This window comes from Eleutherodactylus coqui, chromosome 2 (genome assembly GCF_035609145.1).
Source record: "Eleutherodactylus coqui strain aEleCoq1 chromosome 2, aEleCoq1.hap1, whole genome shotgun sequence".
NCBI lineage: Eukaryota > Metazoa > Chordata > Amphibia > Anura > Eleutherodactylidae > Eleutherodactylus > Eleutherodactylus coqui.
In genome coordinates, this window is record NC_089838.1 from 152812311 (window position 1) to 152956489 (window position 144179).

Sequence of the window (144179 nt, forward strand, 5' to 3'; positions counted from 1 at the left end):
TTCCAGATGGAGTTTCTCAAATTCAACACTTTATTCAACTGGTAGCAAACAACGCCACATAGACAGCAGCCATGTGCTTACCTGTTTAATGGGACTGCAGCGGGGATATACAAAATACATGTGTTTCTTATGTGAGTGGGATAGCCCAGTAAGGGAATTGCACTACTTGCGGAAGAAATGGACTCGCAGACATGTAGCAGTTAGAGAGAAGAATATCCAGCACCCAGCTTTAGTCGAGGCTCACAAAATCCTGCTACGACCCCTTCACATCAAACTAGGTTTGACGAAGAACTTCGTAAAATTCATGGACCGGACCGATACCTTCATGAAAAATTCCCTCGACTCAGCGAGGCAAAGATTAAATAGGGAGTTGTTATGGGTCCTCAAATTCAAGAGCTCTTCAAAGATGACCGGTGTCTACAAACTTTCTCTGGAATGTTAGAGCAGAAAACTACCAGGAACTAGTACAAGACATGCTGATGCAGTATCAGAAACTTGGCTGTAATATGTCTCTAAAGATCCACTTCCCTAATTGCCATCTGGATTTCTTTCCAGACAACTGTAGTATGGTTAGTGATGAACATGGTAAACCTTTTCATCAAGATATTGCAAAAATGGAACAAAGATAAAAGGGGAAATGGTCCACTACCATGCTGGCTAACCACTACTGGACACTCCAGAGAGATGCTGCTGAACAGATGGACAACAGACAGGCAAAGAGATCTAAGACATAGTCTATGACTAGATTTTTGTCAGGTATTAACCATAGGCCTATTACTATTGGCATGCATTTTGTGGTGTAAACAATTATTGCAGATTACAAAAAAAATAGCCAATTTTGCATTTTGACTGTTATATTCATGTTAAGCACATACAAATTGATAGGAAATGACTAGAGATGAGCGAGCGTACTCGGAAAAGCACTACTCGCTCGAGTAATTTGCTTTATCCGAGTATCGCTGTGCTCGTCCCTGAAGATTCGGGTGCCGGCACGGAGCGGGGAGCTGCAGGGGAGAGCGGGGAGGAACGAAGGGGAGATCTTTCTCTCCCTCTCTCCCGCCCGCTCTCCCCTGCTCCCCGCTGCGACTCACCTGTCAGCCGCAGCGGCACCCGAATCTTCAGGGACGAGCACAGCGATACTCGGATAAAGCAAATTACTCGAGCGAGTAGTGCTTTTCCGAGTACGCTCGCTCATCTCTAGAAATGACTCATTTTATTTCAGTAACATGACTTTTGTAAAATTTGTTGACCAGTGAATTCGTTCAAATGGCCGAAATTAACGATAATCGTTACATGTAAGCGTGGGCATTGTGCACTTTTTGTTTGAATGATGATTTTAAGGTTAACTTAAAAATTCATCATTCAGCCTTTGAGAGATAAAGCAAACACATTTATCTTTCAATAGACTGCATGCTGTTCTCCCCACAGCATGTTTACACTAGCAATGTAATCTGTGGGCAGCCACAAGCAGAATCTGTGGGCAGCCACAAGCAGAACAATGCAGATGTTTGCACAGCTGGACATGTGTTTAAACACACACTGGGCTCTGCAAACAGCTCCTGCAGGCTCTTTTACGTGCAAATAAATATGATAAAGTGTTAATAGCCATTAACACTTTCTGCAAATAGATCGCTACATCTTTCGAACTTTCAGTCGTTTGAAAGATTATCTTTGCATGAAAGAAGGCCTTTACTCTTAATGATCTCATAAGAGGAACGCTCCCCGACTTTGACTCCCGAGCCTTTTCTTAAAGAAACATATCATGGTTCCAAGAGAAAGTGCAAAACAAAGAAGGCACTTAAAGGAGATGTCTCGAGGAAGCAGTGATTTTTTTTTTTGCCCAGTCCCCCTAATTAAACATACATTACTAAGCCCCCCTGTAAATTACTTTCCTAGCTGGTTTCTACTTACCGTTCCAGCGTTTCAGCAACTTATAAAAGTTTCCCCAAGATGGCCGCCGGCTCTTTCCACGTCGCTAGCTGCAGCCCGACGTGCGCGCTCCCGAGACGCTGCCAGCTGTGTCTCCATGGCAACCGGACGCCAAGCAGCCGCCGACCGGACGCCCCGCAGCCGCCGACCAGTCACCCACCGCCAGGCAGAAGGTAACCGGCGCAGCCCCCCCCATCACAGCGGCAGCCCCCCCGGCGCAGCGACAGCCCCCCCGGCCTAGCGCTAGTTCCCCCATCACAGCGGCAGCCCCCCCAGCGCAGCGACAGCCCCCCCCCCCCCGGCCTAGCGCTAGTTCCCCCGGCGCAGCGGCAGCCCCCCCGGCGCAGCGACAGCCCCCCCCGGCCTAGCGCTAGTTCCCCCATCACAGCGGCAGCCCCCCCGGCGCAGCGACAGCCCCCCCCCGGCCTAGCGCTAGTTCCCCCGGCGCAGCGGCAGCCCCCCCGGCGCAGCGACAGCCCCCCCCCCCGACGCAGCCCGGCGCAGCGGCAGCCCCCCCCCGGCCCATCACTTACCAGGACAGCTGGACGGCGGGACAGCTGGGCGACTTCTCCGGACAGCTCGGCAGCTCTGCACCTTCCTCTAACAGAGGAAGGTACAGAATGGCCGCTCCAGCGCGCTCCCGAGCAGTGACAGCTCGTCTGCGCATGCGCAGAAGAGCTGTAGCGGGGAGCACACTGAAGCGGCTCGTGCTGAGAGGAGAAGACCGGACTGCGCAAGCGCGTCTAAAAAAGCAAGCTGCCGGCGAATTTAGACGGAACCATGGAGACGAGGACGCTAGCAACGGAGCAGGTAAGTGAATAACTTCTGTATGGCTCATATTTAATGCACGATGTATATTACAAAGTGCATTAATATGGCCATACGGAAGTGTATAACCCCACTTTGTTTCGCGAGACCACCCCTTTAATGCCACAATAGTAACGGAAAGCAGGGCAGCCTATTATATGCAGCCTATTTGCTTACCTTATTGCCTGAATGATATTCCTGCATTTGACAGATAATTCAAGTTTAGTATGTGCTGCTCTGAAACCTTTACACTAAGATTTGCTATGTCTGGAAATAATGTTCAGTTTGTTTACCTATAGGACTAATTATGGAGAACAAGTAGCAGTTTATTTGCAGTGTTATTGAAACAAAGGGAAATGTAATGTGTCAGTAACTGTCTTATAGCTAACAGAAAGGCTCCGTGTAAATATATGCACAACAGATGTTAGCAGTTGCACTTATTTTCGTGGATTGTTCTAATGATGCAAAAGTCTCATTAAAAAAAATATATAGCAAAACTGTAAATAAGCAACTTGTGTTCCAGTTTAAAATTCTCGTTCCAAGGCCCAATGTCTACATGCGGATTTTAATTATAAAATCCGCGTGTATCTCCTGCCCATAGGGAGATCCACGCCCATAGGGATGAATTAGCATACGCAGGGCAATTTAAAGCATACGGATGTGATTTTTTCCCCCCTGGCGTGTTGATTCCACGCGCAGGAAGAAATCGCAGCATGCTCTTTTGTCTGCGGATCCTGTGGGACAGCTTCCATTAAAGTCAATAGAAGCCGTCATATCTGCAGCACAGCCACAGCTGTCATTGTAGCTGTGCCGAGTATTTGTGAGAAAGCAGGACATTTAAAAAAAAAAAGCACTGCGCATGAGTCTGGCACGTCGCCGACACGCCCGGACGCATCCGCTTTGTTGAAGAAAAAAGATCCGGCCGGCGCAGAGAAGATCCGCACTGGAGCCGGAGACGTAAGAAAACCTTTTTTCCTCCCAATATCAACGGGCACAGCTGGATTCCGCTGTGGGATTCAGCAGTGGTATCCATGCGTGCAAGTGGACATTGGGCCTTGGGCTGCATCCGGATGGGCTACAAAATCTCACTACAAAGGGAAGCCCATGGTTTCTAATGGGTTCTTTCACATGAGCAATGTTTTGTAGCGAGATTTTGTAGCCTGTGCGGATGCAGCTTAAGGCCCAATATCCACAGGCGAATTTGATTTGCGTAACCCAAATGGAACATCCGGGCTGGAGATCCACAAATCAAGCTGGGGAAGCATGGACGTCCGCAAAATAATTTAAGCATACAAATTTGTTTTGCAGACCCTTTGGTCCGGAAAACAAATCACAGCATGCTCCATTTTTCTGCAGATCCTGCAGGGACGGCTTACATTGAAGTCAATGGAAGCTGTCCGATCCGCGGCACACCCACAGCTGACATTGCGGATGGCCTGCGAAACCCAGAGGAAAGCAGGAGGTTTAAAAAAACAAAACTGTACAGCGAAACCGGAGGAAGATCGAGACGAGAGGAAAATCGCAATTGATTTCCACTTTTTCATAGCATGCTATGGGCGGTATCTGCTACGGAATCCGAAGTCGGTGCGGCCGTGTGTAGGTGGCCTTTAATTGGTTTCACAAGGGCAAAAACATACGAGATACGAGAATCAGTAAAAAGGCAGATTATGAAACCAATGATTTTCAATGCTTTCCTTCCTATCTGCGATGTTTTCACTGATGCAATGCGAGTTTAGCAATATAAAGTCCTATTGATTTTCTCGTGGGCGTCAGCAATGCCTATTAAGCCTATGGGAGTTGCCGACAAAGGAACGGGGAGGGATGGAGAAGGGAGTTTAGCAGCGCTAGTTGTCCTAAACTCCCTCCCTTTGCCAGCAGCTTCCATAGGCTTCCATTTTTTCCGGGTAACTCTTGGGCTGAACTTCAAATTGCAATTGATTCAAGTTGCAAACCCAGTTGCAGCCTGGCAGTTAGCTGTTACATGCAAGCATCACCCGTGGCAGGTAACGTGTGTAATAGCACCCTAGAGGCGCTGCTAACACTTGTGTAATAGCCCTAAGTGCTAGGCTACACCTGCACTTGCAAGCGCCATCCCAATTATTGGGAAGACACATGTGCTAGCCGAGATATGTTATGATGTCCTGCCAATACTGCTCTGCCCTGTATTTCTTCACCTCTTCACAGGTATCACCAACACACAATCCTAGATAATCCCTGAAAATTAAGCTGAAACATTTTAATGAAATTAATTTAGAAAGGTTATAGACAATTCAGGGCAAAAAATAAAATGACATGTTAATGAAATTTACAACAAATCAACAATTTCAATCATTTCTACAGTCCTAAATTATTAGTTAAGGAGATTATAAAAATACAATCACTTATGACAGGACACTATTAACAAATGTACATGACATTTCATACTGGGGAATCATGTATGCATGCTGGGAAGTTGACAGGCGCTGTCATGGGATGTCAATCACTTAATGTATATTTTTAGCAAAGTATACAGAATTGTCACCAACATATGGTTACAAGTGACCTTTTCATATTTAAAGGGCTCCAGAGAAGTAAATACAGTTTGATCTAGCTGCAAAGAAGCTGCTTATATGTGAGCACGTCAGGAACTAAGGATGGAAATGTGCAAGCACTGAGAAAGGTCATTCAGTAATACTTACTGTATGTAATTTACACTGCTAATGTAATAGCTGGAATAAATAGGACAGCGGTAATATTATTTGTACTAGAGATGTGTACAGATCTGACATGGTATCATTTTGATTCCTTCATTTTGTGATGTTTTGTTTTAGTCTTTTCTTATTTGCCTTCTTGCAGAATTTATATAATTAGTAAACAAAATATTTCAAGTATTTTGCTCTTCATCCATATATTCACAACATTCTTAGCCTATGTTCACATGACAGAATCTGATACAAGTTTTGCCGCATGGATTCCACCTCCAAAATGTGGCAAAAATCTGCAGTTAAGTCGTAAATTTTTCCAGCGTATTTTGCCGTGGGTCTGCATAGGGATTTAGCCCCTGTGAATTGGGAAAATATGTGTGCGGAACTTCCAACGCAGATCTGTGTTAAGATGTGATAGTAACATAGTATGTAGGGCTGAAAAAAGACATATGTCCATACAGTTCAGCCTATTACCCCCCAATGTTGATTCAGAGGAAAGCAAAAATAAAAACAATTAGGTAGAAGCCAATTTTCCCCATTTAAGGAAAAACATTATTTCTCGACTCTAATCTGGGAAACAGAATAATCACTGGATCACCAACCCTTCTGAAGTTATTAGTGATCATAACTAGATATGAGTGAGCGTACTCGCTAAGGCAAATTACTCGAGCGAGTATTGCCATTTTCGAGAACATGCCCACTCTTGCCAAAAGATTCAGGGGCCGGCGGGGGTAAGCGGGGAGTTGCAGGAGTGAGCATGGGGGAGCGAGGGGGGAGAGAGAGATCTCCTCCCCGTTACTTCCCGCTCTCCCCTGCCGCCCCCACCGGTCGCCGAATCTTTTACGATGAGTGGGCATGTACTCGAAAATGGCAATACTTGCTCGAGTAATTTGCCTTAGCGAGCACGCTCGCTCATCTCTAATCATAACAGAGAGCTCCATAATCTCACTGCTCTTACAGTAAATAAAACCCTTCTATGTTGGTGTAGAAACTTTCTTTCATCTGAACCACATGTGTCAAACACAAAGCCCGCGGGCCGAATCCGGCCCACTGCCTCATGTTATGTGGCCCGCGGTGTGCCGACGCCGCTCACCACTGAAGCGATTACCAACTGGGGTGCTGCAGCTCCCCGCTGGTAATCACGCTATTACTGCTGTTCCTGGCGCACACTGACATCAGTGTGCAGCCGGGATCCTCTTCCCCTGTGTCCCCTGCTCTTCAGTTCCGCAGGGCAGGACTCAGGGAGGAAGTGTGCCCAGCGCACACACTGACGTCAGAGTGTGCACCGGATCATCGTGAGCAGAGGGGGAGCGGCACTGACTGCAAGGAGGAGATAAGTATAAGGGTTAGGGGGGGGGGTGAATATTTCTGCTGGGGGGGTTATTATTGCTGCTGGAGGGGATTAATATTGGTGCTGCTGGAGGGGGTTAATATTGGTGCTGCTGGAGGCGGTTATTATTGCTGCTGGAGAGGGTTAATATTACTGCTGCTGGGGCGGGGGGTTAATATTACTGCTGCTGGGGGGGGGGTTTAATATTACTGCTGCTGTGGGGGGGTTAATATTACTGCTGCTGGAGGGGGGTTACTATTATTGCTGCTGGGGTGGTGGGGTGGTTAATATTACTGCTGCTGGGGGTGGGGTTAATAATACTGCTGCTGGGGGTGGGGTTAATATTACTGCTGCTGGGGAGGAGGGTTAAAGGGGTTGTCCCGCGGCAGCAAGTGGGTCTATACACTTCTGTATGGCCATATTAATGCACTTTGTAATGTACATTGTGCATTAATTATGAGCCATACAGAAGTTATCAAAAGTTTTATACTTACCTGCTCCGTTGCTGGCGTCCTCGTCTCCATGGTGCCGACTAATTTTCGGCCTCCGATGGCCAAATTAGCCGCGCTTGCGCAGTCCGGGTCTTCTGCTTTCTTCAATGGGGCTCCGTGTAGCTCCGTGTAGCTCCGCCCCGTCACGTGCCGATTCCAGCCAATCAGGAGGCTGGAATTGGCAATGGACCGCACAGAAGAGCTGCGGTCCACGGAGGAAGAGGATCCCGGCGGCCATCTTCACCGGTAAGTATAGAAGTCACCGGAGCGCGGGGATTAAGGTAAGCGCTGAGCGGTTTTTTTTTTACGTCCCTGCATCGGGGTTGTCTCGCGCCGAACGGGGGGGGGGGGGTTGAAAAAAAAACAAAAACGTTTCGGCGCGGGACAACCCCTTTAATATTATTGCTGCTGGGGAGGGGGGTTAATATTATTGCTGCTGGGGAGGGGGGTTAATATTATTGCTGCAGGAGGGGGGGGGGTTAATATTATTGCTGGGGATGATGTTGCTGTGGGGTTATTACTAGTGAGGGGGTATATATTACTGTGGGGGTCGCTATTACTACTCGGGTCACTGTGGGGTACTCTGTTACTACTGGGGCCACTGTGGGGTACTCTGTTACTACTGGGGCCACTGTGAGGTACCCTGTTACTACTGGGGCCACTGTGAGGTACCCTGTTACTACTGAGGCCACTGTGGGGCTTTCTATTACTACTGGGGCCACTATGGGGTTCGCTATTACTACTGGGGCCACTGTGAGGCTCGCTATTACTACTGGGGCCACTGTGGGGCTCAGTATTACTACTGGTGCCACTATAGGGGCCATTATTAGGGCTCGTTCACACGGGTGTAATCGTATTTTGGCCGCACAAATACACTGCGTATTTGCGCAATCGAAAATCGCTTATGCCTGCATATTTGGGCATGCAAAAAAGAACGCAGATGGGCCCACTGAGATGGTGCGCAAATATGCAGTGAATACAGAGGTCTCCTGCACATTCACCACGTATTTGCGCGGCCCATTCACTGCAATGGCCTAGTGCGGTGCATAGTACGCAACAAAATAGGTCATGCTGTATGAAAATATACATCATGTGACTGAGCTCATTGAAATCAATGGCTTCTATTCACTGCATATTATGTACGCAAATACGCTTGTGTGAACGAGCCCTTACTATACTGTCTTACAGTTGGCCCTTTGAAGGTCACCATAAGCCCGATGTGGCCCTCGGTGAAAATGAGTTTGACACCCCTGATCTAGACGTACAAGGTGCCCCCTTGTTACAGTCAGTCCTGACTGTAATTTGATCATGGGAAAGATCTCTGTATTATCCCCAATATATTTATACATAGTTATTGGGTCACCACTGAGCCATCTTTTTTCTGAACTAAGTAACCCCAATTATGATAACCTCTCTGGGTATTGTAGTCCACCCATTCCGTTTATTACTTTAGTTGCCCTTCTGTTTACCTGCTCATTCTCTGATATGTCCTTCTTAAGTAATGGTGCCCAAAACTGTACACCATATTCCATGATCCTATTTGTCTGAAACTTTTTGTTCCAGTTAAGCTTACAGATAACTAAAATCTCCAAGTCCTTCTCCATGTCAGTGTTCCCCAGTAGTTTACCATTTAGTGTGTAATGGTGACATGTATTTCCTCTGCCCATGTGCATAACCTTACATTTATTAGTGTTAAAATTAATTTGCCACTTTTCTGCGCAAGTCACCAACTTATCCAGATCCTCTTGCAAATGCCTTGCGTTCTCTCTTGTGTTGTGCTTTTTTTACATAGTTTTATATAATCTGGAAATATAGATATTTTACTGTTGCAATCCTTCTACCAGGTCATTAATAAAAAATATTAAAAAGCGCCACTAGTAACAGTGACCCAATCAGAATATGTACCATTTATAACCAGTCTCTGCTTTCATTTACTAAGCCAGTTACTTACCCACTTACGCACATTCTCGCCCAGACCAAGCATTCTCAATTTATATGCCAACTTTTATGCAGCACAGTGTCAAACGCTTTGGAAAAGTCTGAACTCTTGAGCTTAGGGTCAGTAGGAGTGGCTACCCTAGGTACAAATCAGCCCTCTCCAGGATTGTATTTACCTGTGACATTGTCCGTCTCTGGTAAGCAGTTCCCTGTGTCAGCTTGTCTGCATTCTGGTTCAGCAGGAAATTTTGTGCATCAGGCCTTGGTGGACCACTACCAGATTCCTACCCGACGTCAGAAGATGCTACGTCCACCAAAGACGTGCTGGATCTATAACCTGCAGATATGCACCCAAGTGCCCAATGTGCAACAACCAACATAAAATGAACTGGTAATCTTTCCCGTACTACGTGACAACAGGGAAGAGAGCCCTGCCTAGCATGGCAGACTGATCGCGTCGATAGATGCGGGCCTACACTCGTTCCTGGGCCCTTAGTAACCATACGTGGACCAGAATGAAACCAACAGAAGAATAAACAAACAGATGCAAATAGGAAAAGTAAACAAGAACACAGGACTTAGCTTTAAACGCTGAAGCAGCACACTGGATATTTCAAGCAGGAACTGAGCTGTCCAGGTAGTTTTCACTGCTATGTCAGACAGGGAGCAACTGAGAACACGCAGCAATTCAACTCAGTCTCTAGCCAGGATAAATAGACAGCTAATTACCAACAGATGTGACCACAGCAAATTACACCCACTGAGCCGGAAGGTGGAAACCACCTATAAAACCAGGAACATACTGGTCAATCTGTCCGCGATCCCAGCTTCGCTGCAACATAAGAGACCTCTGGTGGTGACAACTTTGGGTGGAGGTACCCTTTCCAAGACCATCCAGTTTGTCACAGAGCCACTGGATCTAAAAGTAAATACTCTCTACTGAGAGAAAATTTCCTTGCCAGTTCTTCCGAGATCCACTAGTACCCCATTACTAGGTCTGCCCTGGCTTCGTCTGCATAACCCCACCTTGGATTGGAGCTCTAAGTGCCTGCTTCCAATCCAACCCATTAGTCGCCCCTGCAAAGGTCATACAGAGATCCCCGGTCAGTAACGACAATGCTTCGCCTCCTCTTTGTTTACCTAAACGAAAGCAATGACTTGACAATGTCACGCCTCCCAAATAGTCGAATAGCTCCACCTGTTGCCCTGTTCGCAACTGGTTTCAAGAGCGAAGCCGTGGACGGTTTAGCTCCAGACGAGGTTCTCTGTATTCAGATGTTTTTTGCAAAGCTAACTACTTGAGTTCTCAAACACAAGCCATGGACTCTCTCCAGAATGGGTCTACTGTAGAAAATAGTTGTATTGTGCTCCTTCAAGATCATACTTCTTACTCTGAGTACACCATTTCTGATATTAGTAAATCCATAGTCCCAGGAGATGAATCCAGAGCTCATAGATCCAGGAGGAGGAGGGGTGTAAAGTAGGAGGTACTGTTAGGTCTACTACCTATGTCTGCCGCTCTCTTGCTATTCTGGGCAGACGTTGGCATCGCTCTGCTCCTTCTATATGAATATTGTTTCTATTGTCTACCACCAATGCACTAATTTCAAATAAAAAGTAGTAGAGCAGCAGCAAAGGTGCAAAAAATGAGGATTACTCACAAAGAGTTCTTCATATAGAGTCCTTTATTCTTATCCATACAGCCACTGCATAGCAACATTTCAACTGCCTCCAGCAGTCTTTGTCAAGCATATACAGAAGCATGCAGACACCTACATAGGAATAAAAACCCACCACTAATCATCATGTCTGAATTAATAAAAAACACACCTCCATTCCTCCAACGACCTATCCTCATGGGCCATGGGCTGGACAGCAGCTGAACAGCTTTAGTCTGTGTGCATTTGTCCATTTCCTTCCAGTCTGTGCATCGTTCTCGTCTCTGTGGTAAGTTAGTCCTGTTCTTTGTTCTGTGTGTCCTGTGTTCAGTACATCGTCCCTGTGTCCTGTCAGGGATAGTTAGCCCTGAGGTTCTAGTGTGAGGCCATTCTTATCAGGACGCATGCCCTGCTTTTAGGCAGGGGTCTTCCCAGCTTCCTGATTAACTAAGCGCAAGATTCCCATCTCAGATTACCTTGCAATTGGGGACAGCTGCCAAAAAGTCAGGTCCAAAGCCAGGCTGGTTGGTTAGCACAGTGCGTCCATTTTTGCTATATGTAATACCTTTAAAACCCAGGGGTATATGCCACTGGGACATGGTGATTTGTCTATTTTAATCTTTTTAAGATGGCTCTGCACTTCTACTTTGGTTACACTGGTGACTTTTAGTGGACAGTGTGATATAGAGACTGGTAGTCCATCAGCCATTTTGTGTGTGTCAGGCCTTAGGCCTATCTCAGCTTCTATTTTATATTAGCCCATTCAGGCCTGGCTATAGTGTCATCCATTTTACGTGTAGTTAGATTACTTTTAGAAAGGCCATTGTCTCACCTTTCCCTGGACAAGAGCTGCGATGTGTTTAAATAACCCATTCATTTTCTCCACTGGTATCTGTTGGTGTAGAATTTGCATGAGTAAACCACATTGTGTTAATGTCTTAGGGTGCATTTACACTGCAAAGATGATGGCTCAAAAGATGGCTTTTGAGCGATCATTTTGCATGAACTACTACTTGCTTATTAATACCAAGTAGCAGCGTGTGAGCCGCCAGGAGGTGTAATCAGGAAACAGACCTTCCGCTGTTTCCTGATGTCTTTCACTTTGATCTGCCAGCGGGGCTGATAGCTGAGAACAGCTGATACACAGTGTGCGGATCTGCTTATCAGCTGTTCTGCTGAATGATGGTTTTCAAGCAGAGCTGACACAATGATTATCGCTCAAAAGATGGCTTTTGAGTGAATTTTGAGCGATAATCGTTGTGTCTAAATGGGCCTTTAGGAAAATCATTCACCTAGGATCTGGCTTCTCACAGATGTGCTGGCTCTGACATTCAAATTAGGGAAAAATCTTTTAAAAAAGATTATTGGTTATGTGAAGGTCCTAGCCTGATATGAATTATATTTTGAGAATCAGGCGGGCCAGCTGTACAAAATGCATCTACACTCATTGGGGTGTGTGGCCCAGAACACCCCGCAAATGGAATATTCACATACCTACATATAATTTGCATGTCATGTTTGATATTGCTGAATAGATAAAATCATGACCGGAAATATGACAGGCATATATTCCCGATCAGAGGATATTCTGCGAGTATATGGCTAAAATGGGAAATTATGTTTTTTTCCATAGGTCCATATGCATTTACCCCACCCTTCTGTGAATTACCTCAGAGGGGGCGGGGGGAGGTATGTTCTGGGCAATCTTTAAAACTAAGGGTCTCAGAGGGACCCAGTGTGAGACTTCAGAAATATATCTTAGCATAAGGCTGTTCCCGTTTGCTTCAGTGACTCTGCATGAATTAGAACCCTGGGCCAAATATCCCAAATCTGGTATGTTTCTTTTATTTTCTTCCGGTTTATTTTAAAATACCGTTTGTTGTCTATGCCTGTATACCCTTATACTCCCGTGTAACAACCTTTTTTGTATATCCTTTGTGTAATATATATATATATATATTTGCACTGTTATTCTTTTTTTAGAATAAATCTGCAACTTATTAGTCAGGCCTTGTCCGTTTTAAAATGAACAGTAACCCCCAAGAGCTTGTGTTCATAATTCATAAGTCTGGGTTCCATCTTACCTTAAAAAGTTGGTGGTGGCAGCGTGTGTATGAGCGGTATTGTAGTGTGCTGGAGTGCGTTAGACTGGATCAGGAGGTGATTTGTGCTTTCAGTCAGGATTTGGCAGGACCCATGAAAGCTGGTTACAAATCCACCTGTAGTCTGGCGACTCCACACTCACAATCTCGCTAGAGCAATTGGACTCTGCCATGACAAATTGGATGCAATAGTTAGAGCGATTTCTCTCCCTCCTCAGTATCCATTTACGTTATCACTCTGCATCTCATCTGCAATTTCATTTCCCTCTGTGAATACACTGCAGAAAAAGCTTGTTAATAGATTTGCTTTCTCCTCATCAGCCTCACTTTCAGTATTAATCTTTTTACTATTTATATAGTTGAAGAACAGTTTGAGTTAGCTTTACTCTGCTTGGCAATAAGTCTCTCCGTCTCCATCTTTGCTGCTTTTATCTGATTTTTACATAATTTATTTTTTACCCTATAGGTTTTTAGTGCTACTCTGCTGCCTTCTTGTTTTAGCAGTTTAACCCTTTCCAATCCACTGTCTGACATCTAAAGACATTATGATTTAAGGCTGTACAGCTCCGATGTTTGAAGATGTCCGTCGGGGTTCTCTTACTGTATATTGCCAGCCTCTCTGCTGTTAGAGCTTATCCAACGTGTCACCTCATGCAGTACTGGCTTTAGCCAGCAGATAGCACCATTCTATAGCAGCAAAAAAAGAATAAGCCCCCTAGGAAAACCAGGATACAAATTGGATTGGAAAGGGTTAAATGCTTCTCTTTGTTGTTTATTGCCCCCTTTTCATCTTTATTGAGCCACATTGTTTTTTTCCTATTCCTAAACCTTTTATTCCTATAAGGTATGAACCGCTCACAGTAAAGAATTAGGATGTTTTTAAACATTTCCAATTTATTGTCATATTTTTAAGGAAATTGTCCCAGTCAATAAGGTTAAGGGCATCTCTGAGCTGGACAAACTTCCTTCCTAAAGTTTAGTATTTTCATAGCTCCCTATAAAACACTCTCTTGAAAGACAAGTTGAAATGTATTATATTATGGTCACTATTTCCCAGGTGCCCCCCAACCTGCACTCCTGTTATTCTGTCAGGATGTTTGTTACTATCAAGTTCAAAATGACCGTCTCTCTAGTTGGGTCTTGTACATGTTGGATAAAGTAATTGACAGAAAGTTGTTACTTTCCAAACTCCCAGTTTATATCTGAATAGTTAAAGGCCCCCATAATAATTACCTCATTGTGATTTGCCACTTCATCTATTTGCTTCAATAATAGATTTTCAATAGCTTATTTTATATTTGGTGGTCTATAGAAAACCCCTATGAGGATTTTATTGTTGTTTTTGCCTCCATATTTTTCTACCCATAGAGCCTCCACATGTTCGTTTCCCTCCCATATATCTTCCCGTAGTGTGGGCTTTAAACAGGATTTTACATAAAGACAAATGCCTCCTCCTTTTAGCTTTTGTTTTGCAATCACCTTTGAACAGACTGTAACTCTGTAAATACACCGTACAGTCACAGCTTTTTAATCAAACCAGGTCTCCATTACTCCTGCTATGTAATAGTTTTCCTCCAGTAGTAGGGACAGAAGGTAAATGGGCGGCAGGTGTCCATGACCAAGTGAAGGCAGCCAAAACTTCACAATATTTGTACAAAAAAGAAAAAATATAATTTGATCAAATTATATACCAAGAACCTTGCATTATTTAATATGGTTAGAGTATTGATTATAGGTATGTATACTTGATAGTCATTTTCTTTTGTGTGCTGTTGCCATTTTTGGTTTCTGCTTCTACTGTATGTTGCAGCCATGGTTTAACGTGCACCTATACATTTCTATTGGGATATATTTCCAATGGTTAGTGTTGACCTTTTTTTATTCTTTTTCCGTACAAATATTGTGAAGTTTTGGCTGACTTCACTTGGTCGTGCACACCTGCCGCCCATTTGCCTTCTGTCCCGCCTACTGGAACATCTAAATGGTATCCTACCTTCCCTGGTTTTATTTGTAGGCTTAGTCCCAAGAGAGGAGCATTCTGAGAGGTAGGAATTTAGCTTTCCCAGGTTGAGATTATACCGCCTGGTATTAGCATTAGGACCCATCTGATAGCTTGGTCACCTGGATGTTGGTAGATGGGCCAATATGATTTGATCAAATTATATACCAAGAACCTTGGATTATTTAATGGGGTTAGAGTATTGATTATAGGTATGTGTACCTCTGATAGTATATTTATTTTGCATGCTGTTGCCATTTTTGGTTTCTGCTTCTACTGTATGTTGCAGCCATTGTTTAACGTCCACCTATACATTTCTATTGGGATATATTTCCATTGGGTAGTGCTGACCTTTTTTTTCCTTTTTTTGTACAAGTTTTGTCGGTACAGATGGCCACAGATTTCAGTGGTCTTGTTTCTTATGGGATAAGATGCAGTGATTTTTTAAAAACTTACAGCTCGATCCTGCGGCTCCCAGCAAGAGATTATTCACACTTTTTTATGAGGTGCTACTAAAACCATCCATCCACCCTGATTGACAGTTTTCTCAGTATGCAGTGTAATAGCTAGAAGACTGTCAATCACGGCAGGTGGGCAGGCTAGAAGAACCTCAGGAATAAACTGGGCTCATTTCTTGTAGGGAACTAAAATATCAAGCTGTAAGTTATTAAAAACTACTGCACTTTATCCCATAAGTGGCAGACCGATGAAACCAGCACGTCTGTCAACAAATGCCTTATGCTGCCCACAGTACCCTTTTAAACAGTTTATTTGATCTGTATAAACAGATCACTTTATATCCATACAAGTGAGGAAATGTGTTTCAATATTTTTTAGCATTAGCAGCAGATTGGCTGTAATATTTCAAGTGATTAAGTCTCTGGAAGCTTTGGGAAATGAAGCTCGATTCAGTGTACTGTGGATTTTGCTGATGGTTTACATTTCATAGCTTTTGATATCTTTTGTAGGTTATTACATTTTAATGCACCAGTTGTTGTCGGAAACGCTACAGTTTATTTCAGCTGTTTGTAATAAAAGAACAAATAATATTTACAAAGATATGCAAGTATCTGCAGCCTTCATGTATCATCTGTTGCTCTAAATATAGACCTCATTTTAGGTGGTCTATTATATCTAGCATGTATAGAAAGAGCAATATACATGCGCTTTACATAATTTCACTACGGGTTTACAGCTGTAAAATGCTTTGAGTCCTTCTATTGAATACTAAAGACAGGGGTAGTGTGACAATGATCTTGCCCTAGGAAACAATAGTCAGAATTCTCTCAACAGTGTCATTGTAGTATTTTTCATTTGAGCAAGCAACACACAACATATGGGTGGTTCAGTACCAATTTCATCATTATCTACAACTGCTTATAGGAGTGTAGCTATCGGGAATACAAAGGTACAATACATGGATTTTGGCATGAATTTTGAGCCAAAATTCACGCCAAATCCTTGTCCTATTCATTTGATTGGGAATCCAGATTTTTGGCCACAGATTTGAAATTTGGGCTGCAAAAAAATAAGGGTCATGATTAGAGATGAGTGAGTATACTCTCTAAGGCACATTACTCGAGCGAGTAGTGCCTTAGCCGAGTATCTCCCCGCTCGTCTCTAAAGATTCGGGGGCCGGCGGGGGAGAGCGGGGAGGAATGGAGGGGAGATCTCTCTCTCCCTCTCTCCCCCCCACTCACCCCTGCTCCACGCCGCAACTCACCTGTCACCGGCGCCGGCCCCCGAATCTTTAGAGACGAGGGGGGAGATACTCGGCTAAGGCACTACTCGCTCGAGTAATGTGCCTTAGCGAGTATACTCGCTCATCTCTAGTCATGATGCTTCTAAATACAGATCCATGTAAAATCCATGTTGAAAATTCAACACAGATTTTGCCCATTCACAGGGGCTAAATCTGTAGATAACAGAATCTGTGACAGAAATGTGTGGCTTAGATTTCTCCCACAGTTTTAGGCCGGTTTCACACAGGCGTATTTGTGAGCGCAATATGCAGTGAATAAAACCCATTGATTTCAATGAGTTTGTTTACAGGCGAGTATTTTTTCTGTGCATTTCGGTTGCGCAAAAAAAGTCAGCATGATCTATTTTCCTGCGCATAAGCACACTAAAAGTCTCCATAGAATTCAATGGGGATGCGCAAATGCATGCACAATATGCTTGGAGATGTGTGAAACACTGAATAATTGTGCAGGGAAAATAACTCATTAGACTATGGTTGGGAGCATCGATGCATATTTTTTTGTGTGCACACATATGAACAACTTGCGCATACAAAAAGTACAGTACATTACGCTGATGTGCATGCAAAGAAGCAGCGTTTGTTCTGCAAAAACGCTGCGCTCATGCACACACTGATATGCATGCGCTCGTGTGAGTCCGGCATTAGGGGCAGAATACCTGTAAAAAGTCTGTGCTGGATTCTGCCGTGTGAGCATACCATGCGTCTGCTTTTGTGAGGAGAAGCACAATGAATACTTCATTGGGGAACAAGCTGCTGTGCTTCACTGTAAAGCCATATTCGCACGGCTGAGAGTGAGTTGCACCCGAGATTGTTGGACAAAGTTTGCATTGCACAGCACACAGACACTCCATCAATCCGAGTGAAAAGGCGCTCATGTCAATGAACCCATTCAAATAAATGGGTTCTTTTTCTGTGTGAGTTCTGCCATCTTCGACACGGACTCATATTGTAACATGACTGTAATATGGATCTGTATTGTGGACGTATTACAGATGATATTATAACCGTACGTCATCAGTATTCGTTGAGTATTTGCCTCCGTACATTTTATTTTCTACTGGGTAAATACTGATTTGTATTTACCAAATAGAAAAGAATAGCAATACGAAGGCAAATATGGGAAAAATAGGTCATACTGCATTTGTAAAAAAAACAAACGTGAAAAATACAGCCATGTGAATAAATACATAGATTTACATTAGCTTCGCAATATGGTTTGCAAAAAGAACGAAGACAATTTTGCCGCAATTTTTTGCGGCTATATCGCAATCGCCCGTGTGAAACTAGCCTTAAGGCCCATTGAAATCAATGGGCGTGTGTAAATAAATGCTGAGGGCTTTTTTTCAAATTTGCGCTATAGTGTAGAGTTTGAACTAATCACTGCGGCAGAGGGATCCAGAATACTAAATTATAATCACTGAGAAGATCCCCTTAAAATATAACCTTTATTAAATATGTATAAAAAATACCAAAACCCCACTAACAAATAAACAAAACATAACAAACCACTAATGGTCAACTCCACTAATACCGTGCGTAACTATTGTGCTCAAAGAACTTAATGAAGGCCAGTATGGACGCCAGTGCAGAAATGTAAGGATGCGTCAAACAGGTCTTTATGATGTACGTGTTTATTAGATGACCAAAGACCTGGGAAAAATAACCAGAAGACTGGTGCCCAATTGAGCTACATTAGATGTATCTCAAGGAACCTAGACAGACCAACAAGTGACTGTTTAGAAGATGATTGATAATCCGTTTGAATATACTGGCCACAAAGGGTTGGTAAGTATCTCCAACAAAATCTCAAAATTTTGAGACACAAATAATCTGAACAGAGTGGATACGCTGACTCAGTATGCTCATTCAGCGTGGATCATAAGTGAAAAATTTTTTTTTAAATGTTGCACGAGAATGAGAGCAACTAGGTTCACAATAGAATAAGGTCGAGGTAAGAAATACTAAACTTGATCCAAAAAGCAAATGGGGAGTAATATATACCCCATTTGATAACTTGATTCGAATAGAAACGAGAAGTTTAGTATACTCGTTTAAACACGTTCAACGCGTTTCCGTCGTGTGAACGACTCATCAGGAACGTTATTAGTTAAATATACAAAATAATGTGAATCAAGTGTCTAACGCTCTTGTTGATTCATAATAGAACAATTACAACCAAGAGCGGTAGATGTGTAATAAATAAGTAGTCGGTATGTTTTATTCACCGCACTAATTGCTACTTTTGGGACCAGAACACTACCAGAACAGTCTACCATCCGGACTGGAGAGGCTGCCACGATCTCTATCCCTTTAACCATTATAGGCACTTCTACTTTCTACACAGTGTCATTATTGCACTTAGGCTTGATCCTACCTAGGTTGCATGTTGTGGTTTACCATCTTTGTTGGTGGTTAGGGATAGTAAGGAAGATTAGGACCATTGATTTAGTAGTCCAGGCTATCATACCTTAGGGCTATTTATATCCAGGTCTTCAGGGTGTCTAATCCCTCTAGGTGACATAGTTTTCAGTGTGACCACTATTTCCATCTTTGCGGTTCACCGCTATTACATCTATTGGCACCACTTAGCGTGGCTTAAGCTACACGGACTCACGGTACCTTAGTGTTCTGGTCCCAAAAGTAGCAATTAGTGCGGTGAATGAAACATACCGACTACTTATTACACATCTACCGCTCTTGGTTGTAATTGTTCTATTATGAATCAACAAGAGCGTTAGACACTTGATTCACAATATTTTGTATATTTAACTAATAACGTTCCTGATGAGTCGTTCACACGATGGAAACGCGTCGAACGTGTTTAAACGAGTATACTAAACTTCTCGTTTCTATTCGAATCAAGTTATCAAATGGGGTATATATTACTCCCCATTTGCTTTTTGGATCAAGTTTAGTATTTCTTACCTCCAACGTATTCTATTGTGAACCTAGTTGCTCTCATTCTCGTGCAACATTAAAAAATTTTTTTTCACTTACGATCCACGCTGAATGAGCATACTGAGTCAGCGTATCCACTCTGTTCAGATTATTTGTGTCTCAAAAGTTTGAGATTTTGTTGGAGATACTTACCAACCCGTTGTGGCCAGTATATTCAAACGGATTATCAATCATCTTCTAAACAGTCACTTGTTGGTCTGTCTAGGTTCCTTGAGATACATCTAATGTAGCTCAATTGGGCACCAGTCTTCTGGTTATTTTTCCCAGGTCTTTGGTCATCTAATAAACACGTACATCATAAAGACCTGTTTGACGCATCCTTACATTTCTGCACTGGCGTCCATACTGGCCTTCATTAAGTTATTTGAGCACAATAGTTACGCATGGTGTTAGTGGAGTTGACCATTAGTGGTTTGTTATGTTTTGTTTATTTGTTAGTGGGGTTTTGGTATTTTTTTATACATATTTAATAAAGGTTATATTTTAAGGGGATCTTCTCAGTGATTGTAATTTAGTATTCTGGATCCCTCTGCCGCAGTGATTAGTTCAAACTCTACACCATAGGGCAAATTTGAAAAAAAGAGTTTGAACAGCACGAAAAAATAAAAAGAACGTTCATGTGCAACTACGTTTCGTAGCAGTGAGTGTAGTTGCACATAAGGCCCTCTGTTTTTGCTCTAAATACCCAAGAAACCTATACTGCATATTTACATACAAAATAAATGGGATTTCAAGTGTTTTTCAATGCGTGTAATATACTGCATATTTGTGCACGTATTATGCGTGCATACATCGCGAGTGTAATACATGATGGAATTACACTCGTATGAGCCTGCCCTTAGTCTTTGTTCACACTTGTGTTTGTCTTTTTCCATCAGGTTTCTTTTGTTTTTTGACAATTGGAATACCTTGACATGGCATACAGACTCTAATGGATTCATTACATATGGAGCCTGTAAAAGGAAGACATGTCGTTGCGAACAGTACGCTATCTATTGTTCAGCATTTTTGTCTGTAATGTTAAATATGTATTTTGATCTTTTCAAGGCACTTGGTGAAAGATGATTCAGCAGCGGGGCTCTGCTGAACTGCTACGTGCATTCTTAAAAATAGCTTGCCTCTTGTGAAGTGCAGGAGGCCAAACTTTGACGAGCAGCTCCATGTGTCCAGCTGTCTGTATCATCCAAATGTAAAGGTCATGGCAGCAGTTGCCAGTATCAGATTCCTGGCAGTCCCTGCCTTGTGATGTCTGATATTGTTGTGCAGCAATATGCTGCTGAGCTCATGCTTCCAGCTAGTAAAACTGACATGACAAATAATGCATGCTAATAACTAATATATATACTAGCTGATTTGGTCCTGTTCGCACAGAAAATTTAACGGAGTCATGGATACTTCAGAGGAACCGAGGAATTAAGTATGTATACACATAGAGGAGTGTTAGATTCTCCTCAGACTGCATGTCCTTCTGCAGAATGTGCCACCCCTCCCACTTGCCTCACTTTTTACCCTTGAAGGTAACACCCCTTTTTATTCAAATGTAACCCCAGACTGGAAGTTGCAGCCCCTTCTTAGCCTTAAAGGCATGGTTCAACCCTGCAGTCCATGGCTGCTTCCTTATGTACTTTACAGCCTTTCAGTATATGCACATAAGGGTGATGTAGATTCTCCTCAGTATATTCACATAGAGGTAAGGTAGATTGTCCTCAGTATATACACATAGAGGTGAGATAGATTCTCCTCAGTATATACACACAGAGGTTAGTTATTTTCTCCTCAGTATATACACATAAAGGTGAGATAGATTCTCCTCAGTATATACACACAGAGGTCAGCTATATTCTCCTCAGTATATAGACATAGAGGTGAGGTAGATTCTTTTCAGTATATACACACAGAGGTCAGTTATATTCTCAGTATATACACATAGAGGTGTGGTAAATTCTCCTCAGTATATAGACACAGAGGTCAATTATATTCTCCTCAATATATACACATAGAGGTCAGTTATATTCTCCTCAGTATATACACATAGAGGTGAGGTAGATTCTGCTCCATCAGCTTAAGGCCTCCTTCCCACGAGCGTGACGGGCTCCGCAGCGTAATATTCCGCTGTGAAGCCCGTCACGGCGCCCCCCAGAGCCCCTATACTTACCTGCGGGAGATAGCGTGAAATCGCTTCCCCGCCCACCGCCGCGCGTCACCGCCCGTCACCGCCCACCGCCCTCGCGTCACCAGCCGTGTCACGTGACGCGGCCGGACCGCGTCATTTGGCGTCATATGACGCTCGGCGGTGGGCGGGAAAGCGTTTTTTCACGCTATCTCCCGCTGGTTACAGCGGGAGATAGCGTGAATGGACGGCTTCCATTGACTGCAATGGAAGCCGTCAGTGCGTACAGCCCGTCCTCACCCGCAGAAAATAGAGCATGCTGCGGGTGAGGACGGGAGAAATCGCGGTGCGTAATTCCGCGGTGGAATTACGCATCGTGAGCATTGTGCTATTAGGTTCAATAGAACCTAATAGCTGCGGGCAACGCAGCGGATTTTCGCCGCGAATTACGCGGCGGAAATCCGTTCGTGGGAAGGAGGCCTAAAGGACACTGCTCTCTCCTGGTTCTCTTCCTACCTATCTGAATGCTCCTTAAGCATCTCCTTTACTGGCTCCACCTCCCCTCCTCTTCCCCTTGCTGTTGGGGTCCCCCAGGGCTCGGTCCTCAGCCCCCTCCTCTTCTCCATCTACACAGCCCCTATTGGACAAACCATCAGGAGATTTGGCTATCAGTACCCTCTCTATGCTGATGACACCCAGTTATACACCTCTTCCTGTGACATCACAGCACCAGTCCTTCAGAATGCCACTGACTGTCTGTCCACTGTCTGTGGAATCCTGTATGTCTTCTTATACATGATCCATAGACATGGCTTTATTCTGTGCATGAGCCCTTCGACACTGGAAAATAATGTGGAGTGTTTTTCACTGTACCTGATATGTCTATACATTATGTATAGATACATTTATAGAGTACATTAAGGCCTCATGACCACGGGCATGCGCAGATTCCAAGTGCAGAAATCCACAGCAGAATCCGCCTGTTCCCGCAGCCATGGACATTTTACTTACCTGACTGGATGCAGTGCTGGTCTTCTTCATCCTGGACGGATCTTCTTTCTTCTGCACTTTCTTCTGCTTTCCCACGGATCCGCTGCATGTCTGCAGTGTCAGCTGCGGGTGTGCCACAGAGCGGACGGCTTCCATTGACTACAATGAAAGCCGTCCATGCAGGAATCCACAGAAAATGGAGCGCGCTGCATTTATTTTCCCACGCGTGTGATCCGTACAACTGGAAATATGACATCCGCAGGTATTTAATTACGGATGCCCAATGATTGTCTATGAGGCATATTGAACTACAGATTGTTCGCGTGGGTGATCCGCAATTCAGTTATGCCCATGGACATGAGGCCTAACACTGACTTCGATTTGACACTTCCTTGCTGTTATGGTTCATTTGTATTAGAAATATTCCCTCATTGGTCAGTTTACTGGTAAGCATGAAACTCACACTGCAGAATTTTTACCTGATTTTTTATTGAAATGTGTTATAGACAGAAATATCTTTCCAAACAGCTTTTGTTAAAACAAAGTGAATAATTGAAGCAATAAGAAAGAAATATATACGGTACACAAGTCTGTTGACTAATAACATCTATCTAAACATTAAAAATCAGTGAAATTGTGTTGTTTCCTTTTGACATTTCATGTAGATAGATTTTAGGGAATTTCAAAAATGATAGCTATCCTTGTCATAGAAAGCTAAATATATCCAGCTGTTTTCCTTTACAATGAACTTTCTAAGATACTGCACATTTGTTTAGTAAGCACTTTTCCCAAGGAACAATACTTCAGTTAAGGTACACATGCACTTGTTCAACCAACAGCTATTCCTCCTGAATCCCCCATAACTTTGCATGCCCAGCTCGCCTAATGTCCATGTGTTTTCAATAGGTAAATTGGCATATGCCGCTGCCAGACTCCTGCCTGGCAGAGGATTATCCCCCTTGTGATCAAAGGGTTGCACATCTTGAAATCCAATCTGATACTTTTTACCCACAACGTCCTTCATCTGAGGTTGGGACATCGGCATACACATTAGATAGTTGGCCAGTCATGCTAAAATCGTTGGATTTGCCAACTTACATCTAAAACTTTTGGGAAACTTATCACTATGAATATTACATGGTAATGTGAGTAATGTTAAATATTAAGTGTTCTCTAGTCTGATGATAAACATGAGCTGATGTGTAGACTAAGAGAAAAAAAAGTAAATTTACCAAGATAAAGTGCTTTATAGAATCTCACTACTTTTGGTTACTTTGCTAATGCCACCAATTTGCAGTCATTGTTTATGTTCTGGCTGTTAAGTAAATGCCCATGGTCAACTATGCTTATAAATGGATGGCCAGACATTGATACGGTAAGTGCTCTGCTATAGTTCTAATAAACCAACAAAAGGTTAAAATGGGAGAGGTAGTATGGCTAATGGATACATGATTACAAGGGTTGTCCAGGGAAATGTATCCAATCTAAGTCCAGCACTATTAGTACCTTCACTTCTGGCCTGGTCCTGACATTGGGTCACATGATAGAAAGCTTTTTTTCCGATGCCTGGTGTAGGTAACATGTTTATAGGGGAATGGCTGACTGCTGATCTGAACATCTAAACCAGCCCCCTTCTTTGTCTGCACCAGACATGACAGAAAGGGGAAATGGTTTAGTTTTTGAAATGAGACAGTCAGTCAGCCCCCTGCAAACATATCACCAACACCAGGAGGTGGTGAAGAAGCTTCATATTGCAGTGCCAGGTTGGAAGTGGAGGTGCTGGTTCCACTGAAACATGGCTGAATTTGGATAAGTTTATTTCCCCAGACAACCCCTTTAATTTAAATTTCCCGTTGAAAGTATCCGTTGAGTTTCTTCTGTAAACATGATAGGCCCGCAGATGGTTAATGTAATTGTTTGGGCAACATTGCTTTATATCAGTGTTCCCAAACCTGTGGCTCAAGAACCCAATGTCTCAATCAGGACTCTTGCATGTGGCTTCCTAACTATTGGCAGCTGCATATACTGTTGTGCCTTAGCGGCAGCAGGGAGGGCACATCTTTGCTAGAACTGGATACAAGGATGGAAATCATGTCACTGGTAAAGGCCATATCACTCAGTCATAAGGTTCATAGACATTTTCCTTTTAATGCTCAGTGAGGCTCAACACCATCTGTTTGATTTGAAAGTGACTCAGAACCTACTTTAGTGTGGAGACCTTTGCTTTATAGTAACTAACTAATGTTACAATTTCAGTTGTTCATAAATCAGACAACCCCATTAACTGAATACAAAACATTTAGCCACATGGTCTATATTAAAAGTAGAAATAGCAAGTTTGACATAAATCATTCTCTCACAGAAGAAAATATACCAGAATAGCAAGACATTCAATAAAAAAGTTTTTCTTATCTGCCAAAGACTGTTTTCTCGACAATGTTCTCCTTTTACTCTCAACTTATTTTCATGTACAAGTTGATTTTGTCTGACACTAATACTATAGAGTAGATCTCCCTTAAGAAAACTAGTTCAAAAGAAAAGCGAATGTTGGGCTCACAGAACTCCATCAAATGGAATACCATTTTAAGCTTCAAATTTGCTTGAATTAACTATGTGGTTATCAGGTCCGGGACCATGGTTTTGATGATGCTCTACTTTCATTTTTTGTAAATAACTCAATCATATTCCCTGCTCTTATTTTAATATGTAAACTGTTTAAAGGTATCTGATTGGTTGCTATGATCAACATCTCTTTCCTTCTATGAACTATATGTCAAAAAGTAGCATACTTTGGTAGTGTGGCTTGCACACCAGGATGAGATTTACTTTACATCTAATGAAAATTAAAAATATTCAACAATAAATGTCTCCAATTTTTTTTCCAGATGTTAAGTACTTAACAACTCCAGATATCACTTTCACGTGGTCCTATCTCAAATAACAATCAGTTAAGAAAGTTGATAAGCATGTACTTCCAATGAGGTCCACTTATCACTTGACTTGATGTTCCTTTTTTAATTACATTTTTGAGCAACATTGTTACTCCTTTCTAACAGGATTTTTATTTCTGCCGCCCTCCCAGTATAGCCAGTATAATGAGAAAAGGTAGAGCGCAAAACATACAAGAAAATCAAAATGATACATAAGACCAGCAAACACCACAAACATGATAAAACAGAAGACCTTGGAGCTTACGTTACTCACATTTGTGGGTTGAATCTGCTGGTCAGGACATGCGTGATCATGCTGATAATAATATTGTGTATCCTCTAGCTTACTTTGTTGTTCAGCTTCTAAGCACTGAGCATCCCCTTCATCATCAGGTTCACTGATAATAATAGATGGCCCCACATATCCTTCCTCCATTTTGGCCTCTACATTATTTTTGTTTTCTATATCCTCTGTTATAACCAGTTGTGAAACACTTGTGAAATCTGCAGTCGTCTTCTCAGCTGCCACGTCACCCTCTAGTCTTACACTTAGATCATGCCCCTGTGCTGCAGAACCAATACTGGACTGGGCAACTGGAAAATCATTTTCTACAACACTTTCTTTAATTAAGCCATCTGACCTGCTATCATAATGCTCTAATTCATTCTGTTCTCTGGAAATATATGCAGCGCCCCCATAATGTACATCATCTGTATTTAAATGTACAACATTACCGGTTTGTAACATACTCTCCTCCAATACATTTTCAACCCACCCTTTATCACCAGATGTTATTTGCTCTATGCTTTTCCCTGATACAAAATTTACTTTTTGTTCTAACTTCTCATCAATCCCTTGTCCTCTGGTATTCTTACTATTGCCAATGTCCATATAGGATCCTTTGCTACCCAGTCTATCCTGAGCACTTGTTTGACTTTGACCTTTTTCCTCTGTTATCTTTGCAATGATGACTTTGTATCCTTGTGTCTGCTCACTTGGAACACTTCCCAACATTGCATTCCATTCATGAAATGTGCTTTGGGTCACATTTTGAGCTGCATCACAAGCTATTGATGGTGAGGAGGCAGGCACCGATGACTCTTTTTCTAATTCTACAGCTTTATCTATGTGATTACCTGTTTCTGATACCACATCTTTATCCTCAGTAACCTGTATGTTTTCATATCCCTGATCACAGTGCCTATCTTGGGCTGTAACATAATATTGTTTAGACGCAGAAGTAGGTATACTGTTAGAATCTGAGAGTTCTTTTTCTTTCCTGGTAGTAATGTATTGTTTGTCCTCTGATAGTTTGACATTATCATCTACACTTTTTATATGTTTGCATAAGGAAGAAGTAAGATCTGTATTTTGAGTTGCTTCATCCTCTTCTCTGTCCCTCACTTGGCCCTCTCTAAACAGGTAAGCATCACCTGAAGATGTGAAGCTACAAATCTTTTCATTTGGTTCTGTATTTTCCTTTTCAAGGACATTGCTACCAGAAGATTTACATTTATATGAAAGATTTTGGAAGTCTTCCTGCTGTGAAAATAACATGGGATATTCTTGCTCTGTATGTTCTGCCGCTGCTGGCAGGAGTGTGTCATTCTCAATTGTCTCATTTTTACTTTTCTCACTTTGCTCATCTTTTATTCCCTTTGTGTCTTGTGTTGAAAAGTATGGCAAAGTAACTATGCTGCGGCCATAATTTGGATTGGCATTATCATCCAAAACTTCTGCTATCTCTGTTAACTGCTTGGTATCAGCTTGTATAATACATGGCGTTTCAGAGATTTTGAGACAGCTGTCACTTTGCTCTTCAGTTGATGACCATTGACATGGTTCTACATGCGGTAGCTCATCTATAATCACAGGTAAGATTTTTCCTTGTTCATTTAACTCTGAGCCATGTAAATATAAATCCGTTTCTTCACTTTTTTCCAAACATTCCTGTGTTCTTGGGAACTCTTTATAATGTCCAGAATAATGGTCACTGCTTAACAAAGAGACGAAGGCCTTAGTTTCCTTAGATGGAGTTACTTCAGTGATAGGAAGATATTCCGCATTGTCATCACATTCTTCTGGCTGTTGAGAATTATAGTCTGATATGCCAGAATAAGTATTCTTCAGAGATTTCATTCCTTCCTGCAGTTGTCGATCATTTGGTGAAATAGCTTTTTCAGAAAAGCCGCTGCTGTATTTTTCTTCAGAAGAAGTGATTCTGGCATTCATGAGCCGCTGACTTAGCTGGAATTGAAAAAAAATGAAACAAGAATAAAATGTCCAGAAAATATTATTTTTCTTTCTAAATATTCACTTTAAACAAACAAGATTATATTGGAGATATATGGTATAATGTGAATTTTGAACAGGTGCAACCATGCTCCTGGAACTTTCAAAAATAGGGTAACGAACAGGCAGTTAGACACAGTATATCTCTCAGGATGCAATGGTTATATGAGGGTAGTACATATCTCTTCACATTCGCTGTTCTTCAGTGACCTATGCATAACAAGCAAGTTAATGTTTATGAGTAAATCCTCATAAAGAGTTAATTACCCAGAATCATACCTGTCATATCCCAGGCACTCTGAATGTTGCCCATGGTGCGTGTAGGAGAAGTTTTGCAGCTCATAGGGGTAAGAACTGCATTTGCCTGGGCTTGATAGCTGAGGGAATTGAATGCACTTTGCTTAATTCAATATTGACTGAAGCAGTATTAAAATATGAGTTAAACTAAACCTGCATGCATATATTGAGAAAGGACAGTAGTTATTTTAAGAAAACAATATCCAACAACGCATACATGAACGTATGGAAATGTTTTGTTGGTGCGCTAATGCTACAATTTTGGGTACACTAGAGAGAATTAAACACAATTCAAAAACATGCTTCTAGCTAAACAAGAATCTTGTCAGTGCTTTATCTTTATATACTGTACTAGTAATTATTAGGAAATTATAGTACCAGTGTTTCTGGTGGTGCAATGCGCCACACAGCTGTGCTACATGCACATCATCGTGCTACGTCACCGTCATGTTCTGCCCCTGATCAGATGACAGTGACGCTCATCCTGATTAAATTACTTACATGCCTCGCCCCTTATCACATGACGATAATGTCATCACAGGTCCTGCATTGTTGTGCAGATTTTGGACAGACTACAAACCCCCTGCTGCCTCAGTTGCTATGGAATACTAAAGAACACCTAGCCGGACAGCAGCTATGTGCGTACAGGACTTGTGATGATGTCATAGTCATGTGATCAGGGCCAGAGCATGTCAGTCACTCACAGTCCCACTCACTCACACACGGACGGACAGGTCCTCGTTAGTAGTTTAACAATAACTTTTTCTTGTAGACAGTTCCTGTCATCAGTTTCTGACACAATAAGCAGCTACTTCCTAACAACTATTTCAGTCATTATAAGACCAAAATCTTAGTCTTCCAGTTACATAAAGTCAGTGTTTCAGTGTATGGCCTCCCTCTTTCCTCCCTTTGTGTCCCTGGCAACCAATAATATTCCCTTTTTTTGCCATTCAGTGCACAAGTATGTGACTGACAATACAGTACTGTGCAAAGGTTTTAGGCAGGTATGGAAAAAATTCTGCAAGTAAGAATTTTTTCAAAAAAGAAGGTGTCTGATTGGCCCTAAATTCATTCTGCAACAGGACAACGACCCCAAACATACAGCCAATGTCATTAAGAACTATCTTCAACATAGAGAAGATATCCTGGAAGTGATGATGTGGCCCCCACAAAGCTCTGAGCTCAAGATCATTGCATCTGGCTTGGATAACATGAAGAGACAGAAGGATAGGAACAAGCCTACATCCAGAGAAGATCTGTAGTTAGTTCTCCAAAATGTCTGGAACAACCTCCCTGCTGAGTTCCTTCAAAAACTGTGTGCAAGTGTACCTAGAAGAATTGATGCTGTTGTGAAGGAAAAGAATACTCACAACAAATATTGATTTGATTTTCCTTTTTTTTGTTCATTCACTTTGCATTTTGTTATTTGGCAAAAAAACCCAAACTATTAGCACTTCTATTTTTGAAAGCATTTTTACTTTACAGCGGTTTTCTACACCTGCCTAAAACATTTGCACAGTACTGTAGACTATAAAGACTAGCGCAACATATTTTAGGTCATTACAAGATAATGTATATAGGAATGCTTATTAACCCTTTCCAATCCACTATTTAACATCTTCCTACATTCTGATTGAAGTTTGCACAGCTCCAACGTCAGAAGCCATCCGACGGGGAATTATTACCATCTATTGCCAGCGACTCTGCTGTCGGAGCTTCTCTGGCGCACACATAATGGCTTTAGCCAGCAGATGGCACCGTTGTATAACAGCAAAAAGAGAAAGCCTCTTTGGAAAACCCTGAATCCAAAATTGGATTGGAAAGGGTTAATAATATTTGGCTCTTTAGCTGATGTGAAAGTCCATGAAGGTCATATACATATTAATGACATACTGGGGCATAGCTGGTGAAACATACAGTAGGTTACAAATCATTGTTAAAATAATATAAAACATATAGATGTTAAATACATAGAAAATATATGTGAGATTTTAAAAAACGCATTACATAATATATAAACAAGTATTGATTATCCTAGTGACGCCACCTTCATGGGTAAATTACTTCTGTGATGCAAACGTTGTGGGAGAAAATTACTACTGCCTGGGCTTTTATACTCCTTTTTTCAGTTCCACAGCTGCTGTATATCTTAGTGCTTACAACCTTAAAGGATGGATATATAATATTTATTTTAAATAAAAAACTAGCAATTTTATATAGGCGGACAATTTTGAGTCTACAATCTGTATATTTAGGCTGGCAGTTTGATGGCTGATTAATTACTTTTAAACGGACACTGCAATTTTCTGAGCCAGGCTGTCACAGTAACAACTTGATCTTACTAATGAAACGAAGAACTCAAATAATGATATGTTCATTACTAGAATAGCAAAAGTGATGCCAAATATAAGCACCAGGTCCCTAAAATTAATAGGAAACACTTTTCTTATTCCTATATAACAAAAAAGTAGGACATGGAATTAATCAAAGCTCAGCAAGTATGCATTTATCATGCATCCTGGATATAATATATGCCCTTCTAAAATGCCAGTGTCCTCAGAACTTAGTGAGGCCCAAATTATGCAGTATAGAGCTTTCCCAAACCCCCCAAAATAATCCTTTCCCTTTATTTTTGTACTTGTACCCAAGCACCTAACCGCTCTTAAAATTAACAAAAAAAAATGTATTAACAGCTTTACTTCCACGTACGGATGTCATATTGATGACAAATTGGGTAGACAGGCTTAAATTAGAATAGGGATCATGTAGTAATGACTACGTAAGACAATAAGCAAATGAATGCATTTGGCATCATTAAACTCAGAAGAAGAATATTTTTAAATAGTGGATTTTTTTGGTTATTTCAATTGCATTATAGTGTAAATTAAAAGAATGAAGAAAAACTGAATTTTTCCTCCCCCTTATATAATCACAAATCCTATATAATCTGAAATCAAAGATAATTTTTGATGCTATTAGAAAGGATAGTATGACCTGCAACAAAAGGAAAATTAGAAATATTGATAGATCGCGGATTAAAAAAAATATTCAGCTTTAGAATACATCAATCCAAAACCTGTGGTCTTCAAAGGGTTACTTGATTTTATTTTATTTTTACACTGGTATTTTTAGGACTTAGAGCCCATTCACACCTGTGTTAGGGCTCTTCTAGGGCTTTCCGTTTGTCTGTTCTGTTTCTGGTACAGGGAAACAGAAATAAAATGATTTCAATGGGTTTTTAAAAAACTGGAAGCAAACAGAAACGTTTGCATTTGCTTTTATTCTGTTAGTTTTCCATTAAAAAAAATGGAAATAGCATTGCAGACTGTGCTAATCTTCCATTACAAAAAAAAGGAAACCAGACAAAATGGAGGCAAACAGGAACATTTCCATTTACTTTGTATTTTTTGAAAACCCATTGAAATCAATGGGGAAAAAAACAAATGCTCATTTCCATTTTATTTCAATCTTTCTGTTCCAAAAACTGAACAGAGAGACAGAAAGCCCTAACACAAGGGTGAATGGGCCTTTATGTGACATGAAGCCACAGAGTGAACAGGCCTATGTATCAATGCTAAGAAATCCTGCTCTGTGTAATTGCCATAAAGAGTGCCATTCAAGCCAATCTCTATTTCTTCCCCAATGGGAATGTATAAAAACCTTAAATATATGATACAATCACAGTAATTTTTGCAACAAATCTGAAATGTGTGAACCTACCCTTAGTGGGAAGAATCTCTTACTATATTGAGGATGGGAATAATTTTATTCTTTGGGCAATTTAGTTCCTTTATGTCTATTTTCAAAATAATAGTGTGTATTCATTCTCTTTGCTGATCCTGTATATATTTATAAATATTAATTAAAAAAATCTATCAGACATTTTCTCCAAGATGGAGTAAGCTAATTCTCCCAGCCTTTTGTTGTAACAGTGATTTATACAGGAGCAATACTATATTTGAGTCTCAAATTTTGATCTCTCTTTTTATGCACACCAAAATTATGCTGTTACTCTACATCATACAGTCCTACTGTATCTGCAACCACTTAAATACAACAAAGACATGGTGATCATGAAAAAAGTAAAGTGGTTGCTAAAGTACCTGCTCACCTTTGGGAATAGACAGAGGTGGATCCTCAGGAAATTAACCTAGTTTCTGCAATGTTATGTGATGCTAAATAATCTATATGCATATGGCTAATGAAGTAGGAGTTAGGTCCCATTTACACGCAACAATGATCGCTCACAATTCGTTAAAACGATGACTTTTGAGCGATAGTTGTTGTGTGTAAATGCTACCATTGTGCACTTTTTATTTTTAAAATGATGATTTTTAGTTCAGCATAAAAACAATTGTTCAGACAGCACGCTGGGAGCAGGAGATTATATTATATTTTCTGTGCAGCCCATGGCTGAACAATAGAGCTAATTACAGAGCTCAGACCACCTGCTGAGTTCTGCAACAGCTCATGGAGGCTCATTTGCACGCAAACGTAAGCTGATAAAGTACTAATGGCATTAGTGCCTATTACAGTAGTACTTTATGCAAAATGATTGCACAAAACGGTCATCCTTATCTTTTGAAGAAATTTTAAGCGATCATCTTTACGTGTAAAAGTGGCTTAAGGATAATTGTCTCAGGTTCAGGCACTATAATATTGTTTGGACAATAACACAAAAGAAAGTCATATTTTCATAACAAAAGTAAAACGTACATTTCACATTGGACAGCACTAAAAAGTATGCATAAAATTGGTTCACATCAGCTTGGGTTATAATCAGTGTAAATGATAACTTTTCTCATCTGTAGCTGTGACATAAATATACTGTATTTATATAATATTGTCATTTCAGGATATTGGCCATTATTATATAAATACCTGGATGAACATTATTTGGTTTGAAAAATCCTACATTTATCTTAGCTTTACTGTATTTTATTTCATAATTTACACAAGGGCCATCAACCACTTGATCTAAAATTCTGTACTGAAATTCTGAAATGTCTTGTTTGAAGTAAAAATCTACTGGTTGCAAATGACAAAAAAAAGTCAAAACCATATGTATATACAATATTAACACAAATAGTAAAGAAACCAATTTTGACTTCATACTTCATACTGGAACATAATATATGACTGATTCAGGAGTTACGAGTATGATTTAAATGTGTTCTCAGTAGGGCTATTTATTTGCACACCTTATAATTGGATTGCTGTGCAGGATGGTCTTTCACAGAAACTAGATACAAATGTTAAACCAAATCTTTCAATGCATTAAACTATAGATGTATACGTTAATTTTCTAATTCTTAGATTTATAAATTAAATTAATTGGTTTTCAGTAAAAGCAACTTAATCAGTTTTGAACTTGCCCCCAATATAAAAGACATGTAGACATCAGACCATGTAATATAACTGGGATAATGATACTGAAATAAGAGATAAATAACTGGTTCATCCTGCACCATATATCCATTTACTACAATGTAATAGAAAATAAGCCTGTCTTAAGGACACATAAAATAGGGATAACCAATGCCCTTATTATGATGAGGCACTTAGAAGCCTCAATAAATTAATGAAATAAGTGACACATGATGAATGTATAACTTTAATTTAACAAGTAGTGCTGTCAATGTTGTAATTCGTACATTTTATTGTATTAGCCGTTTTTCCTGTACATCTTTTTGACTGATCACTGATATCAGTATTTGGACAATCATATAATATTTGCATAATGATGCACATTTTCTCTGCTCTGTTTGCATTGATGTTTTAATAGATTGAATACTTTGCAGATAATCATGGATCTCACAGCCGATTCCACATTCTTGCTTGTGCCAATGTGTTGCCTTAATTTTAGGAAGTTCTGCAAACTACAATATTTTTTTCTTTCTCTTTTTTTTCTTTAGCTATTGTTGGTATTCTGTATGGAGGTAGTTAATTTTGTCATTCCAATGGAAAACTTCCAATCATTTCGGTCTTTTTTCCCCTCAAATGTCAGAACCATCATTTCGATCTCAACTTTATGCATACATACTGTATATTGATAGCTTCTTTCAAATCAATTAAAAAAGGCTCAATGTCCCCATACTTCTCCATGCAATTTTTATGTGGAAGCCCACTACAACTTATCGTGCTAGTATGTTTTCTGGAAACTCTCAGCCAACTATAAATAGCAAACTATCACTCAAAGAAAAGTGAGAGTGTTAATGTATCTGCAAATTCTGTTTTAATGACCTTCTGCCAACTAGTACTCAAATGCATTTGAGCTTTTCAGTGATGCCAACTGTCAGGATTTAACAGTGAAATGCCTGTGTTTTTTTATATTCATAACTGACATTTGCATGATCTCAGTAATTATATGCAAATCTTACAATTTCTTCTTTTTCTAACATAAGGTTCATGCTACTTGTCAACTGCTCAGCTGTCTAGTGAGCTAATGCCTGTGGGTTTCAACCATGCTAGATGGCTGTATTTCAAGGTCTTATACTGCTTCATTGTTTAAGTCATTAAAGTGTTGGAAGTACAAATCTAAATTACAAATATCTAAAGAATATACCTCTAGAAAATCAAATGAGATGGTCAAAATTTGCTTTTTTACCTTATCTGAACCATTTACGTTGCAGAACATGTACTGATAACATCCTTTGGCAAAGTAATGTGACACAATGTAAATGATTGTCATTTTTGTTAAATCTAATTTTTTGAAATAGGCAGAACACAGGCAAAAAAACGATTATCACACATGCGATTATAACACATTTTAATACAACTTAAGGTAAACCTCACCTGTATCGCTTATGTTGTTCATTAGATATTCATTAGAAAAAAACTGGAGAAAGTTTTTAGCATTTAATTTGATTAGAAAAATAAAAGTGGTAAAAAAATAACAAGAATTGGTACAAAAACACGAAGGGTGTAGTCATATGGTGCGATATGATACAGTAGAGGGCAGCACTATTACTGCACCGGGGCAAAACAAAATGGGTCATTTATTTTAAAACTCTGAAATAGAATCAGAAATATATTCTTGTGAAGAAAGTCAATGACAGGTATAAGTGTTCTGTTGCAGGGCCAAATTACAAGGAGGGCATTAGGGACACATAACACCAACCAGAGTAGCAAAAAGGTCTCATCGTGTCATGCACCCAGCAGGACTGATGATTGAAATGAGCTCAGTGAAGTGATGGCAGTGTTCACAGCAGGTCACTACAGGGCAGCACTGAGCACTTACATTAGTGTCAGTCAGGCTCCAGCTGTGCCATCACCACACCATTCTAATCTTCCATACCCTTCTGCAGTGTGAGCCGTGAGATGTTCTCTGCTGCCAGTGCTGGGACAACATAGTGATTTCTTATTAGCATTGGCAACACAGAGTGGCAGCATAAAGTGGCACAATGGGGGCTTGTTGTGGCACATATCACCAAAGGCGTACATGGAAAGAACTGTGTAGCCAAGGCAATCACTTATTGCAGGGGCCACAGCAGGAGTTGGACTATGTAAGGGCAGAGTGTCAGATAGAACACATTCAAGTACACCAGCCCCTATCCTGACACCGGTAGGCATACTACTGAGAAAAAGTATCTTGTATCTTTACTCCATTTTTTGAGTCACTACGCGTTTCAGTGTTTCTGCACTGACTAGTACAGACTGCTTCAATCAAGATTAATACATATGCATTTTAGTTCCAGCCTGACTGCAGATCTGATGACCTGAACTATCACCAATGATGATGTGCAGTCAGGTCATTAGAGTGATGCCTGGATTTGTGGTTGTAGTATAGGTGCGGAAATGAACCTTTATTACTCTAGTGTGAAACTGACCTAGCTCCAATAGAAGCTGTTATAGTATATACAGTTTTCTATAGAGGCTAGTTAAGGAAGAATTATATTTGTTTCCCACTATTTTACACTACATAGGGTTCAGCGCAAATATCAGTTTTTCATGGGGTCTGCATTTTCACACAGACTAGTCTCTATAGAAGCTGTTGCATATTCTGAACCCTGTGTAATGCAAAATGATGGACATGTAGGGTGTCCAAATATATGTCTTGTCCACCATATTAAATTGCATAAAGGGGAAAAATAATCATAATGAACTCTTATCCATCATTTATATATCATGGCAAAGCAATAAAAAAAATTATCTTTGTATACTGTATTCATGGTATATATTCACTACTATGAAAAACTTTTAGGCAGGTATGGAAAAAATGCTGCAAAGTAAGAATGCTTTCAAAAATAGAAGTGTCAATAGTTTCTGTCAATTGACAAAATGCAAAGTACATGAAGAAAAGAGAAAGCTAAATAAAATCAATATTTGGTGTGACCACTAGAGATGAGCGAACGTACTCGAACGAGCTTGATACTCGTTTGAGTATTAGCGTGTTCGAGATGCTCGTTACTCGAGACGAGTACCACGCGATGTTCGAGTTACTTTCACTCTGAGATTTTAGCGCGCTTTTCTGGCCAATAGAAAGACAGGGAAGGCATTACAACTTCCCCCTGCGACGTTCAAGCCCTATACCACCCCCCTGCAGTGAGTGGCTGGCGAGATCAGGTGTCACCCGAGTATATAAATCGGCCCCTCCCGCGGCTTGCCACAGATGCATTCTGACATAGTTCAGGGAAAGTGCTGCTGGTGCCGGAGCTGCTATAGGGAGAGTGTTAGGAGTTATTTTAGGCTTCAAGAACCCCAACGGTCCTTCTTAGGGCCACATCTAACCGTGTGCAGTAGTGTGGAGGCTGCTTTTTGCAGTGTTGCACTTTTTTTTTTTTTTTTTGCTATATCGGCCGTGCAGAGCATTGCGTCCCGCAGTAATTTTACATTGTCCAGGGCCAGTAGTGGTGAGGCAGGGACAGAAGACATATTCAGTGTATATAGGCAGTGGGCCTTTCCAAAAACATTTGGGAAAAAAAATCTATTTGGGCTGCCTGTGACCGTCCTCTGTGTACTGGGTCTCTGCTGGGGGTAGTTGTCCTAATTCATACGCAGCCAGCTAAGTGTTACAGCAGGCTTGCGCAAAATTCTTTCCTGCCTCTGTGTTGCCTCTTACATCACCGCTGTATTCCTGTCCACAGTGAAACAGTCTGCAGTAATTTTACATTGTCCAGGGCCAGTAGTGGTGAGGCAGGGACAGTAGACATATTTAGTGTATATAGGAAGTGGGCCTTTCCAAAAACATTTGGGAAAAAAAATCTATTTGGGCTGCCTGTGATCGTCCTCTGTGTACTGGGTCTCTGCTGGGGGTAGTTGTCCTAATTCATACGCAGCCAGCTAAGTGCTACAGCAGGCTTGTGCAAAATTCTTTCCTGCCTCTGCTGTGCGTTCCGTAAGCGAAGTCAGCCTCCAACCACAGGCCAATAAGTGGCATATTTAATTACAGCGTTCTGTTTCTGCACTACTGGTAATACACCATGCTGAGGGGTAGGGGTAGGCCTAGAGGACGTGGACGCGGCCGAGGACGCGGAGGCCCAAGTCAGGGTGTGGCCACAGGCCGAGCTCCTGATCCAGGTGTATCGCAGCCGACTACTGCGGGATTAGGAGAGAGGCACGTTTCTGGCGTCCCCACATTCATCTCACAATTAATGGGTCCACGCGGTAGACCTTTATTAGAAAATGAGCAGTGTGAGCAGGTCCTGTCGTGGATAGCAGAAAGTGCATCCAGCAATCTATCGACCACCCAGAGTTCTGCGCCGTCCACTGCTGCAACTCTGAATCCTCTGGCTGCTGCTCCTCCTTCCTCCCAGCCTCCTCACTCCATTACAATGACACATTCTGAGGAGCAGGCAGACTCCCAGGAACTGTTCCCGGGCCCCTGCCCAGAATGGCCAGCAATGGTTCCTCTCCCACCGGAGGAGTTTGTCGTGACCGATGCCCAACCTTTGGAAAGTTCCCGGGGTCCGGGGGATGAGGCTGGGGACTTCCGGCAACTGTCTCAAGAGCTTTCAGTGGGTGAGGAGGACGATGACGATGAGACACAGTTGTCTATCACTCAGGTAGTAGTAATTGGAGTAAGTCCGAGGGAGGAGCGCACAGAGGATTCGGAGGAAGAGCAGCAGGACGATGAGGTGACTGACCTCACCTGGTTTGCTACGCCTACTGAGGACAGGTCTTCACAGGGGGAGGAAAGTGCAGCAGCAGGGCAGGTTGGAAGAGGCAGTGCGGTGGCCAGGGGTAGAGGCAGGCCCAGACCGAATAATCCACCAACTGTTTCCCAAAGCACCCCCTCGCGCCATGCCACTCTGCAGAGGCTGAGGTGCTCAAAAGTCTGGCAGTTTTTCACTGAGAGTGCAGACGACCGACGAACAGTGGTGTGCAACCTTTGTCAGGCCAAGATCAGCCGGGGAGCCACCACCACCACCCTCACCACCACCAGCATGCGCAGACATATGATGACCAAGCACCCCACAAGGTGGGACGAAGGCCGTTCACCGCCTCCGGTTTGCACCGCTGCCTCTCCCCCTGTGCCCCAACCTGCCACTGAGATCCAACCCCCCTCTCAGGACACAGGCACTACCGTCTCCTGGCCTGCACCCACACCCTCACCTCCGCTGTGCTCGGCCCCATCCACCAATGTCTCTCAGCGCACCGTCCAGCCGTCGCTAGCGCAAGTGTTGGAGCGCAAGCACAAGTACGCCGCCACGCACCCGCACGCTCAAGCGTTAAACGTCCACATAGCCAAATTTATCAGCCTAGAGATGCTGCCATATAGGGTTGTGGAAAGGTAGGCTTTCAAAGGTATGATGGCGGCGGCGGCCCCGCGCTACTCAGTTCCCAGTCGCCACTACTTTTCCCGATGTGCCGTCCCAGCCCTGCACGACCACGTCTCCCGCAACATTGTACGCGCCCTCACCAACGCGGTTACTGCCAAGGTCCACTTAACAACGGACACGTGGACAAGCACAGGCGGGCAGGGCCACTATATCTCCCTGACGGCACATTGGGTGAATTTAGTGGAGGCTGGGACAGAGTCAGAGCCTGGGACCGCTCATGTCCTACCCACCCCCAGAATTGCGGGCCCCAGCTCGGTGGTGGTATCTGCGGCGGTGTATGCTTCCTCCACTAAACCACCCTCCTCCTCCTACGCAACCTCTGTCTCGCAATCAAGATGTGTCAGCAGCAGCACGTCGCCAGCAGTCGGTGTCATGCGGCATGGCAGCACAGCGGTGGGCAAGCGTCAGCAGGCCGTGCTGAAACTACTCAGCTTAGGAGAGAAGAGGCACATGGCCCACGAACTGCTGCAGGGTCTGACAGAGCAGATCGACCGCTGGCTTGCGCCGCTGAGCCTCCAACCGGGCATGGTCGTGTGTGACAACGGCCGTAACCTGGTGGCGGCTCTGCAGCTCGGCAGCCTCACGCACGTGCCATGCCTGGCCCAAGTCTTTAATTTGGTGGTTCAGCGCTTTCTGAAAAGCTACCCACGCTTGTCAGACCTACTCGGAAAGGTGCGCCGGCTCTGCGCACATTTCCGCAAGTCCCACACGGACGCTGCCACCCTGCGCATCCTGCAACATCGGTTTCATCTGCCAGTGCACCAACTGCTGTGCGACGTGCCCACACGGTGGAACTCTACGCTGCACATGTTGGCCAGGCTCTATGAGCAGCGTAGAGCTATAGTGGAATACCAACTCCAACATGGGCGGCGCAGTGGGAGTCAGCCTCCTCAATTCTTTACAGAAGAGTGGGCCTGGTTGGCAGACATCTGCCAGGTCCTTGGAAACTTTGAGGAGTCTACCCAGATGGTGAGCGGCGATGCTGCAATCATTAGCGTCACCATTCCACTGCTATGCCTCTTGAGAAGTTCCCTGCAAAGCATAAAGGCAGACGCTTTGCGCTCGGAAACAGAGGCGGGGGAAGACAGTATGTCGCTGGATAGTCAGAGCACCCTCCTGTCTATATCTCAGTGCGTTGAGGAGGAGGAGGAGCATGAGGAAGATGAGGAGGAGGGGGAAGAGACAGCTTGGCCCAATGCTGAGGGTACACATGCTGCTTGCCTGTCATCCTTTCAGCGTGTATGGCCTGAGGAGGAGGAGGAGGATCCTGAAAGTGATCTTCCTAGTGCGGACAGCCATGTGTTGCGTACAGGTACCCTGGCACACATGGCTGACTTCATGTTAGGATGCCTTTCTCGTGACCCTCATGTTACACGCATTCTGGCCACTACGGATTACTGGGTGTACACACTGCTCGACCCACGGTATAAGTTGAACCTTTCCACTCTCATTCCCGAAGAGGAAAGGGGTTCGAGAGTGATGCTATACCACAAGACCCTGGCGGACAAGCTGATGGTAAAATTACTATCCGACAGCGCTAGTGGCCGAAGGCGCATTTCCGAGGGCCAGGTAGCAGGGGAGGCGCAGAGATCAGGCAGCATGTACAGCACAGGCAGGGGAACACTCTCTAAGGCCTTTGACAGCTTTCTGGCTCCCCAGCAAAACTGTGTCACCGCTCCCCAGTCAAGGCTCAGTCGGCGGGAGCACTGTAAAAGGATGGTGAGGGAGTACGTAGCCGATCGCACGACCGTCCTCCGTGACGCCTCTGCCACCTTCAACTACTGGGTGTCGAAGCTGGACACGTGGCCTGAACTCGCGCTGTATGCCCTGGAGGTGCTTGCTTGTCCTGCGGCTAGCGTCTTGTCAGAGAGGGTGTTTAGTGCGGTTGGGGGAATCATCACGGATAAGTGTACCCGCCTGTCAACCGACAGTGCCGACAGGCTTACACTCATCAAGATGAACAAAGCCTGGATTTCCCCAGACTTCTCTTCTCCACCAGCGGACAGCAGCGATACCTAAACAATACGTAGGCTGCACCCGCGGATGGAAGCATTGTTCTCTATCACCATCAAAAACGTGGACCTTTAAGCTTCATCAATCTGTGTATAATATTATTCCTCCTCCTCCTGCACCTCCTCCTGAAACCTGACGTAATCACGCCGAACGGGCAATTTTTCTTAGGCCCACAAGGCTCAGTCATATAATTTTTGTAAACAATTTTTATACGTTTCAATGCTCATTAAAGCGTTGAAACTTTCACCTGAACCAATTTTTATTTTAACTGGGCTGCCTCCAGGCCTAGTTACAAATTAAGCCACATTAACCAAAGCGATTAATGGGTTTCACCTGCCCTCTTGGTTGGGCATGGGCAATTTTTCTGAGGTACATTAGTACTGTTGGTTCACCAATTTTTTGGGGCCCTCGCCTACAGTGTATTCCAATTAAGTTTTTGCCCACCTGCATTAAAGCTGACGTTACATCAGCTGTGCTGGGCACTGCAATGGGATATATTTATGTACCGCCGGTGGGTTCCAGGGAGCCACCCATGCTGTGGGTCCACAGGGAGTTGTAACTGCATGTGTCTACTTCTAAAGAACCCCAGTCTGACTGGGGCATGCAGTGTAGGCCGAAGCCCACCTGCATTAAACATGACATTAACTCAGCTGTGATGGGCAATGCAATAGGATATATTTATGTACCGCCGGTGGCTTCCTGGCACCCACCCATGCTGTCAGTCCACAGGGAGTTGTAACTGTATGTGTCCACTTCTAAAGAACCCCAGTCTGACTGGGGCATGCAGTGTGGGCCGAAGCCCACCTGCATTTAATCGGACGTTACCTCAGCTGTGATGGGCACTGCAACGGTATACATTTATGTACAGCCGGTGGGTTCCAGGGAGCCACCCATGCTGTGGGTGCACACGGAATTCCCATTGCGGAGATGTACCTGCCTGTGACTATTTATAAAAAAACGCGGTCTGACTGGGGCATGCAGACACCTTGACAGAATGAATAGTGTGTGGCACATAGGTTCCCCATTGCTATGCCCACGTGTGCAGCTCCTGATGGCGGTGGCACAGGATTATATTTCTCATTGCTTCTGTACAGCATTGTGGGCTATCGCCCCGCCCCTTTTAAAGAGGGTCGCTGCTTAGCCGTTCCAACCCTCTGCAGTGTGTGCCTGCAGTTCCTCCTCATGGCAGATGCACTTATAAATAGACATGAGGGTGGTGTGGCATGAGTGCAGCTGAAAGCTGCGCAGAGACACTTTGGTGTGCACTGTGGACACTGGGTCGTGCGGGGGGGTTGGGCAGCATGTAACCCAGGAGAAGTGGCAGCGGAGTGTCATGCAGGCAGTGATTGTGCTTTGATGAAGGTAGTGTGGTGCTTAGCTAAGGTATGCATTGCTAATGAGGGCTTTTCAGAAGTAAAAGTTGTTGGGAGGGGTGGGGGGGGCCCACTCTTGCCGCTATTGTAGCTTAATAGTGGGTCCTGGGAACTTGAGATGCAGCCCAACATGTAGCCCCTCGCCTGCCCTATCCGTTGCTGTGTCGTTCCCATCACTTTCTTGAATTGCCCAGATTTTCACAAATGAAAACCTTAGCGAGCATCAGCGATATACAAAAATGCTCGGGTCGCCCATTGACTTCAATGGGGTTCGTTACTCGAAACGAACCCTCGAGCATCGCGATAATTTCGTCCCGAGTAACGAGCACCCGAGCATTTTGGTGCTCGCGCATCTCTAGTGACCACTCTTTGTGTTCGAAACAGCATCAATTCTTCTAGGTACACTTGCACACAGTTTTTGAAGGAACTGGGTAAGGAGGTTGCTCCAAACATCTTGGAGAACCAACCACAGATTTTCTGTAGATGTAGGCTTGTTCCTATCCTTCTGCCTCTTTACGTAATCCCAAGTAGACTCCATAATGTTAAGATCAGGATTCTGTTCGAACTATATCCTCACTTCCAGTACCCTTATTTTTCTTCATGCTGAAGATAATTCTTAATGACACTGGCTGTATGTTTGGGGTTGTTGTCCTGCTGCAGAATAAATTTGCAGCCAATTAAACACCGTCAATTTTGAAAAAAATTCTACCTGTACAGCATTTTTATCAAACCTCTGGCGAAGACTGTTGCACAGTACTAATATATATATATGTGTGTATATATATATATATATATATATAATTCAAAGTAACGATCCGCGCCACCATATAGTAATGAATGAAAATAACTCACCTGGTGCCCAGCGGGGTTCCCGTAGACCGTTCGATCCTAGGGGAACCACCAAGATCTTCACTTGCATGCAATTTTTTATTCAGAAATAAATTTATGATCAATTTATATAAACACTGTCTGCCATGACAGTTCATTTCTTCCGGAGAGGAGCTCCAGTAGGAGCGCGGAAAGAGCTTTTTTATCTTGAAACGTATATATATATATATATATATATATATATATATATATATATATATATATATAAATGTATTTTTTTTTAATTTAAGGAGTTCATTCCAGGAAAAACATTAAAGCATAAAATACTGTATAACCCTCACACATTTGGTGTTCCTTACACATAACATACCACTGATGGAGATATATAGGCATGCGTAGGCTTAGTTGGGTCGGTGACTAATAGAGTAAGGAACGTAAATGGTGAATCTCTAAAAAAACTAAATTATAGGGGCTCTGCCAGCAGATTTTTTACCTAGAGCCACTCACCACCCTTAAATGTGGCCCTGATCTGTTGTGTATTAAAAGAAAACATGTAAATTAATAAAAAAAGGAAGTTGTTTGTGGAAGTAACAAAATAATTAAGGAAAGAAAAACAAGGTAAACAAAAATTCTGCACACATGCCAGTAAATGTATAATAAGAGTCACCAGATTTACACTGATTGATTCATTTGGCACAGAATCCTTTGCAATATACAGTATTTCTTCCAACCAATAGCCAAATTGTCCTGTATAGGACATAATTATAGCATAGCAGAAAACATTGATGTGGTGCAGGAAATATCTGTCCTCCAACATTTGTGACATAAAGACAAGGACATTAAATCATAATACATAGAACAATTTGTTTATTCAGTCATATTTGTATCTATTGAGCTTCATACGAGGCAATTACTTTATTAGTTATTCTGGCAATATTTATATTCCATTATAAAAATAGGTATTGGTATGGGCTAAACTCAAGAAAATAAAGCAAGAGTATGAAGAAAAAGGCTTCAAGACAAACTACAACACTGTAAGAATATAAGTACTTGTAAAGTTATCTTGTGTGCAGTATATGGAGATGCCATTTGTTCTTTAATCTTTTCCAGCAGTTGAAGTTATATCTTTTGAATAATATAGGTTATTTAATAAATATAATATAATAGAATTTAGAAAAAAACAACTAGTCATGTATTTTTGTCTATGAAGCAATGAAATAGAGCTACCAGTCCCATTATGTTATATGAAAATGATTTGAAGTGTTAAAAAATAGGAATTTGATTATGTTCCTATAAAAATAAAGACATTTAATTTAAAATTAAATAAGTCATTCATTATCTTTCTTGTCAAATTCTATTCACTTGAGGTCTGCTAATCAAAGTTTAATGAAGTTATAGATTCCATGCTCGCTTACTACCAGTTTGGTACCCTGTTTCCCCAAAAATAAGACAGTGTCTTATATTAATTTTTGCTCAAAAAGATTTCACTTTTTTACATGTATAGATGCCTGGGCACTATTTATAATGTCTTTTTTTATTAATTGTAAGCAGGGCTTAATTTTGGAGTGGGGCTTATATTTCAGGCATCCTCAAAAATCCTGAAAATTAATTTTGCATCCTCAAAAATCCTTGAAAATCATGCTAGGTCTTATTTTCAGGGTAGGTCTTATATTCAGGGAAACGGGGTAAGTACTGAAAGTGAATGTGTGAAAATGTTTAGTTTCAGCTTTCTGCTGACTGCCAAACTGTATTTTTTTTATCCAGAAATATAATGGTGGTCTGTATCTTGCTCTGTATTTCAGCCTCCATTGTATCATATGTGGCAAATGTGGCTCCATAATAGGAAAACCACCTGACGGTAAATGACTGATGAAGCACATGTTTACCTATTCACCCATCTTGACTGGTAAGCAGTGGAATCATCATGCCATATCATTACTCTCTTAAAAATGTGGATAAAACACAAGGGAAATAAAAGTATTTTAAAATGCAAACCACCAATTATGAAATTGGCATCAATTGATTCAATTAAGAGGAGAGAGGAAGAACATTTGAACTACAGTTTTGAATCATTCTGAACGGATTGATCAATTTTTCCATTTTTCTCAATAACACAGAAGAAAAATCTGTGCAAATGTATTCCGCTTACATTTTGTAAATATCTATCTAATAATACGCAGCCATATTTTCCTCATATGCAACAATGGAGGCTGAGATAAGGATGTGTATTGAAGAATGCTGAACTCAATTTTCGTATACGGAGAAAAGACAGCTCTGCAATAAAAAATAAAAAAAACTTGCATGTCTCCAAGACAGTAAGGAAAACAATTTTTATGCATTTTCTACTTCTTTTGATTAATACTGAGGAACTGTATAGCTTCATTGTGTTTTACACATAGTCCTACTCTACAGTATGTTATATCTTGTTGCCAGTTGAAAATATGTCCAGTTTCTACAAGGCTTTGTTTAACATAACTCCTTTTATCATTATACTGCACTTTCTAGTATTAACTATCCATGGCATCTATCTATCTATTTATCTGTCATCTGCATGACTTTCAATAATTTTATGACATTTTACTACTTTTACAACAGTTTTACTGAGTTGGAAATCATTATTTTAGTGGTACTTCTTAAGCAGCATTTTAACTTTCTGAAAATACAATACATTCTAAATGTAGAACAGAGCCAGCATTCATGCCTAGAGCACAGACTGCTGTGGATTCTTTGCTGTATGAAGGTGAGAGTAGGAGGACATGTATTCCTACTATAATCAACCTATACAAACGCTCTTTCTGAAACCCATAATAAAGGTCTTTTGTAACATACACTATACAATAATAGCAAATAAGCTAATTTTATGTTAGTTTCCCTTTAACATTTCAGTCAGTGGTGCTGAAAAACAGCAAAATAGAACAAAAATAAACGGAAATTAACAAAGAATTGAACAAAATATGAGCTGAAACACAATTATCCCCAGTGTGAATAAAAATATAATGTGAACAATAGATCCATTTCCTATTAAACATGATAAATAGGAAGAATATATTTAAACGTGCATATTCTAGCCCACACAATAAAGCCAATGCTTTGTAAGGATGTAAAAAGAATCCAAGTGTACAAAATGAAATGACAATGGAATACCTTTCCAACAAAGAATGGAATGTGATAAAAAGCATACTATCTTTATCTTTTCAAAACTACATGTATATGAAAGAAGAGTAAATTACCCCAATTTGTTCGAATTAAAACAAGAACACTGACAGATTCAATATCCCCCAAAAAAGACTTACAAACAATTGCACATCACTTTCGTCCTCATTGTTCTTTTCTTTACTTCTATCTTCCGTTTCTTCGTCATTGTTGTCTTCTGAAAAATCAGCATGTGAACAAATTATTCTAGGATTATATTTCTCTGGAATAGAAAGATATTTTTAAAAATAATGATATAAGTTAAGAGGACATAGAACATATTTCAGCTACTTATGTGATCAATATTGATGTGATATATTTTATAGAATACCTGTTGCTGCAGAACTTCCTGCCTGAAATACATCAGAATCTTCATCCTCTTTGCTATAGAATGAAACAAACAGTTATTAACCCATAAATGTACGACACAAGATATATGAAGGCAGGACAGATGAACTGCTTTATATGTAAATGTAATTGATGTATTCATCTGGAAAGTACTTCCAATGACATAAAAGTGTTCACTAAACATTATATGTACACTAATTCCATGAAAGGGCACAAACAAATCTTAGCAAGAATCAAGATGAAACGTTGAGAATAGAGATGAGCGAGTATACTCGCTAAGGCACTACTCGTCCGAGTAATGTGCCTTAGCCGAGTATCTCCCTGCTCGTCCATAAAGATTCGGGGGCCGCCGCAGCTGACAGGTGAGTTGCGGCGGGGAGCGGGGCAGAGCGGGCGGGAGAGAGAGATCTCCCCTCCGTTCCTCCCTGCTCTCCCCCGCAGCGGCACCCGAATCTTTCGGGACGAGCGGGGAGATACTCGGCTAAGGCACATTACTCGAGCGAGTAGTGCCTTAGCGAGTATACTCGCTCATCCCTAGTTGAGAACTGACAGGAAGAATGAACTTAAAAACTAAAACAATTTTTCTTCAAAGTAGGCCAATGTGCTTGATAAATGGCAAAAGTTGCAGTGCACATTCGTAAACGGAAACATCTTCATTTAATATCATGCCAGCCAAAATCATTAGCTAAATGACCATGTTAGAAAATAAAAGCTAAACTTTGTCTTTATGCATTTCTCCAATTTAACTCATAATAAAGGGTTAAGATTGTCATCTAACAGTCATTCATGTGCAGCTCCTGTTTTGGTGCATTGTGCCTTTATCTCTACATGCTTCCAGTTTTATATGAACACATATGGAGCTTTTTTCTGTCCCTTTGCTTCTTGTTTTTTGTACAGTTTCTGCATGCAGAAAACTGGACAACAGATTGGCTCCTGTTAACAGGCAGTTGTGCGTCTATGAACCACTTTCGGTTTGCTATCAATGGAGGCAGGCAGGCTGGAACAATCCCCAGTCTGCTCCACCTCCATTCACTAGCAACGGTTATTCCTGTGTAAAAGCTCAGGAATGATCATCGCTGGAGCAACCTGTCAGGCATCTGGATCCGACAAGTTGTCCCGTGTAAAAGGGCCCTCAGTTTACTACCTCCAGGAATCCACTTACCATCTGTGCGAAAGCAACTTCAAGATAAGGGTCTATCACAAACATTAATGAAAAGGTCCAGCATTACAACAGTTCCAGCAAAATATCTTGTCTTCCCTTATATTTTTTTCCCTCTTAGAAAATATATTATATCCTATTTCCCCGAAAATAAGCCCTAACCCCAAAATAAGCCCTATCACGATTTTTCTGGATTTTTGAGGATGTTCGAAATAAAAACCCTACTCCAAAAATAGAAACAGCTTGCACCTGACACTTGGGGGTCCCGTATGGCCTCCCACGATAAGATAGCAGGTTGCCGTGCGGTTGCCATGGCAGCCGGGGGCCTTCTGAAAGCCCCAGGGTATCCTATGCAGAGTGCCTATCAAGCCTGGAATGCATGTCCAATCGCTGTACAGTATGATGTATAACTATAGCATCACATCATACTTACAGACAGGCTTGTTCATATCTAGCGAAGTTCATAACTTGTATTCCAGATGTGTTCTCACTAGAGATGAGCGAGCACCAAAATGCTCGGGTGCTCGTTACTCGGGACGAAATTATCGCGATGCTCGAGGGTTCGTTTCGAGTAACGAACCCCATTGAAGTCAATGGGCGACCCGAGCATTTTTGTATATCGCCGATGCTCTCTAAGGTTTTCATTTGTGAAAATCTGGGCAATTCAAGAAAGTGATGAGAACGACACAGCAACGGATAGGGCAGGCGAGGGGCTACATGTTGGGCTGCATCTCAAGTTACCAGGTCCCACTATTAAGCCACAATACCGGCAAGAGTGGGCCCCCCCACCCCTCCCAACAACTTTTACTTCTGAAAAGCCCTCATTAGCAATGCATACCTTAGCTAAGCACCACACTACCTCCAGCAAAGCACAATCACTGCCTGCATGACACTCCGCTGCCACTTCTCCTGGGTTACATGCTGCCCAACCCCCCCCCCCCCCCCCGCACGACCCAGTGTCCACAGCGCACACCAAAGTGTCCCTGCGCAGCCTTCAGCTGCCCTCATGCCACACCACCCTCATGTCTATTTATAAGTGCGTCTGCCATGAGGAGGAACCACAGGCACACACTGCAGAGGGTTGGCACGGCTAGGCAACAACCCTCTTTAAAAGGGGCGGGGTGATAGCCCACAATGCTGTACAGAAGCAATGAGAAATCCAATCCTGTGCCACCTCCATCAGGAGCTGCACACGTGGGCATAGCAATGGGGAGCCTATGTGCCACACACTATTCATTCTGTCAAGGTGTCTGCATGCCCCAGTCAGGCCGCGTTTTTTTATAAATAGTCACAGGCAGGTACAACTCCGCAATGGGAATTCCGTGTGCACCCACAGCATGGGTGGCTCCCTGGAACCCACCGGCTGTACATAAATGTATCCCATTGCAGTGCCCATCACAGCTGAGGTAACGTCCGATTAAATGCAGATGGGCTTCGGCCCACACTGCATGCCCCAGTCAGACTGGGGTTCTTTAGAAGTAGACACATGCAGTTACAACTCCCTGTGGACCCACAGCATGGGTGGCTCCCTGGAACCCACCGGCGGTACATAAATATATCCCATTGCAGTGCCCAACACAGCTGATGTAACATCAGCTTTAATGCAGGTGGGCAAAAAATTAATTGGATTACACTGTAGGCGAGGGCCCCAAAAAATTGGTGTACCAACAGTACTAATGTACGTCAGAAAAATTGCCCATGCCCAACCAAGAGGGCAGGTGAAACCCGTTAATCGCTTTGGTTAATGTGGCTTAATTTGTAACTAGGCCTGGAGGCAGCCCAGTTAAAATAAAAATTGGTTCAGGTGAAAGATTCAACGCTTTAATGAGCATTAAAACGTATAAAAATTGTTTACAAAAATTATATGACTGAGCCTTGTGGGCCTAAGAAAAATTGCCCGTTCGGCGTGATTACGTCAGGTTTCAGGAGGAGGAGGATGAATATTATACACAGATTGATGAAGCTAAAAGGTCCACGAGGGTGCAGCCTACGTATTGTTTAGGTATCGCTGCTGTCCGCTGGTGGAGAAGAGAAGTCTGGGGAAATCCAGGCTTTGTTCATCTTGATGAGTGTAAGCCTGTCGGCACTGTCGGTTGACAGGCGGGTATGCTTATCTATGATGATTCCCCCAGCCGCACTAAACACCCTCTCTGACAAGACGCTAGCCGCAGGACAAGCAAGCACCTCCAGGGCATACAGCGCGAGTTCAGGCCACGTGTCCAGTTTCGACACCCAGTAGTTGTAGGGGGCAGAGGCATCACGGAGGACGGTCGTGCGATCGGCTACGTACTCCCTCACCATCCTTTTACAGTGCTCCCGCCGACTCAGCCTTGACTGGGGAGCGGTGACACAGTCTTGCTGGGGAGCCAGAAAACTGTCAAATGCCTTAGAGAGTGTTCCCCTGCCTGTGCTGTACATGCTGCCTGATCTCTGCGCCTCCCCTGCTACCTGGCCCTCGGAACTGCGCCTTCGGCCACTAGCGCTGTCGGATGGAAATTTTACCATCAGTTTGTCCGCCAGGGTCCTGTGGTATAGCATCACTCTCGAACCCCTTTCCTCTTCGGGTATGAGAGTGGAAAGGTTCTCCTTATACCGTGGGTCGAGCAGGCCATACACGCTGAAAGGATGACAGGCAAGCAGCATGGGTACCCTCAGCAGTGGGCCAAGCTGTCTCTTCCCCCTCCTCCTCATCCTCCTCATGCTCCTCCTCCTCCTCCTCAACGCGCTGAGATATAGACAGGAGGGGGCTCTGACTATCCAGCGACATACTGTCTTCCCCCACCTCTGTTTCCGAGCGCAAAGCGTCTGCCTTTATGCTTTGCAGGTAACTTCTCAAGAGGCATAGCAGAGGAATGGTGACGCTAATGATTGCAGCATCGCCGCTCACCATCTGGGTAGACTCCTCAAAGTTTCCAAGGACCTGGCAGATGTCTGCCAACCAGGCCCACTCTTCTGTAAAGAATTGAGGAGGCTGACTCCCACTGCGCCGCCCATGTTGGAGTTGGTATTCCACTATAGCTCTACGCTGCTCATAGAGCCTGGCCAACATGTGGAGCGTAGAGTTCCACCGTGTGGGCACGTCACACAGCAGTCGGTGCACTGGCAGATGAAACCGATGTTGCAGGGTCCGCAGGGTGGCAGCATCCGTGTGGGACTTGCGGAAATGTGCGCAGAGCCGGCGCACCTATCCGAGCAGGTCTGACAAGCGTGGGTAGCTTCTCAGAAAGCACTGAACCACCAAATTAAAGACGTGGGCCAGGCATGGCACGTGCGTGAGGCTGCCGAGCTGCAGAGCCGCCACCAGGTTACGGCCGTTGTCACACACGACCATGCCCGGTTGGAGGCTCCACGGCGCAAACCAGCGGTCGGTCTGCTCTGTCAGACCCTGCAGCAGTTCGTGGGCCGTGTGCCTCTTATCTCCTAAGCTGAGTAGTTTCAGCACGGCCTGCTGACGCTTTCCCACCGCTGTGCTGCCATGCCGCGCGACACCGACTGCTGGCGACGTGCTGCTACTGACACATCTTGATTGCGAGACAGAGGTTGCGTAGGAGGAGGACGAGGAGGAGGAGGGTGGTCTAGTGGAGGAAGCATACACCGCCGCAGATACCACCACCGAGCTGGGGCCCGCAATTCTGGGGGTGGGTAGGACGTGAGCGGTCCCAGGCTCTGACTCTGTCCCAGCCTCCACTAAATTCACCCAATGTGCCGTCAGGGAGATATAGTGGCCCTGCCCGCCTGTGCTTGTCCACGTGTCCGTTGTTAAGTGGACCTTGCCAGTAACCGCGTTGGTGAGGGCGCGTACAATGTTGCGGGAGACGTGGTCGTGCAGGGCTGGGACAGCACATCGGGAAAAGTTGTGGCGACTGGGAACTGAGTAGCGCGGGGCCGCCGCCGCCATCATACTTTTGAAAGACTCCGTTTCCACAACCCTATACGGCAGCATCTCCAGGCTGATAAATTTGGCTATGTGCACGTTTAACGCTTGAGCGTGCGGGTGCGTGGCGGCGTACTTGCTCTTGCGCTCCAACACTTGCGCTAGCGACGGCTGGACGGTGCGCTGACAGACATTGGTGGATGGGGCCGAAGACAGCGGAGGTGAGGGTGTGGGTGCAGGCTAGGAGACGGTAGTGCCTGTGTCCTGAGAGGGGGGTTGGATCTCAGTGGCAGGGGGAGAGGCAGCGGTGCAAACTGGAGGCGGTGAACGGCCTTCGTCCCACCTTGTGGGGTGCTTGACCATCATATGTCTGCGCATGCTGGTGGTGGTGAGGCTGGTGGTGGTGGCTCCCCGGCTGATCTTGTCGCGACAAAGGTTGCACACCACTGTTCGTCGGTCGTCTGCACTCTCAGTGAAAAACTGCCAGACCTTTGAGCACCTCGGCCTCTGCAGGGTGGCATGGCGCAAGGGGGCGCTTTGGGAAACAGTTGGTGGATTATTCGGTCTGGCCCTGCCTCTACCACTGGCCACCGCACCGCCGCTTGCAACCTGCCCTGCTGCTGCCCTTGCCTCCCCCTCTGAAGACCTGTCCTCAGTAGGCGTAGCAAACCAGGTGGGGTCAGTCACCTCATCGTCCTGCTGCTCTTCCTCCGAATCCTCTGTGCGCTCCTCCCTCTGATTTACTCCAATTACTACTACCTGAGTGATAGACAACTGTGTCTCATCGTCATCGTCCTCCTCACCCACTGAAAGGTCTTGAGACAGTTGCCGGAAGTCCCCAGCCTCATCCCCCAGACCCCGGGAACTTTCAAAAGGTTGGGCATCGGTCACGACAAACTCCTCCGGTGGGAGAGGAACCATTGCTGGCCATTCTGGGCAGGAGCCTGGGAACAGTTCCTGGGAGTCTGCCTGCTCCTCAGAATGTGTCATTGTAATAGAGTGAGGAGGCTGGGAGGAAGGAGGAGCAGCAGCCAGAGGATTCAGAGTTGCAGCAGTGGACGGCGCAGAACTCTGGGTGGACGATAGATTGCTGGATGCACTTTCTGCCATCCACGACAGGACCTGCTCACACTGCTCATTTTCTAATAAAGGTCTACCGCGTGGACCCATTAATTGTGAGATGAATGTGGGGACGCCAGAAACGTGCCTCTCTCCTAATCCCGCAGCAGTTGGCTGCGATACACCTGGATCAGGAGCTCGGCCTGTGCCCACACCCTGACTTGGGCCTCCGCGTCCTCGCCCACGTCCACGTCCTCTAGGCCTACCCCTACCCCTGAGCATGGTGTATTACCAGTAGTGCAGAAACAGAACGCTGTAATTAAATGTGCCGCTTATTGGCCTGTGGTTGGAGGCTGACTTCGCTTACGGAACGCCAGGAAATAATTTTGCGCAAGCCTGCTGTAACACTTAGCTGGCTGCGTATGAATTAGGAGGACAACTACACCCATCACAGACCCAGAACACTGAGGACAGTCACAGGCAGCCCAAATAGATTTTTTTCTACAAATGTTTTTGGAATGGCCCACTGCCTATATACACTGTATATTTCTTCTGCCCCTGCGTCACCACTACTGGCCCTGGAGTATGTAAAATAACTGCAGACTGTTGCACTGTGGACTGGAATGTGATGTAACAGCCAATACAGAGCCAGGAAATAATTTTGCGCAAGCCTGCTGTAACACTTAGCTGGCTGCGTATGAATTAGGAGGACAACTACACCCAGCACAGACCCAGAACACTGAGGACAGTCACAGGCAGCCCAAATAGATTTTTTTCCCCAAATGTTTTTGGAAAGGCCCACGGCCTATATACACTGTATATGTCTTCTGTCCCTGCGTCACCACTACTGGCCCTGGAGTATGTAAAATAACTGCAGACTGTTGCACTGTGGACTGGAATGTGATGTAACAGCCAATACAGAGCCAGGAAATAATTTTGCGCAAGCCTGCTGTAACACTTAGCTGGCTGCGTATGAATTAGGAGGACAACTACACCCAGCACAGACCCAGAACACTGAGGACAGTCACAGGCAGCCCAAATAGATTTTTTTCCCCAAATGTTTTTGGAATGGCCCACTGCCTATATACACTGTATATGTCTTCTGTCCCTGCGTCACCACTACTGGCCCTGGAGTATGTAAAATAACTGCAGACTGTTGCACTGTAGACTGGAATGTGATGTAACAGCCAACACAGAGCCAGGAAATAATTTTGTGCAAGCCTGCTGTAACACTTAGCTGGCTGCGTATGAAGTAGGAGGACAACTACACCCAGCACAGACCCAGAACACTGAGGACAGTCACAGGCAGCCCAAATAGATTTTTTTCCCCAAATGTTTTTGGAAAGGCCCACTGCCTATATTCAATAAATATATGTCTTCTGTCCCTGCCTCACAATATATGTCTTCTGTCCCTGCCTCACCACCACTACTGGCCCTGGAGTATGTATAATTACTGCAGGGCGCAATGCTCTGCACGGCCGATATACAAAAAAAAAAAAATGTGCAACACTGCAAAAAGCAGCCTCCATACTACTGCACACGGTTAGATGTGGCCCTAAGAAGGACCGTTGGGGTTCTTGAAGCCTAAAATACTCCTAACACTCTCCCTATAGCAGCTCCGGCACCAACAGCACTTTCCCTCCTCTATGTCAGAACAAATCTGTGGCGAGCCGCGGGAGGGGCCGATTTTTATACTCGGGTGACACCTGATCTCGCCAGCCACTCACTGCAGGGGGGTGGTATAGGGCTTGAACGTCGCAGGGGGAAGTTGTAATGCCTTCCCTGTCTTTCTATTGGCCAGAAAAGCGCGCTAACGTCTCAGAGATGAAAGTGAAAATAACTCGAACATCGCGTGGTACTCGTCACGAGTAATGAGCATCTCGAACACGCTAATACTCGAACGAGTATCAAGCTCGGACGAGTACGTTCGCTCATCTCTAGTTCTCATCAAAGCTCTATACAAAGGGATCACAATCTTCTTACTACTGCTAATACCTTTAGCTATGCAGCCAAGTGTGCTACTTTTCTTTGTTTGCTGCCTGATCGCACTGTGGAATCACTTTGAATCTGTCAGAAATCAGAACCCCTAAATCCTTCTCTTCTGGAGTCCTGGATAAAAGCCCATTTACACGCAACAATTATCGCTCAAAATTCGTTAAAACGTGGCATATGAGCTATAATCGTTGTGTGTTAATGCTACCATTGTGCACTCTTCCTCTAAATGATGATTTTTAGGTGAGTTTAAAAACCATGGTTCAGACTGCATGCTGTGTTCTCCACAGGAGTATGAGATGACATTGTATTCTCTCTGCAGCCTGTGTGAGAAAACAGACCACATGCTGTGTTCTGCACAGGAGCAGCTAATTACATTGTATTCATGCCATCAGCCCATGACAGATCATGTGAGAACAAAGGAGGTGATTGAAGAGCTCAGACCACCTGCTGACTTCTGCAAGAGCTCTAGAAGACTCATTTGCACGCAAATGAAAGGAATAAAGTACTAATGGGAATTAGTGCGCATTAGTACTTTATGCACAATGATCGCTAAAACTGTCAATCTTTCAATCATTTGAAAGATTATCTTTGCATGCAAATGGGTCTTTACACAGACCAGCTGATACAGTACTTAATCTAAGGATTCCTTCTCCTCAAGTGCATTATTTTACATTTGGAAACAATTGAACTGCAGTTACCAATGTTTTGACCATTTATCTAGTAAAACTGAATTGTGTTCAATGTTCAAGACACCACCAAGAGGAATAATGCTATTGCACACTTTTGTATCTACAGCTAAAAAGACAAACCTTACCTTTTAAATTTTCTCCTATATCATTTATGAAAATATTAAAAAGCATAGGACACACCACAGGTAACTCATCCCTGTTCAGAATATAGTTCGTTAACAACAAAACTGAGGGCTCAGTCAGACGGGCGTTTTAACCTGCAAATGTTTTGTGCGCAAAATGCAAATGCACAAAAATTTGCATGACCGAAGCTGGCGGCATCCATAAAAAAAACCACACTGGGCCACGTTTTTTGTGCACAAAGTACGCTTCCCGCTGTCCCCTGCTGTGGCTGTGACAGCTGCAGCAGGGGATTCCATGGATGTGAAACCCATTGATGCTGTCATATCCAAGGGTTTCACCTTTGGTCAATGAGGCCGCCGGCAGCAGCGGCGGTCCCGTTGACATACAGAGAACATCGCGATCCTCTGCTACAGCTGTGACAGCTGTGGCAGAGGATTTCTTTATCTTCGCGGGGAGTCCCCTTGTCACTGAACACTGTGAATGTATTGGGACTCGCTGCGGAAATGAAGAAATCCTCTGCCACAGCTGTAGCAGAGGATCATGATGTTCTCCCTTTGAATTCAATGGAGCTGATGCTACAGCCGGCTCCATTGAAAGCAATGTGCTGCTGGCAAGCCCTGCAGTGATTTTCGGGGAAGGGCTTTAAATATAAGCCCTTCCCTGAAAATCATCCCTAAAGTGTGTAAAAAATAAAAAAATATATACACTCACTTCTCCGCAGCTGCCGAGGCTCAAGCGCATCCAGCTGGGTATTCTCCTGTGCTGCTCTAAAAGTGCTTTTAGCAGGTGGGGATTTAAAATCTCCGCCTGCTGAAAGGGCTGGCTCTGTCATTCAATAGCTGAGTGCTGCCTCTGATTGGTCACAGTGCTTAGTCAATCAGAGGCAGCCCTTTCAGCAGGTGGGGATTTGAAATCCCCTCCTGCTGAAAGCACTTCAGAGCAGTGCAGGAGAAGACCCGTCTGGACAAGTCTGAGCCTCAGCAGGTACAAAGAGGTGAGTATCTTTTTTTTTTTTTTTACACATTTTAGAGATGATTTTCAGGGAAGGGCTTATATTTAAAGCCCTTCCCCGAAAATCACTGCATGGCTTGCCGGCAGCCCATTGCTTTCAATGGAACTGGCTGTAGCGCCGCCTCCATTGAATTCAATGGGAGAACATCGCGCTCCTCTGCCACAGCTGTCACAGCTGTGCCAGAGGATCGCGATCTTCACTGTATGTTCTCAACGGGGTCGGTGCTGCTGCCGCCGGCCTCATTGAGCATGAGGTGAAACCCCTAGATGCGACAGCATCCAGTGGTTTCACATCAAAAAAAGACAGATGCTGCACTTACCTTTTAAAATCCACTACTCTATATTTACCGCTGCACACTTTTGTGTGCAGGTAAATATCGGGCATATGACAGCTGCCATTGAAAAGCATTAGTTCTATATAGATGCGGAACGCAAACGCAGGTAACATACGCACATAAAAACGGCCGTCTGCATGAGCCTTGATATCTGTTAAAAAATGTGAATATTAGGTCCTTTTTCAATAGCTTTTTTCTTTGATGCTTATGCTTTAGTTTGGTCTTCTTCATAACATTAATCAAAGTAAAGATTTGGGCAAAACTAAACTTTCAGGGGTAAATTTATTAAGATCAATGTTTCATAAGCCAGTCTTAGGCCTCCTTCCCACGAACGGATTTACGCCGCGTAAATTCGCGGCAAAAATCCGCTGCGTTGCACCCTGCTATTAGGTTCTATTGAACCTAATAGCACAATGCTCACGATGCGTAATTCCACCGCGGAATTACGCACCGCGACTTCTCCCGTCCTCACCCGCAGCATGCTCTATTTTCTGCGGGTGAGGACGGGCTGTACGCGCTGACGGCTTCCATTGCAGTCAATGGAAGCCGTCCGTTCACGCTATCTCCCGCTGTAACCAGCGGGAGATAGCGTGAAAAAACGCTTTCCCGCCCACCGCCGCGCGTCATATGACGCCATATGACGCGGCCGGCCGCGTCACGTGACACGGCCGGCCGCGCACGTGACACGGCCGGTGACGCGGCGGCGGTGGGCGGTGACGCGGCGGCGATGGGCGGGGAAGCGTTTTCACGCTATCTCCCGCAGGTAAGTATAGGGGCTCTGGGGGGCGCCGTGACGGGCTTCACTGCGTAATATTACGCGGCGGAGCCCGTCACACTCGTGGGAAGGAGGCCTTAGTTTGAAGCCCAGTGGAGGAAATCTTCACCAACTGGCATAGATTTCAGCTGGTGATGCAAGGAGCCACAAGCCTTTAAACACATTGGCCACCTTGTATTGTCTTTGTGGCACATATTAACCCCTTAAGGACATGGCCTATTTTTGGCATGAGGATACAATGATTTTGGGGGGATTTTCATCTCCACTTTTTAAAAGCTGTAACTTTTTTATTTTTCCGTGGCCATGGCCATATGAGGGCTTGTGTTTTGCGTGATGAACTGTAGTTTTTATTGGTGCCATTTTTAGGTACATAAACTTTATTGCAAAACCTTTATAAATTGTTTTATGATAGCAGGGAGAGAATACACATTAATTCTACCATTGTTTTTTTTAATAGCATTAATCATGCAGCATAAATGACACAATACATTTTTTCCTGAGGGTTGGTACGATTACAGCGATACCAAAATTCTTATTTTTTTTAGGTTTTTCCACTTTTCTGCAATAAAAAACTTTTTTGGAAAAACTTTTTTCTAAGTCGCTGCATTCAAAGTCCTATACCTTTTTTATTTTTCAATAGACGGATCTCTGTGAGGGCTTTTTTTTGCATGACAAACTGTAGTTTTTATGGGTACCATTTTTGGGTACATACAGGTTTTTGATCACTTTTATTGCGTTTTTTGGGGAGGTAAAACAAACAAAATAAGCATTTTGCCTCAGTTTTTATGGGTTTTTTTTACGCTCTTGGCCATGCAGAATAAAAAGTGTGTTTAATTTGTTGTACGACAATATATGACATATACAAAATATATGGGATTTTAATTTGTTTACATTTTTTATACTAATAGGGAAAAAAAGCACAATAGAGGGTTTACATTTTTCATTTTTCTACACTATTTTTAACTTTTCTTTACACTTTTTATATCCCTGTAGGGGCATGTAAGGGGTTAACAGCAGGGGTCGCTGTCCTAATGCAGCCCCACTGTTGCAGTGATAGGCCGGTTATCAGTAACAGTCGGCTCCTGCTGCCGGATGGCGCAGGATCTCTTCTGATCTTGCACTATCCACATGACATAAGGTTACATCATGTTGAGTTAAGTATCCCACTGCCATGACATAATCTTACATCATATAGCGTTACGGGTGCGTTCAGACGAGCGTATGCGCTAATCCGCGCGTACATGCGCACTTTTGAACGTGCGCGCAAAAACGCGTGAATGAAGGTCCGTGCTTTACATATGCGTGTTAGCAAATGTGATGTTGGCTGCATGGAGCGCATGTAGATGCGCTTCATACCTTGAGCTGTATCAGCATCCCAGCAAATATACACAGCGCCAGTATTTTAAGTATTGATAGTTGTGAGCCACACGATTTCTTTGGCACCCCAGCGAACTTTTGATTACTATGTTTCTTCTTTTATATAACAGGCTGCACAAAGTTCGTGGATACACATTGTTTATTCGTGTTTACAACAAAACACATCCAGAACACAACATGGAGTGCTTTATGCAAAGGGAAAGACACAAAAGCATTTAGCTTTAGCATAAAAAACAAACAAACAAACAAAAGAAAAACATTGCTGTCTATTGGGTCGTTCACACAACCGGACTCGCGTGCAGCATGTCCCATAGGAGCCAATGCTAAGAGCAGCGCAGTACGGACCAAACTGGCACGCATGTCCTTTCTTCGTTGCTGCGCGTGTTCGCACGCAGTAAAAACACGCCCATGTGAACACTTCATAGGAACTCCATAGTTTTAAATAGGCGCGCAGTTTTCTTGGTGCGTATGTACGCGCGAAAATACGCTCGTCTGAACGTAGCCTAAGGGCTTAAAATCTTGGACTATTCATGTGAAATATATGCCAACTGGTATAGAATTTCACTATAATTTATGCCGGTTTCTAACATAAATTATAGTAAATCTCTTGGGCTTCAGGCAGCCGTATAGCAATACCGGCAACCTGCCAACTTTTAGAGAAGTGGCTTTAGTGGTGGAAAAGGGCTAAAAAATAATATTTTTTGCTCAAGTATGGATATCTTAGCATAATGAGACCCAAGTAAAGTTTTGGTGTAAAGCTGATGCATTTTTGGGAAAAACTGTTTACTTGCCACACATAGATCTCAAATTCTGAGCACTGCTACCAGGGTATTTTATAGAAATTTTGCCTGTGCAAGCATGGGTAGATGACGTTTGAAATGGGAATCATAAGGAGAGAAGTTAAACTTTTATTGTAAAACTTGCCATATACATTAGATAAAACAGTTCTGATTCAGTGACAAAAAGTGGATAAAAAAAGAGACAAAATAAATAGTAGCAGAGGTAATTTGAAGCAGAAAATGCAGAAGAAACATTGAGAAGATCTCATGAGTCCTAGAAGGGAAGCACTTTAGTAGCAAAGGACATATTTGATATGTCCTAGTTACTAAAGACTAGCTCAGACTGGATCACAGCTAGCTTGGCCTTGTTTTCAAGCCAAGAAACTAGCCTAAGCTAGAGCAGGTTAAAGGCTAGTTCATGCAAGTGCCATTTTGACGCAAAGTAGGTGTGTAAAAAAATTACGTCGATTGGAACCAACGGTTTCCTATGGGTTCCTTTGGATGAACAATTTTTTGGCGCGCTTAAAAAAATTGCACCGTAAAAAAATATGTTGCGTTATTTTAAAACCGATATTTCTATCATGTTAAAAGATTGGTCTTGTCCTATCTTTTGACGGAAAAATGCTGGAGGCTCCATAGACTCCTATGGGAGTCTATGTGAGCCGTCCAAAATAGGGAGTAGAAGGAAGTTTAACAGCGGCTAGCGCTGTTAAACAATGACAAGTGCCTCTAGTGAGGCATTTAAAGTACTTACAGTTGTTCTGCCGGCCAAGGGATTTTGAGGCTGTGGTGTCAGTTCACTGCAAGACACCACAGCCAGCTGTGAAAAATTGCAAATAATAGCTGCGTCTTGGTCGCAGCTATTCTTCATTCATCAGATTTCAAGCTGTCAGCTGTGATTTTGGAGCGCAGCTATCAGAGCATGAAAAGAGGCCTAAAGTGGGAGCTGCATATACTTGTAGCTCTAACTTCAGCCTGTGTGAGGGAGTAAAGAGGGACCAGTGGGGATGTGCTGGCAGCGTACAAGGAGAATCTGTGAACTTTTTTGACACTTCAACCAGGACATTTAATACCGTCTGGATCACAACATCAAATAAATCACACCAAACATTTGTACCACACACATATACCCAGACAAACCTCATTAAAATGTTTACAGTTTACATTGCCCTTACTTGTCCATGCCCAATATTATACCACGTCCAAGAGACCCTGCAGAAAAACGTCTTTCAGAGCGCTATCGTTCCATGCAGTATCACCCGCATAGCGTCTGAAATTGGAGCAATACTCCTCCACACAAAGCGACCCCTGATGCAACGCCAACAGCCGAGAAACCGCCAACCCCACATGGTCCGGTTCATCGAAGATACCCCCGAGTTCCTGGAAAAAGGAGTCCACCGACTGCAGGCCGCAGGAACCCTCGGGAATGGAAAAAGACCAGGTCTGGGCAGAGCCCCGAAGCAGGGACTTTATAAGCCCGACCCGGAAGAACAGGGATGCATCCGAAAAAACAACCGACACGCCTGTTGAAAAACAAAAAACTTGTTCCTCTCCCCAGAGAACACCTCGGGAAGAGGGCACTTGGGTTCGGGACTGGTTGAGGCGTCCCGCCCCTGCGGCAATGCCCACTGCTCCTGGGCCACCATGCGAGCTGATAAATCCTGGATCACAGGCACCAGGGCTTGCAGCTGTGTTGTGAGGGAGCTGATCGCCTCCATGGGAAAAAAAAAACAGTTTAAAGGGCCAGTTATTATGTTACGGCACTCTGACCCCCCGAGCGCCAGGTGGGGTGCCCTGAACTTCCCGCACCCCACTGTCCCTGCCTACTTGCCTCAGCCCTGGCTAACCCCAGGCGGACAACTGGACGGCGGTCCCTGCACTGGCTAGGGACCTGGCAACTGACAAGATGTGACTAACTGATCGGGGGAACAGAGTGCCGACAGAGAAGGCAGATGGAAATGACCAACAGAACATACAGAGAAAGCAAGCTGGAAATGGAAGCTGACAGGCAAACTAGAGGCTGAACTGAGGCTTAGCTGCAGACAGGACCGACTAGATGCTAGCAGAACCAATAACTGGCAGTGAGCTCAGGTCACTGCCAGCCTTATAAACGTAAGACTCCGCCCCGGGGTGGAGAGTGGGAGGAGCCAGCTCCCCCACTACTGCACAAGAGAGGTAGAGGAGTGCGGGCGGCGCCCTATGGGTGGACACGCCCACGCCGCCGCACACCAGCCGCTCCACGTCGCCGGGAGAGCCCCGACATCAGGGCTCCAGGACGCCGGAGCCGACACCGGGGTGGTGCGCACTGACCGCGGGACCCTGCGCCACCCTGCATGGTAACAAAATGTGTGAAAACAAAAAATATATATATACTCACCTGGTCCTGGCAGACGGAGTTCAGCCGCGGCCGGCCGGCAGTTCTCCTGAACTGCTCTGAGTAGTATTCAGCAGCCGGGGATTTAAAATCCCCGCCTGCTGAATGAGCTGCCTCTGATTGGTCACAGCCTCACCAATCAGAGGCAGCTTTCACTTACCCATTCATGAATTCATGAATGGGTGAGTGAGTGCTGCCTCTGATTGGCTCAGCGCAGGGACCAATCAGGGGCAGCTCTCATTTCTGGATGAATTTCAGGGAAGGGCTTATGTATTTAAGCCCTTCCCGACAATTCATCCTGCGATCGCCGGCAGCCCATTGCTTTCAATGGAGCCGGCTGTATTGCTGGCTCCATTAAATTCAATGGGCTAACATCGTTCTTCTCTGCCACAGCTGTTACAGCTGTGGCAGAGAAAAATGTTTTGTCTACTATATGTTCTCAATGGGGTCGGCGCTGCTGCCGCTGGCCCCATTGAGCGCATATAGAGAAGAGAACAGGAATCACAGATCGCAGATAGGTGCGATCTGCGATTTCTGTTCTATAATTTATCGGACGAGCGCATAAAAAGCGCTCATGTGTCCGATACCATTGCAAAGCAATGGTTCTCTAAGATCGTAGATCGCATGCGCAGGCGCAGGTCACACGGAAAATCGACCGTGTGACCAAGGCCTTACTATAGTCATTAAAGATAGCTTCCAAGTAGTTCCACAAGATAGATCATTATTAATGCATTTGATTAGGTGTAGGGATTTGTGATAATGGATTAGAGTTGGGGTTTGTATAGTGTGATAGAAAATTCTATAAATATATAATCCTCAGTTTAATTTCTTTGTAAAAATTGATTGCTATACTCCTGAATTTCTTTAACACATGCAACAGTAAGGCCTCCTGTCCACAGGCGATTCATCATTGTGTTATCTGCGGCGATAATACGCACGCGGGTAACGCATAAAACGTTTTCCAAATGATAATTATGGGAAGCGCAGCCCGATGTACATCAGCAAAAATCTGTTGCAATTTTCTGTTTGTGTATAAAAATCGTGACATGCTGCGATTTTCCACGATGAACCTATCATAATGATCGGTTCATTGCAGAAATTAAAGGTGACTTTAGTGTTCTTCCGCGGCAGAAATCCACTTGCCCGCAAATGGAAAAATGCAGTGGAAAAACGCAACACCCGTGGACAGGCGTCCTAAATCTAGATGTGTATAGTGTGTACTGCATGGACGCCTCACATTATAACGTTTTTTAAAGAGTCCATTTTGACTAAGCTATTTAATTGCATTATCATGCAATATTTGCTTATAATCACTGTTGGATGCAAGTTGTGTCAAGTTGGTTACGTGTATAAATAAGATATTTTTATACATGTTAGACTGCCTGTCCACTGGCGTTGCGGTATTCCGCGGCGGATCTTTGACCACGGAGAATCGCGGCAATTCGTAGCATGCTGCGAATTGCCGGCCACGAGTGAGAATCGCTATGATTCAACGCTCGTGAACAGGAAGGGGGGGGGGGGGGGCTGCGCTTTCCATAGCAACGCTATGGAAGGCGTACATTGTATTCCCCGCAGCCGGATTTTCGCTGCGGGGAATGCAATGCTAAAACGCCCGTGGACGGACAGCTTTATGCTGTGCGTGCTTAGAAAATGTAGCTTTGTAGCCATTTGCAGATGAATGACATATGTTCCATGGCTTTATTCAGCATCTTTGAGAAGATAAGCTCTAGTTGAAACAGATGATTGTGGTACATATGAACTTTGAACACCTTGGTCTATTATTTCACATTAATTTTGTGTATAAAACTTACTTGTATGAGTTTTTTTTGCAAATATAAGATTTAATACATTATTTTAAAATAATTCCTGTTTGTCTCAAATTTACATGAAGTTGGGCATCGCCATCAACAGCACCTATAGACAAGTGAAATAATCAGGTTGGCTGCTTTCAGAAAATATGCAGTGCTTGTACAAGAAATCATTTTTCAAGGTGTGTAATTACTGCGTTTTATAAGTTGGTGCTTTTTAAGAGTCACTCTGGTGAAAGTTTTATTCATTCATTGTGTAACTAGTCATTACCTTCTTTAGTTACTCCTTTCTATCTAAGAAATCCTGATGTCCTTCTCTTTAGGTGGGTTATGTGATATTATTGTGACTGTCTGAGATTGCCTTTATGTTTTCTCAAGAAATCACTTTTTCAGATACCAGAATCCCTGTTTGGTATTACATGGACTACACTACACGGGCTCTTGACAGAAGGAGAAAGAAGCTCCAATCACAGTTACTGTTAATGATTAGATGTTCCTGTCACAAAATTATAATAAAGAAAATGACAGGTCATCTGAGGCCTCAGTCACACGGGCGTTTTTTCGCGCGATTTGCGGATCGTATAATGGATGCGCATCCGCAAATCGCATGACCGGGACCTACGAATCGCTGAAAAATCTGCACCTAGCAGCGTTTTCAGCTAAACAGCCCCGCTATCCTCTGCCACAGCTGTGCCACAGCTGTGGCAGAGGAGTACGATGTTCACCCATTGAATTCAATGGAGCCGGTAATACAGCCGGCTCCATTGAAAGCAATGGGCTGCCGGCAAGCGCTGGATGAATTTTCGGGGAAGGGCTTAAAATATAAGCCCTTCCCTGAAAACTATCCTGAAAATGTGTAAAAATATTTTAAAAAGTATACTCACCTTTTTCCTGCAGCTGGAGTTCAGCCGTGTCTGTCATTCTATAGCTGAGAGCTGCCTCTAATTGGTCCCTGCGCTCAGCCAATCAGAGGCAGCACTCACCCACCCATTCATGAATTCATGAATGGGTGAGTGAGAGCTGCCTCTGATTGGTAAGGGCTGTGACCAATCAGAGGCAGCCCATTTAGCAGGTGGGGATTTTAAATCCCCGCCTGCTGAATACTACAGACAGCAGTTCAGGAGAACTGCCGGCTGGACGCGGCTGAACTCTGGCTGCAGGGAAAAGGTGAGTATACTTTTTTTTTATTTTTACACATTTTCAGGATGGCTTTCAGGGAAGGGCTTATATTTCAAGCCCTTCCCCGAAAATTCATTCAGCGCTTGCCGGCAGCTTATTGCTTTCAATGGACGAACATCGTTCTTCTCTGCCACAGTTGTTACAGCTGTGGCAGAGGAGAACGATCTTTAAGTATATGTTCTCAATGGGGTCGGCGCTGCTGTCGTTGTGTCCTATAATTTATCGCACATCAGCATAAAAAGCGGACATGTGACCGATCCCATTGGGATGCATTGGGTCTATAGATCTGCAGATCGCAAGCGCGTCTGCAGATCGGACCAAAAAACGCTCGTGTGACCGAGCCCTGACTCTATACTGGTATATATATATGGTTCTTAGCTTATTTTAGAGGGTATAGAATGTAATGATGTTTACAGTATCCTCCCAGCAGGTAGAGATGGTACTGGCTCAAGATAGTTATGTAATAATAATAATTTTCATTTGTATAGAGCCAACTTATTCTGCAGCGCTTACAAGCAAGGGAGAACACAGACAATACAACAAATTACATGTGGTATACAATCAGTTTGAAACAAAGGGGTGGGGTGATACAGGAGGTACAGGGGAGGAGGGAAATGAGGCACCGGGGAACACAAGCAATACAGGAATTACATGGGGAAATCAGTTATTAAGAAGTAAATAGGGTGGGGGCAGTAAGGAGGTATCATATGTGATAGGCAGGGTGGAAGGTGTGGGGTGTCGTGGGAAGAGATACGGGGAATAGGTCAGGAGATTTGGTATGCCTCCCTGAAGAGGTATGTTTTTAGGGTGCGTCTGAAATTTTGTGCATTGTCCGGATGCCTTGGCAAGCATGTAAGGTTGGTATTAGAGGGGTATTTAGTCTGAGTGTGTTAGCGTATCGGAGTGTAGGGGCTGGGTGGTGCATGGACAGGAGGGAAGTGATGTACAGTGGCGCAGCGCCGTGGAGAGTTATGTGGGTGAGGGTGAGGAGTTTAAATTTCGTTCTGCAGTGGATGGGTAGCCAATGCAGTGACTTGCATAGTGCAGAGGCATTTGAGAAACAGCTGGATAGAAAAATGGGTCTAGCTGTAGCATTTAGTATGGATTGGAGATGGGAGAGTCTGGCGTGGCGAAGGCCAATGAACAGCGAGTTGCAGTAGTCGAGTCGAGAGTGGATGAGGGTGACAACTAGTGTCTTTGGTGTGTCCGGTGGTTAGGAATGGCTGGATTTCAGCGATATTTCTGAGGTACAGGTGGTGGCATGTTCGGGTCAGAGATTGGATGTGGGGGGCAAAGGAGAGGTCAGAGTCCAGTGTGACTCCAAGGCAGTGGCCACGCTTTCTGGGGGTTATGGTGGTGCCAGATACTGATATAGAGATATTAAGGGGAGGTCAGCTGGTTGAGGGTGGAAAGACAAGCAGGTCAGTTTTTGAGAGGTTAAGTTTGAGAAAGAGGGAGGGCATAGTGTTAGAGACAGCAGACAGACAGTCGATAATGTTTAGAGGAAGGGTGCATAGACATCATGGGAAGAGGTGTATAGCTGATTGTCATCAGTATAGATATAGTATTGGAGGCCGAATTTGCGGATGGTTTGTCCAATTGGGGCTGTGTAGATAGAGAAGAGGAGAGGACCCAGGACCAAGCTCTGGGGGACCCCAACAGGAAGAGGAAGTGGAGAGGAGATAGAGCCAGTGAAGGAGATGCTGAAAGAGTGGTTAGAGAGGTAGGAGGAGAACCAGGACAGAGCAGTGTCCTTTGGGCCAATTGAGCAAAGCACAGCAAGGAAAAGGTCATGTTTAACAGTATTAAATGCAGTGGAGAGGTCAAGGAGGATTAGTGGGGAGTAGTCATCTCTTGACTTTGCCATCATCAGGTAGTTTGATAATTTTGTGAGGACGGTTTACGTCTAGTGTATCTGGTGAAAACTGGACTGGAAGCGGTTGAGGACAGAGTTGTCAGAGGTGTGATGCTATGCTAATGCATCATTGGATTACTAGCACAGAATAGAGGAAGAGAAATTTTGGGGTAAAACTTAACCTTTATTATATAACTTATTAAAATATCCAATAAAAAAAATACATTGGAAAAAGCAAAGGTCAGACTTGCCCTGTCCTGAGCCTATCACATGACAATCCTATCAAAAACTGGGATAACTGCACTGATAATGGCGATCCCAACAGGAATCTACAATCATCATCCTGCAATGCAAGTAGAAAGTCTCTTGGTCAGATAGATAAAAAATCATTATATGCCTGTCAAATTACCACAAAAAATGTCTGTTTATTCTTATTAGATCACAGAAGATGCCCTCACATAAAACCTGATAACCCTGGAGGTCCCTTCCAACTCTACCATTCCATAACAACACGGTGGCAACTATCCATTTACAGGTTGAATCAAGAGTAAAGTAGGCACTGTGGATGTTTTCACACCAAAGCCATATAAGACTCCTATGTGCACATATTAAATACAGTCATGTTTAACAAAATAGTATATCATGTCCAAAATATCAGCTCAAAATAACCAAATGGGAAGACTGTAAACAAGAACACCTTTTTATATATCCATTACGGCATGTGATCATACTACTATCACTAGGTCGTATATATATCCATAAAGGGTGCGTATGAATCTAAGCATATATGTATCAGGCAACCACACTGCATGGACTAAGCAACAATCCAACTCTCAGAATCTGTATTTTTAGTTATATAATACACATTATTTCCAGATATACAAAATCAAGTATAGTCTAAATTCAGCCTTTCTTCCTTATACTCCCGATCCAATTACCACATATTTGACACAATTATTATCATCCTCCAGAAAATATGCAGGCATAAACAAACAAATAGAAAATGTTAATACCATTCGATATCTGGAAAAAAAATCTAAAAGCTGACCCATTCAAGACATGGCAAATTATTAGGTTGGGCATTAAGTAGATGCAAAATAAACACATTTCAACAAGGAGGCATTGGGAAAAAGGGCCCATAGTGCTATACTCTACCCAGTCATATATGGGCAGCACCATATATGAACTATTCTGTGCCATATTTATAAATTCTATTTTGGAAATTGCTTAAACAACCTGACAGCTTCACATGGGGGAGTTTCATCCCATTATGCATACATGATAATCATGGCCGTATTTTTTTATTAGCGGTATTCTTCCCTGTTAATAGTACGGGCGAGAAAAGATAAGACTTGCCCTAGATAATACTACGTTTGGAAAAGATAAGGCAGAAACTATCTTTCCCCTATTTTATTCCAACTGGCATGCTATAGCACGGAGTTTGACTACTCTGAGAAAAAAACAAAACTTGTTCAGCTGCAACTATGCTCTGTAGCAGCGAGCTTAGTTACACATACGGTCAAGTGTTTTGCCCTGAGGCTGAGTGAGGCAGAAGTGAAGTAAGGTCCTAGGCACATTTAGTGCTCATACCTCCTATTTGGTGGACCAGGTTAAAGCTACTACCCATAGACTTTAAATAGCTGTCAGACCAAAGGCTATCTTTTCCACATACACATACATGCTTTGATGAGAATGCATGGATTTTCATTGGGGAGAAGGACACTACATACACTATATCAGAACTGAGTTCACTACATAGTTCCAATATTAGCATACTATGTAGATTTGACACAGATAAGGCATGAGAGATAACTCTACATACAAGAACAGAACAAAATGTACTACTTAAATGAAGTACTAAAACTGAGCTCACTACACAAATCCTCAAACAGAACTAAACTTACTAGTGAATAGATACAGTAGCAGAAATGAGCTTACTGCATAAATACGGTTCTAGGAATATGCTTACATTTGCCAGTGTGACAAAAATATATCCACCACCATTGTAAAAAATAACTACATCAAAAACAAAATATAGTAGACATACTATTGTGTCCCTTTTATGCAGTGTTCCTGGAAGCATTTTGCATTGTGATATGAGTCTTTCCTAAGTTAGGGCTCATTCACACAGATGTATGCTGCTTTGGTGCATCAAAATTGTGCAGTTTGCACCATGTGTATATGTGAATATTTGGTGCATTTGAGTTTTTTTTGTGTGCGTATTCACTGCATTTTTTACTGCAAAAAAAATTCAAGATGGACCAATTGATGTAACTGTTTCTTACTGTCTCCTGGCTTAACCCCTTGAGTGGCACGCCCGGAAAAGTTCCGTGACGAGCTCCACTGCTCATAGCAACATAGCCCGGAAGATTTCCGGGCTGTGTATCACTATGGGAGCTGCAGAGCACAATGCCACAAGCTGTGACAGTGTGCTCTGCCTGCACAGACCCACAGAGAACAAAGCAAGGGCTTTGAAAAACCAGCAGAAGATATTGCCGACATGTCGGCAATGTCCTGCTTTGTTTACAGGTTGCCATAGAGACCATCGGCTTGTCAGAAGCAAGCCGATGGTCTCTGTGGCAGGGAGAGCTGGTTGTTAGCTGTCAGAGGACAGCTAGGTACTAGCTCTTACAGCAGAGATCAGAGAAAACCTCCGATCTCTGCTGTGTTAACCCTTTACATGCTGCAGTCTATGTGACTGCAGCATGTAAAGGGCTGTCACTGCAGCATGTAAAGGGCTGTCACCATCGGACCCCTGGAATGTGATCAGGGGTCCTGATGGGTCCCTGTAGAAGTCCCCTAAAGGGACAAAAAAAAATAAAAAAAATTTAAAAAATTAAAAAAAAAAAAAGTAAAAAAATTATTAAAAAAATAAAAAAAACACTTGTCTCCCTTTACTTTGTAAAAAATCAAAAATATAATCACACATGTGGTATCCATGTGCGTCGTAATGACCCAGAGAAGGAAGTTAATACATTATTTAACCCCTTAATGACATGGCCCCTTTTTTCTTTTTTCCCCATTTCTTTTTTTCCTCCCCCCTGTTTAAAAAAATCACAACTTGTCCGGCAAAAAACAAGCCCTTATATGGCCGTGTCAATGGAAAAATGAAAAAGTTATGGCTCTTGAGACGCAACTGCAAAACTAGTTGAAATTCAATGATTAGACCATTTTAAAAAACCTGCCCTGGTGGGCACGACAGGGTGGTAGGAAACCTGCCACTCAAGGGGTTAATGCATAAAAAAACGCAGTTAGGGCTCAGTCAGAAGAGTGTGTATTTTGCGCACGCATAATTCACGCTTCTAAAAGAACCAATGGGTTTCTATAGAAGCGTTCATATGCGCGCAATTTGAAGCACAAAACAGCGTTCACCTAAAAAAGATAGGACATAGGTACGCGTTTTGCATGAGTTTTCATTGACTCCTATGGGAGCAGGAGTTAATGGAAACTCCTGAGCATGGAATAGCTTCCCTGCTGCTTACAGCAGGGCATTTAAAAGGTGCGGTGATGGGGGAACTCCCTGAGGGTTCCGTTAATCCCTGCAGGGACCCCCTCATCACTGAACACTGTGACAGCACTGTCACAGTGTTCAGTGATGACGGGACTCCCCGCGGGGATGAAAGAATTCCCTGCCACAGCTGTCACAAATGTGGCAGAGGAGTGTGATGCTATCCCATTGCTCTTAATAGGCCAGCGCTGCTGCCGCCCCATTGAAAGCAATGGGATGAAGGCAACACCAGAAGGGATTTTTGGGGAAGGGCTTGAAATATAAGCCCTTTCCTGACAATAAGCTTGAAAAAGAAAAAAGCATCACCTGTCCGGCGCTGTCTAGCATCGACGCCTCTTCTCCCTAGCTCTCCTACACTGTTCTAAAGCATTTTCTTCAGGCGGGGGATATAAATATATACTCTTTTATATATGTGCTTAACAATATTATATATGTTATGATTTTGCACAGAATGAAGAAAGATTGATGGTGTTGCAAACAAGCAATATAACTATAAGAATGATATATCTAATGGTACTCATAGTTAGTACATGTCGGCGTGTGTTCATTTGGATTGAGTTTAACAAAGTTTGTTCAAAGAATGGAATGCATAATGCATTCCAAATCCTCAGTTATGTATGATGTATCCACGTTCATGCCAGAGAGGGAAGTGGTTCCTTCCCTGCAATCATGCTGAAGCTGGGCGGCAGCACTAATCAACAGCATGAAATGTAAGTGATACTCCTTGTATTTAAACCCGTGTATGTCCTATATGTATTCAAAGCTTGACAATGGCATATTGTTTTGCCGAACTGAGTAGTTAATAAAGAATTTTTACTTGGGCTTGAGGTCTCCATCGGATCATTAAGTCTTTTCCCTGCGGCATGTCATAGAGCACAGGCACTATTTTTCTTTTTATGTACACCGGTCCCTCAGAAAGCACTGTCTCTGATTGGCTGAGCGCTGTGACCAATCAGAGGCAGCGCTCTGCTGTCTTTCAATGAATGGCTGATTCCTGTCTCTGATTGGTCACAGTGCTCAGCCGATCAGAGTTTTCAATGAGTATGGTATACTTTGTCAAATACTTTACTAAAGTCAAGATATACTATATACACTGCATTTCCCTGATCAACCCAGTTGTTGATTCTGTCATAGAAGTAAATTAGGTTTGTCTGGCATGACTTACTTATCACAAACCCATGCTGGCTCTGGTTAATTACTCCAATTTTATCCAAGTACTTGAATACATGCGGTTTAATAATTTTTCAAATATCTTTCCCGGTATAGAAGTCAGGCTCACAGGCCTGTAGTTTCCTGGATCCACCTTCTTCCCTTTTTTGAAGATAGGGACAACATTTTGCCCTTTTCCAATCTTCTGGGACTTCTCCTGTTCTCCAGGAATTTTCAAAGATTATGGTGAATGGCTCAGCAATTACCTCCGCTGCTTCCTTTAGTATCCTAGTATGTAATTAGAGATGAGCGAGCATACTCGCTAAGGGCAATTACTCGATCGAGCATTGCCCTTAGCGAGTACCTGCCCGCTCGGAAGAAAAGATTCGGCTGCCAGTGGCGGGCGGGGAGCAGCTGGGGAGAGCGGGGAGGAACGGAGGGGAGATCTCTCTCTCCCTCTCTCCCCACCGCTCCCCCCTGCTCACTGCTGCAACTCACCTCTCACCCGCGCCAGCAGCCGAACCTTTTATTCCGAGCGGGGAGATACTCGCTAAGGACAATGCTCGATCGAGTAATTGCCCTTAGCGAGTATGCTCGCTCATCTCTAGATGTAATTTATTTGGACCTTGAGACTTGAATTCATTTAAGTTAGCCAAGTGTTCCCTCACCATCTCTATGCTTATAGATAGCCTGCATTCTTTTATTCCCCCAATAGCACAGGGAAGATCAGTTGATATTCCATCTACTTTCTGAGAGAAAACAGATACAAAATAGGAATTTAAAAGTTCCACCTTCTCAACATCATTCTTAACCAATTCACCATTTTCATCTTGTAAGCATCTTTGACTTTTCTTTTGCTTTTGAAATACCCCCGAAATCCTTTTTTATTGCTTTTAGTCTTTGTTGCAATCCTCAATTCATTATAACCTTTTGCTTTTCTGACACTTGTCCTACAGTTTCTGCAGACCGCATTGTATTCTTCTTTAGATATTCCCCCTCTTTCCATTTGATAAACATATTTTTCTTTGTTTTTAACATGTGTGCAAGTTCAGTGTTCATCCATCCTGGTTTCCTTAAATGCTTCCCATTCTTCCTTCTTTTAGGACTAGAGATGAGTGAGCATACTCGCTAAGGGCAATTGCTCGAGCGAGCATTGCCCTTAGCGAGTACCTGCCCGCTCGAGACAAAAGGTTCGGGTATCGGCGCGGGGGAGCGGTGGGCAGCGGCAGTCAGCAGGGGGGAGAGAGGGAGAGAGAGATCTCCCCTCCGTTCCTCCCCGCTCTCCCCCGCAGCTCCCTGCCCGCCGCAGGCACCCGAACCTTTTGTCTCGAGTGGGCAGGTACTCGCTAAGGGCAATGCTCGCTCGAGCAAATGCCCTTAGTAAGTATGCTCGCTCATCACTATTTAGGACTTGTTAATGATTGTGCTTTGAGATCTCATTTCACAATATTTTCCAACCTTCTAGGACATTTCTATCCTTAAGAACATCCAGCCATTGGATTCTTCCTACCCTCTTTCTGAGTTCATTAAAATCTGCCTTTCTGATATCCAACCTTGAGGTCTGGGGTTTCTCAGTTCTTTCTCCCCTTTTTATCCAAAATTCAAGGATAACATGATTGCTGCCTCCTAAGATCCCAGCCACCCTTACTTCCTCAACCAGTTCCTCCCTGTTGGTAAGAATTAGGTCCAAGATAGCGGATCCCCTTGTTTTCTCTTCTATCTTTTGGAAGATAAAGTTGTCAGCAAGAGCGGATAAGAATTTGTTGGATCCATTACTTTTGCCTGAGTGAGATTCCCAACAAATGTTTGGATAGTCAAAATCTCCCATGATCACTATGTCATGCTTTCTGGCGAGCTTGGCCAGGCGGCCTATAGTAAATGCCTACAGCAGTGTCCTTTTTGTTATTCTCTCCTTGTATTCTTACCCAAACATTTTCTACAGAATTACAGCTCTGAAGCTTGAATCTCTGTGTAGATAAATGTTTTCCTAACATACAACGCAACACCTCCTCCCTTTTTTTAGGTCTGTTTCTTATAAATAAGTTGTATCCTTCAAGCCTTGTATTTCAATCATGTGTATCATCCCACCAAGTTTCCATGATGCCTATGACATCATATTTCTCTTCCTGTGTTAGGAGCTCCAATTCTCCTTGTTTGTTTCCCATGCTCTGTGCATTTGTGTAAAAACATTTTAGTTTGTGATCGGTGTATCTTGCTCCTTTACTGAACTAGATGTATATTGCCTTCATTCAGCCTAACATACTATGTTACTTTCTTTCTGAATTTTTTGTCTTTTTTTTGTTCTTTCCTTCCACTTCTAATATTGAGGTTCCCAAATTAATTAGCTGTATATTTTTACTTGGCCTTTCACTTCCCTTCCCATATTGTTCTAGTTTAAAGCTCTCCTAATGAGTGAAGCAAGGCGCCCATCAAATGCATGGAGCGCATTTTTTTTCACACACATAGGCGTGCAAAAAACACGCTCGTAACATGCATATTCACTGCATTTTTTAATGCTCCCATAGACTTTAATGGGTGCTTTTGGTCCATGACACAGGCCAAAACAGGACATGCTCCAATTTTTTTCACGTATGTAAAATATGTCTGTAAAAGAGCATGTCAGAATACACTAATGTAAAAATTATGCACATAATAAATACCAAAAATACACCCGTGTGAATGAACACAGTTTCACACACTTTGTACTAGTTGTTGAATTTTGGTTAAGGAATCTGCACCAAAATTCAGCAACTCAATAGAGTATAATGTTAGTGAATTAATATAATTAATCGGCTGCATATTCGAGCCATGTTGCGGATTTTCAAACCCACAATATGCTCTATTTTTTGCAAATATTTCACTGTGGATTTAAATAATTTTAATGTAATAAGTGAAATCTGTGGCTAAATCTATGCTGTGGGATTCCATTTAGGGGTAACATACCAGATGTCAATAACAACCTTTTGGCGGAACTGTCAAATGGAAACTAACAGAACCATTCACTGCCATTAGCAAAGCAGATACCACTTTCGTGTCCATTTGACAAGAGTACTGTTCATTTCCGTTAAATTTGCAGTATAGCATAACGTAGTTGATTAGAATATTCTTTACTCCAAATATAACAGAAACAAGTGGAACCCTGTGAAACCGACACCAAAGTGATGACTGTTTCACTAATGACAGTGAATGGTTCTGTTATACTGAAAAGCCATGTGGGAAAATTGCCTCAGGGTATATTTAGAAGTTGTGTAATTAATGCAGATTTCCCACAGCAAAAAAACGACATCAAAAATCACAACAAAATAAGCAGCAAAATCCACACCATTGCAGATTCAGATGCAGACCTGCTGCTAACTTCACCTCTTCAATTGAATGGGTAAAACCTGCTGTAGATCCACATCAAAATCCGCACAAAACTGTGTGGATTTTGACGCAAGTTTTGGTGCGGATCCATTGGTGCAGTTTTACATACATAGGCGCAGTTTCATACATACTGTACCTACACACACAGGACTATTACATATATTCATATGTACATACATACTAGAGATGAGCGAACGTACTCGTCCGAGCTTGATACTCGTTCGAGTATTAGCGTGTTCGAGATGCTCGTTACTCGAGACGAGTACCACGCGATGTTCGAGTTACTTTCACTTTCATCTCTGAGACGTTAGCGCGCTTTTCTGGCCAATAGAAAGACAGGGAAGGCATTACAACTTCCCCCTGCGACGTTCAAGCCCTATACCACCCCCCTGCAGTGAGTGGCTGGCGAGATCAGGTGTCACCCGAGTATATGAATCGGCCCCTCCCGCGGCTCGCCACAGATGCATTCTGACAGAGATCAGGGAAAGTGCTGCTGGTGCCAGAGCTGCTATAGGGAGAGCGTTAGGAGTTATTTTAGGCTTCAAGAACCCCAACGGTCCTTCTTAGGGCCTCATCTAACCGTGTGCAGTACTGTGGAGGCTGCTTTAGCAGTGTTGCACAATTCTTTTTTTTGTATATCGGGCGTGCAGAGCATTGTGTGCGCAGTCTGCAGTCATTGTACAGAGTATAGGGCCAGTACTGGTGCGGCAGGGAAAGAGATATTCAGGCTATATAGGCAGTGGGCTTTTTCCAAAAAATTGGGGAAAAATACTATATTTGGGCTGCCTGTGACCGTCTTCAGTTTACTGCGTGTCTGCTGGGGGTAGTAGTCCTAATTAATACGCAGCTAAGCGTTACAGCAGGCTTGTGCAAAATTGTCTCCTGGATCTGCTGTCTCTGTTACATGATCGCTGTCATCCCGCCAGAGGGAAAGAGTATACATAATATTATACGCTGCCTACAGTATCTGCTGGGGGTAGTAGTCCTAATTAATACGCAGCTAAGCGTTACAGCAGGCTTGCGCAAAATTGTTTCCTGGATCTGCTGTCTCTGTTACATCAGCGCCGTCATCCCGCCAGATGGAAACAGTATACATAATATTATACGCTGCCTACAGTATCTATCTGCTGGGGGTAGTAGTCCTAATTAATACGCAGCTAAGCGTTACAGCAGGCTTGCGCAAAATTGTTTCCTGGATCTGCTGTCTCTGTTACATCAGCGCCGTCATCCCGCCAGAGGGAAAGAGTATACATAATATTATATGCTGCCTACAGTATCTGTCTGCTGTATCAGCTCAGCATTTAAAAAAAATAGAAGCAAAATACTTAAGGCCTACTACTGGCCTTTGGCCACTTGACTGCTTCTGCGCTGTGAATTCCACTAGCTCAGTCATACGCACCTAGGTCTCACTACACGCGTGCGCAAAATTGTTTCCTGGCTCTGCTGTGCGTTCCGTAAGGGAAGTCAGCCTCCAACCACAGGCCAATAAGCGGCACATTTAATTACAGCGTTCTGTTTCTGCACTACTGGTAATACAGCATGCTGAGGGGTAGGGGTAGGCCTAGAGGACGTGGACGCGGGCGAGGACACGGAGGCCCAAGTCAGGGTGTGGGCACAGGCCGAGCTCCTGATCCAGGTGTATCGCAGCCGACTGCTGCGGGATTAGGAGAGAGGCACGTTTCTGGCGTCCCCACATTCATCTCACAATTAATGGGTCCACGCGGTAGACCTTTATTAGAAAATGAGCAGTGTGAGCAGGTCCTGTCGTGGATGGCAGAAAGTGCATCCAGCAATCTATCGACCACCCAGAATTCTGCGCCGTCCACTGCTGCAACTCTGAATCCTCTAGCTGCTGCTCCTCCTTCCTCCCAGCCTCCTCACTCCATTACAATGACACATTCTGAGGAGCAGGCAGACTCCCAGGAACTGTTCTCGGGCCCCTGCCCAGAATGGGCAGCAATGGTTCCGAATCCTCTCCCACTGGAGGAGTTTGTCGTGACCGATGCCCAACCTTTGGAAAGTTCCCGGGGTCCGGGGGATGAGGCTGGGGACTTCCGGCAACTGTCTCAAGAGCTTTCAGTGGGTGAGGAGGACGATGACGATGAAACACAGTTGTCTATCACTCAGGTAGTAGTAATTGGAGTAAGTCCGAGGGAGGAGCGCACAGAGGATTCGGAGGAAGAGCAGCAGGACGATGAGGTGACTGACCCCACCTGGTTTGCTACGCCTACTGAGGACAGGTCTTCACAGGGGGAGGCAAGTGCAGCAGCAGGGCAGGTTGGAAGAGGCAGTGCGGTGGCCAGGGGTAGAGGCAGGGCCAGACCGAATAATCCACCAACTGTTTCCCAAAGCGCCCCCTCGCGCCATGCCACCCTGCAGAGGCCGAGGTCCTCAAAGGTCTGGCAGTTTTTCACTGAGAGTGCAGACGACCGACGAACAGTGGTGTGCAACCTTTGTCGCGCCAAGATCAGCTGGGGAGCCACCACCACCAGCATGCGCAGACATATGATGGCCAAGCACCCCACAAGGTGGGACGAAGGCCGTTCACCGCCTCCGGTTTGCACCGCTGCCTCTCCCCCTGTGCCCCAACCTGCCACTGAGATCCAACCCCCCTCTCAGGACACAGGCACTACCGTCTCCTGGCCTGCACCCACACCCTCACCTCCGCTGTGCTCGGCCCCATCCACCAATGTCTCTCAGCGCACCGTCCAGCCGTCGCTAGCACAAACAATACGTAGGCTGCACCCGCGGATGGAAGCATTGTTCTCTATCACCATCAAAAACGTGGACCTTTTAGCTTCATCAATTTGTGTATAATATTCATCCTCCTCCTCCTGCTCCTCCTCCTGAAACCTGACGTAATGACGCCGAACGGGCAATTTTTCTTAGGCCCACAAGGCTCAGTCATATAATTTTTGTAAACAATTTTTATACGTTTCAATGCTCATTAAAGCGTTGAAACTTGCACCTGAACCAATTTTTATTTTAACTGGGCTGCCTCCAGGCCTAGTTACAAATTAAGCCACATTAACCAAAGCGATTAATGGGTTTCACCTGCCCTCTTGGTTGGGCATGGGCAATTTTTCTGACGTACATTAGTACTGTTGGTACACCAATTTTTTGGGGCCCTCGCCTACAGTGTAATCCAATAAATTTTTTGCCCACCTGCATTAAAGCTGACGTTACATCAGCTGTGCTGGGCACTGCAATGGGATATATTTATGTACCGCCGGTGGGTTCCAGGGAGCCACCCATGCTGTGGGTCCACAGGGAGTTGTAACTGCATGTGTCCACTTTCTAAAGAACCCCAGTCTGACTGGGGCATGCAGTGTGGGCCGAAGCCCACCTGCCTTTAATCGGACGTTACCTCAGCTGTGATGGGCACTGCAATGGGATACATTTATGTACAGCCGGTGGGTTCCAGGGAGCCACCCATGCTGTGGGTGCACACGGAATTCCCATTGCGGAGTTGTACCTGCCTGTGACTATTTATAAAAAACCGCGGTCTGACTGGGGCATGCAGACACCTTGACAGAATGAATAGTGTGTGGCACATAGGTTCCCCATTGCTATGCCCACGTGTGCAGCTCCTGATGGCGGTGGCACAGGATTATATTTCTCATTGCTTCTGTACAGCATTGTGGGCTATCGCCCCGCCCCTTTTAAAGCGGGTCGCTGCCTAGCTGTGGCAACCCTCTGCAGTGTGTGCCTGCGGTTCCTCCTCATGGCAGACGCACTTATAAATAGACATGAGGGTGGTGTGGCATGAGTGCAGCTGAAGGCTGTGCAGGGACACTTTGGTGTGCGCTGTGGACACTGCGTCGTGCAGGGGAGGGGGGGGGGGGTTGGGCAGCATGTAACCCAGGAGAAGTGGCAGCGGAGTGTCATGCAGGCAGTGATTGTGCTTTGTTGGAGGTAGTGTGGTGCTTAGCTAAGGTATGCATTGCTAATGAGGGCTTTTCAGAAGTAAAAGTTGTTGGGAGGGGGGGGCACTCTTGCCGCTATTGTGGCTTAATAGTGGGACCTGGGAACTTGGGATGCAGCCCAACATGTAGCCCCTCGCCTGCCCTATCCGTTGCTGTGTCGTTCCCATCACTTTCTTGAATTGCCCAGATTTTCACAAATGGAAACCTTAGCGAGCATCAGCGATATACAAAAATGCTCGAGTCGCCCATTGACTTCAATGGGGTTCGTTACTCGAAACGAACTCTCGAGCATCACGAAAGTTTCGTCCCGAGTAACGAGCACCCGAGCATTTTGGTGCTCGCTCATCTCTAATACATACATTATAACTGATTGAAGAAGAATCCAGATAGCAGTACAAGAGGCATCATCTTGATAGTATTTCTTGCCTCCACTTCTAATCAAGAGCAGGTTTCCTCTGCGGAGGTGCTACGTGACAGGAGCTCTTTACCATTATTGACTGACTGCTCCTACACCAAACAGTGAGGCTCACTCATTCTAGCAGACAGGAGAGAGACAAGAAATGGCCTGTTGCTCTACCTTTGGCTCCTTTCTCTAGCACAGCAGTATTGCAGTGTAATCTGCAGGTGCACTGTCTGCAGTTCATTATAGAGAGGGCTGGCTGCATCTAGTTACTTTTCAGTGACAGCAGCCAGCTCTATGTATAATGAACCACAGCAGCCGCTCAGCGTGTTCTCAGGAACGGTTGGCCCACCGTGACGATTCCCAGTGGAATATATGGCTAATCTGCTCCTGGTATTATATAACTAAAAAGCGGGATTCTGGGTGTAAGATTGTTGCCTAATCCATCCACTGTGGACTGTGTGATCTATATATGTTTAGATTCATACACACCCTTTAGGGATATATGTTGTATACCTCCTTCTGCTAGTAGTGTGATCACGTGCTGTTATGGATATATAAGAAGGTGTTCCCATTTGGTATTTTGAGCTGATGATATTTTAGACATGATATATTGCTTTGTCCAACATGACTGCATTTAATACATGTAAATAAGACTCTCCTACAGCCCTTATGAAAAAACATCCGCAATACTTTATTTACTCTTGATTCAACCTATGTGTATGGATAGTTGCCATCATGTTTTATGTGAGGATACCTTCTGTGATCTAATCTAAATAAACAGAGACAATTTTTGCAGTAAACTGACAGGTATATAACAATTTAGAGATTTTCTTCCTGTAATCTGTTTATAGGGTGTGAAAGGATGGTGATTGGGGGTTCCTGTTGGAATCACCCTAATCAGGGTGCTTATCCCAGTTTTTGATAGGAAGAGTCTTGTGATAGGGTCAGGACAGCTCAAGTCTGACCTGTTCCCCCTCTCCTTTTTCCAATGTATTTTTGTTATGGGATATTTGAATAAGTTATAATAAAGGTTAAGTTTCAAATTGTTGTTCTGCTTTTCAGTTTTTTGACTTCCATATATCTGATTTAGTTACTCTGTGAATATTGCACCTTCAACCCTTTCCAATCCAATTTGTATCCTGGTTTTCCTACGGGGCTTACTCTTTTTCTGCCGTTATACAACAGCGCTATATGCTGGCTAAAGCCAGTACTGCATGAGGTGACACGTTGGATAGGCTCCGACAGCAGAGAGGCTGGCAATATACAGTAAGAGAACCCTGACGGACGTCTTTCAACATCGAAGCCTTAGATCATAATGTCTTCAGAAGTCAAACAGTGGATTGGAAAGTGTTAAAGAAAATAACCATATATAGAACATAGCATACAGCTTAACTTCAACAGTAACTAGTTTGCTCTGTATAGTAAAATGATTCAATGTAAAGACTATGAACACTTTTGGCATGGAGAAAATAATGTTGCATATGTTAGTGATTACTGTATCTTTGGTTCCAAAAAATACACCATGTGCTATTCAGTGTAGCCCCAATTGTAAACTAAACAAACAAATAAATAAGGACATGATAAAGCCATACATACATGTAAATAATAACCAATGTGTAAGTGACCGGTATAGTTAAAATGATCCTCCAGGTTTGTGAAAAAATTCGGTCTAAGGACTGGAGGGTAGAGAAGGTACATTATCTGCGCTTGATCTTCTCCTCTGTTCTGCTGTTCTGCTGGTTCGAGTCCCATTGTTGATCTTCTAAGATGGACATTGCCATCTTTTAGACTACCTAATAACCCATAGTGCATTAGTAGTGTTAGACTCTGTGATTGGTCAGTGCTGCTCACATGATCAGTCTAGTTAGAAAATGGTGGTCGCCACCTGAAAACAGGAACAAAACTGGCATAATGGAGGGACAGAGGCAAAGATCAAGGGCATATAAAATACCTGCTCCACCCTCCTGTTCCGGGACAGAATTATTCCCAAATCCAGAGAGAAATTTAAAATTATCTACGTGTTATCACATAATGCCTCAGCTTGTTTTATCCATGTTTATAGTGATTATACATTTGACTGACTATTATCATCTCACTTTTTTTTGTTTCTGAACATGTACAGTTTTCAGTAAAAGATCATTTGGAAGCAAATGAAGCTAAATAGTTCAGAATAATTTCAAAGCAAATACTACACTATTTTTCATATTTAGCTACTTGGCATAGAACATTTTAGTAAGCATTTTAGCTCTGTATTAAATTGTATCACATGGTATCAGAAAGAAACACAATCTCCATAGTTGCAGAACAGACAGCACAAGGCATTATCACAGTATTAGGTTTTAACCTGTGATCAGCAAACAAATGTCAAACCTGAGTTTACTATATTAAAGAAGTGGTCCGGTTACTTAACAACATTTCCCCTGCACCACCAACTGAGCTAAAATAACAAAAACAGCTGTACTTTCCAATCCTCTGCCGCCATGATCCAGGGCTGTAGGCTCACCATCCTCCCGATGCTTGTTGTTGAAGATGATGTCACCGAATATCACATGACCGCTGCAGCTAATCAGGGGTCACAGCGTCACCATTCTAAACTTCTGCCATCATGGCGTCAAGTATGTGAGTGCTGATAGGAGAACGGGCGGTGACACTGCAGCAGTCACATGATATCCGGTGACATCATCTTTAACAATATATATCGGGAAGACGGCGATGCTCCAGCACTGGATGGTCTGGTGGACCAATAAGCACAGCTGATTTTGTTATTTTAGCACAGTTGGTGTAATGTGGGTAATGTTGTCCAGTAACCGGACTACTGCTTTAACTATTTTGTATGCACTCAAATTAATATAGCAAGTTTCACATTAAGGCCTCATTCACATGGTCGATGCATTTTTACGCCAGCCGCATTGCGATCGAAAATCGCATCAGTGAAGAATCCGTCTGGAGTAAGCAACAGTGGACACCACGCTGTCCAGGGGAGCCACTAACTGCCAGCTCGGGCAATGACAATTTACAGCACCTTAGTTTCCTATCCATCCCAGCTAAATAGCTAGCTAATCATCTACAGATGTGAGCACGTGTCACACCTACTAAACTAGGTGCAGGCCCATGTCTAAAACCATCACCGGACTCCACCAATCCGCAGCGATCCCCGCACTGCTGCAAAACCAACATATTTACACGCTACATATCTTCGCCCATGTGAACGAATGCATTGGAAACCAATGCCTTTAGATGGTCGCGTATATCTGTCGGCCGTAAAGGCGTTGCTGTTTAACCCCTTCCCGCTCCATGACGTATAGGTACGTCATGGTGCGGCGGAGTATGTATGAAGAGAGGTTGCGGGGCAACCTCCTTTTCACACAGTGCGGGCGTCAGCTGTTTATAACAGCTGACACCCGTGGGCAATAGCCGCTGTCGGCCGTTCGGCCGATCGCGGCTATTAACCATTTAAATGCCGCTGTCAATTCTGACACCGGCATTTAAATCCCCCGAGCGATGTTCGGGGGTCCTGCACGGCCCCCCCCCCCCCCTCGCGGTGAGATCGGGGGAGCTGTGCAGGTTTCATGGCTGCCGGGGGCCTTCTGAAAGGCCCCAGGGCTGCCTTACCAGACTGCCTATCAAGTCGTCCCCGTGGGGTGGCTTGATAGACCGCCTGTTAAATGGCAGTAAGCCGTAATGCTATAGCATTGTGTCATACTGCAGGAGCAATCAAAGCATTGCTGGTTGTAGTCCCCCAGGTGGACTTTAAAGTAAAGTAAAAAAAAACGAAGTTTTTTTAATTGTAAAAAAAAAAGTTATAAAAGTTTAAATCACCCCCCTTTTGTCATATCTATTATTCAAAAATCTAAATCATAAAATAAAAATACATGTTTGTTATCGCCGCGTCCGTAAAAGTCCGATCTATCAAAGTAGTGCATTATTTTTCCCGCACAGTAAACGTCGTCCGGAAAAAAAAATAAAGAACGCCAGAAATGCACTTTTTTAGTTACCGTATATACCGGCGTATAAGACGACTTTTGAACCCCGAAAAATCTGCTCTGCAGTCGGGGGTCGTCTTATGCGCCGGTAATACAAAAAAAAAAAAAAGTGTAAAAAAAAAAAATTCATTACTCACCTCCCACGGCGTTCTGTCGCGCTCCGGCAGGATGTCGCTCGCTCCTCGTCCCCGGCGCAGCATAGCTTTCTGAATGCGGGGCTTGAAATCCCCGCTTCCAGAATGCTAATACACACGCCGGCAGCCATGACAGCATTGAATGGCTGTGATTGGCTGAAGGCGCACGTGTTAGCAATCACACCCATTCAATGATGTCATTGAATAGTGTGATTGGCTGAAGCCACGTGCGCCTTAGCCAATCACAGCCATTCAATGATGTCATGGCTGCCGGCGTGTGTATTAGCTTTCTGGAAGCGGGGATTTCAAGCCCCGCATTCAGAAAGCTATGCTGCGCCGGGGACGAGGAGCGAGCGACATCCTGCCGGAGCGAGCGACATCCTGCCGGAGCGCGACAGAACGCCGTGGGAGGTGAGTAATGAATTTTTTTTTTTCTCCACTGTATACCGGCGTATAAGGTGACAGTTGGGGGGTCGTCTTATACGCCCCGTCGCCTTATACGCCGGTATATACGGTACCCTGTCTCCCAGAAAAAACGCAATAAAAAGCAATCAAAAAGTCGTATATGTATTCCAAATTGGTACTATCAGAAACTACAGGACATCCCTCAGAAAATGAGCCCTTTCTCAACTACGTCAATGGACAAATAAAAAGGTTATTGCGCGTACAAAATGACCGCAAAAAATAATTGAAAAATGTAAATGTCTTTGAAAAAAAAAAAGAGTAGTACAGTAAAAAAAAACCTATGCAAGTTTAGTATCGTAATAATCGTACAGTCCCATAGAATAAAGTTATCATGTCATTTTTGTTGCAGTTTGTGCGCCGTAGAAACAAGACGTACTGAAAGATGGCGAAATGTTTTTTTTCATTTGGTACTTTAAATAGCACCATTGAAAAATACAACTAGTCCCGCAAAAAACAAGCCCTCATACAGCGATGTCGATGGATAAATAAAGGAGTTACAATTTTTTTGAAGGCGGGAGGAAAAAACGAAAATGGAAAAAGAAAAAGGGTCCGCGTCATTAAGGGGTTAAGCACTCGTGTGAATGAAGCCTTTGGCCTATCTTTTGACACTGTCACCAATTTGATGTTTTAATGGTGCAATTTTTTTCACTCGCCCGACAATCGCCCACGTGAACAAATTCATTGAAATCCAATGCTTCACATGGTTGCGATTTTGGGCTGACACTTTATCACGGCTGCTTAAAAATGCTTGTCTGAATAAGGCTTAAGAGAGAGGCACATTACATTTGCTTTGCTCAAAGCAAGTACTGCAATGACATGGCAAATGTTGAAATGAAGGTTATGTTCAGATGTTGCAGATATGATGCAGATTTTTTGCGCAGATTCTGAGACAAATGCCCCCAAAAGATTATATGCAATGGGAATGAATTGGGTTTTTACAAAAGTATGCTCACATGCAGCAGAACAAATCCACATCGTATTTAGGGCAGAGTTTTCATATGTGTAACATGCCATGTACTGTACTGTATGTCGGTCATGGTTTTATGTTGTGAATTTGACCCTTTGCATTGCAGCAAGACTGTCCATGATAAACCTCTAGTCTGGATGCCTTTCATGCTGACATTGCCTAGCAGATTTAGCCATGAACTTTCTGAAGATTTGGAGCAGATTATATATTACATACTTTAGTAATAATACATATTATTATCATTAATATACAGTATAGTACATGAAGAGTCAGTCAGGCATAAGCAAACTAATGGAGGGGTGACATATATTTGAGCAATTGGCCTATAAAACTTAATATATCTCAACAACCAAAATGCATCCTATGATTTTCTAACAAGAGAATAATAAATTATGTATACAGCACTATCACCTAGTGTGTTGGAGTGAGATGGAATGGGGACATTAGGGTCCTTTCTATATTGCATTTAACACTTACCCTTCCTCTCTGGGATGTAGCATAACAGGTGATAGGTCTTTGTTTTCTGCATTCAGCAGTAAGCTGCTTTACTGATAGCCGGGATCCAATTATTCAGGGTATCATTGACAGCCACTTGTTAATTGGAACTTGGCTCTCACAGACAGCTACAGATTCTGAGTCATTTACCATCCTTCCATTTCCCCATTTTGGAAATAGTACTTCTGCACTGGGAGTGCTATGAGAATTAAGTGATGTGTATTAAGACATGACTGTGTTGAAAATGAAAATGGGAAGAAGCACCAGAAAGAGAATTGCATATATACACAGTATATACACCAATCAGCCATAATATTAACCGATTAAGGATTGAGCCTAATTTGGTGTTAAGGACTGCAGGAATTTTTTTATTTTTGCTTTGCAGCATTTAGAGAGCCACAACCTTTTTTTAATCCTTTTAAAGTAAAAATAAAATTTATCAGGTGTATTCCAGTAAAATATCTGCCAAATAGCTAGTAATGAGTCTCAACTCACCTGGTGCTCAGTGGAATCCCCCTGGATGGGAGAACCCCACTGGCACCTGTTGTCCGGGTCGGCGTGTAAAAAGATCTTTAATCCGCGATCCGTTGGAGCGGAGAGACGCAGGAAGGCTCAAGCATTCCGGTATGGAGCTTGAAGAAACGTGGTTAGGAAATGGAGAAAAAGACTTCCGCGCTCTTATGGAGAACCACTCATGGCGTCCTCTCGCAGCAAAATCACAGAGCATGTAAGTGTTATATATACCTGTGTTTTTTAATGTATGTATTATAGAACTTGAAAAAGGCTACACTAGCCAAAACACATTGCTCATAGTTCTTAAATAAAAAAATTGAAGACTTACTAAGAGATATCTAAGCGACTGAATACTATGATATTATCCACATGAGCGCAAAAGACTTTTTCTCCATTTCCTAACCACATTTTAAATCCTTTTATTTCTGTAGCTCTATAATTACTTGCTTTCTGTGGAATGAGTTGTAGTTCTCAAGGTTACCAGTTTTGGGCATATATATAATCTATTGATTACCTTTTATTAAAGCAGTTTTCCACATATAATACTATTGATGGCCTATCCTCAGGAATGTCATAGTTGATCGGCTAGAGTTCACCACTGGGGACCCCTAGCTGATCAGGCACCCACTGTCAGTGCCGAGATGCACAGGGGTCAGAGTGGAAGCTGTTGCTCTGTCCCCTATGTTATGGCCGGGGACAGAGAAACAGCTCTGAGATGTTACTGATGGTTGAGTAATAAATAAGCATGTTTTTACTATATTTATTATGTCATATCTTTACCGTTGAAGAGCTCTTGCTTAGCTGTTATGTAAATTTATTCCTCTGGCTACATCCAGAGGCTGAAAACCTATGCAGACCCATCATGACTAACCAAAGGTTTGGTTAGGCTCGAACCCAAACCTCAGGCAGTTTGTCTCAGTTGAACCCACTAAAATGGTGTCTGCCATATTGCAGAAAGGATAAGGAGGAAGGATCACATGACCTCAGGGTAACCCACAATGCCTTGACTGGGAGCTCACTCTCTACTCTTCACTGAGTGAAACCCTCTATCCCAACTGTCAACGCTACTACTCCAATACATAGTATCTGCAGCCAATTTAGTTCATAGAACATGACAACGTTTTTACATACAATATGTCAGCCAGCACACCTGAACAATCAATTTGAGTTGTGTCTGGACTGTGCTCTTTTTTGGCAGTTACCTTGAGCACAGAGCCCATAGACTCCTGGGTCAGCAGATTGGAACATTGACAAGAATTGGCCCAGTTTACCATGAGTATACTATCTTGTCCACCCTCCAGTGTAACATCAGATTCATCTATTCTAAGTGAACAAGATTGCCTGCCAAAAGCTTAGAAAAGCTTACATTTGTAAAAATTAATCAGGCATGGATCAGTGGGAATTTTAAAATCCGTGTGCTTGAAGGCAACGCTTAGATCTGCTGTCAACTCTCCACTACTACCACCATTACCCCTGGGGTTGACTTGCTACTACCCCCAGTCTACCATTACTCCTGCAGTTGACTTGCTACTACCACAAGTCTACCACACCTGCAGCCGAGCACTACTACCAGGCCTACACAACTACAGATGTCTTGTCCTGTCTATTGTTTAATACTGTGCCACTGCTAATTCAGCTACTTCTACCACCACTCCTGCTGCTGCCACTACTACGCCTACACAACCAACGATCAACCAGAGGATCACAAAAAAGGGATAATTTTTGTTCGGCTTTTCATTTGTGAAAATCCATTTTTTTTTATTTTATAGGATGCCGATCCTGTTGCTACTCCCCAAGATGGGATAATTTCCACCTGTAAAAAGCTATTGCTTCATCTTCATCTTTCCAGGCACAAAACATATTGCTACTCCTAAAAAGGGATAATTTTTGGACCGCTTGGAAAAAGCCATTGCTTCTTTTGTAACCATTGTGTATGTAAGCACACCAGCAGGCATCTACCACCAAGAAGGGTTAATTTGGACCTTTCTTTACTTTTAAAAAGCACAAAAAATTCTACTAATGCTATTTGAATCATCCGTTTGCCCATAGCCATACATATTGCCATTAACTTTGACTTAGAAATAGCTCAGAAGTACTTAGATACACTCCTAGGTGACCTAAGAGTGTTATACATGGCTGTTACGGCTCTTACACAATATTATACACCAGTTTTAGAGATATTGGTGAAGTTTTGGTTTGGTTTGAGCTAATTTTAACCATACTGAACATTTTGCCCAAATTCAGCAAACTGGTAGAACTGAAGTTTTGAAAAGTTCACTCATCACTACTCTGGATGACCAATCACGTCAATCTATTACATGAACAGCTCTATGAATTTCAATGAGATCCATGTAATGCTTAATTTTCACCTCCATGGTGTGGCACAGACATTTAAAAGTTGCAGTCACAGATTAGAGAATTATTATGTGATTTTTTTTTAGAGATGAGCGAACGTACTCGTCCGAGCTTGATGCTCGTTTGAGTATTAGCGTGTTCGAGATGCTTGTTACTAGAGGCGAGCACCACGCGATGTTCGAGTTACTTTCACTTTCATCTCTGAGACATTAGCGCGCTTTTCTGGCCAATAGAAAGACAGGGAAGGCATTACAACTTCCCCCTGCGATGTTCAAGCCCTATACCACCCCCCCTGCAGTGAGTGGCTGGCGAGATCAGGTATCACCCGAGTAAATAAATCGGCCCCTCCCGCGGCTCGCCACAGATGCATTCTGACATAGCTCAGGGAAAGTGCTGCTGATGCTGGAGCTGCTATAGGGAGAGTGTTAGGAGTGATTTTAGGCTTCAAGAACCCCAACTGTCCTTCTTAGGGCCACATCTGACCATGTGCAGTACTGTTGAGGCTGCTTTTTGCAGTGTTGCACATTTGTTTTTTTTTTTGTATATCGGCCGTGCAGAGCATTGCGTCCTCAGTCTGCAGTAATTTTACATAGTATAGGGCCAGTAGTGCTGAGGCAGGGACAGTGAAAAACGTGAAAGACATATACTGTCTATATAGGCAGTGGGCTTTTCCAAAAAAATTTGGGACAAAAAAATATATTTGGGCTGCCTGTGACTGTCCTGACTGTACTGCGTCTCTGCTGGGGGTAGTAGTCCTAATTAATACGCAGCCAGCTAAGTGGTACAGCAGTCTTGCGCTAAATTCTTTCCTGGCTCTGCGTTGCCCGTTACATCATTGCTGTCATCCTGTCCAGAGGGAAACAGTCTGCACTGCAGTAATTTTACATAGTATAGGGCCAGTAGTGCTGAGGCAGGGACAGTGAAAAACGTGAAAGACATATACTGTCTATATAGGCAGTGGGCTTTTCCAAAAAAATTTGGGACAAAAAAATATATTTGGGCTGCCTGTGACCGTCCTGACTGTACTGCGTCTCTGCTGGGGGTAGTAGTCCTAATTAATACGCAGCCAGCTAAGTGTTACAGCAGGCTTGCGCAAAATTCTTTCCTGGCTCTGCGTTGCCCATTACATCATTGCTGTCATCCTGTCCAGAGGGAAACAGTCTGCAGTAATTTTACATAGTATAGGGCCAGTAGTGCTGAGGCAGGGACAGTGAAAAACGTGAAAGACATATACTGTCTATATAGGCAGTGGGCTTTTCCAAAAAAATTCTGGACAAAAAAATATATTTGGGCTGCCTGTGACCATCCTGACTGTACTGCATCTCTGCTGGGGGTAGTAGTCCTAATTAATACGCAGCCAGCTAAGTGTTACAGCAGGCTTGCGCAAAATTATTTCCTGGCTCTGCGTTGCCCATTACATCATTGCTGTCATCCTGTCCAGAGGGAAACAGTCTGCAGTAATTTTACATAGTATAGGGCCAGTAGTGCTAAGGCAGGGACAGTGAAAAATGTGAAAGACATATACTGTCTATATAGGCAGTGGGCTTTTCCAAAAAAATTTGGGACAAAAAAATATATTTGGGTTGCCTGTGACCGTCCTGACTGTACTGCGTCTCTGCTGGGGGTAGTAGTCCTAATTAATACGCAGCCAGCTAAGTGTTACAGCAGTCTTGCGCTAAATTCTTTCCTGGCTCTGCGTTGCCCGTTACATCATTGCTGTCATCCTGTCCAGAGGGAAACAGTCTGCACTGCAGTAATTTTACATAGTATAGGGCCAGTAGTGCTGAGGCAGGGACAGTGAAAAACGTGAAAGACATATACTGTCTATATAGGCAGTGGGCTTTTCCAAAAAAATTTGGGACAAAAAAATATATTTGGGCTGCCAGTGACCGTCCTGACTGTACTGCGTCTCTGCTGGGGGTAGTAGTCCTAATTAATACGCAGCCAGCTAAGTGTTACAGCAGGCTTGCGCAAAATTCTTTCCTGGCTCTGCTGTGCGTTCCGTAAGCGAAGTCAGCCTCCAACCACAGGCCAATAAGCGGCACATTTAATTACAGCGTTCTGTTTCTGCACTACTGGTAATACAGCATGCTGAGGGGTAGGGGTAGGCCTAGAGGACGTGGACGCGGGCGAGGACGTGGAGGCCCAAGTCAGGGTGTGGGCACAGGCCGAGCTCCTGATCCAGGTGTATCGCAGCCGACTGGTGCGGGATTGGGAGAGAGGCACGTTTCTGGCGTCCCCACATTCATCTCACAATTAATGGGTCCACGCGGTAGACCTTTATTAGAAAATGAGCAGTGTGAGCAGGTCCTGTCGTGGATGGCAGAAAGTGCATCCAGCAATCTATCGACCACCCAGAGTTCTGCGCCGTCCACTGCTGCAACTCTGAATCCTCTGGCTGCTGCTCCTTCTTCCTCCCAGCCTCCTCCCTCCATTACAATGATACATTCTGAGGAGCAGGCAGACTCCCAGGAACTGTTCCCGGGCCCCTGCCCAGAATGGGCAGAAATGGTTCCTCTCCCACCGGAGGAGTTTGTCGTGACCGATGCCCAACCTTTGGAAAGTTCCCGGGGTCCGGGGGATGAGGCTGGGGACTTCCGGCAACTGTCTCAAGAGCTTTCAGTGGGTGAGGAGGACGATGACGATGAGACACAGTTGTCTATCACTCAGGTAGTAGTAATTGGAGTAAGTACGAGGGAGGAGCGCACAGAGGGTTCGGAGGAAGAGCAGCAGGACGATGAGGTGACTGACCCCACCTGGTTTGCTACGCCTACTGAGGACAGGTCTTCAGAGGGGGAGGCAAGTGCCGCAGCAGGGCAGGTTGGAAGAGGCAGTGCGGTGGCCAGGGGTAGAGGCAGGGCCAGACCGAATAATCCACCAACTGTTTCCGAAAGCGCCCCCTCGCGCCATGCCACCCTGCAGAGGCCGAGGTGCTCAAAGGTCTGGCAGTTTTTCACTGAGAGTGCAGACGACCGACGAACAGTGGTGTGCAACCTTTGTCCCGCCAAGATCAGCCGGGGAGCTACCACCACCAGCCTCACCACCACCAGCATGCGCAGACATATGATGGCCAAGCACCCTACAAGGTGGGACGAAAGCCGTTCACCGCCTCCGGTTTGCACCGCTGCCTCTCCCCCTGTGCCCCAACCTGCCACTGAGATCCAACCCCCCACTCAGGACACAGGCACTACCGTCTCCTGGCCTGCACCCACACCCTCACCTCCGCTGTGCTCGGCCCCATCCACCAATGTCTCTCAGCGCACCGTCCAGCCGTTGCTAGCGCAAGTGTTGAAGTGCAAGCGCAAGTACACCGCCACGCACCGGCACGCTCAAGCGTTAAACGTGCAAATAGCCAAATTTATCAGCCTGGAGATGCTGCCGTATAGGGTTGTGGAAACGGAGGCTTTCAAAGGTATGATGGCAGCGGCTACTCAGTTCCCAGTCGCCACTACGTTTCCCGATGTGCCGTCCCAGCCCTGCACGACCACGTCTCCCGCAACATTGTACGCGCCCTCACCAACGCGGTTACTGCCAAGGTCCACTTAACAACGGACACGTGGACAAGCACAGGCGGGCAGGGCCACTATATCTCCCTGACGGCACATTGGGTGAATTTAGTAGAGGCTGGGACAGAGTCAGAGCCTGGGACCGCTCACGTCTTACCCACCCCCAGAATTGCTGGCCCCAGCTCGGTGGTGGTATCTGCGGCGGTGTATGCTTCCTCCACTAAACCACCCTCCTCCTCCTCCTCCTCCTACGCAACCTCTGTCTCGCAATCAAGATGTGTCAGCAGCAGCACGTCGCCAGCAGTCGGTGTCGCGCGGCGTGGCAGCACAGTGGTGGGCAAGCGTCAGCAGGCCGTGCTGAAACTACTCAGCTTAGGAGAGAAGAGGCACACGGTCCACGAACTGCTGCAGGGTCTGACAGAGCAGACCGACCGCTGGCTTTCGCCGCTGAGCCTCCAACCGGGCATGGTCGTGTGTGACAACGGCCGTAACCTGGTGGCGGCTCGGCAGCTCGGCAGCCTCACGCACGTGCCATGCCTGGCCCACGTCTTTAATTTGGTGGTTCAGCGCTTTCTGAAAAGCTACCCACGCTTGTCAGACCTGCTCGGAAAGGTGCGCCGGCTCTGCGCACATTTCCGCAAGTCCCACACGGACGCTGCCACCCTGCGCACCCTGCAACATCGGTTTAATCTGCCAGTGCACCGACTGCTGTGCGACGTGCCCACACGGTGGAACTCTACGCTCCACATGTTGGCCAGGCTCTATGAGCAGTGTAGAGCTATAGTGGAATACCAACTCCAACATGGGCGGCGCAGTGGGAGTCAGCCTCCTCAATTCTTTACAGAAGAGTGGGCCTGGTTGGCAGACATCTGCCAGGTCCTTGGAAACTTTGAGGAGTCTACCCAGATGGTGAGCGGCGATGCTGCAATCATTAGCATCACCATTCCTCTGCTATGCCTCTTGAGAAGTTTCCTGCAAAGCATAAAGGCAGACGCTTTGCGCTCGGAAACAGAGGCGGGGGAAGACAGTATGTCGCTGGATAGTCAGAGCACCCTCCTGTCTATATCTCAGCGCGTTGAGGAGGAGGAGGAGGAGCATGAGGAGGATGAGGAGGAGGGGGAAGAGACAGCTTGGCCCAATGCTGAGGGTACACATGCTGCTTGCCTGTCATCCTTTCAGCGTGTATGGCCTGAGGAGGAGGAGGAGGAGGAGGAGGAGGATCCTGAAAGTGATCTTCCTAGTGCGGACAGCCATGTGTTGCGTACAGTTACCCTGGCACACATGGCTGACTTCATGTTAGGATGCCTTTCTCATGACCCTCGCGTTACACGCATTCTGGCCACTGCGGATTACTGGGTGTACACACTGCTCGACCCACGCTATAAGGAGAACCTTCCCACTCTCATACCTGAAGAGGAAAGGGGTTCGAGAGTGATGCTATACCACAGGACCCTGGCGGACAAGCTGATGGTAAAATTCCCATCCGACAGCGCTAGTGGCAGAAGGCGCAGTTCTGAGGGCCAGGTAGCAGGGGAGGCGCAGAGATCAGGCAGCATGTACAGCACAGGCAGGGAAACACTCTCTAAGGCCTTTGACAGCTTTCTGGCTCCCCAGCAAGACTGTGTCACCGCTCCCCAGTCAAGCCTGAGTCGGCAGGAGCACTGTAAAAGGATGGTGAGGGAGTACGTAGCCGATCGCACGACCGTCCTCCGTGACGCCTCTGCCCCCTACAACTACTGGGTGTCGAAGCTGGACACGTGGCCTGAACTCGCGCTGTATGCCCTGGAGGTGCTTGCTTGTCCTGCGGCTAACGTCTTGTCAGAGAGGGTGTTTAGTGTGGCTGGGGGAATCATCACAGATAAGCGTACCCGCCTGTCAACCGACAGTGCTGACAGGCTTACACTCATCAAGATGAACAAAGCCTGGATTTCCCCAGACTTCTCTTCTCCACCAGCGGACAGCAGCGATACCTAAACAATACGTAGGCTGCACCCGCAGATGGAAGCATTGTTCTCTATCACCATCAAAAACCTGGACCTTTTAGCTTCATCAATCTGTGTATAATATTCATCCTCCTCCTCCTGAAACCTGACGTAATCATGCCGAACGGGCAATTTTTCTTAGGCCCACAAGGCTCAGTCATATAATTTTTGTAAACAATTTTTATACGTTTCAATGCTCATTAAAGCGTTGAAACTTTCACCTGAACCAATTTTTATTTTAACTGGGCTGCCTCCAGGCCTAGTTACAAATTAAGCCACATTAACCAAAGCGATTAATGGGTTTCACCTGCCCTCTTGGTTGGGCATGGGCAATTTTTCTGATGTACATTAGTACTGTTGGTACACCAATTTTTTGGGGCCCTCACCTACAGTGTAATCCAATAAATTTTTTGCCTACCTGCATTAAAGCTGACGTTACATCAGCTGTGCTGGGCACTGCAATGGGATATATTTATGTACCGCCGGTGGGTTCCAGGGAGCCACCCATGCTGTGGGTCCACAGGGAGTTTTAACTGCATGTGTTTACTTCTAAAGAACCCCAGTCTGACTGGGGCATGTAGTGTGGGCCGAAGCCCACTTGCATTTAATCGGACGTTACCTCAGCTGTGATGGGCACTGCAATGGGATATATTTATGTACCGCCGGTGGCTTCCTGGCACCCACCCATGCTGTCGGTCCACACGGAGTTGTAACTGCATGTGTCCACTTCTAAAGAACCCCAGTCTGACTGGGGCATGCAGTGTGGGCCTCGCCCACCTGCATTTAACATGACATTACCTCAGCTGTGATGGGCAATGCAATGGGATACATTTATGTACCGCCAGTGGGTTCCAGGGAGCCACCCATGCTGTGGGTGCACACTGAATTCCCATTGCGGAGTTGTACCTGCTTGTGACTATTTATAAAAAAACGCGGTCTGACTGGGGCATGCAGACACCTTGACAGAATGAATGGTGTGTGGCACATAGGTTCCCCATTGCTATGCCCACGTGTGCAGCTCCTGATGGCGGTGGCACAGGATTATATTTCTCATTGCTTCTGTACAGCATAGTGGGCTATCGCCCCGCCCCTTTTAAAGAGGGTCGCTGCCTAGCCGTGCCAACCCTCTGCAGTGTGTGCCTGCGGTTCCTCCTCATGGCAGACGCACTTATAAATAGACATGAGGCTGGTGTGGCATGAGGGCAGCTGAAAGCTGCGCAGGGACACTTTGGTGTGCGCTGTGGACACTGCGTCGTGCGCGCACGGGGGGGGGGGGGGGGGGGGGGTTGGCAGCATGTAACCCAGGAGAAGTGGCAGCAGAGTGTCATGCAGGCAGTGATTGTGCTTTGTTGGAGGTAGTGTGGTGCTTAGCTAAGGTATGCATTGCTAATGAGGGCTTTTCAGAAGTAAAAGTTGTTGGGAGGGGGGGGCCACTCTTGCCGCTATTGTGGCTTAATAGTGGGACCTGGGAACTTGAGATGCAGCCCAACATGTAGCCCCTCGCCTGCCCTATCCGTTGCTGTGTCGTTCCCATCACTTTCTTGAATTGCCCAGATTTTCACAAATGGAAATCTTAGCGATCATCGGCGATATACAAAAATGCTCGAGTCGCCCATTGACTTCAATGGGGTTCATTACTCGAAACGAACCATCGAGCATCGCGAAAAGTTCGTCTCGAGTAACGAGCACCCGAGCATTTTGGTGCTCGCTCATCTCTAGTACCCATTAAAGTGGTGACATTACAAAGTACAACTTGTTCCAAAAAGAACACAAAATACAAGCCCTTATACGGCTATGTAAATGAGTTATGACTCTTGCAATGCAACATTGAAAATCACTTGGTCCTTAAGGCAAAAATAGACTTTTCACTAAGTAGTTAAAAAACACTGGATTATCAATGTCAAGCCACTTCCCAAATCTCAGCTTCTTGGACCTCTATCAGTGTGACACTGGGAATAAGGAGTACATGAATATATTTCTTCAGCAGACATATGTAGTTTAAGAAAAGCCAAAGTAACCTAGCATCACCTTAAGGTACCTTTTAGAGATGAGCGAGCATGCTCGGATAAGTCAGTTACTCGACCAAGCCTCGCTCTTCTCAAGTAACTGCATTCTTGTCTGAGCGAGCGTGCTCTCCTCCCCCCCCCCACTCTCCCCCCCCCCCCCCCCCCCGTTCACCCCTGCCGCTTCCCCGCGCACTTTTGGACAAGAATGCAGTTACTCGAGACGAGCGAGGCTCGCTCGAGTAACTGACCTATCCGAGCGTGCTCGCTCATTTCTAGTACCTTTACATGAGGAAATTATTGCCTGATTTCTTGCTGGAAACAATGAATTTGGGCAATATTCGTCCTGTGTAAAAGCAACCACCAACGGGTACTGAGAGAGAAGTCGCTCTCCTGTTGGAGTCGTTTGGTTTTAAGCCGAACTGAAAACTAAGCGACTATCGGACTGAGTAAACAGGAGCCTCAATGTTTGAGCGACTCCTGTTTACTGTGAATGGAAGTGGGTGGGTCTGAATGATCCTCGTCTGCTCCGCCTCCATACACTGTTGCTCCTGCATAAGGTACAGGAGCGAAAATCAAGCAGTAGTCCGTGGGACTAATCTCACATGGATATTGCACAAACAAGGACATTATAAGGTTGGATCCTCAACTACCTAATTTGTTTAGCAACAAAGAAGTAGTGATTAAGGAATAAAAGAGCTGGTGACACATTTATGTCCTTTACACAGTAAATGAGATTGTTGTATGTAGGGAAAAGGAGTTATTCAGTTAGAATTATCAGTATATCTATAATCCTTTCAACCCAGAGACGTCACTCATTAGGAGCAAATCAACCTGTGATGGGTCAGACTTTGTGAAGGCTGTGAAATATGTTCTTTGCTATCTACATTTATTGCAATGTCAGTGATTGTACTTCCTGTGTCATGAAAACCTAATTATGTTTCAACTGATGTATGGGCATCTTTTTTGTCTTTAAACTGACAATGGAAGCAGAAGAGGAAAAAAAATCACATTGCTCTCAGAACAATTTTTTTAATTTGGAAATGCAAAAATCACATTATTCTTTTCCTTTTAACAAGAAAAATAGCAAGCAGGTAATTCAAAGTGAATTGTGCTAATTATAGGAAGCAAAATAATTGTAGCAAATTATAAATACAAGAAGAGAACATAAATTATGTTTAACAGATATAGGCATATAAATGTAGTAATAGACTATTTAATAGTGCATATGAAAATGTGAAGGTGACTTTTCTGCACTGTACCTTTGTTAGAGTGTGAAATAAACTTTCAATATTCACAAAAAATGCAGCCATATATTATAAATAAAATACAGACAAAACATTAAGAGTGCCGGCTTCACTATTCTGATAGTCTAGCATTTAGCTATGATATTCTTTACTAATAGTTTTTTAAAGCAAACCTATTCCTGGCTATAGTATGAGTTGTCAGGGGTGGAACTATAGGGCGTACAAAGGTAGCAGTTGCCCAAAGGCCCCTCTATCATATAAGAAAGCATCAGTATTATAAATGCACATGGATGATTGGGGGGCCAAATTACAGATTTTGCCCTACATTTAGTCTCTGACTAATCTTTTAAGAATTTAGCAATGTCCCTGGCTGCTGATGTTTAATCAGTGAGTTTCTTAGTAGACCCAACAATGCAGAGGAAAGTTGTGGGGGGTGGGCCCTCAAACTGAACTTTTGCATCCAGGTCCATGAGCCTATAGCTACGCCTCTGACTTGTATCCTGCATTTTTACCCATCTTCCCCTCTGCATCCCATGTATCTGATTCCCTCATAACTGGTGGGAGAAGTCTGTCTGCTGTGCTGTGTTCTATAGACTGTTCAGAGAATAGCAAATTCTGGTCTCTAACTGTCTGTAGCACAAACACAGAGAAAAACATCACCCTAAAGACAGTGTAAAGCAGCACTGAGCAGTGGAGATAGCATTAATGAATGAATTAAGAGCAGCAAATAATTATCTCCAGCAGGATGTCTGTCCACATCCTCATACCCCCTCTGCTCTCCTAGATTTGAATGAACATAACTCATCTCCCTTCTGTTCTGGCCTTGTGCTCTCTGCATTAACACACATGCCAGCAGGTTAAATGTCTGTATAGCAGCATAACATAAATGCATGTACAGCCTTTTAAAGAACCAGAAGCATATATATATATGGTGTGTTTCTAATGGCCTCTCTGTTCCAGATACAGTGTGTGAGCATTTACTCTTGTTTGACTTGCTTGACATCTCCATTACATTTAACTTCTATATAGTATAGCATGGTCTACTTAAAACATAAGATATGCTGATATCTAATGTTTATTAAATTGTAATTATTATCATATGAAAACAGCCTCACATCACTTCGGGGATGAAGGGACTGTCAGCTACGGCGGGGGATCGCAGAGATTCTCCCATTGTTTTCAAAGGGAGATCTTGCATTCCATCACATGCACTTTTCACATGGAGTGATGCTGCTGCTGCCGGCCTCCTTGAAGACAAGGCGCTAAGTGGACCCAATGATTATAGGGCAGTCTACCTGGTTTCCATCCTTCTGTCCAGCATTTTTCTGGATGAAATAGAGCAGCATGCGACACTATTTAACCCTTTCCAATCCAGTGTCTGACCCGTGAAGACATTATAATTTAAGGCTGTACAGCTCCGATGTTGGAAGACATCCGTTGGGGTACTCTTACTGTATATTGCCAGCCTCTCTGCGGTCTATCCAACGTGTCACCTCACGCAGTACTGGCTTTAGCCAGCATATAGCGCCATTGTGTAGCAGCAGAAAGAGTAATCCCCGTAGGAAAACCAGAATGCAAATTGTATTGGAAAGGGTTAATCTCTCTTTTTTTTATAGAATTAAATGACAAAGGCTGCGAACAGAACTACTGACAATGATGTGAACCCAGCCTAAATTTTGGATGCACACTATGTATGCATAATAGGTATGCATGTCTATTAAGCACTAAATATGGGAATATGTTTGTTTTCTTCAACAAGGAGACGCTAGCAGAAAGGAATAATGATATCACTCAAGTATAAATAGTTGTTACTGCTTTTAGAAATACATTTTGTTTTTAGACACGTTACTTGGCTGTAGGCGTATGTATTTGCATTTTTAACAATATGGCAGCATAGCACATGTGAAATATTTTTTGGCTCCTCAATGCATTGTAAGATGGTTCAGATATATTTATAGATCATAAATACTGGCATAGATACAGGAGGCACAGCTGCAGAAATGTGATAATTGTGTGCATGTGATACAAACTTTCTACATTTTTGCTGTACTGTGATTGAAGTCTTTCTTTTGTGAGCCGTTAATGCAAAACTTCAAGACTGAATTTAGATGCTGATCACATTTGTGCAATATGCTATCATACAGAGGCCAGCTGACTGACAGTATGCTGTACATCTGAACCTAAGGAAGTTAAGTGTCTTATTAAAGTTAATATCTGCTTCCTGGGGTGCGTTCACACAATTTCTTTGCAATTGGAATCTCTAACTGGTAAAATAGAGATGAAGGACACTCATGCCATTCCCATTGCTCTCCCTTATAGTATGCTCATTGCTCAGCATCATGTAGAGTATAAATGTAGTACTTTCAGATTCACAAGCATGATATTCAGAGCTCATACTGGCTGCATCTAAAGACAGCAACTTATAAATGTTTGCTTAAGGTCCAATTTTACATGTCAGTTATTCCACCTTATAAGGGGGTCTATATTACAGCTGAACCCTTTGGGGACAGATTTATGAAAACTATCTAAAAGAAAAACTGTCTTAATTGAGCATAGCAACCAATCACAGTGCAGCTTTCATTCTCAAGAGCAGAATACAAAATGAAAACTGTGGTGTGATTGGTTGCTATTGGGAAGAAAGACAGTTTTTTTTTTACAAATCTGTACCTTGGGTTCCATGAATGGAACTTAGATCACCATAGTCCTTAGCAATCAAGGCTTGGATTATAATGCAAGCCCTAATATCACATCTGTTTCAATTTGGCCTTAAGGTGGAATTTAGATGGGATGAATGTCGGGGAAACGATGCCCGACACTCATCCCAACATACACTTGCTCCCGTGCTGTTTCACGAGAGCTAGTATTACTGGCTCACTCACCGTATAAACGCAGCATAAACGATGGACGATGAGCTGATCGCTGATCGCTCAGTGTAAATAGCAGCCATTCAGTACTGAACGGCCGCTATGTTAGGTCAGTGGAGATGGGTGGGGGAGAATGAGGAGAGAAATCTTCTCCTGCCGCCCTGCTGTGAGACAGCGATACTAGCTCCCATGCAGCAGCATGAGAGTGAGTATGTGAGATTAGATGTCAGTTCTCCCCCCTGCTCCCCCGCTGTAGAATATCGCTAGCGATATTCCGGCTTATCCGTGGACAGGCAGCCTACATTGTTAAATATAAAAATGTTAATAGTGGGGAAAAAACAGTTTTTTTGCAGACATATATATGTTTTACTACTTTCCCTGCCCTTATCCAATGGTAATCTGTACACACAGCCTTTGCCCAAGGATGGATTCACATGAGCGTGTTTATGTGCGGACAATTGTGCGCAAGAAAAATGCACCTATTGATACCATTGGTTCCCTATGGTGTGTTCACATGTCCATGTTTTACAGGCATGCAAATGCATGCACCTGCAAAACAGAGGGCATGCATGCACCATAGGTCTGTGGTGCCCGTCAATATTCCCCAGCGGGGAGTCCCCTTGTCACTGAACACTTTGACAGCACTGTCAATCTCCGTGGGGAGTAAAGAATCCCCTGCCACAGTTGTCACAGCTGTGACAGAGTATCACGATGTTATCCCATTGCTTTCAATTGGACCGGGGCTTCTGCAGTCCCATTGAAAGGAATGGGCTGCCAGCAAGCCCTACAGGGATCTTCGGGGTAGGGCCTTAAATATAAGCCCTTCCCTGAAAATCATCCGTAGAATGTGTTAAAAATAAAAAAAATATATGTCTAGCCTGTCTTCTCCCTGTCCTGCTCTGACTCTGTTTCAGCAGGCTGGGATTTAAAATCCCCACCTGCTGAAAGGGCTGTATCTGATTTGCTGAGAGCTCAGCCAATTACAGGCAGCACTCAGCCATTCATTGAATGTCAGCTAAGTGCTGTCTGATTGGTCAAAGCACTCAGCCAATCACAGGCAGCTCTTGGCCATTCATAGAATTCTACTGAAAAATTAAATGGAGGGGAATGGAAAAACATTCTGCCATATTTGTAGGGGGTCTAGTTTCTACGGCGTACATACTGCAGCAAAAATTATATCATGTATTGACCCATAGAATAAAGTGATGTGATTTGTGCTGTAGTATGTACGCCGTAGAAACCAGACCGCCTACAAAGATAGCAGAATATATATATATAATTTTTTTTTTTTGCTGTACTACTTTAATTTTTTTCCACAGATATTTGATTTTTTTAAAATTCTTTTCTGCTAGCATTTTCTGACAGCCATGACTTTTTAAGCTTTCCATCAGCATAGTTGTGCGAGGGCTTGTTTTTTGTGGGACATCCTGTAGTTTCTATTGATCCATTTTGAAGAACATACAGCCTTTTGATAATTTTTTATCACATTTTTTTCTTGGAGACGGTGTGACCAAATAAGCGCAATTATGGTGTTATTTTTTTTCTGTCGACGTTCACCATGTGGGGTAATTAATCCGTTACTTTGATAGGTCAGACTTTTATGGACTCATCGATACCATATATGTTTTTAGTTTTTTATTTATGTTTTTTATTATAAATACATAGGGACAAAAACTTGCTGTGGTTTACTCACACTATGATGTAATGCCATAGTATTACATTATACCATGATCAGACAGGCAACCAATCAAGCCATGCCATGCCTATCAAGCCATAGGCACGGCTTGACAGACAATTTGTTATGGCAGCCCTAGCAGCTTTCAGAAGTCCCCCGACTGCCATGGCAACCATACAGCACCCTGCAATCTCATTTCAGTGGGCCGTTGGGGCCGCCCCGGACATAGATTGGGCGTTTAAAGGGTTAACAGCTCCAATCAGCGGTGCTATTGATTGGAGCTGTTACAAGCGTGTGTCGGCTGTAAGAAACAGCCATCACCAGCATTGTATGGAGCGGAATAGGCCCTCGATCCCACTTCATACAAATCTCTAACCTCCAGGATGTAAATGTACGTCCTGTAGCATTAAACTCTTATATATGTGGGGGGTTTTGGCTTACAAATACTGATGCAAAACCTTGGCCTAAATAATGCCGTGTGAAAGAGGCCTACAGTGAATCTTCTGAACTAACATTGCTAATAATGAAATCGTAGCTATGCAAAGCTCACTACAAAATATATGAATAAAAATGTGCTGAAGCTAAATTAATGCCATGCAAGTCTGTTCCACTGTCAAATATATTTTATTCATGTATGCACCTTTGCCAATTTGGCTGCCAAATGTCGACCAAGTCACCACAACTCAAACATCTTGTTCAATCTGGCCAGGAGCACTTTCAAGTGTGACTGTAGACACTAGTGACCTTGATGAAGCACCCTTTCACTCCCTCTTATTCAACTTCCTACTTGTGACACATGGTTCAGGAGAAAGGTGATACCAAACTCCAGAGCCAAGCAAACATTCTCATCCTTTACTTAACAGTGACATTTATGCCAGATCACATCAGCTTATATTGCTACGTATCATGAACTCAACGTAAAGAGTTCAAGAATAATAAAGCATTTTCAAGGACTTAAAAGCATATATTGTTAAACATTTCTGCAATATGGGTTCATATTACTAAAGCATACTTGCATTTTGTATTAAAGACAGTTTGCAAAGTTGCTTGTATCCATAGTAGGATGCATGTGTCTGCTGCTCCTGACTTTCTACCATAGTGATGTAGTTCCTAAGTCACAAAGCAATAGAAAACTGGATATGCAAAGAAATAAGGACATGGCACAAAGATACAAAGTAATCATAGTAAAACATATATTTGTAACAAATATATTTTATTGGGGTCACTGTTTTATTTGGTCAACTTTCAATATTTAGGATCTATTTTGCATGATGTATCAGATATGCTTGCAATCATATTGGTGGTATGTATTCTAACATCAAATATCAAGCTATATTATCACACTTACCTTAGTGATGGTTTTAAACAGCTTTTCTTATTTTTGTCTATTATTACTTCATTTGATTGCTTCTCAATTTCCATAATGTTTACTTTCTTTTGGCATGTCAGCACATAATTAAGTCCATCATTGCTATCCCAAAAGGTGCCAATTGCTGTTTCATAGCATATACAGAAATTCACTTTTGCTCCCTCTTTTTGATATGGGCTGACCAATGATATTGTAAAGGAGAATTGGTCTGTCTCTCCATTAAAAGAATCAGGTACATACTCTGCTAAAAGGTCATAATAGCTTTGCCAGTTATCCACTGACATTCTAACGTAGACCTGTTTTTCAAAAGAAACATTTAGAACTCGAATAATTCCCTTCATGGATGATGTGCCAGGTATGAAATCCACTGATTCCAGGGTCACTTTTTTTGCATGAAGCTGTTCCATAATGCCGCTAATTGGAGGTAATATAAAGCTTGGTGTTAAATAAAATTCCTCGATTTTAATGCTTTCCATTTCAAAATTTGGTATTACAATAGGAATTTCCCATGTGTCAAACTCTTTAACTGATACCAGATCAAATCCAAATGCATCTGCAAAAGACACCTTCCTTGCAACTGTAGGTGGTTGTTCCAGATCCCCATCATCTGAAGACACAGAACTACGTCTTCTGGGTAGTGGAGACAAACGAGGTTTGATTGTAACGTTGACATCCTCTTCGTTTGCTGCAGAATCATATAGACTAGGTGGTTCTAACAGGTTATCTTTACTTGCATGATTTTCTTCAAAACTCTCCATCTTTCTCCTAGATGTGTACTGGAGACAAACAGAACAGCTACTGACAGCTGACATTTGAGACTATGTGACTTAGGCTGAGGATTAACATTACACATGACATTGCAAAGGGTAGTCAGGCCTATTAATAAGTGTGGTGGCTTGTAAACTATGCTGGCCTTTTACCTAAAGGTTTAAATTTTGATGCCCTTAGCCCTTTCTAGCTTAAAAAGTAAAGCAGTTCATGCATATTCGTATTCAAGCTTCACAAACAATAATTACAATCTGATTGTATGGTTTTACGCAGTGCGTTTTGCGCTTCACCCATGAAACGTGAATGTGGCACTGATTATAAAATGGTCATCACCACTCCTATTGTCTGGCAGAAATGTCAGAACCCGTAATCAAGATGTTCCTCTTAAGGTCGCACTATTGGCTTTTTACGATGCGTTTAGACTGAACGATTATTCTTCGGAAAATTGTTCAAACTAACGAAACTGCCCCAAAATCATTACAAATCAGCGTTATTCAAAACAGGAAATAGTGCAGTAATGCCTATATACAGGAAGGGGATAAAAACAGGTCTTATTTACTCTACTCACAGACATCAGATTAAGGCATCTTTTACACAACCGTATGCTAATCACGGCTAGAAAATTGCGTGAATGAAGACTAGCCACAATCAAGTCCCGATCTTAATTATTGTTTTCGCATCCATTTACACAAGTGGTTGCGGCGTATCGGCAAAAAAATACACTCTAGCGTGAAAATTCCTTGGTTGGCAGAAATCCCCCGGAATAACTGCTAATGCTTAAATAGAGCCATCCATCTTATGCTTGTTTATGTAACATATAGGGTATGCTTCCAAGTGGCGGAAACACTGCAGATCATCCACCAGTAAGCTGTAAATAACGAACTATGTTTTTACATTCATTGGTTAGACTGGGACTATTTTTCACAATTTATTAACAATGTGGCTGAGCGGTGCAGATGTCTGAACATCCCAGACAATTTCTGCTATGTCTGCAGACAGTTCACAACAAAGTGGTAAAGTGGGCCTATCACAAGTATTTTGGAATAAAGCTTGGTGACCAAGATAAGAAGTGGCACCGTATATCATATGTGTGCCATGTAACAGTCATCTCACACAGTGGCTGAAAGGCAATAGTAGAATGCCATTCGCCATTCAGATGGTATGGCGAGAACAAAGAGACCACCATACTGACTGTTATTTCTGCATGACAAATACCAAAGGTTTCTCCATTAAACAGAAAGAAAACATTCTGTATACAGCTATACCTTCTGCAATAAAACCTGTGCCTCATGATGCCAGATTACCTATTCCGGATCCAATGGGAGGGTTGCTAATGACCTCTGGCTGGGCAGCAGCCCTGGCACTACTATGATAGTCACTGTTACTACTCGGGCCAATATAGGGTACACTGTTATTATTGGGGCCGCTATGGGGGACACTTTCTACTGGGGCCACAAATGGGGTCACTATTACTACTGGTGCAACTATAGGGGTCACTATTGGGGCTCATTCCCATGTACATAAGCGCATTTCAGTCATGCAAATGCGATGTATATTTGCATACCCAGAAATCGCGTTTTTCACCTGCTCTGGTGTGTTTTTAAGTGCGCAAATACACTGCAAATATGTGCATGCAAAAAACAACGTAGACAGGCTAATTGAAATGCTGTGCAATTAACTCACTTCATATCAGTGCCCACCCAATCACTTCAATGGCTTATTGCTGTGTGTAATACAGCCCAACAAGGTCATGCTTCATATTTTTTTCACACGATTGTACATCATGCGAAAAAATACGCTCATGTGAACGCATCCATTGAAATCAATATTCAATATATCTATTCATTGCATATTACGCACACTAGACATCTCAGTCATTGAAGACCGTTACAAAGGGAAGTACAATCTGAATATGATGGGCGACCTTTGCTGGTTCTTACAGAGGGAAGTCAAGATTCAAGCGTCATTTTCCACCAAAAACAGCCAAATAGTAATATTATGGCACGTCCAAACTGTTATCATCTTAAAGAAAGGAAATGGTTTGTAACTTGAAAATGAGAAGTGCTGCTAGTATTCAATCTTACCAGTGTGATCAGCAGGTTGTGATTTTACAGAAACATATCTATTACTTTCTGTTATGAAATTTTTAAATATTCGTTGCACAGTGTTATCGCTCAAAATTCGTCCATACATCCAAAAATGAGTGATATTCGTTAGATGTAAATGCGGGCATTGCGCACTTGTTGTTTGAACAATGGATTTTACTTCACATAAAATGCGTTGTTCAGTCACTGAAGAACTGAGCAAATATATTCTATTTGAAAGTATTTTGCTCATCTTTGCTCCCCGCGGCATGTTTATATTAGCCAAGAGCAGAACAATGGAATGTGAAGGCAGCTATTTGCACAGCTGGGCGTGTGTTTAAACACAGGCAGGGTTCTGCAAACAACTCCTGTGGGTCCTTTTACATGCAAATGAAGATGATAAAGTATTAATGGCTATTAAAGCCATTCACGCTTTATGCAAATACATTGCTAAATCTTTCAACCTTTTTGCCATTTGAAAGATTATCTTTGCGTGTAAAAGGACCTTTAGCCTTCAACCTGCTATGGTACTATCAGATAATTAATAAACTTACCAAGATAAAATGAACAAGTTTGCGTAACTAGGGGCATATTTAACCCTCACTGCAATTCTAGTTCACTTCACATAGTACTGTCCACTATACCATAAATAATTGTATGTTAATTAAAAAATGTAACAACCATAGAGTAAGTGGTGTAGCAGGGCAGTATCAGGATGACTTATAAAGGGTGCTAAACAGGCATGCTGATACCTGGAAAAGGGAAAGAGAAGGTTAACACCTGATGGGTGTAGCAGGAATTAGTTGCATATAAGCCAGTTCCTGCCAGAAGCAAAGGGGAGAGACACAGCGCAGCAGGGCTGAGGTGCTGCAGGCCGGTGGTCAAGCAAAGGCTTGAGTCAGACAGGGACGACAACCCTGGACTCACACCCAGGTGGGGTGTATATGGACTGTGTTTTTGTGATTTGCTGTGATGTTGAATAAACGCTGGCAAGCGCGAGATAAATAAATCCAAATCTCTTGAGCAGTTCCTGTGCGAGGGGCGAGCATTCCAGGCTGAAAGGTGGGCGATCTGCAGACAAGTTTACCCCAACATGTTACAGTGGGCACAGCCTGAATGTCTAAGCAAAGTGCAGCCGCACAATAATCACACCATGCACAATAAATAGCTCAGAAGTATATCCAAGAAGAAGTGCATGTAAGATGTATAAGCACACCCAAAAGTCAAAAATATGAGCTAAAAATAAGCTTTATTACATGATATGAAATTGGGGCAAAACCCACAAACACCTTAAAATCAATTTAAAATAAATATAGACACAAAGGTAACCACCAAAAGGGGTATTTCCTAACCTACCACCTCCTATACCTCAATAAAGTGCATAACCACTCAAATACAAGTATAAAGTGCAAAAATAGACCTACTCATTCATCCATGAAAGCAAGGCATTGCCATAAATTACATAAACAAATGCAAAACAATTGGCAATAATCAAACCTTCACCAATTCCAAGTATACAATCACAGAAAATGGCCATTACTTACTGGGCGAGGAGTGCATATAGATGCATCCTCCTCTCACCATGCAGGTAGCTGACTACCAAATGGAGGAGCCAATAACACCTGTGCAGGACGCCGATAAGACAACCACTCACACTGCCTCTTGATAATGAGGGGGGTGGATGCATGGGGTACACTCCCACACATGGTGGATACAGGGTGCCAGACCATTCTGATATATGTAGTTCACCATACAGACCAGCAACCTATTAATGACGCCATGATAATTCGGCAGGTTGCCCTGCATTTCAAACAGTAAACCACATTGGTACTGCCACCCTGGGCTCCCCCTGGAGTCTTAAAGCCACACTGCATGTGAATGATAGATAATAAATGCAAGGCATTGGTTGGATGTTGGCCAAGATACATGAGCCCACTAACCACTTCACGGTTCCTTGCGTTGTAGTGGGTCCCTACACTAATTTAATGCATCACAGAAGGAGAAATAAAATAAAACATTAAAAACAATCACAGAAAATGGCCGTTACTTACTGACTGAGGAGTGCATATAGATGCATCCTCCTCTCACCATGCAGGTAGCTGACTACCAAATGGAGGAGCCAATAACACCTGTGCAGGACGCCGATAAGACAACCACTCACACTGCCTCTTGATAATGAGGGGGGTGGATGCATGGGGTACACTCCCACACATGGTGGATACAGGGTGCCAGACCATTCTGATATATGTAGTTCACCATACAGACCAGCAACCTATTAATGACGCCATGATAATTCGGCAGGTTGCCCTGCATTTCAAACAGTAAACCACATTGGTACTGCCACCCTGGGCTCCCCCTGGAGTCTTAAAGCCACACTGCATGTGAATGATAGATAATAAATGCAAGGCATTGGTTGGATGTTGGCCAAGATACATGAGCCCACTAACCACTTCACGGTTCCTTGCGTTGTAGTGGGTCCCTACACTAATTTAATGCATCACAGAAGGAGAAATAAAATAAAACATTAAAAACAATCACAGAAAATGGCCGTTACTTACTGACTGAGGAGTGCATATAGATGCATCCTCCTCTCACCATGCAGGTAGCTGACTACCAAATGGAGGAGCCAATAACACCTGTGCAGGACACCGATAAGACAACCACTCACACTGCCTCTTGATAATGAGGGGGGTGGATGCTTGGCGTATACTCCCACACATAGTGGATACAGAGTGCCAGACCATTCTGATATATGTAGTTCACCATGCAGACCAGCAACCTATTAATGATGCCATGATAATAAGTAACGGCCATTTTCTGTGATTGTTTTTTATTTTTTGTTTCCCCTTCTGTGACGCATTTATATTAGTGTAGGGACCCACTAAAACGCAAGGAACCGTGAAGTGGTTAGTGGGCTCATGTATCTTGGCCAACATCCAACCAATGCCTTGCATTTATTATCTATCATTCATATGCAGTGTGACATTAAGACTCCAGGGGGAGCCCAGGGTGGCAGTACCAATGTGGTTCACTGTTTGAAATGCAGGGCAACCTGACAAATTATCATGCCGTCATTAATAGATTGCTAGTCTGCATGGTGAACTACATATATCAGAATGGTCTGGCACCCTGTATCCACTATGTGTGGGAGTATACGCCAAGCAGCCACCCCCCTCATTATCAAGAGGCAGTGTGAGTGGTTGTCTTATCGGTTTCCTGCACAGGTGTTATTGGCTCCTCCATTTGGTAGTCAGCCACCTGCATGGTGAGAGGAGGATGCATCTATATGCACTCCTCAGTCAGTAAGTAACGGCCATTTTCTGTGATTGTTTTTAATTTTTTGTTTCCCCTTCTGTGACGCATTTATATTAGTGTAGGGACCCACTACAATGCAAGGAACCGTGAAGTGGTTAGTGGGCTCATGTATCTTGGCCAACATCCAACCAATGCCTTGCATTTATTATCTATCATTCACATGCAGTGTGGCTTTAAGACTCCAGGGGGAGCCCAGGGTGGCAGTACTAATGTGGTTCACTGTTTGAAATGCAGGGCAACCCGCCGAATTATCATGGTGTCATTAATAGGTTGCTGGTCTGCATGGTGAACTACATATATCAGAATGGTCTGGCACTTTGTATCCACTATGTGTGGGAGTGTACGCCAAGCATCCACCCCCCCTCATTATCAAGAGGCAGTGTGAGTGATTGTTTTATCGGTGTCCTGCACAGGTGTTATTGGCTCCTCCATTTGGTAGTCAGCTACCTGCATGGTGAGAGGAGGATGCATCTATATGCACTCCTCACCCAGTAAGTAATGGCCATTTTCTGTGATTGTTTTTAATTTTTTGTTTCCCCTTCTGTGACACAATTCCAAGTATAAGAGCGTAAAACAAAGTAACCTGGCATAATACCACTACACAGAGCATGAGGAGGGGAGATGATGACCAACCCCATGCGTATTGCTAGTCCTGATCTAGCTTCATCTTACATGCACTTCTTGATTTTTTTCCAAAGATTTAACAACTCCACAATGAAATTCTTTTGTTTAACTGGCAATTTTGTATCCTGTTTTAAAAATGTCCTAAATGCTACTATTCTGTATCCTAGGGAATAATGGTTTAAAGGGAGCTTACATCTGCTGTAACCAATATACATTGTCCATTAAACTTCCATTGCTGTAATTCGTCAATTACCAGATTAGAGTTGTGTAAATAAGAGGCAGTAGGCTTTACAGAGTTTTGTAGAAGAAAAATCTATGCAGTCTACTATCCTAGAGATTGGTAACATAATCCCAGAAACTGGAATCCCAGGGGAAGCTTAATGTCTCTGAACCTTTGGTACACAGTATATGATTGGTATTTTAGGAAACCTTATATCCATATAAGTATGAAGTGTATTCGTACTCTCCTTTATTTGTAATATGACTGATAGCCCTTCAACAGTATAATTTCCAACTCTTTTTTAAACTTGGAAAGGGGGTCATCTTTCATAGGTTAAGAGGTCATTTAGTAATCTAGCAATTTCCCGATGATAGTCACTATAATTCTTAACAGCTATCTCCACCTAAGGGCTCAGTCAGACGAGATGCAGAAACAAAAGCAGAAGGCATGTATGAAAATGAGTGACCAAAGCTTCAGACATATTTTTTATTCGCACTTGATGTGTGGTCACACAATGGTAAAATCCGCACATAAAAGTGTGGTCCCATCGCTATTGCTTGCTGTGGCTGTGACAGCTACAGCAGGGGATTCCTTGGATGTGAAACCCATGGATACTGTAACATCCAGGGTTTTCACCATGTTGTCAATGGGGCCGGCGCTGCTGCAAAAACTTAGGGAGAAGATCGTGCTCTTCTGCCACAGCTGTGACAGCTGTGGCAGGGGATTCTTTCATCCCCGTAGGAAGTTCCCTCATCACTGAACACTGTGACAGTGCTGTCACAGTGTTCAGTGATAAGGGGGCTCCCTGTGGAGATGAAGGAATCCCCTGTCACAGCTGTGGCAGAAGAGGAGGATACTATCCCACTGCTTTCAATGGGGCCAGTGCTGCTGCCACCCCATTGAAAGCAATGCGATGAAGGGAACCCCGCAGAATTTTTTTTGGGAGGGGCTTGAAATATAAGCCCCACCATGAAAATAAGCCCTAGATACTGGAAACTGTTTAATACATGACCTAGAAGCATCGTACGGGGCTCCACTGCATCTTCTCCCCAGAATAACTGTGATTGGTTTAAGTGCTCAGCCAATCAGAGGCAGCACTTCCATAAGACAGGGATTTTATTAATCCCCAGCCAGAAGAAAATGAAGAAGAACAGTGCAGCGGACCCGGGAAAAGATGTTCCGGAGCCGGACATGGCTTCTAGGTGATGCATTTATTTAATTATTTTCCATCATCTAGGGCTTATTGAAGAGATATGACAGTATGATTTTTGTGCGAATTGAAAAACACTGTCCTATTTTTTGCAGGTACGAATTTTAATTCGCTTGTAAAAATCGGACATGTGACCGCTTTCATTGGAAAGCATTGGTTCTAATGGAGTCGCTTTTTTTTTGCACCTATACATGCGGGGAAAAAACACTTGTCTGACTGAGCCTTTATACACTGGTTTTACTACAACCATATTATATTTGCTCAATTCCTTCAGTCACCTTTTCTTAGAGAGGCAGTTTCCAACTCCTCTAAAACACAGGTATTAAACACCTCGATATATTTGTTAACACCATTTTTAGGGCAAAATTCTCACCTTTCAGATTTGTGTGTATAACACTCTGTTCTTGTTGCAAATTCCTGAAAGGGGTATTACCTAATACTATTTATTTAAATTTATTGTATCTATGTATTTGTGGATATCCACAAAATACAGGATCCGCCATTTATAGTGGGTAGTGATCACAGCTTACTTATTCACCATCCAGGCACAATGACCTTTACAAAGGTCACAGAACATGCTTACAACAGTCTCATATAGAAGTCAAAGGGTTAGCTTCTGTCCATTGTGTAAAAACTTAATAATAATTGTTCTGAGTCAAAAGGGCCCTAACATAGGAATAATAATACTTTGTGAAAAATATCAACACTCCCTTAATAATGGTACCATTTTGTAGAAGTTACAAAAACATATTAACAGATCACGGAGTATAATACGCAGTTTTTCCCCAGGAGTTAACACTCTACTACTAGCAATACAGTCCCCATTAGAGATACATATTACAGTTTAGACTCATGGCATCTCATTATTTAAAGCTTGCTTTATATCCCCGGCAATGTGATACTCTTTCTTTGCCAACAATAATTCCAGTCAGTGACCAGAAGCTCGAGTACCAGAAATTTGCCAGTGGTCCAATGTCCTTCCTTTGCGTAAACTCTATCCCCATGTAGCAGGCCTGCTGACTAACTTTCCATAACCCTTTTTGGTGTGCACACCCAGAATGCCCTTATAAGGCCAGCCTCAGATTTTCTCGCATAGGAGTCACATCTGTTACTGACACAGGCTTGTCTGGGGTCAGGAGCGCAGCTCTACCACTGCTCTTGTCAATGCTGATGGACTCTCCAATTTCCCCTCTGTGAGCCTTGTCTTTCCTGGCAGTGCAGATAGTGGCTTCCACTGTTTTAGTTCGGTATTCTCATAGTGCAGTTCATCTCTCTTTTGCTGATCTCTGCAGGGCACATCTCTTGGACAGCAGCCTCTTCTTCCTCAACTTAGCACACTATGCATCAAGAAATTGTCCTTTATATATCAAAGCATTCACCAATTAAATTCAGTCCCGTGATCAAAATCAGTTTTGCTGTGCGAAAATTTGGCACAAGGGGCTATTTTGGTTTAATTTTGTGGTGCACTTTCCAGTTCGTCCACATGGCAACATTAACTCTTAAAGGGGTTGTCTCGCGGCGAAAGCGAAAACAAATTTTTTTCACTTACCCCCGCATTCTGCCCTGTTAAAAAGAAAGCATAGGTTAGTTTTTAAAAAGCACATTGCACTTACCTGCATCAGCATTCTGCAGCTTCTTCTATTCTTCTTTTAAAGATGGCGCCGCTGGTCTTTTCCCACAGTGCACCGCGGGTCTTCTCCCATGGTGCACCGTGGATTTCCTTCTCCATCCTTGCGTTCCATTGCCGATTCCAGCCTCCTGATTGGCTGGAATCGGCACACGTGATGGGGCGGAGCTACGATGACGACGCGGTGAGCAGCTCTCCGACACGAGCGGCCCCATTCACCAGGCAGAAGACCGCACAGCGCAAGCGCGTCTAAAAAAGCAAGAAGCCAGCGAAATTAGACGGAGCCAGGGAGACGGGGACGCTAGCAACGGAGCAGGTAAGTGAATAACTTCTGTATGGCTCATATTTAATGCACGATGTATATTACAAAGTGCATTAATATGGCCATACAGAAGTGTATAACCCCACTTGCTTTCGCGAGACAACCCCTTTAAGGGTGGTATCTTATAGACACAACCTGCCATCTTTTTTTTTAATAACAAGGAAACCTATCTCCACCAGACAATTGGAAAGGAAGATATGACCCTTCCTCAAACTTTCTGAGATACTTTAAAGCTTGTCTCTCAGGTCCTGATACAGACATGTACAGATGACTCGTAGACAATTTACCATCTGAAACAAAATCAATAATACGGTCTATGCATCAGTAACTTGTTTAATCTTTCTTTTGAGAGCACATTGGCAAAATACTCAAGAAAGCCGAGGAAAGAATTAACATCTACTGTGATGTTAACTGTAAACCAACTATTGCTACGCTTTAGAGATATCTCTGTGTTCCCAGTCAATGATTGGATGAAACAATTTTAAGCAGGGCATGCTAAGAACAACCTGAGAATGAAGAGACTGTTAGGTATAGCAGACAGGTCTGCTGCTCTGCCCTGTCTATTATCTGAGTTTGTATTTATTTTGCTCTAGCATCTCCAGAGTTAACAGTTCCTCACTACTCCACTCACCTGGAGGCTGTTTGCCAATCACTCCACTATATAGCTTCCCCCTTTGATGGCTTGTGGCTGCTGCTTCTGCAGAATCTCTCTGTGACAAGTAGTCTCCAGTCTGCGTAGCTGTTGCTATGTGTGTTTTATCCAGATCTTCTGTTGCTGCTCACATCTTCGGTTCGTATTGTTGGTTGGTACATCCAGTTCTGGTTAGGGCCTCAACAGGGTTATTCAGCACCCAGGTTCCAGCTCAGGGCCGCCCCTGTCGGGGTGATTACTCCGCTCCATTAGGCAGGGACCTCATCATCCCTCGCCAGCTCAGGGCTAGCTCAGTTCCAGTCTCTGCCTCGTACCAAACTACGCACCGAGGAGTGAGCATCCAGCCACTGGGTCGGCTGCCAGTGCCGGGTGGCTTTCCACACCCTAATACTTAACAGAGACTCAAAAACATTTAAGAAAATTACTTCCTTGTGAAAAAAAACTGTTTTTAAATGCACCTCCGGAACTTTGAGCTTAATATGTTTTTGTAACAATAGAGAAAAATCAATACCAGAAAATAAAATATGGTTTCACAGAGGCTTTATATGTAATATGAGTAGCAAACTGGAGATCAATTAGATTAACACCAGAGCCGCTAATCGAAAATATTGTTATGGGAGTTTTAGTAGTACTATAGATCAGTTCAGCTGAGGATTAATTTGGATGACACCAACCAAGTCACCTACTTGCCCAGAGGACCCTCCACGCCATACACTAAGCCACTTTGTTTGCTGACTACATATCTCTACAGAGCACTGGGCAATTACATATAATATGACATCTTTGGCCACATTAGAAATATAAGCCTTTCAATAAATGTTTCTCTCTTTGCTCCATACTCCTGCATAGGCTCATCAATATTTTCTGGAGTAAAAGAGGAGAAAACTGATACAGAAGACTCACATGCTGTCTCCCAAACACCTCTGTCCATTTTGATTTCAAGAGTCAAAGCTTCCTCCAAAGTACTAGGTATAGAATACTGAGTCATCATGTCTTTAATTTTACTATCCCATGACAAAATTGACTTCTTAAGGTTGGATCATTCCACTGAGTGTTGTTTGCGTAGCAATGATATTCACAGCAATATTTCTTAACTGTTCAACTGGATCCTCCCTGCTGAAAGACAGAAATCTTACTCTCTGCTAGAGCAACTCAGTGTAGATCATCATAAAGAGGATCCAGAGCAGAGAAAAAATTATCTTCTGAGCTGGATTTAGGAGGAAGAGAAAAGATCCAAGCCTGAGAAATCATGTTCCCAATTTTTTTAATCTCATCCCTAGAGGAAACCTGCCTCATCTTAACCCTTTGCAATCCAATTTTAGATTCAGGGTTTCCTAGGGGGCTTTCTCTTTCTGCCATTATACAATGACGCCATCTGTTGGCTAGAGCCAGTACTGCGGTATGGGACATGCTGAAGAGGCCCCCGACAACAAAGCGGCCAGTAATATACAGTAAGAATACCTTGACAGATGTCTTCCGATATTGAAGCTGTACAGCCTTCAATCAGAATGTCTTCAGATGTCAGAAAGTGGATTGGAAAGGGTTAAAATATAAATTTACAGGATTGTCGAAAAGCAACAAAATCTTGCCGCCTACCAGAAAACTGATCCAGAAGATCCAACTTAAGTGCGATTATGGAAGCAGAAGTTGATGGTCTTGTCGAACACCAAGTTACCCTCAGTTGCTGAGTCCACTGCTTAATAACTACCCCTTTGAAAGTCAAGACTAGCTGCTTGTCCTCTTAGGCCTGAATCAGGTCCATACTAAAGCGAATAGAACTCCAGAAGGAATTTGTATTTTGAGGATGGATATATTACTACATCCTCTACGGACATCATGGAGACCACAATAACTAAACGGAACATGGAAACAGGATACACACCAGGGCCACAAATAAGGAGGGGTAGGAATCTATCCCTGATCTAAAAGTCACCAAACCTGCCTAACCAGTGGAGCATCTGCCCTGAAAAGGGCAATCTTGCAATAGGAACCTGGGGCTTCACTGAAAAGTCCCTATATGGAGTAAGAGCTAGAGAAAAGCAAATTGAAAACAAGTTACAAAAAAATACCAGATTAGAACAAGAGGGCAGCAGTACAAACAAACACTGAATACATACAGCACAAAACACAGACTAGAACAACTCCCTCTCTTCACTACACAGAACCAGGATACCAGAACCTCTACACAGTTCCTCATAAAGCCAGGAAACTGGAACCTCTACAGAAGTTTTACACAGAAAAAGGACATAGTATAACTGACACCTGTGACATCCCAGGGCTGGTTTAAAAACCGCACCCAAACACCTGACTAAAAATCAGGCACATCACGTCGTCTGGTGCTGATGCTGTGGCATTACTCCAGATCCGCACAGTCGGTGCCTGAAGAGTTGTAACGACAAGTGATAATCCCCTTTAATTTTAATGATAAAGGTGTAGTCTGTCCTCTTTTTAAGTGTAGAAAATATAATCTTTCTCCCCTCATTACTATATGTATAACATGTTTATTTGAACCTTCGGTATGTCTGTGCTAAATTTATATTTACGAAGTCTTTGAATTTATGTCTCATAGAATTAATTGACTTATGCTTCCCTTGCCTTATGGTCATTTAACATGGGACAACAGTCAGCTAAATGACCGCCCAAGCTCTGACGTCACCTCTAAGGTCATCAGCGCTCGTGCAGAGTGTTTACACAGGCAGAGTTCGCAACTGGGCTTCTCAATAACTTCTTGCTCAACACTTCACCTTCTATGTGATGTGCTGAGTGGGGAGCACCTACACGGAACAAGAAGCCAGTGATACAGCGATAGTTTTCATGCTGACTGAAAGCTAGTGATAATGACTTGTAAACGAACAGTGAGGGATTTTTTTGCATTTACACTGCACGATTATCACTCAAATTAGTTCATTTGAACAAGTTTTGAGCGATAATCATTATGTGTAAATGGGAGATTAGTCAGCTTATGCATACCCTTTACAATAAGCTATTTGATGAAGTAAGGAAAGTATTTCTTTCTTATGCTGTTTTTTTTTAGATGAGCACAAGTTGCAATAAACTCTACTTCCATGGTGTGTTTCCTGTATGATTGAAAATGGCATTTCTGAAGATACATATTCTTGAAAAAAGTTGCACGGGTGTTTTTGTACACAGTTGTATTGAACAGTGTAATCTACCATGATTTTCTATACAGCTAAGTCAAAAGTGTGTTTTATCAATCTGACAATTTTATGCAAAAGGAGCACACTTATTCCACAATTTTGGCTAATGAAAGTTTATGGCCATGTTAAATATTAGGTGGGGGAAATTCCCAATACATACACTAAATGTAATACCCAAGCACGGGCTGAGACTAGTTTTAACTTACTCAGCAGATGCTATGTTTCAGTATAAATTATATTTATGTTCACTAAATACTTAAATAGGATCCAAAAATAGAAAGTGAAGAACCTTTGTAACAGGACACATCGTTTCATATTTTCTTTAAATTCCTTTGTCAACAGCATAACAGTGGTGATTATAACGAGACAGATTTAAAAAAAGGATTTATGCACAAGTTGTCAAGAAGTCTTCAGCTGCTACTGTCTTTTCAAACTGTAGGTCTCTTAAATCAGCTCTTAACTTCAAAAGAGTTCTATTTTGAGCCGTAAGTTTGAGCCCATGTAAATTTCACCTTCTTCTGTTCTGCCTTTATTTGTAATGGCTTTTACTTATATATTGCACAAACAAAGCTTTTTTTTAATGTTTTCATATCGAAATCAGATAGATAGTAAATACATAATCATAAAAGTGTGCTTCTATTCACACGGTGCAGTTTTGATGTAGTTTTTAATGCATGCAGCTTTTGCAATAAACTACCCAGACCAAACACTGCTGGTAACACAAGACTTTTAAAAGGTTGATACTATGATAGTTTTAGATATCATGTCTAGTCTTGCACTGATTCCAGCCTAATGATATCAAAATACAAATCAAAATTACAACTTTACTTTGGAATATGTGTTTAGAGTACATCAGTTAGGTAAGAAACGGAATGTAACTTACTGAAACAAAGGAACCTTTCTTTTCAACTTGTCTTCATGCTGTCATACTTTTGTTCAAGTACTTATAATTTCTGATAAAACAATTATTATAAGTATTATTTTATATAAATGCACTTTTTTCCACTGATGTGTATTTCAAGAGAATCTGTCATCATGATCAACCAACCCCCAAACTACTATAATGAGTGGTTATCTGGAGATAGGTTAGGGTAAGTACTTGATCATGGATTCTTTGTATGATGGGTAGACAGTGGAAAGACTGATAGAAGGACAAAGGGAGAGAGGAGCGATGCTGTCATCATAACCCCACCCCTCCAGAACCCCATTTAGCACCAAAAGTATACTTAGCCATAAGCAATATTCTGGAAAGACTCCCAAGAGGCTGATGAGGCTGTGCTCAGAATTTACAAAACCTTATGCTTTATTTACATGGGACGACTGTTGGCTAAATGACTGCATGAACACGTGGCATCACCGCTAGTTGTTCGTGCTCATGCAGAGTGTTTAGACAGGCAGATCACTGCTGAAGTATCGCTGACTTCTCACTCAGCACTTCCCAGTTCATATGAATCTCTGAGTGGGAAGTGTTTACACACAGTGAGAAGTGAGCAAACTAGCGATGATTTTCATGCTGGTTGAAAGTGAGCGACAAATGAAAAGTAAATGAAAAGTAAATGATGGCTTTACATTTAGATGGTTTGAACGAATTTTGTGCAATAATCATCCGGTGTAAATGGCCCTTTAGGGGAACATTTGGAATGTTATCGGATTCTCATCAGTAATGAAGTCTTTATCTGTCCTATCATCTTCAACCAATTGAAGAGATAGCCATGACTAAGGAGGCATATTGCATTTGAAACGTGTTGCCAATTTCTTGTCGGTTACTAGCATGTGTATTTTCTAGTTTGTTCTAAAATAGATATGGATTTTAAATTAGTATCTACTGTAAGCTGAATCAAGAAGCTTATTTTTTCAAAACAGGGTCAAGGGACAAATTCCAGTCATTTTGGACGCCATGGATTGGTTATAGTGAAGACAAAACAAACCCAAATGTGGATCATAGTATCTAATATGCATACGTACAATTCTTGACTCTTTCAGGGTGGGTTCACACAAGCGTGTTTTTGTGCGTACTTAGGTGCGTACATACTTGTGCACCTAGGTACGAGCAAAAACACGCGTGTATGAAGCTGCTTGCAGTCTTTTCAATGGGGCCGCGGCTGCTGCCAGCAGCTCCATTGAAGACAATGCTCTGCCGGCACCCCTGCATTCTTTTTCAGGGAATGGCTTTACAAATAAGCTCTTCCCTGAAAAAGAAAAATTTTAGTGTAAAAAAAAGCAGGCATTCTCTTCAATTTTAGTGTAAAAAAAAATAAATATATATATATACTTACCTGCCTGCCGCTGCTGTGTTCCCCGCGGGGATGAAGAACACATCTGCCGCATGTGGCAGATGTTTCCTTCATCCCCCCTAGTTAAAAGGATTCCCTGCTGCTACATCTGCCACATCTGTGACAGATGCAGCAGAGGAATTCTTAAATTCTGTACCACAGCTGTCACACATGTGAGCACCTCAGCCAATCACATTCAGCTCTCTCAGCAGGCAGGGATTTTAAATCCCCGCTGGATGTGGCAGATGTAACAGCAGGGAATTCTTTTAACTAGCGGGGATGAAGGAAACATCTACTGCAGATGTGTTCTTCATCCCTGCGGGGGACACAGCAGTGGCGGACAGGTAATTATGTTTTTTCATTTATTTTTTTTAACACAAAAATGTTTATTTTTCAGGGAAGAGCTTATATGTAAAGCTCTTCCCTGAAAAACAATTCAGTGGTGCCGGCAGACCATTGTCTTCAAAGGAGCCACGGGCAGCAGCAGCGGCTCCATTGAAGAGAATGCCTGCATTTTTTTTTTTTTTACACTAAAATTTTTCTTTTTCAGGGAAGAGCTTATATGAAAAGCCCTTAGAATGCAGGGGTGGTGGAAGACCATTGTTTTCACAAGGCTTTCTTTTCCTTTTTGTTATTCATGTGCTGCAATTAAGCCGCAAGGACCTGAGTGTCTACTTATGTAGATGGTTTCCCAGGGTGGGGAATACATTCCCTATTGTCTAAGCTTATTTTGTATGTGCTTTGACTGGATATGTGAAAAAAGAGCCATTTATAAGTTTACTAACCCCTGGACCTGAGCATCCCAACCGGTATCTGTGAAGCAGCCATGTCCCACTTTAGGTGGGACAAAGTTTAGTATTGCCATATTTCTGTTTGCTCTATGTACTTTATATTTACCTGTTTTCTTTTTTTTTTTTTTTAAATCCAAGTTTTATTGAGTTTTAAGCAAAGTACATATAATAAACAATCAGACAGGTCAGAATTATGAATCAAATGGCTAAATAACAGGCGGAAATCGCGGCATATAGCGTTGGTTCTGCTTTGCCAGATATATATATATATATGTATGACCATGTCTAGACAAACGAGTAAAAAAACAATGACATACATGGGGGGGGGTGGGAGGGGGAGTGTAGCTTGTGAAGGCTTCTCCCTCCGTGGGGGTCCTCTCGAGATAGTCCTAAACCGAAAGCTCAGCTTCCGTCTCTCCTCCTCCGGGGGTCTAGAGTGGGAGCTCAGAGCGTATTCTACGCCAGGGGCCCCAAGTCTCTAAGAATTTCTCATGTGAGCCTTTTGACCAGCTGGAGAGTTCCTCCAGATTGTAAGTCCGGTCCATTCTGTCCCTCCACTGAGAGAAGAGGGGGGGGAGACTTTTGCAACCACAGGGGGGGGGATAAGTGCCTTGGCCCCGTCGATTGCGTGTGCCAGTAGTCTATGCCTCAGGGGGCTAAAGTCACCCGAGGGCTTCCACAAAAACATCACCTCTGGTGTTAGTGTAAAGTTGGGTAGTATTCTTTTAAGAGATTCTGCTATTTTTTGCCAGAAGGTAGATAGGAGAGGGCAGCTCCACCAAATATGGAGGTATGAACCTGTGTCATTCTCACATCTCCAGCATTTGCTGGTGGTCGCTAGCTTGTGGTCGGCCAGCCACTGCGGTGTCCTGTACCAACGAGCTAGTAGCTTATAGTGGGCTTCTTGGTTAATGATGCAAGAGGATAGCCCGTATGCTTGCTTTAAAATTAGTTGGGTATCCGAGGCGGACAGGGTTATGTTTAGTTCCTTCTCCCATGAGGAGAGGAATGCGGGCTTGAAGGTTAGGGAGGGCGGAAAGCATAGCTTGCGAAGGGACGCGATTTTTCTGGCGGACGGACTACTCACCCCTACCGCTCTCTCGAAGGCTGTGAGGGGTCTTGTGGATATGAAAGTCCTTAATTACACTGTTACCATACAGCGCGGCACGGGGTCCCGCGGTCGGCGCGCGGCACTCCGGCGTCAGCTCCGGCGGCCTGGAGCCCTTTGTCGAGGTCATCCCAGCAGCTTGGGGCGCCCGGTGGGCGGCGGCGTGGGCGTGTCCACCCGTAGGGTGCCGCCCGCACTCCTCCGTTCTTCTTATACAGCAGGGGGTGGAGTGGCCTCCTCCCACTCTCCGCCCCTGGGCGGAGCCGTGTGGTTAAAAGACTGGCAGTGAGTTGAGCTCACTGCCAGTTATTGGTTCTGCTTTCATCTAGTCAGTCTGTCTGCAGTTTACCTCAGCCAGTCCCTAGTTGTCTGTCAGCTCCTTCTTGCTATCCTTTGCTCAGTCTGTTTCTGTTGGTTCTGTTAGCCTCTAGTCAGGTCTGTCTCAGTCAACACTAGTTGCTATTCAGTGTCCTGTCAGTTTGCCTGTGAGCTCCATCTCCAGCCTTGCTTGTACTTGTAAGTTCTGTTGGTTTGTTCCACCTGCCTCTTCTGTCGGCACTCTGTCCCCCGTTAGTAAGTTTCCATCTAGGTAGTCGCCAGGTCCCTAGCCAGAGCAGGGACCGCCGCCCAGTTGTCCGCCTGGGGTTAGCCAGGGCCGAGGCAAGTAGGCAGGGACAGTGGGGTGCGGGAAGATCAGGGCACCCCACCTGGCGCTCGGGGGGGGCAGAGTGCCGTAACATACACCCTCTATTTGGGCCTGTTAGAGGAAGGGCAGTGGCTGGCCGGGCAGTAGTGTCTCCACTATCTCCCTAGGGTTCAAGTGAATCAGGGACTGTAGCTCGCTCAGAGGTTTGCTACCAAATTTTTGCCAGAGCCTATCCGTGCAGGGGTCTGACGGTAGACCCATAAGAGTGGGGAGAGTGCACAGTGGAGAGACTGGGGAGGGTGTCGGGGCCAATACTTTGGCCCGTGAGTCCCAGGCCTCACTGGGTCCCCTCAGGAGCAGGTTAAATTTCCTGTTTCTATAGACAGCTTTTTTAGGGAACCACAGGACCTCTGTTAAAGGGGGTCCATACATGGCAGTAATCATCTGAAACAGGAAGGGGTCTCCTGATGGTACGGTCAATCTCAACCAGTAGCTAATATGAAACTTAGAAATGTTCGGCAGACCCATTCCTCCTTCCTCTCTCCTCTTCGTCATAAGGCTGTATGGCAGTCTGGAGCTCTTTTGTCTCCAGATAAACTTAGTAAACATCTTGCGGAGAGTATTGAAGACATTAGCTGGGAGGTGGATCGGGAGGGACTGGATTTGATAAAGAATTATTGGGAGTATGTAGGATTTTATTATATTTTTTCTCCCAAACCAGGAGATGTAGGGGAGGTCGTAGTTATGTAACAGGGTTTTAATTTTAGTAATTAATGGGGGGGAAATTGGCTGCAAAGAGGTCATCTATCTTCCTTGTCAACTTCACTCCCAGGAAGTCAATTGCGGTATTGGACCAGGAGAACGGGGAGCCGGACATCAGGTTCTCACAGCGAGCTCTTGGGATCGAGACATTGAGTACTGTCGATTTGTTAAAATTTATTTTAAAATTCGAAAGAATCCCAAAATATTCCAGGCAGGCAGTGAGTTTAGGAAGGCCCGTTTCAGGATTGGTAATTAAGAAGATGATGTCGTCTGCAAAGGCAGCTGCGGACAAGTAACATTCTCCCGCTGTTAGTCCCCGTATCTCTTGGTCCATCCTGATGTACTGAAGAAGGGGTTCCAGGGCCAGTATAAATAGAGTAGGGGATAGGGGGCATCCCTGGCGTGTGCCATTTTTTATTTCAAAGGGGGGGGGAGGATATTATTTATTTTCAATCTAGTGAAGGGTTCGGCATATAGGGAGAAGATGGCCGCGACAAAGGAGGAGGGGAAGTTGAAGTGGAGTAAGACAGATTTCATGTATTGCCAATCAACTCTGTCAAAAGCCTTTTCGGTGTCAGTACTTACTAAGGCGAGTGGAATTCTTTTTACGTGGGCATAGTGCATTGCGTGCAGGAAACGGATGCAATTATCCCTCCCCTCCCTCCCCTTCACAAAACCGGCCTGCTCCCTATCTACCAGGTTTGGGATATGGGCTTCCATGCGTTTGGCAAGGAGTTTGGCCCATAATTTGGCATCCAGATTAATTAGGGAAATGGGCCTGTAGCTGCCGCACATCTCTGGGTCTTTGTTCTCTTTTTGTATTAAAGTGATGTGGGCCTCTTGGGTCTGTTTCGGGAGTCCACTGCCATTTAGGAGGGCGTTGAACATTTCTGTAAGGCGTGGTACTAGCGTATTGCGAAAAGATTTATAATATACAGTTAGGGCCAGAAATATTTGGACAGTAACACAATTTTCGCGAGTTGGGCTCTGCATGCCACCGCATTGGATTTGAAATGAAGCCTCTACAACAGAATTCAAGTGCAGATTGTAACGTTTAATTTAAAGGGTTGAACAAAAATATCTGATAGAAAATGTAGGAATTGTACACATTTCTTTACAAACACTCCACATTTTAGGAGCTCAAAAGTAATTGGACAAATAAACATAACCCAAACAAAATATTTTTTTTTCAATATTTTGTTGCGAATCCTTTGGAGGCAATCACTGCCTTAAGTCTGGAACCCATGGACATCACCAAACGCTGGGTTTCCTCCTTCTTAATGCTTTGCCAGGCCTTTACAGCCGCAGCCTTCAGGTCTTGCTTGTTTGTGGGTCTTTCCGTCTGAAGTCTGGATTTGAGCAAGTCAAATGCATGCTCAATTGGGTAAAGATCTGGTGATTGACTTGGCCATTGCAGAATGTTCCACTTTTTTGCACTCATGAACTCCTGGGTAGCTTTGGCTGTATGCTTGGGGTCATTGTCCATCTGTACTGTGAAGCGCCGTCCGATCAACCTTGCAGCATTTGGCTGAATCTGGGCTGAAAGTATATCCCGGTACACTTCAGAATTCATCCGGCTACTCTTGTCTGCTGTTATGTCATCAATAAACACAAGTTACCCAGTGCCATTGAAAGCCATGCATGCCCATGCCATCACGTTGCCTCCACCATGTTTTACAGAGGATGTGGTGTGCCTTGGATCATGTGCCGTTCCCTTTCTTCTCCAAACTTTTTTCTTCCCATCATTCTGGTACAGGTTTATCTTTGTCTCATCTGTCCATAGAATACTTTTCCAGAACTGGGCTGGCTTCTTGAGGTGTTTTTCGGCAAATTTAACTCTGGCCTGTCTATTTTTGGAATTGATGAATGGTTTGCATCTAGATGTGAACCCTTTGTATTTACTTTCATGGAGTCTTCTCTTTACTGTTGACTTAGAGACAGATACACCTACTTCCCTGAGAGTGTTCTGGACTTCAGCTGATGTTGTGAACGGGTTCTTCTTCACCAAAGAAAGTATGCGGCGATCATCCACCACCGTTGTCTTCCGTGGACGCCCAGGCCTTTTTGAGTTCCCAAGCTCACCAGTGAATTCCTTTTTTCTCAGAATGTACCCGACTGTTGATTTTGCTACTCCAAGCATGTCTGCTATCTCTCTGATGGATTTTTTCTTTTTTTTCAGCCTCAGGATGTTCTGCTTCACCTCAATTGAGAGTTCCTTTGACTGAATGTTGTCTGGTCACAGCAACAGCTTCCAAATCCAAAACCACACACCTGGAATCAACCCCAGACCTTTTAACTACTTAATTGATTACAGGTTAACGAGGGAGACGCCTTCTGAGTTAATTGCAGCCCTTAGAGTCCATTGTCCAATTACTTTTGGTCCCTTGAAAAAGAGGAGGCTATGCATTACAGAGCTATGATTCCTAAACCCTTTCTCCGATTTGGATGTGGAAACTCTCATATTGCAGCTGGGAGTGTGTACTTTCAGCCCATATTATATATATAATTGTATTTCTGAACATGTTTTTGTAAACAACTAAAATAACAAAACTTGTGTCACTGTCCAAATATTTCTGGCCCTAACTGTATAAGGGGAAGGCCGTCCGTGCCTGGGCTTTTGCCCGGGGGGGAGGAGTTTATCACTCCGTCGACCTCCGCCTCCATTACGGGGGCCAGAAGTTGGTTGGCTGTCTCCGAATCCAATTTGGGTAAGGATAACTTTTTTAGAAAGTCCTTTATTTGTTTATTAGGTTTACCCATATCATTTTGGTCCTGCTGCGGGCGTAAGTTATAGAGTTGGGAGTAGAAATCTTGGAATTCAGCTGCTATGTCTGGGGATGAAGTGACTCGGGAGCCTGAATGAGTTTTTATTGCGTCAATTTGGTTCTTAGTGTGGGCTTTCTTGATCATAGCTGACATGTATTTGCTACCTCTATTACCTTGGGCGAAAGCTATATGTTTGAGGTATAGGCACCTTTTGTTAAATCTTGATTCTAAGCAGAGATTCAGTTCTTTTCTGGTGGCGGAGAGTTTGGAAAGGTTTTCTTTACTAGCAGATAGTTTGGTAGTGTATTTTAATTTGGCGTTTTGCTTCAGTAGGTCATCTATATCTTTTTGTTGGCTTTTCTTTTTCCTAGAACCAAGTGCTATCAGCACCCCTCTGATAAACGCCTTGTGCATTTCCCACACCACTGGAGCTGGTTGATCACCGCCCCCATTAAGCTCGAAGAATTGTTTTAATTGATTGGAGATCGCGGCTCTGTCTTCCGCGGAGTCCAGGAGGGAAGCATTCAGCTTCCATCTCCACTCTCGGGGGGAGCTGCATAGAGGTCTCAGGTCCACGTGCAACGGCGCGTGGTCAGAGATAGTGGTGGGAGCAATGGAAGAGTCTATTAACAGAGGAAGGAGGTTAGAGGCTATAAGGATGTTATTCAGCCTCTGAAAGGAGGCATGGACATGTGAGAAATAGGTATAGTCTTTGGCGGAAGGCGAGCACTGGCGCCATGCATCCACCAATCCCATCTCCGAGAAGCATCGCAGCAGGCGTCTCAGTTTGGGTTGTGATATCTGGGAATGGCCGACTGACGAGTCGAGCAGAGGATTTACCATGAGGTTCAAGTCCCCTCCCAGAATAATGGGACCTACCGCGAATTCCCTAATGGTCTCCAACTGCCCGACCAGCCACGCCACTTGATTAGAGTTTGGAGTGTAAAGGTTGGCCAGGGTAATCTGAAAGTTATTCATGCGTCCCCTTAGAAAGATGACTCTGCCCTCTCCATCAGTATGCTTTGCCTCGCACTTAAATGTAATGGATCTATGAAACAGAATGGAAACCCCTTTTGAGGCGGATGTCGGGTGAGGGTTGTGGAAGCCCTGTGGAAACTGTCTGCCCGGCAATGATAGGCACTTACCCTCCTTGTAGTGGGTCTCTTGTAAGAAGACGATCTTGGTGCCATATTTTTGTAGTAGTTGCGCTACATTGTGTCTTTTGAAGGGAGAATTGAGTCCTCTCACGTTGAACGAGGAAAGACGGAAGCGGTCATCCCCAGTAGGTGGCGGAGGAGGCATGGTGGGTCCGAGAGACGTGCTGTTGTAAAGAGAATCAAAATGCTCAACAAAACAAAGTGCACTTTGTCAGTGATAAGGGAAGGACGGCTGTCGGGGGGGGGGGGAGTGGGGAGCAAACACTGAAGGAAAGTGGGAGACACAGAAGGGATAGTAACACTGCAATAAAAAACAAAGTATTTGTGTTGAAAAAGACCAATTCGTCCGGAGACGGTCAGTGGGGGTGGTGTGCAAGAAGGTGTTCACCACTAGAGTGGATACTGGTGCTCACAGGCTAACCAGATGGAGACAGAGTTGCACTATACCTGCCCTGAACGACTCCTGAGGACCGTTTAAAGTTACAGAATAAATCTAACTATGAAATTTGACTTGGTTAAGTCAGAAGGAAGGGGGAGGGGGAGCACAGGGGAGAGAACAACATGTTAGCTATAAGCTGACGAGCTAGTGAGTCCACAGGGGGACCACCAACGGGACGGCGGTGCTTCCAAACGAAAGAAAGGGGAAGAGGGAAATGATCCCAAAGTTCGCCATTGTCCCTGTGTGGACCTGAACTCGTTCGATCCAGCTGTGGCACCAGGACCTCAGCTTTGCAATCAGAGGTCAGATAGGAAAACTTCTAGCCCAGATAGTAAGCGGGTTGGAGCAGTTCCTCATTCGCCTGCCGGGGTGGGGTTTCGACTCTTCTTCTTCTTGCTCTTAGGTGATTTGGCTGGGCCCGCCGTACTCCAATCGGTTATGGATGGTAGATTTGTGAATTTGGGTAGCTCCGGGAGTGGGAGCCAGCAGGGAAGATCTAGCGGCTCCATCTCTAGAAACTGCCAAGATGCCTGGAGATCTTCCGGGTCACGGATATTTAGCCTTCGGCCTTTGTGTGATATGCCCAGGCCGAAGGGGAACAGCCAGGCGTATTTAATTCCCCTTTCTCTCAGGGCATCCAAGAGCGGGCGAAGGAGGCGGCGCTTTGCCAAGGTAGACGGGGCCAAGTCTTGGAAGATCTGTATAGGGGCCTCAGAATATTTCAAGTCTCTGTGGCTTCTGGCTGCCCTTAAGATAGCGAATGCGTCTTGAAAGGTGAGGACTTTGCAGATAACATCCCGTGGCGGTTCTATATTAGCCGGGAGGGGTCTAAGGGCTCTGTGGACCCTTTCAATCATTATGGGGGCTGCCCTCTCAGCCCCGAGGAGGAGTGAGAAAATTTCTTTAGTCACCTTGGGAAGGCAGTCCGTAGCCCACGACTCCGGCAGCCCCTTGATGCATATATTAGAGCGCCTGTTTCTATTCTCTAAGTCCTCCTGCATCAAGAGGGCTTTGTTGATGTTGTTGTGGTGCTCCCGTAAGGTGCGCGCTACTTCTGTAGTGTGTGTAATAATGGAGGAGGTAGAAGTCTCCAGGTCCTCCACTCGTCGACCCAGGTGCCTAATATCCTCCTTGATCTCCCCCAGCTCTGTCATAATGGGGTTCAGGGCTTTCATGATGAGGTCTTTCATGAAGCCTCTAGACACTGCTTCACAATCTTCACTGTCCGAGGCAGCCCCCTCCTCCCCCTCCTTACTGTGTGCTGCGGCCGAAAGCTGGGCCGGCGCCATCTTAGCTGGGAACAGCGGAGAGCAGGAGCTCTTCTCCTTTAGATATCGCTGCATATCCGCCTGCCCTCTGCTCGTCCGCGGTGTCCCCGAGGGCTCCATGCACCTCTCCTTCCCGACTCTTCTCATTTCTGCGCTGCTGGAAGCTGCTGAGGGTCCTATAGGGGAGTCTTGCCGAGGGAGCTGTACTCTCACACGGCCATTCTTCTCAGCAGTCAGGCTCCGCCCCCTATTTACCTGTTTTCAAAGATGACACTTAGCCTGATCAAATATTGTTATTTTCTTATCCAAACATTACCTTGCCTTATGGTTCCATACTACCTTCCTTTGTGATATCACTTTATAGTATATCAAGTGTATACCTAGCTTTGCAATGATGTGGTAGCACTAAGCTGAGTTAGAAGGTGGAAAATATATAAAACCACTCTTACATTAGGGGTGTTAGAAAAGCAAAATAGTCTTATACATAACACTAAAAGCATATAGTAGAAAGATGGCAAGCTTACAATCTAAATCTTGGAAGTATCATTAATACAATCATTAGTTCCTATGGAGCTGCTATTAGTCAAGTGAACATCTCCCCATTCACACTGAGAGATGTACAGCCGACCGGCGAGCATTTTATGCTCGCATAGAAGAGCAGATCAACTGATATTTGCACATTTACATGTGTCAACTATTAGGGAAACAAACGTTTGGGTGATTGTTTTTTACCTGATAATTGATCCATGTAAATGCCGCTTAGGTATAGCTGTTATAACAGTATGTTGGATTGATAATGCCAAATGTTATACATTCAAAAGATACATTAATACTGGGATGAAGGGTAAGGAGAGAGAATAGGTAAAATACAGGAAAATGAGAGCAAACATTGACAGTGGTTTTAGTATCCAGGCACCATAGAAACTGATACAGAAACCACTTTAATGCCTTAAGGACCAAGCGCAGTAAATATATGATGCTTGGTCCTGGACTTTAATCCCGGCCGATAGTGAAAATACAACGTGGGATTTAAGCCCCTGCTTCTGCAATCAAGCAGAAGCAGGCTGGGTCGTCAGCTGTTAGTCACAGCTCAGAGCCCGAAAGAGAAGAGAGAAGCAGCTTTGAAGCACTTCTGCCTTCTCCTTTCCCTAGTACATAGAGCTTACTGAGCACTATGTACTTAAAAATGAAAGTGGAAGTGTTTCTTCCACTACGTGAGCCGGTGGTCACATGACCACTGGGATCCCCTGTTACAGCAGGGCTGCAGACCCCGATTAGCTCTGACAGTAACTATTGTCATTAAAAGGGGATGTTTTCGACTTTAACTGGGGCTCTTATGGGTGCCCCAGCTACAGTGGAAAAGTGTTAAATAAAAAAAAACAAAAAACATGTGAATGTCCCCCAGGGGTGTTATATGACATCATGGGGGAAAAAAGATAGTAAAAAACATAATTACATAAATAAGTTTATTATTACAGAATAAAATAAAAATATATACATAAAAAAGAAAATAACCCAAAACCAGCGCCAACAAAAATCGTCGCCATTTGCGCCATATAATCCAAAACCATACAGATTATATATGAAAATGTCCAAAATAAAATGAGGAACCTATTCCCAAACTTTATTTTAGTGCAAATATACTTATTTTAAAAAATAGCTATAAATGTTTAAAAAAATCATATTTTATTTTTTTTTTACCCCCAATAAAACTAAAAAATTTAAAAAAGTCAGTGAAAAAGATATTTTAAAAATAGCCCTATATGTCACGGGGAAAAAAACACAGCAAAACTAATTTTGGGGTAAAAAAAAAATAGCACAGTAAAACTATCACATGGGTAAAATCCCTAAAAAGTGTCTAGTCCTTATGGTACAAAACAGCCTGGTCCCTAAGGGGTTAAAGAAATAGATCATCAACATTTAATGGCTGGGGATGTGTGTCATAAGGGCTGCAGCGCACGTGCCCTAACTGGCTTCACTCCATCAAAATCAATGGGAGCTGAAGCAGCTATTTCACCTTCATGGCTGTCATTGCTGATGGAGGCAGAAGTGCCAGAAGTGTAATAGCCGGCTTCAGCTCAAAATGATTTCAATGGGAATCAAGCCAGCTTGGGCACTTCTGCTCCCATCCTCTATAAAACACATCTGGCCCACTGCACTGACAGCAGGCCAGGCAATAAGTTCATCGATGGGGATTCCGAGCAACAAGTCCCTGGCCGATTAACTATTAAAGACCTATCCTGAGGATAGGTCATCCATAATTTTTACCCAAAAAAACCCTTTAGGGAAAGAAAAATAAGGCGCATAAAAAGGTGACACGTGCAAATTTGATACTGCTTCTTACACTGTTGGTATACAAAGTCTTCAGTAAGGAAAACCTTTTTGGATTATGGGAGCAAGAATCTGTTGCAACTAGCGTTACGGCTTCTGCTCATAATGGAATAATGACTGATAAACTGTATCAGTATGTTATAGGGACCTGAAAAGTTTACCCTAAGTAGTTAGTCAAATGTTTTTATTAGAGTGTATTTGTAGAGAAGTCATAATACAGTATAACACAGTCTATAGAAGAAGTAATATAAATGCTGATATTTAGTGAGGAATGTTTTGTAAACAATGAAAAGCTTTGTTCAAAATGCGTAGGTTATCTTTATACTTATGCATGGTTTTTATTCTAGGATGCATCGATGGAAGTTAAATAAAGTTTGTTCTTCTTACACAATTGTTCTGAAGTGCTGGAATATTTTTTCAGTTATATTCACAGCAGTGGCTCATTGCTTCTCTGCACTCAGCGGGATTAATTAAGAAAGGCTGGGTGAGCTGACATCTCCTTCCTGTGTTAATGTTATGGTATGTTTAGATAGGGAAATGTTGTAGAGATACTGTTTATCATGCAAAAGCTATGGCAGTAGTGAGTATTCAATAGGTATTAGAAGACATGCTGTAGTGATAACTGATTAATGCTAAGATATAGAGGTTACCATAGGAAATGCTGTACTGTTTACCACCTGGGTATATGGAACATTATAAGCAATGATAATAATCATATATACATATTGTTACGTCAAGTTCACACAAGAACTCGGGAACTCAGACGGATCACGGAAACTGCAAAACGGGCTTCATATTTGCAGACTGGTGAACTCAGACGGAACTGCAAAACTGCAAACGAGACTCCTGGATGGACATAACACACTCACAGAGGAGGGGCCCAAATGACACGGCCGTCCAAACTGCAACACATACCTCCTACCTAGGGATTCTACATGTGCATTCTATTACATCCACTTCTTACATGAACTGTAAAAACTGCAAAACAGATTCCATCCACGTAGACAGACATAAACCAGCGACTGACAAGCACTCAAAACACTACCATGCATACCTGCATGCATAAACAGATGTACATAGGATATGAGGCATTAATTCATAATTTGGCCAAGATACTTAAGCCCGTGACCCCACTTCAAGGGTACTTGTTGTCTCGCAGGTCCCTACCCCAATGAGACAACTAACCCCAGGAAACCAGGGCATTCGTCCTGATAGGGACGGCCCCATGCTGAAATTTAAGGACCTAACTCGCACAGAGATGGTAAACGATCGAAGCAGCACAGGACACAGTTCACACTAACACAGCCTGGGATGCACATAGGACTGTTCACACCATATGTCTTGCAACCAGCTCAAACCACAGAATGAATCACAGCTCACACCCATAGAACAACAAGTATGAATGCAAACACAAGGGGGAATAAGAAACACCAGCTCCCTCCAGCCAGAGGGCTGATATTTATATGCAACAGACGAGTGATGATTGGCTGGCTGGAGAACAGCACACCCAGTTAGCTCAATCATGCTGCGCCTGTGGAAATGTGGAAACATATTCTGCAGTGCTATACAAATCAGAGGGAACATAGACAAAATAAGACATAATATACAGTATTAAACCAATGGACAGTTTGCATTAAAGGGATAATGGCTCTGCTCACACGATCTTACAGACTATAAAGAAATATGAGCTCACACAAGAGGCGTAAAAGCTTGTTCTGAATAGTTCTGCAAAATAAAAAATAAAATGAGATGGGGATATATATATATATATATATAACAAAAAAAGCTGTATGAGCTAGTCACCAGCCGTATTTGTGCATAAACAGGTAATAAGTGCAGTAGGGTGCATGGGAAATGCAATGGGAAGAAGGGAGTCAGATTTCCATGGGGGAGTGTGGAAACTGGGTAAGTGGAGAAGAGTTAGATTAGGGAATGTGGTAAGCCTCCCTGAAAAGATGTGTTTTAAGGGCACACTTACAATTGTGGGTGTTGGGTATTAACTAGAGATGAGCGAGCACCAAAATGCTCAAGTGCTCGTTACTCGAGTCGAACTTTCAGTGATGTTCGAGAGTTCGTTTCGAGTAACGAACCCCATTGAAGTCAATGGGCGACTCGAGCATTTTTGTATATGACTGGTGGTCCGCTAAGGTTTTCATTTGTGAAAACCTTAGCAAATCACCAAAGTCATGTAAAAAACACAGAAATGGATAGGGCAGGCGAGGAGCAACATGCAGGGCTGCATTTCGGGCTCCGAGGTCTCACTATTAAGCCACAATAGTGGCAAGAGTGAGACCCCCCCCCCCCACTGTCAGCATAACGATCGTTCTCCTCTGCCACAGCTGTAACAGCTGTGGCAGAGAAGAACGATGTTAGCCCATTGAATTCAATGGAGCCGGCAATACAGCCGGCTCCATTGAAAGCAATGGGCTGCCGGCGAGTGCGGGATGAATTTTCGGGAAGGGCTTAAAAATATAAGCCCTTACCTGAAAAAAGATTTTAGTGTAAAAAAGAATAAAAATGCAGGCATTCTCTTCAATGGAGCCGCTGCTGCTGCCGGCGACTCCATTGAAGACAATAGTCTGCTGGCACACCTGAATTCTTTTTCAGGGAAGGTCTTTACATATAAGCCATTCCCTGGAAATTAATTAAAAGTGATTTAAAAAACAAAAAAAATAGATACTCACCTCTCTTCAGCTGCCGGGGCACAGCCGCGTCTTCTCCTGCTGTCCCCTGCACTGTGATGCTGAACTGCTGTCATTCAGCTGAGAGCTGCGCTGAGCCAATGAGAGGCAGCAGTCACTCACCCATTCATAAATTCATGAATGGGTGTGTGAGTGAGATCTGCCTCTGATTGGTCAGGCTGTGACCAATCACAGGCAGCTCATTCAGCAGGCGGGGATTTTAAATCCCCGGCTGCTGAATACTACTCACAGCTGTTCAGAGCTGTTCAGGAGGACTGCCGCCGGCCGCAGCTGAACTCCGTCTGCCGGGATCAGGTGAGTATATATTTTTTTTTATTTTTACACATTTCTGGATGAATTGCAGGGAAGGGCTTATATATTTAAGCCCTTCCCGACAATTCATTGTGCGATCGCTGGCAGCCCATTGCTTTCAATGGAGCCGGCTGTATTGCCGGCTCCATTGAATTCAATGGGCTAACATCGTTCTGCCGGTACAAGGTGAGTATATATTTTTTTTTACTTTTTACACATTTTAGGATGATTTTCAGGTAAGGGCTTATATTTTTAAGCCCTTCCCGAAAATTCATCCCGCGCTAGCCGGCAGCCCATTGCTTTCAATGGAGCCGGCTGTATTGCCGGCTCCATTGAATTCAATGGTCAGTGCTCGTTTAATCGAGACGAGCACCGCGTGGTGCTCGTCTCGAGTAACGAGCATCTCAAGCACCCTAATACTCGAACGAGCATCAAGCGCGGACGAGTATGCTCGCTCATCTCTAGTATTAACCTGATTGTTTGGGGTAGCACATTCCAGAGAACTGATGACACTCTAGAGAAATCTTGGAGACAGGAGTGCAAAGTTCGGACTAAAGGGAAACTTGGTCTAAGGTAACTAGCTGAGCTGAGAGCATGGCTCCATGGGCAGGATGGTAGACAGATGAGGGAGGAGATACATGATGGTGCAGCATGAGGAGAGCTTTATGGAGGAGAGTGATGAATTTGAATTGCATTCTATATTTCATAGGCAACCAGCACAGTCATTGTCACAGGGTGGAGGAATCGATGTAACAGGCGGACAAAAAATATAAGCTGGCTGCCGCATTCAGGATGGATTGGAAAGGGGAGAGTTTAGTAAGTGGAAGATAAATCAGTAGCGAAATGCAATAATCAAGCCAAGAGTGAATGAGAGCAATAATAAGATTTTGATGTCTCTACAGTGAGAAAAAGGTAGATTCTGGAGATGTTTTTGAGGTGCAGATGCATGAGCAAGCAAGTGATTAAATATAGGGAGTGAAAGAAAGATGTGAGTAAAATATGACCCCAGACTGCTGAGGAATTACAAAAGTACCACACTCTCAGATGGAGATATCAGGAGTAGGTCGAATAGTAGAAGGTGGAAATACAGTGGTGGAAGTTCAGTTTTTGAGACATTCAGTTTTAGATAGAGAAACAACATGGTGTTAGAGTAAGTGGACAGACAATCACTGGCATTTTGTAGTAGCAAGGATGTGATGTCACGGGAAGAAGTGTATAATTGGGTATCATCAGTGTAGAGATGGTAGTAAAAGATAAATTTGCTGATAGTCTGTACAATAGGGGCTATATAGATAGAAAAAAGGGAAGGAGACCAGGGATCAAACCTTGGGGACCCCCAACAGCAAGAGGTAGAGGAAGAAAAGTAGAGCTAGCAAATGATACACTAAATGAGTGCTTAGAGTGATAGGAGGAAAACCAGACAAGAGTAGTATCTTTAGGGCCAATACAGCAAACTATACTAAGCAGAAGTTGGTGATCTACAGTGTTGAACACTACAGAGAGACGCAGAAAGATCAGTAGTTACCCTTAGATTTAGCTGTTAAGAGATTATTGACACTTTAGTTAGAGAATCTTCTGTAAAATGTAAAGTGTGGAAACCAGACTCAAAGTGATAAAAAGACCGTGAATATCACAAGTGATGTAGTTGTTGATGCTGATCTTAGTGCAATATTCACTAGTAAGTATGTTTTCAGGTGGCCAAATTCAAAGAGTTATGTTCAAGCTCGAGGAAGCTTCCAAATCACACATAGCATTGAATTCCAGATAATCATGCTCTTGAAATTCAATTTCATGGTCTACCCCTGCTGCCCCTACCTCCCCCCTTTACAAATTCAGCAGAATGAGGGAATCTGTATTTGAAACTATTTTGATTGTGATGTGAGGGTGCTATCAGGATGGTCTCATGCTTAGTAAAACTGTTAGCCGAATAATTTTAATTTGTGCTCAATGCAGGATTTCCATGCCTGCAGGAGGGACCATGAAACTAAGAGGGCCCACAACTCTTCTGGTACTTGCATAAAAACTTGTAGCAAATAGGGATAATCATTTACAATTTATTACCATATAAACTGCAGAACTTGTGGTTAACTCTTTGTTTATTAAGAGACTAGTAACCCTAATACTGTTTGGGGTATATTCAATTTCTGCTTGTATCACTGTAAGTATGCCTGCCCCAATAAGTTGACTGGGCAGGTCAACACCATAAATATAACCACATTGGAAATGTAATACCTTTAAGCAAATTTTTGTTATTAACGTAATTCTGTTTGCAATGCACTCATCAGATTTGTCAAGTGCAGAATTATCTCATATTAGTGCCATACTTCACTAGTATTCAAATAAGTAGAACACAATATTTTGAATATACTATGTACTAGTGTTGTATGCATTAAGAACACATACACACACTTTTTTTCCTTTTGCTATACTGGTCTGTATTGAGGAGGGGAAAAACCATTACATACTCTTCTTCCCTCCCTTTCTTTACATCATCTAGCTCCACTCCTTGTAGCCTGACTCTCTGTTAGAGCCTCACACTCACACTTCGAGTCAAGTACTACGACACTTTCCATTTTCTCAATACACCTATATCTGCCTAATTCACTGTGCAAGTTTCTCCTAAACTGACAGCCCCTACCTCCAGAATTTCTTATGTTTCAGGAGAAGTAAAAAGAACCATTAACCCTTTTTAATAATAGAACTGCACAACAGATTTCACTGTCAACCTTTTAGTATTTTACTTAATATGCTTTAAAACTGCAAATCCTCACTACACAAACATTTATTTATTCTTACACAGACTGAAAAGCATGGTTTTGCAAGTAGGCACAGAGTCCATAATTACACGGAATGGACGAAGTCTACAAACACAGGTGAGAAAGTCTTATGCACCGCGGTTTGATGTTCTACCCACTATCGGTCACCCAATGTTGTTGAAAAACCTCAAAAGCTGATTTCCACCTATATATTCCTTAATTTATCACAAGCCACTCATCCAAAACTGTCCTCCAATTATTTGTCTAGTTATCTTTTGGGCATTACCGTTCCCCACCCACCACTTCCCTGTGATATTCCCATAACTCACTATTGTTGAGCATTCCGTGACTTGCGCTTACGGCATTGTCCTGTTCTTAGAGATATTTGTCTCTATAGCAGTCTTTTTGGCCTACTGTAAGCGGCAAACAACTCTTAAGGCAGTATTCTACAACAACAAATGTGTATGTGTACCACAACAAATGTGTGTACATGAAAACGGTCCTCCAACTATTTGTCTGGTTATCTTTTGGACATTACCATTCCCCACCCACCGCTTACCTGTGAGTTTCTCATAACTCCCTATTGTAGAGCATTCTGCAACCTGCCCTTAAGGGTGCGTTCACACGAAGGTATATCGGCTCGGTTTTCACGCCGAGCCGATATACGTCGTCCTCGTGTGCAGGGGGGGGAGGCTGGAAGAGCCCAGGAGCAGGAACTGAGCTCCCGCCCCCTCTCTGCCTCCTCTCCGCCCCTCTGCACTATTTGCAATGAGAGGAGGCGAAACGGGGGCGGGGCTAAGTTCCGGGAATTAGCCCCACCCCCGTTCCGCCTCTCCCCATTGCAAATAGTGCAGAGGGGTGGAGAGGGGGCGGGAGCTGAGTTCCTGCTCCTGGGCTCTTCCAGCCTCCCCCCCCCCCCCCCCTGCACATGAGGACAATGTATATCGGCTCGGCGTGAAAACCGAGCCGATATACGTTCATGTGAACGCACCCTTAGGCACTGTCCTGTTCTCAGAGATATTTATCTCTATAGCAGTCCATTTGGCCTACCATAAGAAGGCAAACAACTCTTAAGCCGACATTCCATTCCAATGAATGTGTATACATCTTTTATGAGGACACACAGCCCTTCTAGGAAATGTGTGATAGGGAAAACTTTTCTTTGATCAGCAAATAAAGACAACTGTATAGCCCTCTAGCATTGACCATGCTACACACACAATTTGCATGTCTCATGCAAACTAGTTAGTACTACTACAACTCCCATCTGGCAAATTTCTCTTCAGACAATGCACTAATTGCCCCCCCACCTCAGAAATGTCACTATCTGTTGAGAAACAAAGAAACAAGCTTATTAACTATTTGTAAATCAACAATTAAACAATATATAGCATAGATTTAGTACTCATTAAATTGTGATGAACGGCTGGGTGATTCAATTAATTAGATATATCAATTAATCACAACTATTATTTTGTATAATATACAGGATGTAGTTCTGGGTTAAAAGCCCCAGGTCCTCCGGCAGACTTCGAATAAATGATGCTACATGCTGCTCAAAAATATCCTGAGCGTCCATTGGAGCATTCTGCCGCTGCAAGTATCCCATCTCTTGCAGCTGCATTTCCACCTGCTGACCTTCAGCTGCTGTAGGCTGGCCACATCTATGGTGTGTCTGTACTGGGGTAGAAGTGGAGCCTGCTTAGGATGACTTACTAGTCCCAGGAGCCTCTTCCATGGAGTTATCTTGGACTTCTGGTGTGAACGACATTCAAGCTGGTGAGGCCTCCGTCCGTTGCTCTAGACCCACAGATTCCTCTTCCAAGTCATTGACCTGTAGAGAAAGAAGTACAAGCTAGAGATGAGCGAACATACTCGGTAAGGGCGATTTCGCAATCAAGCACCGCGATTTTCGAGTACTTCACTACTCGGGGGAAAAGTACTCGGGTGCGCTGTGGGGCGGGGGGTTGCAGAGGGGAGTGGGGGGGTAGCAGCGGGGAACAGGGGGGAGCCCTCTCTCTCTCCCTCTCCCCCCCCACTCCCCGCTGCAACCCCCTGCTCACCCACAGCGCACCCGAGTACCTTTCACCCGAGTAGTGAAGTACTCGAAAATCGCGGTGCTCGATTGCGAAATCGCCCTTACCGAGTACGTTCGCTCATCTCTAAGTACAACGTTAATTATATTAGCTCATTCATAATGCCCTCATCAATACAGCACACTTATCACTATCAGGAGCCTTAAGTCACATTGAAATGATGGCTTAATCTGTAGTAGCCGACTGGCTGAAAACCACATCTTAAAATTGTGCAGTGTTTCAGTGTGAAGTGTATGCGGTTTTCAGACGGCAATTTTCATGTGCAATTAAACTGATGATCAAAATGCACAGGAAATGCCAGGCAAGGGCAATAATAAGTGCAAAGTGGAAACGCAGCTTTTAGCCTTCTTCGCACAGGGATCTCCGTGCACCAAAAGTACGCACTTAAAAAAACCATGGCTATTAGAACCAAAGGATTCCTATGGAAACGTTCAGATGGAAGAATTTTAAGCGCATAAAAAATCACACAACTGAAATCCCCTGCTGCATGGACCTGGCCTATCTTTGGTGCGGGCTGCACAGGAGTTTCCATAGACTCCTATGGGAGCTGGATGACACACACCAAGCAGCTCCCGATCATGTGAATGGGCAATTTCACTGCTAATTAAGCTCAGGATGGGAAATCGCCTGTTCACGCTATTTTTCGTACAATTTGCCACAATTTTTTTGCACGGGTAACTTCAACGTGAATTTCACACTCATGTGAATTAGGCCTCAGAAAAATAAATCCAATCTTTATTTTAACATATTTAACCCCTTAACAACCTCCGATACGCCTTTTTACGGTGGTCATTAAGATTTTTTTTTCCAATGCATACAGTGCTGCATTGGAAGCCTGGCCTAGCTCTGGAGAAGCCTGCGATACAGCCTTTTGACCTTTTACATGTCACCATTAATGTGACTGCAGCATGTAAAAGGCTGACAGAGGGAGAGAGCTCCTTCTGTCTCTTAATGGACCACCACCATGTAATCACAGGGTCCAAGTAGGTTGTTATGACACCCAGAGGCTTCAATATGGCCTCTAGAACTGCCATCTACAATGGCCTTTAAGGCTCAGCGGAGCCTCAAGCAATATAATATACTACAATACTGAAGTACTGTAGTGTATTACAGCAGCGATCAAAAGTAGGGGCATTCAAGTCCTCTAGTGGGACAAAACTAAGTTTAAAAAAGGGTAAAAAGAAATAGTAAAAAAAAAACACGATGAGAATAAAAAAGTCAAAACTCCACTTTTCCAACCTTTATATGTTTAAAAATAAAATCACAAATCTGGTATCACTACTTTGGTAATGAGAAATGGCACATAAAAAAGGTTCCTTCATTATTTAACCAGCCCAAGTACATTCATGAAAAGAATATAAAAACGTGGCAAAAATAGCTAATCTTGCATATCTTGCCTTACAAAAAAATGGAATAGAAATCAATCAAAAATTCTAATTCAAAGAGCAACTTGTCTTGCAATAAAGCCCCCTTTACTCAGCACTAGAGATGAGCGAACGTACTCGTTTCGAGTAATTACTCGATCGAGCACCGCGATTTTCGAGTACTTCAGTACTTGGGTGAAAAGATTCAGGGGGCGCCGCGGGGCGGGGGGAGGCGTGGCAGTGTGGGGGGTAGCAGCAGGGAACAGGGGGGAGCCCTCTCTCTCCCTCTCCCCCCACTCCCCGCTGCAACCCCCCCACTCACCGACGGCGCCCCCCGAATCTTTTCGCCCGAGTACAGAAGTACTCGAAAATCGCGGTACTCGGGTGAAAAAGGGGCGTGGCCGAGTAGGTTCGCTCATCTCTACTCAGCACCAATGACGTGAAAAAAAAGTAAGTGGTCTTTGGATGCAGCAAGTGATAAAAATACATATTAAAAAAGGGGTAAAAAAGTAGCAAAACATTTTAAATTCATTTACTCTCTCTCTCCCCTGCCTGCCAGACAGTATGTCTGCCTGCCATCGCGTAGGCTAATACTCGAACGAGCATCAAGCTCGGCAGAGTATGTTCACTCAACTCTAGATATATGAAGACTAGAGCGCATCCTGCAAAAAACAATCACTCGTTGAGCTACATCAATAGAAATAAAAATGTTATGTCTCTTGGAATGCAACAACACAAAAGCAGATCTTTTTTTTAAAAAAAAAAGCATTCTTGGTGAACAAAAATAGCAAAACAAAAAACTGTCTAAACTTGGTATCGCTAGAATCGTGCTGACACAGAGAATAGTGTTGTCATATTATTTATTATGCATGTTGAACGCTGCAAAACTGAAATCCAAAAACCAATGGTGGATTTATTTTCCCCCCAGCCCACCCCCTATGGCTATGGCTCTAGAAATGGGTCATTCCATGTCAGTTCAACCAACGCTCCCAGTCGACCATCTCAGATTTCAATGAAACTTTGCACAAAGATAGACCCTGACCCTAAACTAAGATAGCCAGAATATTAGGCTTCAAACTGCTTTGGTTCACGAGCTACAGGTCTTAATCTAGGGGGTTGTCATGTGATTACAGCGCACAACCTGAAAAAAGTGGCGATTTCAATCCATTGCCAAGCCAGTTCTGATGACTCTAGAGCAATGAAACTTCACACACTAGAACTTTTGGTGCTGAATTCAGCTAAGCTACTCAAACTGCCACTCTTATCATCATTCTGCCACCATTGCATGTCAAAGTAGCTAAAAAATTCTATCGCGCAAAATAAAATTCATATTTTAAGCAGTAATAACTTATAATCAATGCAATCCAACTCAGCTCTGAATTTATCAATGTGTACTCCATAGAAATGTTTCTCATTATTCACATTATGGACCCAAAAGGATGCATAGCTCTTAAGATACAATGAGTCAAAAATGGCAAAAAACATTTTTATGCAAATTTTTACCTTTTTTCAAAAATCGGAATGTACTCCATTTTTATTTTTTTTTATTTTTGCTCTATTTGAAAGAGAATTTTTTGCTCTACAAGATTCGATGTTTTTCATTTTGTTCCCAGACCTTCTAGATGGGAAAATATCAATGTCTGTGAAAGTCCTATGTACTCGTGGAAATTAAATAATAAAATAAGTGTAAGTTTTGCATGGATGTATAATTAGTTTAGAAATCATGAGAAGGTAAATTATTTTTGGAATGAGACAACTTTTTGTGCTCAAGAAACTTATGTGATCAAAAATTGCATGGCGAGTTCAGGTGAGCCACAAGCTTTGGCCTAAGATGGTGAGAATATCATTGAGTGTTGCATAATGCTTGTGGTATATTACAGTGATCACTGGGCTTATTTAGCACTCTATCCATATTGGATACTAAGATTATCTAAGGCTAGCATTTGTGTAATAAATAACTATAGTTTACAAGTGACTGATTGTGCACCAGCAAAGATGAAGTGAAAAATGAGCAGAAAGGAAGCGCAACTGCTGGATGCCATGTCAAGCTGTAGCATGCCGGCTGATCAACAGATCCCATGAAGCAGCTTAATGACAAAACGCAAAACAAAAATTTCCCATCTAGAAGGTCTGGGAACAAAATGAAAAACATCGAATCTTGTAGAGCAAAAAATTCTCTTTCAAATAGAGCAAAAAATAAATAAATAAAAATGGAGTACATTCCGATTTTTGCCTCTGAAAAAAGGTAAAAATTTGCATAAAAATGTTTTTTGCCATTTTTGACTCATTGTATCATAAGAGCTATGCATCCTTTTGGGTCCATAATGTGAATAATGAGAAGCATTTCTATGGAGTACACATTGATAAATTCATAGCTGAGTTGGATTGCATTGATTATGAGTTTTTACCGCTTAAAATATGAATTTTATTTTGCGCGATAAAATTTTTCAGCTACTTTGACATGCAATGGTGGCAGAATGATAAGAGCGGCAGTCTAAGTAGCTTATCTGGATTCAGCACCAAAAGTTCTCCTAGTGTGTGAAGTTTCATTGCTCTAGAGTCATCAGAACTGGCTTGGCAATGGATTGAAATCGCCACTTTTTCCAGGTTGCGCGCTGTAATCACATGACAACCCCCTAGATTAAGACCTGTAGCTCGTGAACCAAAGCAGTTTGAAGCCTAATATTCTGGCTATCTTAGTTTAGGGTCAGGGTCTATCTTTGTGCAAAGTTTCATTGAAATCTGAGATGGTCGACTGGGAGCGTTGGTTGAACTGACATGGAATGACCCAAATGCAACAGTGAAAAAAACTAATTATTTAGTTATTAAGTCCTGAAATGGGCTGCCGGTTAAAAGGATTTTCCCGGACATTATGGGGTAGTTAAAGGGGCATAAAATGAAGAAAAATTGAATACTCACCTATCCCGGTGGCTTTTCATTCAGCCCGCTGTATAGAACCTGGACAAAGTGGCAGGCAATTACATTCTGTTCATTGTGCATGTGATCGCTTAACTATTCACACGCTTTGTAGCCATAGAAGAATCACCCCTGAACCCTGTGAGTGGGCATTGGGGCTGAAGAGCTTGACGGGGAGCCTCTGGGATAGCTGAGTATTCAATTATTCTTCAGTTTAGGCCTTTTAACTGTTTTCCATGTTTTGCAAAACCCCTATAGGGCTCCTTCACACTGGCGATCGTGATATAGCTGTGAGAAAAATGGCAATTTTTTCCCCCCCACAAAAACATTGCGGCCACTTGCAATTTTCTCCCCCTTTTTTTGTGCGATTTTGCCATGATTTTTTTTAGCATGAAAGTGGACTTTCTAATATTAGAAATGCATCACCCGAAAATCGCAAGTTCATGCTCTGTGGTAAAAAGGAAGTTCCATTGAGAAACATGAGAGATTAAAAAAAAAAAAAAAAAAAAAAAACACAAAACGCAGAAAGATTTGTGAAAGAAACCATTGAAAATTATTGGTTTTTTATAATTCTGGGTTTTTACTCACTCTCGCATCGCGGGAAAATCATGCAATTGTATCGCTAGTGTGAAGGCACCCTAAAGTGTTTCTGACACTTTCTTAAAGGGGTTGTCCCGCGAAAGCAAGTGGGGGTATACACTTCTGTATGGCCATATTAATGCACTTTGTAATATACATCGTGCATTAAATATGAGCCATACAGAAGTTATTCACTTACCTGCTCCGTTGCTAGCGTCCTCGTCTCCATGGTGCCGTCTAATTTCAGCGTCTAATCGCCCGATTAGACGCGCTTGCGCAGTCCGGTCTTCTCCCTTCTGAATGGGGCCGCTCGTGCCGGAGAGCTGCTCCTCGTAGCTCCGCCCCGTCACGTGTGCCGATTCCAGCCAATCAGGAGGCTGGAATCGGCAATGGAACGCACAGGGCCCACGGTGCACCATGGGAGAAGACCTGCGGTCCACCGTGGGTGAAGATCCTGGCGGCCATCTTAGCAAGGTAAGTAAGAAGTCGCCGCAGCGCGGGGATTCGGGTAAGTACTATCCGTTTTTTTTTTTTTTACCCCTGCATCGGGTTTGTCTCGCGCCGAACGGGGGGCCTATTGAAAAAAAAAACAACCCATTTCGGCGCGGGACAACCCCTTTAAGGACGCGGATCTTTTTTTTTTTTCCATTTTCGTTTTATCCTCTCCCCTTTAAAAAAAATCGTAACTGCTTTATTTTTCCATCAATGTAGCTGTATGTGGGCCTTTTTTTGCGGGCCGAGCTGTATTCTTCAATGGTACTATTGAATGTACCATATAATGTACTGAAAAACTTTTTAAAAATTCTAAGTAGAGTCAAATAAAAAAAAAAAAAAAAACATTT

The 144179-nt window shown here is 43.6% G+C and overlaps 1 protein-coding gene across 2 annotated transcripts; it reads right to left on the reverse strand.

Annotated features, from left to right (window-relative positions):
• Nucleotides 1-23242: 23242 nt before the first annotated feature.
• Nucleotides 23243-103894, reverse strand: PPP1R3A (protein phosphatase 1 regulatory subunit 3A). Of its 2 annotated transcripts, none has more exons than XM_066591783.1 (4): nucleotides 103092-103894; nucleotides 46797-46849; nucleotides 46567-46643; nucleotides 23243-27936 (listed from the first exon to the last, which is right to left on the reverse strand). In XM_066591783.1, exons 1-4 carry the CDS (start codon nucleotides 103868-103870, stop codon nucleotides 25798-25800), a joined length of 3048 nt encoding a protein of 1015 aa, XP_066447880.1. In that variant the 5' UTR covers nucleotides 103871-103894; the 3' UTR covers nucleotides 23243-25797. The 2 variants fall into 2 exon arrangements, with proteins under 2 accessions (XP_066447880.1, XP_066447879.1); XM_066591782.1 differs by having other exon boundaries at nucleotides 46567-46688.
• Between the last annotated feature and the right edge of the window lie 40285 nt (nucleotides 103895-144179).

What these genes read in the sequence shown, in the direction of transcription:
- PPP1R3A (XM_066591782.1), bottom strand. Translation starts at nt 103,870, where the DNA reads ATGGAGAGTTTTGAAGAAAATCATGCAAGTAAAGATAACCTGTTAGAA. An exon ending in AGGAAGTTCTGCAGCAACAG is followed by an intron (nt 46,689 to 46,796) that starts GTATTCTATAAA and finishes TTTCTATTCCAG; the next exon opens with AGAAATATAATCCTAGAATA. An exon ending in AAAGTGATGTGCAATTGTTT is followed by an intron (nt 27,937 to 46,566) that starts GTAAGTCTTTTT and finishes TTTCAATTCCAG; the next exon opens with CTAAGTCAGCGGCTCATGAA.